Below are 106095 nucleotides of genomic sequence, written 5' to 3' on the forward strand. Positions count from 1 at the left end.
CTTTGACGAAGTTTTCTTTCTTTCGGAAGGACGGAGTCAAGCGGTTGCTAGACATGCTTCCGTCTTCATTGTCGTAGGTGAAAATGACTATTTGCGCAAAAGTACTGCTGCTAGGATTATAATATTCCGTACCGGCGCGATAATCAAGACACTGGATAAACAGAACAAAACAGCTGTATAAGGTACCAAAGCAATGTGTCAAAGATTGAACCAAATTGACTAAATATCCAACGAAAGTATATAACGAAATGTCACACAGCTGTAAATGTCAGATTAGAATAATCATTCAAGATAAATGCTAATGACAGTCGTCATACAAAAGATTATGATTTCTAAACAAGATGCTCCTTAGACCCTGATTGGCTCACCTGGTAAAAATATTAAATTTTGATATTTATTTTCATTTTTTTTTGCAATGGTTTTGTTTGTTACTTTGTAGATTCTATCTAGCTGATAATGTTGCTGTTTTCTCTTTGTCTATTATTGTTTTCAAGAAATATTCAAAAATCCATAAAATGTGTAAAAATTGTCATTTGAAGGTAATTACTTTACAAGGAGTAAATGAACGTTTTGATAATGATGATTTATTGTAGATCGTATCTTGCTGCTTATAATTTCTTTCTATGTATTATTCTTTTCAAGATAATTGCCAACAAGAGACTACCAACAGCCTGAATCGCTCACCTGGTAAAGGCATGCCATTTTGATATTTTAATTTTCACCTTTATTCCTTAAGGAGTTATCCTATGGTTTTTGGTCACATTGGCATATTTGTAGATCCTATATATTCGTGAGTGTTATTTATGCTTACAGTAAGGAGTTGGGGTTCATATATTCATAAATTACGGTTTTTGACGAATTTCCCTGTTTTTTGCCACTTATCTCAAGAACTATCAAATAAAGATAAAAACTGTAAACAGCAAAAATGACCAGCAATATACGATATACAAAAAATGCCAATAGGACCGAAATCATTGAATGAGTACTTTTAGGAATTGTTGCCCTTAAAACCATTTTTTGACTAATCTTTTTATTTGGGAAAACTAAATGAAAAGATAGAAACTGTAAACAGCAAAAATGATCAGGTATAGAAGTCCTACAAAAATGCCAATATGACCAACTCTTAAGTAGTGATTGGCAGTAAATGTAGATTTGTGACTAATTTTAGTGTCCTATCAATCTTCACTGGTTATACATGTCCTTTAGTCCAGTATTGAAATGTATGGTGTTAGGACTTCAGCCGTTCTTATTCAGGAATTTAAAGTCAAATGAAATGACTTACATTTATTTATAATGTTGATTAAGGTGGTACCTAACACTACAGGGAGATAACTCGGTAAAAATCAGCTAAACGTTTTAATCACGTTGTATTGTTAAGGAAATATTAAGCTTCTCAATGATCAAAATTAGTGTTTGTCAAACTGCTATATAACCAATGAAATTTTTCTGATAAAGTGGTTGGTTCCAGTTTTTGAAATTTTTATATTTTTGTCAAAGGGTCAAAGTAAACATTTTGTCAAAATTTTAAGAAAATTAAACTAGTCAAATTAATATTAGTCAAGGTGTTGGGTACCACCTTAATAAGGAAATATTGAGTCAATGTATGCATATGTACTAAAATAAGTCCTCTCTGCACATACTTTTACTTTTATTACAAATCAATAAAATGTAATCGACAAAAAATATTTCATTCAGTGATTGTTCATCGAAAACTTTAGCTGCTAATTAACTTTCGGGTTTTGTTGCCTAATTCAACCGATTGTGAACCTGGTAAACAATCAACACAGAATCATGGAGCACATGAAAAATAAGTGAGTTGATAGATCCATGTCAATTTTTGTTTATATTCATTTTGTATGTTTTTTTATTTGTTTATCAAACTTTGTTTAAACATTTAAATGTGTGGTGTATTTATTATTTTCTTTCAGAATCAATTAACACCATCTACCATCTCTTGTTTACCTTTTCTTTCATCATGTTTTTTTCCCCCTCTTACTTGCAATGTGCAGTTGCCAAAGTTCTAATTAGAGGTCTCATGTCTAAGGTTGCTGCATACAGAGAAAATCTCAGAGAATTAGAGTATGGAATGACAATAATTCAATAATAGTACATTTCTGAAGATTTTGATAAGATTAAGAATTTTCTGTTACAATAAATGTACCCGGTACACTTGTTGTATAGTCAAACTTAGCCATTCAAGTATATACATTTGGTAAAACATATTCACATTTTTTAATGTGAAAAAAAGTATTATATGACTTTTAAGTAATAATTTAAATTAATATCATTTTATTTTTTTCAATTTTTGTCAGGTTGAAAACAGGCTTATAGTATGGTGATGTCGGGTGGGCGGATAGGCAGGCAGGCAGGATGGAAAAAGTGGATACCTAAGTTGTGTAATCAACTCCACCTAAAATTAAAGACCCATATTTATGAAACTTCACAGGAAGATTGCATATATGTTAAAGTTATGCACCTGCTTTTATGGAATGGTTTCAGGAAATTTTCTCATTTCTCTAGACTTGGGAACTTAACTTTTTTCAAAAAAAAATATGAAAGAGGGTACAAGTTTTGTGTATTCAAACTTCCTACAGTTTCAACCGAGATCCATGAAACTTAACAGGAAGATTACACATATGTTGAAGTTGTTCACCTGATATTATGGAATTGTTTGAGGATTTTTTTCCCAATTTTAAAGATAATATTGCAACAAAGCCATTTGAGACTTTGGACTCATTTTTAGGTGATAATATTCGACAATACCACAAGCATAGCAAATGTGGAACCGTCATGAATATTTAAATCTATTTAAAATATTATTAAAATCAATGTAAGTGGATTTGATAAATTCTTGTAGTCTGTTTACTTGCTGAAACCAGTAGCAGATTCAAGAGAAACTGTTTTTATTTATACCTCCCATTTGATCAGAAAAATACCATTTTTTTTGCATAAAATCATCAAAAAAATTTCACCTTGCTAGCCTTAATGCTATTTTCAACATAACCGACAATTATATCCACTTTCCTCAAACCCGGGATCTGCCCCACAAACAGCATCAGTGACTATTAAATGTCATTGGCAAAATGGAGAAACAGTCAAAGTACTAGTTCATCAATTAGTGTTTGCTGGTTTATATAAATACCAAAACTCTGACCTTAAAATATTCACCTGAGAAAGGACAATAGTGACAGGGCTTATGAAAACAACACACCAACAAATATTATTTCTTCATTTCAATATAAAATATCACAATACACATTTCAATAAAAGTTTGTTCTGTTTTCTTCACAAATCATGCCATCATCCTTATTGAACCATCCACTCTTATGACCTCACCATTAAGATATGGGTTTTCTACGATTGTTTGCACCATGTGGGCATATTCATCTGGATCACCCAAACGTTTTGGAAAAGGAATTGTTGATGCTAAATAAGTCTGAACCTTTTCTGGTAAACTGGCAAGTAAAGGTGTGTTAAATAAACCTGAAAAAGAGAAATATCATTTGTTACTAATATTTCGCCACAATACAGCCTTTTTGTGCTGATGCAGTGTAAAGCAATCACAAATCAATCAATGTTACTATTCTTGACAATCACCAGTTGTTGATCACATCAATGATAAAGCTGACCCACTCTAACAATTTTCCTTTTCTTAGCTCTGAATTTTTTGGTGTTCATCCAATGCCTCATTTTACCGATTTCACGAAACACTGTGAATAATGAACCTTTTTCACGGCTGCACGTGAAATAAAAATGGCAAATCACGTTGCACGAAAATAACCCTTTACCACCCTCTTTGATTTCCAGCAAATGAAGACTGTGTAAAACATTTTGAGAATTGGTCAACTTGAAATAAAGTGCCAAAGAAGAATCAGTGTACATAACCTGACACAAGTACCATATCTATTCTGAAAGTGTTTGTTGTTATACAAATAAAAATATAATACTGATTTTGATGTCTTAGTGTCTATATGACTCATGTTATCTTAATCTGGTTCACTTGACACTTAAAGTATGAAATGCAAAGTATATAAAATGGTTGTGAGTATTAAAACAAGAAGGTTCTAACTCCCCAGGGCAAAGTGTTGACCTTAGAAGGATTTTACTGTTCTTTTTAAGTCCCTTTTTATCATATAGCTCCTCCTGTTTTCAAGTATTTATACGTCCTTCAAAGTTTTGGGTTTAAGCATTCCCGATGAAGGTAAATCAAGAAAAGGGCTCTCGACACACCAAATTTTTTATTTTAAAACCAAATTGGCCTTAAAAGTGAAATGAAAAATATCAAAGATCAATTAGCAGGCATTGAACTGATAAAAATACAGATTCTACTTAGGCTTTCTTATTCTTTTTGTACAGTCCAGTCACAATGGAAAAATAAAGCTATTGTGACTGTAACTTCTTACCGGGGGCTATGGTACAACATCTGATTCCTTGATTAGACAAATCTCTTGCTATAGGTAATGTCATGCCTACAATGGCTCCTTTACTGGCCGAGTAAGCAGCCTGACCCATCTGACCATCAAATGCAGCCACGCTTGAAGTGTTTATGACCACACCTCTTTGTCCATCTGCGTCAGGTTGATTCTCCCCTATCAGTCCAACTGCTAGTCTTATAACGTTGAAGCTGCCAATGGTATTGACCTAAAAAATAGACAGAGAACAAATGGATATTCAAAGAAATTATGCTGATAAAATAAGAAATTGTTGAATACTTTCCTGTACTAAATACATTGTATTTACTCTGTGGAATTTAATTTAACTTTTTAAATTTTGTAGATTCAAGCCAACATTATTTTCATTGATATCCAAATTCCTGCAGTGGGAGGAAAAACTTGCAGATTTTAAAGCTATATTCAAGGATTTTTTCATTACTAAAAAAATATGCAAGGAATGCTACATCACACTGATTTTTGAAAGGATGACTAACAAACACACCTCCAATAATAATTAAAAACCAATAGTTCAGAGAACAATTGAAGGTCTTTCCACTTCTTAAGATTTATTTTGATATGAAAATATCAAAATTCGGTTTAAAATGTCATTACCAGTGTCAAATGATAGCTTATTGTTTGCTGATTCCAAAAAAATATATGGTTTCTATACAATTTTGTTTGAAATAACGGAGGTAATTTAATACTTCCGGTCTGAAAAACGTCATTTCCTGTATTATTTGATAGTTTATTTGAAACTGCTTTCAAAAATATTTTGTTCTAAATACTTTTACATGAAATAAGTACAAAAAATAACCATTTCCAGTTTACACAAGGTCACTTATGTTTGCTTTTTCAAAGTCATATGGCTTGTAACCTAATGCACAAAGTCCTATGGCTTTGTGATGTATAAATATGAATTTAAAGCAAAGGTCAAAATCTAGAATGTCAAATTTACCTATGACCTTGACCTCAATTTCAAGGTCATAAACCAAGGACCTCAAATAAAAAAACACTAGGTCTTTATTATATATGGTTAATGAGTTATATCATCATACGCGTAATTTTAAATATAATAGGGTAGAAAACTCCCATGTAATGACACCAAAATGTATGTGTTACGACATGTCGCAACTAACAATTTAGTAAAAATATGTTGTCGATATCTTATATGGTTTTTGAAAAGAAGTGAAAATAAGCCAGATTCAAAATTTAGAATATGACCTTGACCTTTGACCTTGACCTAATTTTTTTTTTGGACCAAAGAACTCAAAATCAAAAGACCCTGGTCTCTATCACTTATGGTTTACCAGTTAGAAATGCATATCACTTATATCAAATGCATAAGGGGAAATAACTCTCATATGGAGTCTCCAGATAGCTTCGGTCCAAATGGTCATCCTAATCCTGAAGATGTAACGAGCAATTTGGTAAAATAAATTTGTCTCTTTCTTTTATGGTTACGGAGGAGATCTCGGAACAATGAAAAGTAAAAATTTAGATCATGACCTTGACCTCAAATTTTTTTTTATGAACCCAGGACCTCAAATACACGTACCTTAGGTCTGTATTACTTACCATTCATGTGATACATTGACATATCACTTATGTCAAATTCAAAAGAGGAAATAACTGTCATATAGAGTCTACGGATTGATTCGGTTAAATTTGACAAATCATCATTAGGATATAACGAGCAATTTAGTACAGAAAATTTGTCGCTTTCTTTTACAATTACAAAGGAGATATCGGAACAATGAAAAGTTAAAATTTAGAACATGACCTTGACCTTTGACCTTGACCTCAAATTTATTTTTATGAACCCAGGACCTAAAATACACGTACCTTAGGTCTGTATTACTTACCATTCATGTGATACATTGACATATCACTAATGTCAAATTCAAAAGGGGAAATAACTGTCATATGGAGTCTACGAATTGATTCGGATAAAATTTGACAAATCATCCTGAGGATATAACGAGCAATCTAGTAAAATAAATTTGTCACTTTCTTTTACGGCTAAGGAGGAGATCTCACCACAAAGAAAACAGTGTTTGGGGAGATAACTCTTACAATAAAAAGTTTTCGACTAAACAGGGTCAGTCTCAAAAGCACAATAACTGTTCGATATTATACGCAAAAAATCTAAGCGACATCTTGTGAAACCACAAAAAACAAGTTTTAAAATTTGGCGGAAGAAGAAAAAAAATAATCAGAACAAATACAATAGGTCTTTCCACAAAATAGTGGAAAGACCTAATTAATCTTATAAATTATTCCATTTTTACACTTGAGAGTAAATATATAATATTGACAAATATTTTTTTAAATTTAGATATTAACAGAAATAATGAACTTTAAATCTATGGTTATTTGACAGTTTTTTAATCTGCAATATTTAAAGATAATAAAAATCAAATTTAAGATCATCAATATTCCTAGAGATGGTAATTATCCAATTACTGTTAAGTCTCAGACCTCCCTCTGCCATGTAATTATGTGTGATATTTCCATGGGTCATTTAATGAAAATTGCACAATACAAAATATTGTGTTTCCATTTCCTGAGAATAATGGCAATCTAGTTATAAATTTATTGATACAATAATTCTGCATGTGGTCGAAAAAAGCATAAATAAATATCTTTATATAAAACCATAACCAGATGATTGATTTTATATCTATGTACTATTTAATGACCCTGAGAACAGCTGTTTTCCCAGTCAATTTAAATCTCATTAATGTCTTCATACCATGTAATTTTAAAATATTATTTATATTTTTATTTTGATATTTTTATTAAAGATATTTATATATGTGCATGTCATCTGGTTGTCAACCAGGAAATACAGTTAATGATTTCATTGTAAATTTGATGTATCTTTATAATATGTATCTCAATAAAGTTTTAGAACAGACCAACTTATCTTAAAAAGGATGTTTGAAATAAAAAAGTCTGATAGAGGTTAAGTCTTAAGAGAGTTCCTGTTTGAAATAAAAGGGTCTAACAGAGGACAAGTCTAAAGGGAATTCCTGTTTGAAATAAAAAGGTTTAATAAAGTTTAAGTCTTAAGGGAATTCCTGTTTAAAATAAAAGGGTCTAATGAAGTTTAAGTCTTAATGGAATTCCTGTTTGAAATAAAATGGTCTAAAAGAGGTTCCCTGGTTATTTCAAAATAACGAAATTCCAAAATAATTATAAGCATCAGAACATTGAGACAAAAACAGGAGTTTTCATATATTTTGTAAAGAGATATTTTTCCTCACCAGATTTTGTAGGGATGCAGTATAAAGTGAATTCAACGAATGTATAAAAAGATAAACTGGTGACACCGAGATACGACTTGCATAAAATTCAGAAAAAGATAATCTGATGGACAGCAACATTGCTTATTAATTCAAAGTCGCGGGACCATGATCTAGTGGACAGGGCCTTTAAATGGTTGACAAACTGTGATATAAAGACAGTAGTGTACCTTAATAGAAAATATCATTGTCTATTTTAAGTAGTTCCTATCAATCTAACTTAAGCAGAAAACTTATCATTGAAATTTGCCAATTAATTCAAAGTCTCTGCACCATATCCTAGGGGGCAGGGCCTCAAAATAGTCGTCAAACTGATATGTATTGATAGTAAACTAATGCAACTTTATATTAAATATCAATGATCTATCACAAGTGGTTCCTATCAAACTAACCTGAGCAGAAATCTTAACAATTGTTTACACTGTTGTTGTCATCGCCGGAAAAGCAATCCCTATGTCTCGCTTTCCACGACTTTCTTCGCAGGGGAGACAAAAACTGGGGGTTTCTTGGAATGATTTCTAATACTCTCACCTGCTCACATCTTAAAATCTCCAAGGGGGGTTTTAAGCAGGAGAGGACCTTATGCATCTCAGTCACATGTCATAAGTGTTTTTAATTTAGTATGCTGTGGTTTTAAATGAGTGAGTATACATATGAGCTTAAACTCAATTTCAAATCTTTTAAGTAACTGTTTTGTGGCATTCAGTCTACGAAGATGGAAGATTTAAAGATTCAGGTCAACTTCTCACCGTGCAATTCTCCATACATCAGGAAATTTGCAGCGCTGAATGCTTTTGAAAGTAATGGCCAGATAAGCACAAAAAATTGAAAACAAGATGACCAATATAACCAGTACCATCTATAAGGAAATGGATATCTAACAAATCTGTTGCTTGTCTTTTCGTAATTTTTTTGTTTTTTTGCCATGGCATTGTCAGTTTGTCTTTCAATTTATGAGTATCTTTTGCCTCCCTTTCCGGAATCCACAAAAATATAATTGTGTATACAATGATATTACTTACTGTTATAACCTCGGCAAAGTCATCCAGATTATGGGGTAGTTTTTTGTTGAAGTTATAGGTTTTAAAGGCGATTCCAATTCCTGCACAATTAACAGCAACGTCAAGTTTCCCAAATTTATCTTTAGCTATTTCTAAAGCCTTTTTCACATCAGCTTCTGATGTTACCTGAAAGAAAAATCAAATCTAGATTTGGATAAAACATTATACAAATTTTGGCAATAAATAATTAGTTACTTTTAAGGTCTCACAGAAGGAGGTTTAAAAACTTGTCTATTCACACAGGGGTCACCACACCAGGCGAAGTGAGCGACTATGTCGCCCTAGGATTCCTGACTTCACTCTAGAAAAGTTCCAGGGAGAAGTTTATGTCGCCCTCGATTTTCAGTAAAATTCCCCAATGTCGCCTCATGATTTTTGAAAAATTCTTGATCCAAACGCAAACACATGTTTAACAGAAAGTCATAGAAATCAAGACTTGAAGAATACATTTCTTTAATAAAAAGCTGAGAATTGAAAATCAATACCATACACGTATATATACAATATTTGTATATATGTTTAAAGCTTCATGTTACCTGTACACCTGTATTTGTATAGTAGAAAGGTTCAATGCTAGATAAATCCTTCATCAAGCTCCATAGGGTTGAAACAATATGCCAAGCTCACGGTAAGTTTCATTTTTTTTATACAAGTCAAGGGTATCTATATTTTTTTTAAAGCATACATCTTAAAAACACTTCTTATAAAATGTGTTTAAAATCTTGTTTCTAGTGCATATATTTTTCATTTTGACATTCCACTCCACGTACCATTTTTATCCCATATTTTTTCTTTTTTTTTTTTAAATCAAATGTCTGTACCTCAAAAACAAGTACACCAAGCCATCATTATTTTTTCCCTAACTTTGATATATCTTGCATTGTCTATTAAATCAACTTCATTTATGAAAATGTCTTAATACTAGCAGGATATATCCTAAAGTTGATTTTCTAGCAAACTATACCATCGTGTTCACTACTTACATTTGTTGGGGAGAATATACAGTTGTCACCTAAATTGTCAGCAACATCTTTACCAGGTGATTTCTCAAGATCACATAGAATAACTCTAGCACCTTGTCTTACAAATCTTTCTACCGTGGCTTTCCCAAGTCCTGATGCCCCACCAGTAACTAACCCCACAAGCCCCTGAAAATAAAAAAGAAATCAGTTTATAATGCTACTCAATTCAACGGTGCAATCATTTTGTGCAACTAAACAAATCTTTAGTGTTCACTTGGCTTTAAGCTCCAATTGTATTTAAAATGTTCATGGTTACCTAATTATTATCACAACATAAAATATAAATCTAAGCCCCTTCAGGTTTCTCAAGCAATTATATATTAGTTGGTTGACTGTCACAACACTCGCATTATTTGTCTTCTGACAACAGTCATACCATACTAAAGTATTTGTCTACAACAAGACAGTGTGAATGTCATGGGGGTTCTTAAATTCAATAACAAAGGGGGTAAATTGTATATCAAAGCCCTTGTTGGCATTTAATTTTGGCATGCCATTGTTACAAAGGAAACAAATAATCTTTTCTTATTGCTTTTAGTTCTCCATTGTTAACAAAAGTCAAACCTTTTCTAAGACATTCACTGACAAGGTTCCTGACTTACAATAGACAAGATGAACATGTGCCCAGGTTTAACTTGTCTTCAGGAAAGGAAACAAACTTTTGTATGACAACTTGTCAAAGGTAATAAATCTGTCTTATATTTTAAACCTCTTAGACACAGACTGAATGAAACCTTAACTTACAGTTGGTCAATATAATATATTTTTCATATGAATGAATTTTCACCATCCTGCACTTTGCCAAATATTGCAACAAGTTATCACTTTGAATTTGTTTTTCTAATCTTGTTTTCTTGTTTAATAATTTACTACTTAAGTATTATGTAAAAAAATCAAGCATATCATAATTTGATATAATAAAATTACCTTTCTTCTAGGTCTATGTTAGAGCAATGCATAAAAATTATGAGTGTTCATTAAAATAAATACCAGTTACTGGGTAGTTAAAGAAAGATAACTCTAAACAACAAAACATGACTATTTCAGATATTTTTACTACTATCAAATTGTCAATTCTAAGAACTTTAAACCAGTTATGACATGTATAATTCAGTTCTTCATTTAAAAAGACCTGTTGGAGTATCTGGTAATTAACAGGATGACAATGCAAGATTTATGACATTGAAGTAGTTATTCATGATTGAATGGAATTAGATTTACAACACTACACAAAATCCATAACTTGGCTTAATGTCTATATCTATTGAGACAAGGCAAGTTACACTTAACCTGATCAGGTACCCAACAAGGACCTCCTGGATTTGAGATGAATATGCTACCATTACATCATTGAAAGAGATTGGCAAATCAATACTTAAGAGGCTCTAGAGAGCCTGTGTCTCTCACCTGGATCTATGTGCATTTTCACCATTGAACATGTTGAAGAATAGAACATAATTCATGACTAAAATCTTTTTGTTTTGTAGATGATCTCGGGATTCTCCTTCTGATCATTTTTCCTGTTAACATTTTTCTTTAACTATCTACAGTCTTTCTATAATATGCAAACAAAGAGTAAAAATCAGCATTAGAAGGCAATAACTCCTATAAAGAGTCAACTGACAATTTCAGCCATGTTGATATAATTGCAGATCTTTTTTTATCTAACTGTTTACAGATTTTCTTCATCTTCTATAGATTTAGTCAAAAGTACAAAAAAAGGCAAAAATCTAAAACAAACAAAAATAGGTTCAAAATGTCATTTGAGGTAGAACAGGTTGACAATACATTTAATGCAAAGAATTCGAAATCCAAATCATTTTAGGTAACAATTTTTTTTCTTCAAAATTTGATTGAAAAATTCACATTTTGGCATTTGTTTGTTATATTTTGAAATGGCAGCAGTATTGAAAGTAAACAACGACACGACGGGCTATGTATTTATTTTAAGTTATTAATTTAAAAGTTATATTTAAAATAGTTTAATTGTGTCTTATTGCTTTTGAGAAATTACTTATTCCACATTCACCATGTTCACTTTGGTAAATTTATTAGAAAAACTCTCTCTCACACAAAATAAAGATTTTTATCACAGATCCTGCATTGTTTACACCATGTACACTTACATCGTAAATCAACTTGTGAAAAGATATTTTGTAATATTTTTACCATGGAAATCAAATAACTTATCTATAGATGCAAATGGTTTCAGCCATAATGTCTTACCTTGAAGCAGCATAGGATCAAACATTGTTTTCTTTTTGAGAGAATGGATAAATTTTGTTTGTTTTAGGGAGCTACCATTTGATTTTTATTGGGGGGGGGGGGGGGGGGGGGCTAGGATGAAATTTGAAAAAAAGGCAGGACAGGAGTTTTGAGTAAAAAAAAAAAGGCAGGATGAGCAACTTGGCTAAAAAAAATAGGCAGGACCGAATAGAGTGAAAAATAAAAAGGCAGGACAGACTGATTTCAACTAAAAAAATGCAGGAGAACATTTTTCATGTAGTTTAGTTTTATGCGATTCTTAATGAAAATATTTCATGATTTTATTTTAAATTAATAAAAGATAACCTAGAATGGATGTTAACTGAGGTCAAATGTATATAGTTTTCAATCTTCTAAATCCTTTGTCACAAGGGTAACCAGTAAATATACATAATCCTAATTAACAGATCATGATTAACCCAGTAACATGCAGAGTTACCGAACATAATTATAACTTGAATAGTTGCATATGGTTTAAAGAGTAGTGGTCATGTAGTTTCAGAGGAGAAGATTTTTGTAAAAGATTTAAACGGACCACCCATGGATGCCAAGGGACGAGAATAGCTCACTCGACTCTTTGGCACAGGTGAGCAATAAATGATATGCCAAGATTAAATTTTCTATGTTTTCTATTTGTAAGTATCTACATGTGCTTTTTTATAGAAAAAATCCAAACTGTCAATAAAATTCTTGACTATGTCACCATTCAGACTTTTGATCAATGACATGGGAATGTCAAGACTCAAGTTATAAGCGATTATGGTAAGCAAAAGTGTAAGAATTTGCACAGTGATAAATGTGCAACATGGGGAAAATGTTTTGAAGCCGTTCTTAGCAATAAGCATGTGTTGCCATTATTCTATTCACCTTTAAATTACCAATTGGCATATTTGAATTTTGCAAGTCCGAAGTTTACTAAACATGTGTTTACAGAACTTTTTTGTCCAATCAAGATACATTTTAAAATTTACTCCGTGTTTCTGTATGGAAGGATAAAATAAATACAACATTTCCGAGCTAGTAACCAATTTTAATAAGTATACGAAAAAAATGTTAATACATTTGCCTCGTTTATATTTGTGAAACTTAGATTTATTTATAACGTAAAAATTCTGTGATTTTAGGTATAGAAGGGGATGGAGTAGGGAAGTCTTCAATTTTGTATTCTTTAATTTGCCGGCCATTTTTCTTTATCCATGTGTTACCAAAAATCAATCTCATTTTAATAATATATTTTGCTTATATAAAGGAGTACATTCACAAAGATTAGCATATATTTTTTAGACACTTTAGAATAATAAACTATACAAACTAAATTAATTTCCATAATGAAATATCTAAATGTTGTGCTTTTTCATTTTTTTCGGGAAAAAAAAAGTAAAAGTTTTGAACAATTTATGACTTCTTTATCCCTGCTGTAAAAGGTTTAAATTACAATTACATCTGTAGCAACGAAAATTATATTACATTTATTGAAACCAAAAACCTCACTGCAAACACGCAAATATCAAACCAACTGAGAAATAAACACTCCATAAGAAGAAGCCAACGGAACATCACAATCAAGGAAAGGAAAATTTACTGCAGGAAAGGAAAAATCCTCTCCCTTCATCATTACTTTTGGTATAAACATTACAATGTAAAAGTATAATATGAAGGTCACAAACAGGACACCGGTCACTAAAAATGCTTTATGAAGAAAGAATCAGTTCGTGTGGATCAATTTCATTTGTATATTTAGAAAAATCCGATACGTTTTAACAGAAAATTTCATCTTAATATCTGCTTGCACTGTTAAAAATATTGAACAAGTGGTGCTTTGTAAGGTCTTTGTGGAGCAGCTATAAACGTATATTTCACCGACATACATTTAAACAACACACTTAAATTGGTCCAAAGATATGACCAGTGTATCTCGAAGAAAATAAACTTCAAATGCTCTAAAATGGCAAATATTGCTAAAAAATTGAATAAAGCAAACTGTAGGCAGATAAGATGTTTGGTTTATTCAAATTTGTATATTTTAGAATGCAATTTCAAATACATGCATTGCTTGTCTTGGAATTAATAATATATTTCGGAAAGGCTGTGCAAAATGAGTAACATAAAACAGAGTATAAAATTAGTTCAAGACAAACTGAAAATATTTTGAATTCTGTACTTTCGTTTTAAATAGATATTCAAATATTGTAAAAACAAATCCTTAAAGTACGAAAAATGAACAATCTACCCTTCCGTAGTGCTGCACCTAATCTTTTTAATGGGACATGTCCTTCATGCATATATGTATATATTTCAGTATAATAAAAAAAAACTATGTTTTGTCGGACAAACTTTCTCTCATAAACACGGGTCAGGACCAATTATAAAATTCACGATCCATTGAACTTACAAAAAGATGATACTAAGGGTGAAGTCAAAATTTTAAGTCGAAGTACGACGGACATCATGCACCATGCATGGCAAAATATAAAGAAAAAAATACCAACAGTCTCCAAAATACAACACTGAAAATTTAAGATTGAACAACATATAACCTTGCAAAACGTGGGGTAGGAGTTTCGGGAACACATACTAATTATGATATCGAAGAATATTTATACATATATAACTATTTTCTATTGTGAGATGTAATATTTTCTACAACTGTTCTAGATTAACGGAGAAATAAGTAAAAATGCACGTCAAAATGGCGAATTGAGTGAACCATGCCTCGAATTTGTTTAATTTCTCCTTAAATTGTTCACATGGTACGGAAAGAAAGATATTGACATGGAGATTGCAAAGCTAGTCACTTTGAGCACCTCAATACTTGTATGTCTGCGTATGGAACGAAAGAAATGGTTCATGTCAAAATGGAAGCACCCGGTTTTGTCCTAGATTTCACAAGGCAGAACTCGGTTTTGTCAAAGAAAAAAAAAAGGCATAATCACATAACATAATTGAACTTCAGCAATTAAAAGAAGTTTGGTGGCTGGTTGGAAAACGATTTCTTACAGAGGACAACTTATTATTTATTTGAATCTGTAAACACTATATTTTTGAATTATGTAAATTTTAGTGTTTAAACTTAAAATTAAAGTTTATGGTCTTAAAGATTGAAGAACGCACATTTGATATGTGATTTTCTTGCACAACAGGATGGTTATCTTTATAAGTAATCCAATCTACCTAGGGGTGTTATATTTCCTATGATCGTTTAAAATAAATCTTCTTAAGGCTAAATGTTCATTATATGACATGATAATCAGACAAATATATATATGCTTGCAGAATCGCCATAGAAAATGAATGTTTATGGTAAGAAAAGGATTACAATAATCATGCATTAAAAATCAAATCCATCTATCCCTAATTGTAACTATAATACTAAATATAAATTAGTATAATAGTCTCAGGCCATCGAGAAAATGCAATAATGATTATTAATAGTTGTATAAATAAACTGTTCTGTTCTCTCTCCATTGTGGTATGATTATCGTACATTGACGTTGGTCAATATATTATTGAAAATATATAGTGACGGATTCAGTTTTTTTCAAAGTGGGTGTAATTCAAACAGCTTACATACCACAGAGCGTAGCGAAGCGAACAATGTTTTGGACGAATTAAGCTAAAAAAAATCGTAAAAAAAATATTTAATATTTTTTGGGCCATCAAAGGTGGGGGTGTGGGGCGTGTGTGACCTATACGCCGCCTGGATTCGCCTGGATTCGCCACTGATGATATATAACTAAATCGTATACCAACTTAAAATTTTACAAGAAATAAGAAAGCAGGGACACCCGGAAAATGGATGTATGTGAGTAGGATTATCATGTTTATTCTAAAAATTCACATTGATATTTTGGAATTGTCGGAATGCGAGACCAAGGGATGCAAATTCGTGGCGACTTGAACTATTTGTATGAAGCTTCATATGTCAGAAGTTAGAAGGCCTGACTGCAATATGCCTCGCACACAGATCTTTTATGTAACGATGTTTCTATCTGTCATATGTCCATTACCCTTGACCTCATTTTCATGGTTCAGCGAATTCCTAACAAAATGAATAGCTGATAATGGTTGATATCTATGATCAAGGTTAACATTTCGTGTTGAAGTCCGTATCTCTAATACCATAAGTAATAGGTCATCTATATTTGCTCGTATGGCGCATATGACTATTTAAGTGACCTTGAACTTATTTTCTTGATTAATTGGTAAATGTTCACTTTTTTTTTGGTTGGTTTTAATGATTGTAATGTGTTCATGTCCGTCTGGCAGGTTTCATCAGACCTTGACTTTTTTTATGGTTCCATGAACAATGTTAATTTTATGAGATACTTTTATTAAATTATTTATCTTACAGACCTTCAAAATCAATTCGATAACGATCATTCCAGCAGTCGCGACATGTCAGTGCGTACAGTCACTCTTGTATAAATAATACGTAGTATTTATTTTTGTTAAAAAAATGCAATTGAAGTTGTTTTGCCATGTCTGATTAGTTTATCTCGTTCGTGTAAGCCTTAATTATGAATTGTTAGACTTTTTTAAATTCAAGAACGGTGCAATCTTGTTTGAAATTCTTGGTTGGTTTTAGCTCACCTGACCCCAAGGGAAAAGTGAGCTTTTTTCATCACTTGGACCCCGTCGTCCGTCGTCTTCCATTAATTTTTTACATAATCTTCTCCTCTGAAATTACTGGGCTACAATACATTTAACAAACCTTATCCACAATCTTATGTCGGGTTTACAGCTCTTCTATAAAAGCATGCAAAGCAAACCTTTGATCAACTTGCTTGCTATGTTTGCTTGGATGTTTGCAAACAATAGGTAGGCGGAGTTTCAGTCTGTTTTGTATATACTGGAATTTGATTAGACAATAAAAATTGACATGCAATGAAGTTTATGTTTATTGTCCAATCAAATTCCAGTATATAGTAAACAGACTGAAACAGACTACCTACCTTTTGTTTACAAACATCCAAACAAACATAGCAAGCAAGTTGATCAAAGGTTTGCTTTGCATGCTTTTATAGAAGAGCTGTAAAAGGTCTAACGAACTTATGTTTATCTGTTTTTCATCATCATTGGGGTACCCCGATTGTCAACAAAGATGGCCGACATGGCTTAAAATATACCATAGGGGGATGCAAGTTTTGTCTATTATTTGAAAACAGCTATAGATAGAGAAAACAGGGGCAGATATGTAATAGTTCACAAATTTCTCCTTTTTTCCATTTTTGTCTATTATTTTGAAATATATAAAAGTTATATAGCAAAAATGATCAGCAAGACAATATATACAAATAAGTCGACTTGGTCGATATCCTTGTAAGAATTATTGACCTTTAATTACGATTTTTACCATTTCTTTGCGTTTTTGCCAATTATCTTAAAAAAATCTTCTCCTCTTTAATAATTTAATCAAACTTGGCCACACGCTTTATTGAGGTATCTGGTTTGAAAACCCACATGATCAGCCATTTGTAAATTTAATTTTTGTTTCAGGGTACCAGTGTTAACGTTTCTTTTCATAAAATAAACAAAACCGGGTTCTATACAAAGACAAAACCGGGTCATTGTGTAGTAAACAACATTGACAAAACCGGGTGCTTCCATTTTGACATGACCCATTTCTTTCGTTCCATACGTAGAAAAACAAGGATTGAGGTGCTCAAAGTGATTAGTTTTGCAATCTCCATGTCAATATCTTTCTTTCCGTACCTTTCTTTCCGTACCATTTGAACAATTTAAGGAGAAAGTTAAAAAAATAGAGGCAAGGTTCACTCAATTCGTCATTTTGACGTGCATTTTTACTTATTTCTCCGTTAATCTAGAACGGTTGTAGAAAATATTACATCTCACAATAGAAAATAGTTATATATGTATAAATATTTTTCGATATCATAACAATAACAAATAAATAAACAGAAAACTACCCTTTCTCTGTCAATTGATGTTCCGTCACCGTGCCGGATATTAGATACCATCGAGTCCAAACATTTTTTGCCGGGGTAGTATAGGGAAAACGGTATTATTATATTTTCCCAGCATTAGTTTGGCCTTTTGTGTACCCAAGACAGGTGAAGGAAGTCAACTTAGGAGCGCTGTGATTGGATGTAAGGGTACAATATATTTTTCTATTTATCTATGAATAACTGCAGTGTGTATATTTACAATATAAATTTTGAAACCTATTGAAATATTTTCTAGAGAATTATTCGAAAAGACTTCCAATATTTCATAAATTTGGTGTAAAATGACGGTGGGCATGGATAACATAAACAAGCTCCGTGGGAAGTTGGTCATGATACTATTTGGCTTTAATTTTTAAAACAGAATAACAAAGTACTAACACCACACATAACTGTTTTATCCATGTTTTTATTATAAAAATTGGTAAATTTAGAAAATGTTAGTATTGTCGCCTATGGCAGAATAAATAGTACCGTTTTCCCTTTAGACACAGTGAAGTATGGTGATAACACACCGCAGTCGTTTCGATTTTGAAGAACCTTTGTCCGCCTTATAGTCACTTCCAATAGAAAGAGATATATATAAAAAAAAACTACAGAAGTTTAACTCTAGACATCACGAAGTAGTGGATTATTTTCAGGTGGGATGTCATGAAATATCGCCAAGACATGTGCTTTGAATGACATCCTTTTGTCAAATTTGACTTTGTGTGAGGTCTGATCACTGAACAATCCAACGGGTGTTGCTTGCGAACAAGGATTTCCTTACTTTTCGCAAAAGATGCGTTTTCAAATATTTTAACAAAATTTATTAGAAAAAAAAATCTGATTGGTTTGTTCCTTGCATTGCATACCATAGTTTCATCCTGTTCTATATTTATGAAGTTGGTGTATGAATTTTCTTTGAAGTTCAGCAAACGATATTAGAGTGTAGGATGTCATCATTTCTTATTATCAGGCTAAGTACTCGGTGAGAGCGCCCGATCATTCTTTAGTACGGAATTTTTTTTTTGTAATTTTATTATCTATTATACAGTTATTTAAGAATTGATGTGTACCATCGGAATTGATTTTTGTTGTATGTATATGTTTTTATGTACGCTCTCAGTCCACTTGCCGATATAAGCAGAAACTAGAATCGTTGAAATAAAAAAAGAATAGACCTAAACCCGCCAAAAACCCATATTCTGTCCAAATCCAGGAACCACGTTAGTGGTTGACTCGTGATATCATGTTATTTTTCCTTTTTGTTTTGTTATTTGGAAAATTTGGTGTTGATTGCTGAATTTCAATTGTATCACTGAAGATTATTATAGACCCGGGATATTTACAGCATGACATATCGAAGTATATTTATGCATATATATTGTTAATCTTATTAAGAAAAAAATTACACACCTGATTAAATGGGCATATAAAAAAGTCGGAATGCGAATATATATGTTCAAACTCTTTTAGGTCATTTTTTAGTAACAACAAACAAAAGAACTATGTCAATTGGACCTGCTTTGATACTATAACTGCCCTTGAAATTTTACTAGATAAAAATTTTGTTCGCTTTGGAGATTCCGTATATCTTCAGGTTATCGGAATTCCCATGGGGACTAACTGTGCACCACTTATTGCGGACCTGTTTCTGTATTGCTATGAGTTACAATTTATGACTAAAATCAGCAAAGACCCATCGAAACAACATCTGATTCAAAAATTTAATAACACTTTTAGATATTTAGATGATATATTGGCTCTCAATAATGACGACTTCAGTATGTACACTAAAGAGATTTATCCTGCCGAACTGACTTTAAATAAAGCTAATACTAACAATGAACACTGCCCTTTTCCTGGATCTTGATATCTATATCTTTAACGGGAAGCTTAATACCAAAGTTTATGATAAAAGAGATGATTTTTCATTTCCTATTGTTAATTATCCATTTTTAGATGGTGACGTTCCTTTGTCACTATCTTATGGCGTTTATATATCTTAACTTGTTCGATTTGCTCGTGTATGTAACAACGTATTTGATTTTAACGAAAGAAATCTCTGTATTACTGAAAAATTATTACACCAGGGTTTTCGATATCACAAACTAGTCAAAACACTTACTAAATTTTATCATCGATACAAGGACATCATTCGTAAATATAAAGCAACATGCAGACATCTTATACGTTCGGGTATTTCACATCCAATATTTTATGGTAATATTCTTTACAAAGCACAAAAATGTCGGCATTCACCTCAAAAGCTAACCAAACCTTTAAACAGACTTATTCGGAAAGGATATAGTTACGATACTGTTGTCAAGTCATTAAGGATTGCATATTTTGGTATTAATATTGATTCACTCATAGGGTCTTTGCATCGGAAATAAACACATTTATTCTAAAACCATTATTGGCATGATGCGGGTTATGTTCTTCTCATATATTTTATGATGGTATGATACAAAGCCCCTTACGGGAGGGATTGTACTTGATTTTCATATGATGAAGACATAATCTTTCAATCAGTTTAATTGAGGTCTGGGGCTGGCATGTCAGTAACTGCTATAGTAGTCCTTTGTTCATTTATGTATCATTGTCATTTTGCTTAGTTTCTTTTGTTACCTATTCTGACATCGGACTCGGACTTCTTTTGAACTGAGTTTTACTGTGCGTATTGCTATGTGTTTCTTTATTCTACATTGGCTAGAGGTATAGGGGGAGGGTTGAGATCTCACAAAACATGTTTAACCCCGCCGCATTTTTGCGCCTGTCCCAAGTCAGGAGCCTCTGGCCTTTGTTAGTCTTGTATGTTTTTTTAATTTTAGTTCATTTATATGTTTTGTAGTTTAGTGTGACGTCCATTTTTACTGAACTAGTACACAATTTTATTTATTGGCCATCTGAGGACCACCTCTGGGTGCGGGATTTTCTCGCTGCGTTGAAGACCCATTGGTGGCCTTCGGCTGTTGTCTACTCTTTGGTCGGGTTGTTGTCTGTTTGACATATTCCCCATTTCTATGCTCAATTTTATTGATAACTGTAAATTTGGTTAATGTTTGATTGACGTTAAGGTCACATATCCATCAAATCAAAATTGTAAGAATCTTACACAGTCTGCAGTAGAAAACAAATTCTGTGGCATTCTTTTATAAAAAAAAATTGCAATTTGCATATGGTTAACTATACATTTTTGTAAATGATAAAACTTCTTAATAGTTAAATATATACGCACTTCTTTAAGTTGTAACGAACGAAACCGTAAGAACAAAAGACTTGAATTTTGAGTAAGAATATTATATGTTAACATCGTCGTTATATTTTCAAGGATCCTTTTAGACCTGTCGACTTGAAAAGCTAGACATGTTTGGATATAAAGAAGTCAACATAGTATGATTATAAAGTTGCATAAAGAACATAGATGCAAACTTTTGATGAAATGTTTTGCCAGTGTAACTCCCTAGGCGTTGATAGGTATTATCACGTTATCCAATTTTCTAAAAAACTCAATAAGAACCCGAGAACCGATAGAAATTACTCTAACTTTCTACTATATATGGTATAATATAACTGCTTTTGTAGACAATAAAGACTATAATTTGGAGATATATGTAATTTTTACTCAATAAAATTCCAATTTAACTACAGGAATTCGATTAGTGTGTCTTGTTTTTGTCATTTTTTATTGACTTCCCCTTGATTGGTATTTTTTTTAACTTTTTTTGCATACAAGACACTCAATTCGAATCATCAGAAGTCCAATACTAGTAAGGGTCTAATGGTATTATTATCATTCAGCCGAATATGACTTATGATCACATGACTTAGTCTTCTATTTGTAGTACTGTATCACATGTTAACACTTACTTCTTCCTTGAGTGTTTATCTTATTTCGAACAAAAGTCAAACTTATTTGATAGCAATCATAAAAGCATATAATATTTATACAAATTGTAGCAATCATAAAAGCATATAATATTTATACAAATTGATTTTAAGGTACATACTCCTCCAAATATTTGTTACGAGATCGGGACCGCAGATAAGGTTATAGATCTGGTCTGGTTTGTTATTTAATTTCTAATAAAGATACCAGATCCTAAAAAAATTGAAAGGTTGTGCAATCCTAAACGTGTGTTTTCAGTTTATTGTTTACTGAATTAAAACAGTAAAACACAGCAAGGGAGAAGATTAAGAATATAACGTTCCAAGTCCGAATTTTTTTTCCGCTAACATAATGGAAAATACCTTTTCCGCAGTGAAATTAGCTTGTTCCAGTTCGCCAACAAGCTTATCAGAATGGCAACATCTAAATGAATTGTCAGTTCAACTAAAGAATTGTATGCTTGTGGAATCTGAAAGGTTTGAATATGTTAGATAGCTCAGTTCTCAGCCTTAAGACTTGGTGGCACAGCAAAAGGCACTTGGGGCCATGACCCCCCTACCCACCCTCTTTTTTCTATTACAGATAATATGAGGCAGGCATTACCTGTGAAAAGGGACGAAGTCTATATAATTTTTTTTTTTTTTAATTTCTCAAACATATTTTAAGTTCTAAATCTGTTAAAAAAGAAACAGAAATACCGTAACGTTTCCGATTTTGGTTCTGTTGTTAGGGATTTTAGTTGTGACGTTATTTTAGTGATGACGTCATATTCAATGTAAACAAAGAAACGCTATCATCAATTAACGTTTTTTCATATCAAAGAATAATTAGAAATGAAATTGTTATTGTGTTCCTTCCTATATTTTACTGGACTGATAAAAATATATTTCACTCAAAGTCTCATGACAAACGAGACCGGAAGAAGCCAGGAAGTAGATTTCTGAGCAAATGCGGGAATTAAAAAAAGTGACAAAAAAAAAGTTAACGATTTTGAGTTCATTAGTACAATGAAAATTTCAGGAAATTTTCCCGATTTTTTTTTTTTTTTTTTTTATTGATTTTTCTACTGTAATAGGGGACTTCGTCCCCTTATTATCAATAATTTCATCGGTAGGTCTTTTCACCACTGAACACCACCGAACACATAAAAATACCATCTAACACACCTAAATATATAGTTTACTTACCTTCTGAACGAGGATGAATATGTTTATACATGTAAATACCTAAATTAATAAGAAATGATAACAAGAGAACCAAAAAGAACAGTCTTGCAGGGCTGTTGTCAGAACAGTACACTTTCAAGTCTAAAATTTAAAAAAAAAAAATTATTGTGATGATTTCACATTAAATAAAATGTTTTAACTTATTTGAACAATTTATTTCTAATAATTGAAAAGTAAAGACCATAAGATAATAAACAATGAAATACAGACAGTGTAAATCTGGAAAAAATATTGCTGGAACCGATCCGGAAGCGTTTTATTTTAATTTTGATTCCCAACTTCAACATTGCACATAAAAATGTGAAAACATGAGAATAGGATTAAATTTTACGTAATTTAATCGATATTTTTGTTTAATTGTGTAACATTACTGTTTTTCTTAAGGGTTTGTGGTCTTTTTGGGTGTTCAGTGGTGTGCGGTGGTGTTTGGTGGTGAAAAGACCGACCCATAATTTCATAGCTTCCGTGATCTGTACATGTGTTATGATCTGTAAGTCAATGATTACAGGATGTAATGTATGATACCACTTTCCCATGTTACTAAACTTTGCCTATACAGCTTATTTTCGTCCTTAATCTGTTAGAGTTGGCAATACATGTAGTATACTGGTTCATATTAGAGTACATCCTTAATCTGTTAGAGTTGGCAATACATGTAGTATACTGGTTCATATTACAGTACATCCTTAATCTGTTAGAGTTGGTAATACATGTAGTATACTGGTTCATATTACAGTACATCCCTAATCTGTTAGAGTTGGTAATACATGTAGTATACTGGTTCATATTACAGTACATCCCTAATCTGTTAGAGTTGGTAATACATGTAGTATACTGGTTCATATTAGAGTACATCCTTAATCTGTTAGAGTTGGCAATACATGTAGTATAAAAATAAAATTGAGAATGGAAATGGGGAATGTGTCAAAGAGACAACAACCCGACCATAGAACAGACAACAGCAGAAGGTCACCAACAGGTCTTCAATGCAGCGAGAAATTCCCACACCCGGAGGCGTCCTTCAGCTGGCCCCTAAACAAATATATATACTAGTTCAGTGATAATGAACGCCATACTAAACTCCAAATTGTACACAAGAAACTAAAATTAAAAATAATACAAGACTGACAAAGGCTAGAGGCTCCTGACTTGGGACAGGCTCAAAAATGCGGCGGGGTTAAACATGTTTATGAGATCTCAACCCTCCCCCTATACCTCTAGCCAATGTAGAAAAGTAAACACAAAAGTATACTGGTTCATATTACAGTACATCCTTAATCTGTTAGAGTTGGTAATACATGTAGTATACTGGTTCATATTACAGTACATCCCTAATCTGTTAGAGTTGGTAATACATGTAGTATACTGGTTCATATTACAGTACATCCCTAATCTGTTAGAGTTGGTAATACATGTAGTATACTGGTTCATATTAGAGTACATCCCTAATCTGTTAGAGTTGGTAATACATGTAGTATACTGGTTCATATTAGAGTACATCCCTAATCTGTTAGAGTTGGTAATACATGTAGTATACTGGTTCATATTACAGTACATCCTTAATCTGTTAGAGTTGGTAATACATTTGTACATGTAGTATACTGGTTCATATTAGAGTACATCCCTAATCTGTTAGAGTTGGTAATACATGTAGTATACTGGTTCATATTACAGTACATCCTTAATCTGTTAGAGTTGGTAATACATGTAGTATACTGGTTCATATTACTGTACATCCTTAATCTGTTAGAGTTGGTAATACATGTAGTATACTGGTTCATATTATAGTAGGTCCTTAATCTGTTAGAGTTGGTAATACATGTAGTATACTGGTTCATATTACAGTACGTCCTTAATCTGTTAGAGTTGGCAATACATGTAGTATACTGGTTCATATTCAGAGTACAGATCACCAAATACATATGCAACAGATCTATGTAAGATTGTGTAAGTAATAAAAAAACGGAGGGATATGCAACCACAGAACAACCAAAATATACCACAGAACATCAAAAGTACGGTACAAAATGCAAAAATAAATACAGAATTATATTATTTCTATAAAAGGTTGGGGAAGATCCTCTTACATGGGTACTATCCACATTTATGTGTACATACACAAATGTATTGTACCCCAAAGCAGGTATCAATTTGCATTGTTAAAAATAAAAATTTTGGATTTCAAGATATTTGCTATCATGATGCAAACATTCAGGTAAATCACAACATTTTGCCCTAACACCATGACTGAAATATCATCTGGGTAAAAGTCATTAAAATATAGGCGAAGGATACCAAAGGGACATTCAAACTCATAAGTCGAAAATAAACTGAGAACACCATGGCTAAAAAAGAAAAAGTCAAACAGACAAACAACAGTACACAAAACATAACATAGTTATATTAGAAAACAAAAGACTCAGCAACACGAACCCCACCAAAAACTTGGGGTGTTCTCAGGTGCTTCGGAACGGTAAGGAGATCCTGCTCCACATATGGCACCCGCCGTGTTGCTCATGTTAGTACAAACCCTGTGATAAGTCTAATTCGGTATGTCATATTCGGGGGAAAAGGAGACAGGATTGTAGTTAAGACAATTGGAACATATCTGTTGTCATCTATAAAATGGATACTCCATAACGTTCAACCAACTCGGGATGGTGTCCGTCAACTTTACGAAGGGATGATTTCAACTTCACCACTTGAAACTCTTGGTTTAATAACTTCCATGTGAACAGCAACCCTCTATCAAGGAAATCATGATAGGAAATACAAGCCCTGGAATATTGTATGAACTGGGAGATATAAACTCCGTATGCAGGCACTGCTGGAATGTTGCTACATACATGTAGAAATGGAAAGTTCACAATTGTTAAGCTGAAATCATCTCTTTTGTCGTAAAGTTTTGATTTCAACCGACCCTCATTGTCAATTTCTAGATGAAAGTCAAGATATGAGGCAGACTTAACTGTATCTGTTGTATCCTTTATCTCAAGTTCGATGGGATTGATGCGTTCAACATAGTCACCAAATTCGAATTATTTAGTGAGAGAACATCATCTATATAGCAGAAAGTGAAGTTTAAGGATACTGCTAACTCCTTACTTTCTTCCTAAGAAGTACCTGTATGAAGTCAGCCTCATATGAATAAAGGAACAAGTCAACAAGAAGAGGAGCACAGTTGGTCCCCATGGGAATGCTGATTGTTTGTTGAAAAATACGTCCTCCAAACGTAACAAATATGTTGTCAATCAAGAAATCAAGCATCTTGATAATGTCAGCTTCAGAGAATTTTTATACTCCCGTTTACGGGGCGTATTGTGGTATACCGTTGTCCGTCTGTCCGTTTGTCCGTCCGTCCGTCCGTCCGTCCGTCCTCAACATGTCGGACGATAACTCAAAAACACTTTAACCAATTTGTATAAAACTTTGGTGAATTGTTTATATCTATTGACGTGAGCTCTCTTTCGTTTTTTTATAAATTTTAGATTTTACGTTTCCGAGTTATGGGGTTTTATTCATTAAAAAAAGGGGGATTTTCCAGTTTTCGGACAATAACTCAAGAATGCTTTCACCAACTTGCAAGAAATTGTGGTGAATGGTTTATATCTAATGACATGAGCTCCCTTTCGATTTTTATATATTTTAGATTTTGCGTTTCCGAGTTACAGGGTTTTATTCATAAAAAAAAGGTGATTTTCCAGTTTTCGGACAAAAAATCAAAAATGCTTTCAGCAGTTCTTATGAAACTTTGGTGAATTGTTTATATTTATTGATGTAAGCTCCGTTTGGAATTTTATAAATTTTACATTTTACATTTTTGAGTTATGGGGTTTTATTCATTAAAAAGGTGGGGATTTTCCAGTTTTTGGACAATAACTCAAAAATGCTGTCAGCAATTCTCATGAAACTTTGTTGAATTGTTTATATCTATTGATGTAAGCTCCCTTTAAATTTTCATAAATTTCTAATATGACATTGAGAATTGATTGAACTTTAATTGTTTATAGTCGGACAACAGCACAGTGTATTGCACAACAGCAAGAAATCTTTAATTGAATATAAATTCAATTCATATAACCAATTTCAAGTTCTTTGACTACATTTATTCAGAAACCTATAATATATCAAATATTTAATACAATCCAAATTCAGACCTGTATCAAGCTTGAATATTGTGTCGATTTTTGCCCCAACTGTTCAGGGTTGGACCTCTGTGGGCATATCCAGCTGTGCTCAGCTAAGCAGTTTATTTTGTTTGAATCAGAGTGAGTTTTTTACAAAGTATGATTTATCCCTCCCCAAGACAAGAAACTTGTACTTAAGTAGGGCATTCTATTTTATGAAACAAAGCAGGACCAACTCTTTCAATTTTTCTTTCGGTTTGAAATGGGGAATACTTGTGTAAAGTATAGAAAAGTCAAATGTTTTAATGCTAATGCAAGATGTTAAACAAGTTGGGATTTTTTTGGAGGCCATTTTCTTTGTATTCAGTTCTTATTTGAACTATAGTCTTAACAGGAAAAATGTTGCCATTTAGATGAATGTTTGCTTCATGAAGCTGTTATGATGAAATGCAAAATTAAATTTTTTGTCATTGTAGATTGATACCCGATTTTGGGTATACATGTAATCCCTATAAATGCCAACGGGATAGTAACCATTTATGAGGATCTTCCCCAACCTGTATAATATTCTATAAATGTAGAAATGCCTACCCTGGAATATTACACATGAAAATAGATATATGAAGTATAAAATTAAATTAAATCTTAAATATATTTCCTCAATCACCAGTATTGACAATGTAGAAAGGCTGCTGTTAAACAGATATTTTCAAATGAAAAATCATTTGTTTACTGTATAACTACATATAGATCATAAACTAATTTGTTTTAGAACTAAACTTACTGCTGAGAACCTCTCAACACTGGTGGATTTGATACATCTATGTAATCATGGTATAGAAAATCAAACAGAAGTCTATTCCACTAATAACTGTTTAACAGAAGTTTACAGGACACTAAGAAATATGTGTGTAGAGAGTGAACAGAACCAAGATTTACTTAGCGACCATGAACATTTACTTACAATTTCAAAAGATTCTATACAGGCCTTGGTAAATCAGATCAAATGCAGTAAGGATTCAGACATTTTTGTGACATTGAGATGCATTGTGCAATTTTTAGGGAACTGTAGTGTTGGACATAAAAAGAATCAATGTTTAATTTGGAAAATGTTTGTGGAAGAACTCAAGTAAGAATTACTATGGTATTTAAGTTATCAGCCAGAAAGGAATATTTAACATCAATTTCAAAATGTAATTTTTGTCAAATAGTGTTTTTTGGCTATCATAAACATCACCTTTTTTAAAAAAAAGGTATTGTAATTATTATTACCATTTAATGAATAATTTATGCCTACCGTATTAGTTATGAAGGGTTATTTAGCATTTGTAGCTACAGGGATCATCAAATCATCAGATATTAAAGCAGCATCACAATATCTTTTCACAAAAAGATTGATGCAAATCTCCAGAAAAGTTGTTCCCTAAGAGGGCAGTAAAATCTCCTACTCTTGAAAAAAATTAGTACAAAGAAATAACTACATTTTGTAAGTTGTTTATGATTAAAACCTGAATCCTTGATGCAATTAATTTCGAGGTCAGGTGTTTAACATGAAAGTCTCGTGATGAAACAAAAGAACAAGGGTTTATCCATACAACCAGCTTACATGTACAACAGACATGACAGATAGCAGATTAAGAGACAACAACAACTTTTCTTTTACTGACATACTAGTAGGTATATATCAGAGCATAAGCCACATATATTCTCCCAAAAGTATGATAATTTTTTTCAGTAAGCTGTTTGATTTATCAGACGAAAAGCTCAGCATATATACCTGCATGGTTGCACATACTTGTTTATCTGGTAACCTGGACAACCAAGATGTTTGGATTAGTCCAGATACAATACAGATGTTAACAAATGTGATCTGCTACACAACAGAGTGCGATTGTGAGTGGGGGTAGGTACTGTGCACTTACATTGTAAGGTGATTCAGTTACAAAATGTTTACATCACTCTGGCTGGTTTGGATTGAGTAAATCACTCTGACACAGGGTGTTTCCTGGTGATTAAAGGTTACAACACTGATTTACTACCTTGACGTTTGTCATTTACATGTAATACATACAAATCTAAACTCAGAGTAAATCACCCTGTGAAAAATCCCTAGCAGGGATTATGTTAAATAGAATTAATCACTTAGCATGCTTAGTGTGTACTGTAATATTTTTTTTCATGACCAGATACAGTTGAAATGATACAGAACTTCTAAACAATTTATTTTAAATATTCATATGGTTTGCACTGTTTGTAAATTTTTCTTATTCCATAAATGCTCTAAACTATTTTTTTTAATAAAGGTTTTAACAATTGTTAAAAAAGTCCTTTTGAAATTTTAAAGGCTTACAATCAGAATTGCTTAAAACTATTTCCAAAAAAATAATCAATACAAAATGTCATGATTTATAATTGTTAATTTTATGATCTTTTTATGTTCCAGGATATTTCTCATAGAGAGTATGTGCAAAGTTGACAGCAGTTTTTCCAAAGTATTTCCTTTATTAAAAGACACAGAAAAGTATGTAACTTTCTTTTTACCCATACATGAAAATATATACCTCTAGCAAGGTGCATAGTTGTGTCCCTTTACAGAAGAGACATCTTTGTATTGTGTTGCAACATCATGCAGTGACAAAAGTTTCCCTAAATATTCAGCATCAATAAATAAAAAAAAGGTACACGTTGCATAAACATTTGATTAATAGTATTTGTATACGTATACATAATAAAAGTTTTATTGTGAATTACAAATCTTTAATTTAGGACCAGCATCATGTGAGTTCAAGAACGTGTTAAAAATTGATATATATATATTCTTAAATATTCAAAGATATGGAAATTGTGTATTCCTGAATATGTACATCTTATGTTTTATCTACAATACCACTATCTTTTCATCTTTATGTATTTTCCTTGAAGAAGCATCTTTAGCATCAGCAATTACTCAAAACTGGCTTCATGTTACCCTGATGTTAGGGCTTGCCTGGCAATAATACAGTCACTGTATTTATTTTCATCACACTTTTCTCAGATACTATAGCTACTAAGAATGACTTCATATTTGGTCATGATCAGCAGCTTGATGAATATGTCAGATACCTAATTTCTGTTTGGAGATACTTTGAATTTTTCAATATATTGAATGAACTTAAAATTTTGTGTTATACTTTTCTGTGAAACTCTTGAACAGAATGACTTCATATTTGGTCAGCAGCTCAACAGTGATAAATTGTTATGTGTTTGCACTTTTCGAATCTGTCAGACACTTACTACCTGTTTTTGTTAACGATAATTTGAACTTTGAGTGTTTTTAAATGATTTAAAATAAAAAAAAAGATAATAGAAACTTAAGATTTGTTTTGATTGTTATATATAAGAATTTCTTTGAATTATTTATTGTTTATTGTTTGGAGTCGTCTTTCTTTATTCAGACAGTTTGAATAATATTTGGAACAACTGTTTTGGATTTCCAATCTAAATGTGAATACCACTACATATGGGATACACTAAAACATTCATTTAAAATAATTTCTTACTGATTATCACTATGGATGTCAATGAGGTCACTACAGTTGAATCTCTCTATTTATATTGAATAAATTGAATAAAATTTCAGGCTAAGAATGCTGAGTGTCAAAGTCATCTTTTACCACAAACTAAGTAGTAAATTCAAATTTTTGGTTTTGGAACGCTACTATTATATAAAGAGAAGGAGATGTGGTATGATTGAGAATTTCATTTAGACAATTATCCATCAAAAATGAAAGGACAAGCATGTTAACAAATTAAGATCACTGTACATCTTTCAGCAATGAACAAAACCCATACTGTATAGTAAGCTTTAACTAAACAATATATAATAAAACTTTTATGCCTTTAAAGGTTTCGAGAAACTACATTTATACAAAAATACATTATTGAGAATTAGACAACTGATCACTAAGTAGTCCAAATAATTATGACGTCTTGTAAGGCTATTATATTTTTTTTCTTTGACGCCTTACATCGACGTCATAACGCCGAACTCATATTTTCAGTTGGATTTTGAGAGGGAATTTACTGCTTTATTAAAACGTTTAGCTGATTTCTCCTTAAGATGCTTCATTTTAGGAGTATAAAATAAATTTTTGAACCAAACTCGGTAAAATTTGACGGACCTAAATTTCCGGATAATATAAAACTAAGGTTCCGGAAATTTGGGCCTGTCAAATTTTACCGAGTTTGGTGCAAAAATTTATTTTATACTCTCCTGAAAAGAAATCAGATAAACGTTTAAAAAAAAGCAGTAGACAATCGCCCGCTTCGAATGGAATTGTAACTTATTTTATTATTACAGTAGGGATTTATTGGAAATATTTTGCACAAACAAACACATAAAAGGTAAGAAATTTGATATATGCAAAAATGTTTAGCCTTCAATGGAAATTTTATGGCTAAATTGGGTCTCAAAGTTGAGAGCAAAATATGCTCTCAAAGTCCAACCGAAAATGGTGACTTCAGCATTATGACGTCGATGTAAGGCGTCAAAGAAAAAAAATATAATAGCCTTACAAGACGTCATAATTATTTGGACTAATCACTAAGTAGAACAGGCAACAATTTTTGCAAGTACAGGTAACTATATGGCCTTCAACAATGAACAAAAACCACACCATAATGGTGACCATATAGTAAGCTGAACATTAGTTAATAAACCACTGATGACATCGTAATATTTTTAGTAAAAGCATACTGAAAACAAATTTTGTGATAATTTTAGGTTTTTCTTTTAGAATTTTAAAACTTTTTATGCCTAATGTCCAATGCCAAAGTGTTACATGTATAATATAGTGGACCACTTTTTGATTATGTTTACTTGATTACTAGGTTGTTGGTGTATGAAGTTATGTTGGACCATCTAGATAAAAGTGAAAATGATCAACAGACCTCAAAAAGCAATCTACAGTATATTGCTGGAGATGTGAAATCTCAATCATATACAATCCTGTCTCTGTTAGAGAAACATCAAAATCAGGTATTAAAACAGTTCATTAAGGCTTCATGCATGCCAAAAGAATAAAAAAACATGTATCATATTTTGTAAATAGATGTTTTTGTGCAAGTTTATGGAGCATAATTATGCAAAAGTTTTCCAGACCTCCTATACCAGTGTGTATACAATCTGATTTCATCTCAATTTTTATACCGCAGCAAAATTTTTGCCGCCATATAACGGTGTGGCAATGTTGTCGTCTGAAGACTTTTGGTTTCCAGATAGTACCTTTAATATTAGTGTATGTATCTCTATGTAACTGTACCACAAGGTTCCATACCACAAAAGGAAGGTTGGGATTGATTTTGGGAGGTTATTGTCCTAACTGTTAAGAAATTAGGGGCCAAAAACAATTACTTGTGTATAGATGTATATATCTCTATGAAATTGTAACACAAAGTTCCATACCTCATAAGGAAGGTTGGGATTGATTATTGGGGTGATGGCCAAAACCGTTTAGAAATTAGGGGCCAAAAACAAGGGATTTTCTGGTTTCTGGACAATAACTTGAGTATAAGTCTATTTATCTCTTTGAAATTGTACCTCAAGGTTCCATACTATAAAAGGAAGGTTGGGATTGATTTTGAGGTTATGACCCTAACCGTTTAGGAGTGAGGGGCCAAAAAGGTGCCAAAAACAATACTTTTCAAATACTTTGTATAAATTGCTTATTTCTTTACCCATTTCAATGGTTTCACTGGTTCAAAGCCTTGAATTCTTAGGGTTCTTTGATATGTTGAATCTAACCGTGTATTTAAAATTGAAATTTTGGGCCCTGTTTTTAAATTGGTGCACTGTAACATGTTTAAGTTCCAAAGGGTCCAAAATTAAACTTTGTTTGATTTCATCAAAAAATGAATTATTGGGGTTCTTTGATATGCCTATTCTAACGAATGGTATGTATTTAGATTTTGAATTTTAGGCCCCGTTTTCAAATTGGGGCACATTAAGGTCCAAAGGGTCCAAAATTAAACTTTGTTTGATTAACAAAAATTGAATTCTTGGGGTTCTTTGATATGCTGAATTTAATAGTATATTTAGATTATTGATTTCAAATTAGTCTACATTATGGTCCGAAGGTTCAAAAATTAAACTTAGTTATATATCTACACAAAATTTATTCTTGGGGTTCTTTGATATGCTAAATCTAACCATGTATTAAGATTTTGGATATTGGACCATAATAGGTAAATTTCCAATTTCCAACTTTTTAGTTTCACATTCATTCTGTGTGAGAAACCTATGCTGTGTCAAATATTTAATCACAATCCAAACTCAGAGCTGTTTCAAGTGTGAATGTTGTGTCCATACTTGCCCCAACTGTTCAGGGTTCGACTTTTGCAGTCGTAACAAGCTGAGTCCTGAGGAGCATTTCATTTACCGTTATTAAATCCTCATGCAGTGATGAATAGCTTGAGTAAATAATTATATATCATTTTAGATTTAAGTTTAAGATGTATTTCATGAATGAAAAGAAAATAGAAGTAACTTTGCAAAATTTTCTTATTTTTTTAAATGGAAAAAGTAAGAGAAGCTTATTATAAGAAAACAAGATGGCAGACATGAACATACTAGAAAACTTATTTTAATCTGAAATTTTCATTTTGATCTGAACAGCTCTTAAAGGACTGAACAATGAATTATTAAGTAGTTTTCAGTCTTTCAGTCAATTTTCAGACTAATCCACTGCTGTAAAAATTGAATACTGTTCACACTTTTTGCTTGCAGTCAATCAGGATTTGTTCAGTCTATGTTCAGACTGTTCAGTAGTTAGTTATTAACCTGAACACATATTGGCCTTCGTGGACATATAAAGCTAGTTAATAATCAATCATCATAGGGGTAATCTAGAAAATGGTCATGCTTAATTAAAGGTATCTGTGATTTTCATAGTCCCTATTTTTTTTTCTCACACCCTTCTTGTTGGAGTTAAATTATGAAATTGATGTCAAGATTCACAACAGCAAAATCTTTTTGACAAGACTGAAAAATAGCATGGAACAGTTTCAAAATGGCAATGTCATGCCTATTGGAAATTTGATTGATATTGAAAAGTCATGTATATCAGTTGAGGACACTGACTATTCTGTAGTTATTTTGTTTCTTTCAAGTATGAACCCAAACTATTTAAATCTAATGACAACATTAAGCATACTAAAGTTATAAGCCTGTAATCCTTGATGACTTTTATACCCAACTCATTAGTCATGTGTAGAAAAAACTTGTGACTGGTATACTGAAACATGGTATAAATTCTAATGCCTTGTTACAGTCACTTGGTTGATACCACTGCTGGTGAACCATTTGTTCCTTAAGGTACCGCCAGTCTTTTAGTCAGTACTCCATACTGACATGAAATATCATTGATGTGGTCATTTTTTTTGTAAGTTTACTGTTCATAAAATATTATGATCCTAATCTTACCAGAAGGCAGAGGTTACCTCAGTCATACTTTCCAAAACGTTTTGGAAATTTTTGGTTTTTAATGCTCTCCTACTTTGTTTTAGACTTGGCCTTTAAACTGTCTTAATTTGAGTGTCACTAAGGAGTCTTTTGTAGACTAAATGCGTGCCTGGATTATTAAAATTAAAAACCTAGTCTCTGTGTTGACTTTTAAACTATTTTTAAAAATAAAATTTAACAACTAATGAGAGAGGGGAACATTTTGTTCAATCAGGCTGCAGTCTACTGACACAACTGAGCAGTTTCAGAACTATTCATCATGTTCCTCTTTTTGTGCAATAATAATGAAGAATTCATTGACATATATATTTTTACAGTATAGATAAGCAGGTGGACACAATCCATCAAAAATATCAAAACAATGTATTTTTTGAAAAGTAATTAAACATTCTCAAAATGGGATTGTAAAATTTTACATAATAAATTAAATACTATTAAAGTATGCATAAGTCAGTTTTATTAATGTCAAATATCTGTATGTGAGAACAGATGTATATGATATTTTATATCATTTTCAGGTGTAATGACATATCATATAGATTTATTAATTAAGAATTTCATTATTTTTTTACTTGATTTATGTGTATTGATTTAAATCAGTGACAAAAATAATTGTTAAGAATGTTATATTTATAACATGAAACATGCCATTGTGGGAAATGTTAAATCAGCATGTGAAATATGACATAGAGAAGTTTATTTGTAATTTTTATAGTTTATATGTTGAGAAAGGATGTTTTGCAGTTTTATAAGAAGTTAAAGTCAAACCCACACAGAAGTAGAAGTATGTTAGTAGACTAAAAAAAAAACCAGCATTTTTAGTTGATTTTATAATGAGTGATATAATAGCATATGGTTTTATAATTTTAAGGAGTACCACATAGCACCTGGCGATGCAGGAAGTTAGCTTATTTGTAGAGATATCATTTGAATGCACTTCTCATAAATGACAATGTATAAACTGTGCTCAGAATTAAAATGAACAAAAAGGATAATTAAAGAGTTCTTTTTTTTCATTCCTCTGTTGCTTACACTTGACAAATTTATTCATTGATGGCATTTAGACTAAATCGTGTTCCATGAACTATATCACTGTTTTTTTAAAGATTTGTTCAATCCAAATTTTTATACGACCGCAAAAAAATTTTTGTGGTCGTATATTGGTATGACGTTGGCGTCGTCGTCGTCGTCGTCGTCGTCGTCCGGCGTCGTCGTCGTCCGGCGTCGTCGTCCGAATACACATTAGTTTTCGCACTCTAACTTTAGTTTAAGTAAATGGATCTCAATGAAATTTTACCATAAGGTTCAATACCACAAAAGGAAGGTGGGGATTGATTTTGGGGGTTATGGTACTAACAGTTAAGGAATTAGGGGCCAAAAGGGGCCAAAAATAAGCATTTTTGTAACTTCCAGACATAACTTGTGTGTAAGTGTATGGATCTCTCTGACATTGTACCACAAGGTTCCATATCACAAAGGGAATGCTGGGATTGATTTTGGGGGTAATTGCCTCCAAATTTTAGGAATTGGGGGCCAAAAAGGGGCAAAAAACAAGCATTTTTATACGACCATGACAATATCTTGTTTGTAAGTGTATGGATCTTTATGAAATTGTACTACAAGGTTCCATATCACAAAAGGAATACTGGGATTGATTTTTGGGGTAATTTCCTCCAAATTTTAGGAATTAGGGGCCAAAAAGGGGCAAAAAACAAGCATTTTTCTAGTTTCATGACAATAACTTGTTTGTAAGTGTATGGATCTTTATGAAATTGTACTACAAGGTTTCATATCACAAAGGGAAGGCTGGGATTGATTTTGGGGGTTTTCCCTCAAAATTTTAGTAATTAGGGGCCATAAAATGGCAAAAAAAACATGCATTTTTCTAGTTTCAGGACAATAACTTGTGTGTAAGTGTATGGATCTTTATGAAATTGTACTGCAAGGTTCCATATCACAAAGGGAAAGCTGGAATTGAGTTTGGGGGTAATTGCCCTAAACGTTTAGGAATTTGGGGCCAAAAAGGGGCCAAAAAACAAGCATTTTTCTAGTTTCCAGACAATAACTTGTGTTCAAGTGTATGAATCTCTCTGAAATTGTACTGCAAGGTACCATACCACAAAGGGAAAGCTGGGATTGAGTTTGGGGGTGATGAATCATAAGGGGCTTCAAAAAATTGGGGGGGGATTTTTTTTTTCCTTTTTTTTCTTTAACATTTTTCATTTTAAATTGGTTATTTCTGATTTATATATAAAAGCAAATAATAATGATATGGTTTGAATAGGCATACATGTGAACCTCCCGACGGGAGTACAATAATCCCGTTTTCAGGGGTCTCCTCCCGACCTCCCGTTGAAGAGGAAAAAATCCCGTGTATGAAATTTTTCATGAATGAAAAATTTCTGCCCAACATATCATCTCAGGCATCTGGTGTAACTGACATTACCTGAAGTTATATTTTACCTGTAAATCAATTAACATGCATAATTATATGGCTTCACTTGTCAGCTTGGGTGTCAAACATACAGGTAATCAACGATTTTTACCTCAGGCTAACTGCCGTTGTGTAACAAAAACTGTGTATTTATTGGGTTACTTCCCTTGATTTATCCTGTTTTAAGTTACTTTCCTTTTAATAATGAAAATATTTAAAAGAATATAAATAAAATATAAATTGAACAAATAATCATAAAAGGATGGTTATTAAATGATTTTAAATGTCTTAGGACAAATAAAAAAATAATAATTTGAAAATTATTTGAGGATTCTAGACTTCCTTTCAAGGCTTAAATTGAAATTTATATAATAACTATGACCCTAACTTTACAGATAAAATGATTTTCTGAGTTTGCAAATAAAAACTATTTGCAAGAGAAAAAAAAAAAATAAAAACTATTTGCAGATAGCTAAACAAATGTTCTGGTTGCAATGATTGTTTTATAGAATATGAAGTAAAAAATTTAAAGAACATACTGGAAAAATACAATGTTAGATTGAACATGTAGAATATAAAGATGGAGAAACTTTATAAGTACAAGGGTACTATAAACATAATAAATTGGATGGAAAGTTGAAGAAAACACACTTTAAAAGACCATTTTTACAGCACACGGTTACATTTACAACAAAATTAATGTCGATTAAAAACCTCCTGATCTGAGTCCTAATCTCCTGACCAAAATTTCCCAATCTCCTGATCTGAGTTTCACAGTCCATCACATGTATGAATAGGTAAATTGAAAATTTTTAAGTTCTTAGACCACTTTCATTCTGTGTCAGAAACCTATGCTGTGTCAAATATTTAATTACAATCCAAATTCAGTGCTGTATCAAGCTTGAATGTTGTGTCCATACTTGCCCCAACTGTTCAGGGTTCGACCTCTGCGGTCGTATCAAGCTGCGCCCCAGCGGAGCATTTTATTCTAATATACAAATGAAATTTATCAACCTCAACTTGATCTCTCTACATTCAATTGTAAATGATCAATGTCCTTATTTAGACCTTGATATATTTATGGCTTCCATTCAGAATGATGTGTCAAGGGTAGAGTGACATGTCTTCCTATGGACTGTTACCTGATGATTTTTTTTTAGCATGTTAAAAATTTGACTATGCAGGTCTAACTTATAAAGAGCAAGAAATTTTCATTTTTCATTAAGATGTTCAAGTAGGATGTGATAATTGCCACTGGTAATTTAGTATTCATCAAACAATCAATTTATCCATCCCATGGTAATCATAAAGTTCCTCCTAAAATTTATGACAAACAGGACAATTCATTCTTTCCTATTGTTAATTATCCTGTCCTTGGTGTTTATTTTCTAATTCCTCTATACAGAGTGTGTATTTCATAGAAGGTCTGGTATTCATATGTTTGCTATGATGTTTCAGATTTCAAACAATGTAATATTTTCATTACTAAAATCAAGGATATAGATTATTTTTTACTAAATTTATCAGAACTACAGAGATTTATTATCGGTATATTTTTATATGACTGCCCAATTTTTGCGGCTGTATAATGGTACAGTGATGTAGTCGTCCTGGTAGTTGTCGATTTCTTAAGACATTTGGTTTCCTGATAATAACTTGAGTATAAGTGATTGGATCTCTATGAAGTTGTAACACAAGATTCCATGCCACAAAAGGAAGGTTGGGATTGATTTTTGGGTTATTTCCCAAACGGATTAAGAATTAGGGTCCAAAAAGCCAAAAAGAAGCAATATTCTTGTTTCAGGACAATAACTTTTGTAATAGTGTATGGATCGTTATGAAATTGTACCACAAGGTTCCATACTTTAAAAGTAAGGTTTGGATTGATATTTGGGGTTATGGCCCAAACCGTGTAGTAATTAGGGACCAAAAACAAGGATTTTCTGGTTTACAGACAATAACTTAAGTATAAGTCTATGGATCTCTATGAAATTGTACCACAAGGTCGATACCAAAAAGGAAGGTTGGGATTGATTTCGGGGGTTATGGCCCTAAATGTTTAGGAATTAAGGGCCAAACACAAAATACTTTTCTAATACTTTATGTAAATTACTTATTTCTTCACCAATTTCTATGGGTCAACACCAAAGACAACAGTGTTGTAAAGTGTTGTTGTCTTTCGTGTCAACATATTCTTATTTATTTTAAGACAACTCGTTTTTACCCTACCGTACAATCACCACCTCAGGTGTTGGTTCGCTTATAGAATTACAATTTCAATGGGGTTTAATTCAAAGTCTTGAATTCTTGAGGTTCTTCAATCTGCTGAATCTAACCGTGTACTTAGATTTTGGATTTTGGGCCCCATTTTTGAATTGGTCCACATTGAGGTCCAAAGGGTCCAAAATAAAACTTTGGTTGATTTCAACAAAATTTAAATCTTGGGGTTCTTTGATATGCTGAATCTTAATGTTTATTTAGATTTTGGATTTTGGGCCCAGGTTTCAAGTTGGTTCAAATCAGGGTACAAAATTTAGATCTGTTTAATTTCATCAAAAATTGCATATATGGGTTCTTTGATATGCTGAATCTAACCGTGTATTTAGATTTTAGATTTTGGCCCCATTCTTAAATTGGTCCACATTCAGGTCCAAAGGGTCCAAAATGAAACTTTGTTTGATTTCATCCAAAATAGAATTCTTGGGGTTCTTTTCATATGCTGAATCCGACCATGTATTTAGATTTTGGATATTGGATCATAATAGGCAAATGTCCATTATTAAAATTTTAAGTACATAGACCACATTCATTGTGTGTCAAATATTTAATCATAATCCAAATTCAGAGTTGTATCAAGCTTGAATGTTGTGTCCATACTTGCCCCAACTGTTCAGGGTTTTACCTCTGCGGTTGTATCAAGCTGGGACCTGCAGGTCATTTTATTCCTCTAGCAATTAAAAAAAAATCTGTTTGTGTATAATATTACTTGTAAAGCTTTCAAGTTGAAGAATTTTCTTAATGCTGTTACTAGATTTAAATGTCTAGCTAAACTTAAAAAAACCCTCCCATCTGAAATTGTCAGGCCAATTTGAAACAAATTAGTCAGAATTTTCATAGATATCTATGTTTTTAAGTGTTGGCAAAAAAAAAAGAAAAAAACATAAGGGTAAAATGCAAGTATTATTCTAACATCCTTCAAATTAATCAAATTGTAAAAAGTGGAGAAAATTTGACAGGTGTGAATGATTGAAAAGACATGATCTACCATCTGTACATTTCTATCAAAACTATCAGAAATATCCTATTTAGAGTTATTGCCTTTTAACTATAATTTTGTGTTTACCAACTTAAGGGCTTTTTATGCCCCCAGCATAGCCGAGGGGGCATTAAGTTTTAACCTTGTCCGTCTGTACTTCTGTCTGTCCGTCCGTCTGTCCGTCCATCCGTATGTCCAGAAATTGGTTTCCATTCTCTAACTTTAGTTTACCTCAACCAAATGTTATGAAACTTATACACAATGATTATTACAACAAAAAAGTTATGCCCCCTTTACAAATGGAAAAATTGCTGAATTTTTCGTTTGCGTTCTCTAACTTAAGTTTGCCTCAAATAAAAATGTTATGAATCTTCTACAAAATGCTTATTACCACAAAACACAGATAAAGTTTACAGTTCAGGTCTATCTATGATTACAGTTCAGGTGGCGAGAATTTTGGTGGCATCACTTTCACCATTCTAACTTTCTAGAATTATGCTCCCTTACAAATGGAAAAATTTCTGAATTTTTCATTTCCGCTCTGTAACTTAAGTTTGCCTCAATCAAATGAAACTTATACACAATGCTTATTTCCACAAACTCAGATCAAGTACGAATTTGAGTAGTGTCATTTTTACCCTTCTTGAGTTATGTCCCTTTATAACGTTATATGCAAGCGGGGGCATATCTGTGTCCCATGGACACAATCGCCATTTATTTCCTATTCTCTTGATAATCATAGATAGACCAGAACTGTAAACAGCAAAAATAAATAGCAATACAAGACCTACAACAAATGCCAACTTGACTGCAACCATCATGATTCCTTATAGGATTTTTTGCCCTTTTGGATTTTCAAATATTTTGACCTTGAGCATCACAGAAGAGACATTATTGTCGAAATACGCATCTGGAGCAGTTTATATTGGTACGGTAATGTTATTATTTGAACATTTTGAGTTTTTTTGCTTATAACATTAAATTTATTGTAGACAAATAATCTGTATTAAAACAGAGACACCTAATAATGATTAGCAAAACACGATTTACAAAAAAACATGAATAAGATGGGTTTTTTTTAAAACAAAATATTGATCCTGATTTTAATGTTGATAACAAATGTGTTGATCCTGCTACTAAAGAAAAAAAATAATTTATTGGTCTTGATTTCACTTGTATTTTTGAAAACCTGTAATTTAAAAATGAGTAATTTGTTGAGAATGAAAAAAATATTTTGATTGTGAAAAAGGAAAAAATTAAAACCAAATTGGCATATTTTTGCCAGATGAACTATTTGTGACTCAAAAGTTAAATGATGGCCCTGTTCCTTCAAAAAATTATTTTGAAAACCAGTTTTGCAATAGTTTGCAAAATGATCTTTGGAAAATTGAAAATGGAATAATATGAAAGTCAAGTGCACTTAAAATTCTACAGGTGTGAACACTTTTATTGGAACAATTATATATAAGTTATTGCAAAGTCCAGAAAAGCACTACAAACCCATGAGATTTATAAAGTGTTATTTTCATGTTCTCATAAAATTTGAAATTTCAGAATCCTGTTGTCATGGTGAAAGAAATAGAAATTCTTGGTATTGCAACATCATTTCACAATTTATATCCAGATATAAATACAGACAAAGACTTGCTTTCCTGTGTTATTTGTAAGCATCAGACATTAAGTAATATTCTATGAATTTGAATATGTTGCAACTTCATGATTTTATAGCTCTGTAGATCAAATGCATGTAGTTTACAATTGTACCAAGGATGTGAGATGTTGCAAATAGCAAACGACATTGTACACATTGCAATGATTAAAATTGTCACAGAGGGAAGAAAAATTTGGACATCTATTTGCATATAGTACCAATGCAAAGTATGAAATAGCTTAAGTTTTTTTAAGACACAGTACAGCTATATAATTTAATGTGTGCACACACACATATACACACTGATGTTCACACACATACACTGATGAGACAATTCTTTCAGAAATTACCAAATCATGATTATGAAATTGTGAACAAAAATGATGTGGTTCTACTCTTACATTTATAAGCTGCATATTGTCATACTGTTCAGATATCAGAATCTATTAATACAAAACCTTAAGTTTTTGAAGAATATAAAACAAGAATAGTGGGGCATCCTTACAGGTATTGTAACTTAGTGTTCCAGACATAATTTCAAGAGAAAACCTGTGCATGATAAGAATTATGTATGTCCAATTTTTTGTCAGAATTCCAACATAAGACATGGTGTTAATTACAACAGCTAGGCAACATTGGTAACTCAGAAACAGTCTAATTATTCACCTCATTTATTGCATATTGAGTATTTTTGTGACTTGACTTCCAACAGGAATTCAGTCAAATTGTAAACTTTGAAAACCCACCTCCAAAAAAGAGAATAAAGAGAATATTAAACATTAAAGACCTTAACATAGTAGCTTAAACAATAACAGAAAAAGTTAAAACATTGAGTTGTATGTATTTTAGATTTGCTTGAAGGTATCCATAAGATAGGGCTACAAGGAGATAATTTATTCACCAGAGTGGATAAAATAATTAAAATGGGTAATATTGATCAAGATCATGCAGGATACTGTTTAAAGAGAGATTTGGTCAAGCTGATAGGGAACATGGCTTACGAGTGTAAACCTAACCAAGATCTTGTAAGTATACATATGTAAAAAAAAAAAGATTTTTTCAGCCTTTCATTAGTGTGAATTACCCATGTGAATGATGCAAATTTAGTGGGAGATGTTTACCCTCCTTTTGGCCTTGATGCGATTCCCTCAGTTTTTGTTTTCTTACCTTGATTTGTATCTTTTCAATGCATTTATGAGTTTTTAACAACCTTAAACTATTGTTGCCTTTAATTTAGTGGTGTATTAATAGATTAACGAGTAAACTAAATAAGGCATATGTCTGACAAATGTTTTGAATAAATCATCAGAATAATGGTTATCACCTTTGAATTTAGATACCTTTATTTGTATTTTCCTTCGTTAGCATAGAAAATGATCTACTTTTAAATAAATTATATATCTTTGAAACATTTTGTTTTATTTATTTGTTATGTTTGGGTCCTCAATGCTCTTTCAACTTTATACTTGTTTAGCTTTCTAACGATTTTAATCTGAGCGTCACTGATGAGTCTTATGTAGACGAAACGCGCGTCTGGCGTATAAAATTATAAGCCTGGTACCTTTGATAACTATTAATATACAATGAACAAAAATGGTGAAGTAGAAAAACAATCCATTAATATTAATTTCTCCTAAATTAATGAATGTAATTTACTTAAAGTAATAATTATATAGAAATGAAGAGATGTTAGTCTTAACTTGGGCATAGTCTTTTGAATACAGATATGTTTAGAAACAGCGTTAGTCTTTTGGAAAAAACCTCAGTTCAAATGATATTTGAGAAAAGAAAGGCCTTTTCAGTTTCAAAAGAGCAAATTACAAATTACAGAGCTTCCATTTTCCCTCCCAATGTAGTTTATAAAACCTGCTAAATAACTCAAAAGTGAAAAAAGATTAATAGTTATACAATATTAATCCACAAGTTGAGACAAATACATTTAAATCTTGACTCTTCTTAACAGATTGAGTTCTTATAGTACAGCAACATAAAAACAATTGGTTGTGATCGGTATTCATAACTTTTAGAAAAAATAAGGGTATTTGCAAAATATATAATCCTTGCATAATTTCCCAGTAGGACAAGAATTCTTACAATTGTTCTACTGTTTGAAAGTTAATTGTGACAATTATTTAAAAATTTTGTAGTTAATAAATGAGATTTAGCTAAAGAGTGGCTGATTAGCTGTTATAAACGATGATCTAACAGTTTTCAAATGAATTGCATCAACTTTGGTGTGTTCCATGAAAATTGCTTAAAGACCAAACAGCCTATTGTTGATGCGCATCAACTAACGCAACTTGGTAGTGACATAAAAGCTCTATGACGTTGTTTCTAGCCATGAAAAAAACGTCTAATTATAACGTCCTATTTCGCGTTTTTCACGGATTCCAACATGGTGTACGCTTAAAATTACGTCTTCCAAGAAAAGTGGAATTAAGCGTCGCACTGATACCTAGTGGAAATTAAACACAAATGGACACAAAAGATACTACACTATCTGTAACCTCCGTTCTAATAAAAATAATAATAAAAATATAAATTTTGAACTCGGCTTTTTGCATTTGCGCCGATCTGCATTTCACTTTTTTTCTTTCACTTGCGCCGATTTTGTCTTTCATTTGCGCCAATTGTGTACAGGTAAATTTTAGGTGAAAGTTATTTTTTTTATTTATCATATAAACCTCTTCCGTTAACCAGTTTTACATATGTTATGAATTGTCAATTATAACATGTATATAACTGTTGTCCCCTGCTCACAAAGGGGAGGTGGGAGTAGAATTTCGAGCAGGATAAGTCAATTTAAAAGATATTTGTGCACTCTGTTTACATCCACTAAAATCACGGAGTAAAATTCTATTTACAGCATTTCAAAGCACCACAATAAAATCCACAAAAATGTAATACTAGTACAATGAATTACTAGTATTATCTTGCCGAGAATTTATATGCCACACATCTGATATATTCCTTTCTTGTCATTTTATCTTTTCTATACTTGTTGTACTTGCCAATAACGAAGTCCATCTTTTCTTTCTCGTGTCAAAAAGAAGTTCTCGAACAATATGACCAAATTTTATCTTAAACATAGGGGAACACTATTTATATCCATATATTACCATGCAATATACATTCTAGGTTTACTACATGTACATGTATTTACTTGTATAGCAAATAAAGTATCGGGGCTAGTAATAAAAAATAAATAAAATAGGCGCTAATGAAAGAATCAAATCGGCGCAAATTAATTAAAATATAAAAGATCGAATTTTTTTTTTAAATCGGCGCAAATCTCGTACGCCCGTGTAACTTTACACTGGTAAATTTATATGACTTACGCTTAGAATTTTAACTTCATATGTGATTTTCAAAACTGAGTTTTCAGAAGGTTAGGCCGATAAACAATACTTACAGAAGTTTCGATAAACTGGCAACGTATGCATGTTGAGATTAACTTATTTCTTTAAGATTCTCGTGAAATAATGGTGATCTTGCAATGAAGTTAAATTTTATCTATACTGCTTAATTGACAAAATCTTATAGTAAAAATAAAAATGATAAAGGTTCATTGTCTTTTGTCATTTGTTTCATTTCAAATTGTCTCAAGGAGAAATGATAAAGATTTCGCCTGATCTCACAGAAGCTTAAGGCAAAAAATATAAGAAATTAATATACTCAGTGAATGTGAATTAACTTGAAAATTTACGGTTTTTAAAACTAAACTTGTTGTAAATTTAACTTATGACAAAAACAATTGTTTCAAGAATAAGATCCATCATAAAATTTATCACTTTCAAAAAGCTACAATGACCGGAAAGATTGAAAACCAATTTCAATTTTCAATGCCGGAAATCTATACATACAACCTTGTCTTTGTTTTAATTTCCAAAATGAGCTATTTAGATTCATAATATTTCATCCTGTTTTGAGAAATACTTTAAAGTTTTCAACGGGAAATTATTTCTTAGATTTTAAATCAATTTTTGAATTAAAAACTTATTTGTATTTTATATTTACTGTCTCGTTTATTCAAAACACGTGAGGTAGTAATAACGGGGATCGTATTTTATGATAGGTTAAATGGATGTAAAACGTTTTAGAATCAAAAACTTTAATTCATATATTATACCTATAATTTTAATTTTCTTATATTTTAAATATTCAGAAATAATGAATCCACAAACTAGATTGAATAATTTGTATACGCTCGTCTTAGTCGGGACACATAATGGTATAAAGAAGTTCGTCCGTGCTAATGTCTGTCCGTCTGTCAACAGTAGCGAAAGAGTGCGCTAGGGCGAAGTTCTGAAATTGACGCGACAAAAAACCCACACATCTAGTCTAATATAGTCAAATAGTCTGTAAGTTAGCCATTGTCATCTTTCATTTCTCTTTTTATTTTCAATGATTTTGCTAATGAGAGGGAGAGGACTTTCATTTCTAAAGCGTCGTAAAAGGTTATTTCGAACAATTTTTCATTCCGACGGATGGTGTTTCTGAAGGTTAATTTTGTGCGGCAACAACATCATGAGATCTTATACTGATACATACACGTGATCTCTTGTATTACCGGATAATAAAGTAGGTGAATATAGTTGTTATTCTTGATTCTTGAAAATTTAAATGTGGGTTTCAAACGTCCAATTTGAAGTTTTTTTCAAACAGTGCGCCAGCAAGGAAAACTTGTACTATGACGTCAGATTCAATGTTCAGAAGAAAGACAACTCTTTTCTTCAAAACGAACGAGAAAAAAACCTGAAAATTAATCATAACTTTTTTGAAAGGTCGGTGACATATACATTTTTTTGCTTTATTTTGAAGAGTACAAATGGCACTTTCCTTCTTGAATTTTTTATGATAAAATCACTGGTAGATATTTTTTAATATATGAAACGTTTTTCATTCTTGCGTTTTATTTTTGGCGGGAATGAAATAAATCATATTTTTTAAGATCAAAACAATAAGAGTCTTAAACTCTTGAACCTGTATTTGATAGACACAAATCTTCTGTTTAACATGAAACAAACATTATGCTTGTAGGTTTGCTATAATGGAATTTTTTGAGAGTTTAAATAACAAGCAAATATCATGTTAATATTCGGGAAAACACGAAACTGAGGTTGCTATAGTGACAAAACTAAGTCGGTGACCCCCAATTTTTTTTATCATATTTTGTTCCTCAAATCATGAAATACCTTCACACAAAATTTTAAGGAAAAATCACTGGTAGAACTGAATAGGCTGTTTGGTCTTTAAGTAACCATCATAAGAAAAGATCAGAAATAAAACAGCCACATTTGTTTCACTTCATTATGTTCTTTAGAACCAAAAATGCTCAAAAAGTATTGCCTTAAGTTTTTTTTATAATAAAAAACTAAATTTTCAAAGGTTGTCGAAATATATGCTATCAATCATTGCATATTCCTTAAACATTGTATGGGCTGCTGGTACTCTTGTGGAATTGCAATTCATTAGCAATGTCATCAAGCAAGTGGTAGAAAGTTAAAGTTTAACACTTCAAATTTGCTGCAAAAAATACATTTTGTTAATTAACATTCACCAAGTATGTTTATATTATAAACAAAACAAAAAAAGCTTTGAACATTCATCACGTATGCTAAGATTAGAAATAAAAAAAACCTGACAAAATCTGTTTTTCACAATTTACCAAAATAGCCAAATGACTCATGACCATTTTCTGAACACAAATTAATGTGTATTTACAGATGATATAATACTGTGGTTGTAAATCAAGGTTAATGTATCTTATCTCCTGCGTTTAATATGTATTATGGATTTAAGTTTACAAGGAACTTTGAGAGACAAGACGTTTAAAGCTTGAAGATGTTTAGATGACTAATGTAGAAAGATAGACAACTGAACAGATGATAATTTTGGAAATTAGCATTTACCAGCAAGGGACATAATAAGATATTGTTAAATCTAGAAAAGAACCTCAGACCCAAGAAATTAATAAAGTGTTATTTTCATTTAATGCAAATCAAATAGAAAGTAAGCATATCAAATTTATACATTTGATTTGCATTTCTGAACTAACCTTGATGATGAATTTTAAGATGCAAATTTTGGAAAGCCAGAGTATCACCCTTTGTCTATTTCACCCTGCTCGGCTGCTCTGTTATTCTCACATCACAGCCTTATAAGGTTAAAGAAGAACTTTTTAAATAGGGAAGAACTTTGCAGGAACGTCACAATTTGAGAGCAGAATTTATCAGGTCTATTTTGGGTAGGGAGAACCAAGCTTATAAATGGCTTACATTTCAAAATAAGCACGATATACAGATTATCGGGTTTTGAATTTAAATATACTGTAAAATATCAAGAACTGCAACTCACGCTGATATTTAATGATATCAATGTGCAGAAGAGATAACGGTACATAAATGTCACATTGAAGGTCACTTACATTTTAATGACATCAGGCTTAATTGGTAACACTTTAGTTTGGTCATTATTAAGAAGGAATATACAATAGTACAAGTAGAAAAAAGGAATTCACTAGTAAATAAATTTTTATCTGAAACGGTAATTTTGATCTGAACAGCTCTTAAGATGAAGAACTGGATCTTCCATCGTTGTATTTGATACCTAAACTACATAAGTGTCCTTACAAACAACGGTATATTGCTGGGTCTTCCAAGTGCTCCACAAAACCTCTTTCTAAATTATTAGTCCCCTACCGACGAAGTCTAAGGGAACTTTAGGTTTGCACTCCGTCTGTCTGTCCCGCAAATCAGTTTTCCAGACTGTTTTTCTTCATGCTTGAAGACATTGATTTGATATTTGGTGTATTGTTTTAACATGACAGGTTACAGGTCAAGTTCAATTTTCACGAATTAAGCTTTTCTCCTTGTTCAGTTAAAGCCCTTTCCCCAGAATTAAATTTTTGACAAAATACTTATTACTTACTAGATTTCTGTTCAAAGTGAAATAACTCATTTTTTAAAAGATTTTTAAAAGATATTTTTATGAATGATAAATGACATTTTGGATTTGTTCCCTTTTCTTTGGTAAATTGTTTGAAGAACTAAGTGGTAGGTTTGTTTGTTATTGATTCTGTATAAACTAATTTTCTGAATGCTATATATATTAAAAAAAATTTTGGATGAAGTGAACTCTTTTATTTAGATAATAATCAATTTTTGATAAAGGATATATTTCATTTAAGAAATAATTCATGGAAGCCATAGATTTGTTGGAAATTTACGAATATCAACTCAGGCCATGTGTAAATTCACTAAAATAATCAGTATTCCACACATTTTTTTTGTCATTCATGAAGATATTGATTTGGTAATTAATATATAGTTTTATCATGACAAGTTACAGATCAATTTCGAATTTTGTTCCGGTCTGATGATTTTGTGCAGAGTTATGGTCTTTGGACATAAAAAAATCACTTAAATTATCAGTTTTCAACAGTTTTGTTCGTCATGATTGAAGATATTGACTTGATATTTTTAAATAGTTAAATACACCTGCATGACAAGTTATAGATCATTTCATTCCATTACAATGAATTTTTAACCAGTAGGGGACTATGTATTGCCATGCAATACTCTCAGAATGCTTGTTAACATCAATTTTATCAGCAATCAAAGCCGGGCTTCAAATTTATTGTGAAACTACCTATTCTAGAGGTGGTGTGAATCAGATGTGGATACTAAAATATTCCAAAGATCTTTTAGAGTACATACAATCTAAGACTCTTTCATCTTGCAATAGTATTAAAACATTTGACTTTGCTACACTTTACACAAGTATTCCCCGTTCGAAACTAAAAGACAAATTGAAAGAGTTGGTCCAGCTTTGTTTCATAAAAAAGAATGGCCAACGTAGATACAAGTATCTTGTCTTAGGGAGGGATAAATCCTACTTTGTAAAAAATCAGTCTGATTCTAACAAAAAATTCTCTGAAACTGACATTATCAAGATGGTTGTTTTCTTGATTGAGAACATATTTGTTACGATTGGAGGACGTGTTTTTCAACAAAAAATCGGTATTCCCATGGGAACCAACTGTGCCCCTCTTCTTGCCGACTTGTTCCTTTATTCATATGAGGCTGACTTCATACAGGAACTTCTTATGAAGAAAGAAAATAAGTTAGCAGTGTCCCTTTACTTAACTTTCCGCTACATAGATGATATTCTCTCACTAAATAATTCAAAATTTGATGACTATGTTGAACACATCTATCCCATTGAACTTGAGATAAAGGATGCAACAGATACAGTTAAGTCTGCTTCATATCTTGACTTACATCTAGAAATTGACAATGAGGGTCGGTTGAAAACAAAACTTTATGACAAAAGAGATGGTTTCAGCTTCCCGATTGTGAACTTTCCATTTTTATGTAGCATCATGATTTCCTTGATAGAGGGTTTCTGCTCACAAGGAAGCTATTAAACCAAGAGTTCCAAGTGGTGAAGTTGAAATCATCCTTTCGTAAATTTTACGGTCGCCATCATGAGATGGTTGACCGTTAAGTAATATTTGTTTCACAGATGATAGCAGATATGTTCCTAATGTCGTAACTACAATCCCGTCCCCTTTTCCCGAATCTGGCCTACCGAATTAGACTTATTACCGGATTTGTACTAACATGAGCAACACGACGGATGTGGAGCAGGATCTGCTTACCCTTCCAGTGCACCTAAGATGACCCCCAGTTTTTGGTGGGGTTCGTGTTGCTCAGTCTTTAGTTTTTATACGACCGCAAAAAAATTTTGTGGTCGTATATTGGTATGACGTTGGCGTCGTCGTCGTCGTCGTCGTCGTCGTCGTCCGGCGTCGTCGTCGTCGTCGTCGTCCGGCGTCGTCGTCCGAATACATATTGGTTTTCGCACTCTAACTTTAGTTTAAGTGAATGGATCTTTTTGAAATTTGACCATAAGGTTAAATACCACAAAAGGAAGGTTGGGATTGATTTTGGGGGTTATGGTACCAACAGTTAAGGAATTAGGGGCCAAAAAGGGGCCAAAAATGAGCATTTTCTAGTTTCCAGACAATAACTGTGGAACGGTGTATGGATCTCTCTGAAATTATACTACAAGTTTCCATACCACAAAGGGATGGTTAGGATTTGCTTTGGGGGGTTATGGCTCAAACCGTTTAGGAATTAGGGGCAAAAAAGGGGGAAAAACAAGGTTGTCCTGGTTAATGGACAAATACTTTAGTACAAAACATAATTTAAAGCAGTGTAAGGGAGATAAATCAAATACATCATTGAAATTATCTCCCTTACACTGCTTTTAAATTATGTATAAAGTAATGGTTAATGAACAATAAAGATGATCTAAAACAGCGTAAGGGAGGTAATCCAAATACAACGTTTTGGTTACTTCCCTTACACTGCTTTTAAATTATGTTTAAAGAAATGCATATTTATAAAGGAAGACCAGTAAAAATATCTGCAAATGTTTTCATCTTTTTTTTTTACAAAAAAATCCATATGAAAGATTTGACACTATATTTTTATTAATTCTATTATAAAATAGATTAAGTTAGCACTATGGTAAATTTAAATGGGTAATTATGGTTGCCAACTCCATTGGAAATTTGAATTGAGATTATGACCATATCTTGAGGGAAAGAATTTTTTGGGGGGGAAAAGGGGGGGGGGGGATAAAAAGAAATTGTGGGGGGCCAATTTTTTCTCATTTCAGATTTCAGAAATTAAAAAGAATTATTCTTCAAATATTATTTTTTTTTCAAATTTCAAATATTGAAAAATTTCAAGAAGTAATCTTTAATTGCACAGTATGGCGCATTAGATTTGTAAAATCTTTGATCACATTTATTTATTTGTTATGCCGAATCTAACAGTGTATTTAGATTTTTAATTTTGGGTCCAGTTTTCAAATTGGTCTACATTAATGTCCAAAGGGTCCAAAATTAAACTTTGTTTGATTTTAGCAAAAATTGAATATATGAGGTTCTTTGATATGCTGAATCTAAACATGTATTTAGATTTTTGATTTTTTGCCCAGTTTTCAAGTTGGTCCAAATTGGGGTCCAAAATTAAACTTTGTTTGATTTCAACAAAAATTGAATATATGGGGTTCTTTGATATGCTGAATCTAACCATGTATTTAGATTTTTTATTTGTGGACCCCGTTATCTAATTGGTTCATATTGAGGTCAAAAGGGTCCAAAATTAAACTTTGTTTGATTTCATCTAAAATTGAATTATTGGGGTTCTTTGATATTCCAAATCTAACCGTGTATTTAGATTTTTAATTTTGGGTCCCGTTTTTTAAATTGGTCTACATTGAGGTCCAAAGGGTCCAAAATTAAACTTAGTTTGATTTTGACAAAAATTGAATTCTTGGGGTTCTTTGATTTGCTGAATCTAAACATGTGTTTAGATTTTTGATTATGGGCCCAGTTTTCAAGTTGGTCCAAGATAGGGTCCAGTATTTAAATTTTGTTTGATTTCAATAAAAATTGAATATATTGGGTTCTTTGATATGCTGAATCTAAACATGTATTTAGATTTTTGATTATGGGCCCAGTTTTCAAGTTGGTCCAAATTGGGGTCCAAAATTAAACTTTGTTTGATTTCAACAAAATTTGAATATATGAGGTTCTTTGATATGCTGAATCTAACCATGTATTTAGATTTTTTATTTGTAGGCCCCGCTATCAAATTGGTTCATATTGAGGTCAAAAGGGTCCAAAATTAAACTTTGTTTGATTTCATCGAAAATTGAATTATTGGGGTTCTTTGATATGCCAAATCTAACCGTGTTTTTAGATTTTTAATTTGGGTCTCGTTTTTTAAATTGGTCTTCATTGAGGTCCAAAGGGTCCAAAATTAAACTTAGTTTGATTTTAACAAAAATTGAATTCTTGGGGTTCTTTGATATGCTTATTTATGGGCCCAGTTTTCAAGTTTGTCCAAGTTGGGGTCCAAAATTAAACTTTGTTTGATTTTAACAAAAATTGAATATATGGGGTTCTTTGATATGCTGAATCTAACCATGTATTTTGATTTTGGACATTGGACCAAAATAGGTAAATTAAAAAAATTCAAGTTCTTAGACCACATTCTTTCTGTGTCAGAAACCTATGCTGTGTCAAATATTTAATAACAATCCAAATTCAGAGCTGTATCAAGCTTGAATGTTGTGTCCATACTTGCCCAAACTATTCAGGGTTCGACCTCTGCGGTCGTATCAAGCTGCGCCCCAGCGAAGCATTTTATCTATGTTGTGTTTTGTGTACTTTTTGTTTGTCTGTTGGTCTTTTTTTTTTTTAGCCATGGTGTTGTCAGTTTATTTTCGACTCGAGTTTGAATGTCCCTTTGGTATCTTTCGCCTCTCTTTTAAGCGACTGAACAGTAAACTATTAAGTAATTTTCCACTTCATACTGTTCAGGCAATTCATTGCAGTCAATTATGATCTGTTCGGTCTATGTTCAGACTGTTCAGGAGTTGTAGTTTACCTGTACAATATAATGAACAGTACTGAATTGACTGCAAGCGAATTGTCTGAACAGTACTAAATTTACCACAGAGGACAAGTCTAGAAATTGACAAAAAGAATGATCAGAACATAATCAGATCAGACTTTTCAGATGTTAGAATAAAAATAACAATTTAAGACTAAAATTCATGTATACTAGTGATTTATGTGAGAGTGAACATGTAACAAATGTTGTTTGGAGCTACAAACTTATATCTAATTCAGGCATGTTGCCAATGCCAGACTATCTGAACATGGAACAATCAAAGCAACAACACCATACCTGACTCTACATGGGTCTATAGATTACTAATTTAAGCTTTAATTCTGAACCCTTGCAAGTACACCTTGTTTTTCAATAGCAATCAAATTGTTCGGTCTTTTTTCCTGTCATTGACTTTTTATTATGCTCCCTCTCCGATGGAGGGCAGTATTTAGTTTTACACCAGTCCATCCCGTGGACATGTCGTCTCATTTTTCAAACGAACTACAAATCAGAGCTCCCTTAAATTATGCTTCAGACTTTGCTTTTTTATATTCATTGCTCATTAACTTCCTGTTTATCGTTTATGAGCTTACACATAATGGCCATTTATGAAATCTTCGTTTCCATATCCAACTAAGAAAGACATCACGTGACAATCAGCCATATTTACTTATTGAGTCCCGTAGAGCTTGATTAGGCCTTTTAAAAAAAAAATTTCTTATAACTAATCGAAACCCGATTTCTATTTTTGCAAATCATTCGATTGTAAGTCCGTTTCTGAGATACTATAAGCAATAGATTAACTATATGTGATGCATGAGATGGCAAGTCTGTCTGGCAGGGTTCATTTGAACTTGACATAATTTACAATCTTATGTAATACTTGTAGAACCGTTTCTTTGAAACTTTCAACATAAATTCAATCTGTGATCTCAAATAGCTAGTTTACCACTGCAACATTCTGTACCATTTCTCAATCAGGAACCTTGTCGGTTGATATCAAATGTTATACCTAATTTTTATACGCCCGTTTACGGGACGTATTATGGTATACCGTTGACCGTCTGTCCGTCCGTCTGTCCGTCCGTCCGTCGTCAACATGTCGGACATTAACTCAAAAACGCTTTAACCAATATGCATGAAACTTTATTGAATTGTTTATATCTATTGACGTGAGCTCCCTTTCGTTTTTTTTTATAAATTTCAGATATACCATTTCCGAGTTTTGGGGTTTTATTCATTAAAAAAGGGTGGATTTTCCAGTTTTCCGACATTAACTCGCAAGAATGCTTTCACCAACTTGCAAGAAATTTTGTTGAATTGTTTATATATTTTGACATGAGCTCCCTTTCGATTTTTATGAATTTTAGATTTTACGTTTCCGAGTTAAAGGGTTTTATTCATAAAAATAGGGAGATTTTCCAGTTTTCGGACAATAACTAAAAATGCTTTCAGCAGTTTTCATGAAACTTTGGTGAATTGTTTATATCTGTTGATGTAAGCTCCCTTTAGAATTTTATAAATGTTAGATTTTACATTTCTGAGTTATGGGGTTTTATTCATTAAAAAAGGGGGGGGATTTTCCAGTTTTTGGACAATAACTCAAAAATGCTTTCAGCAGTTCTCATGAAACTTTGGTGAATTGTTTATCCCAAATTCACGTATTTAATTTTGATGTTATATTTGTTATTCTCGTCGGATTTTGTCAATGTCTTAAAGTCTTTTCTGTTATATTCGTGTGTTATGGTAAAGATAATTAATCACCCCTTCATTTATTAGATTTTAGTTTGGTTCAACGAAATTTATACGATATATTTGGTTTACAGTTTGATTCAGAAGAAACACCGACATAGCTAGATAATACAATTAATTATCTAATTACTACCACAATTTGATATTAATAAGTATTGTAATTTTCATTGTTATTAATAAATGTAATGTCAGTATTACAAATCTAATCTTGAATCAATCATAATCCTATCTTATTTTTGGGAAATATTTTTACAAATTCAAATAAGACGTCACTTTGTGTGTTTTTTTAGAATTTCAAATGTGACGTCACTTTGTGCGTTGAGGCTTTGGCTAACTCGGCTGTGTATTTTTATGTGTTGGATTAAGTTGTTTTATGTAATGTATCCGTTTTTATTCTGTAGTTAGTCCCAACTTCGGTTTTATCATATATATCTATTAAATAGTCATTTATGAAATTTACTGTTTGCAAAATTATAAATTATTCTAAATAATTAGGATGTTCTTGTCCTAGGCAGAAAACCCTGGCCGTGTTAGGCGCAACTTTTTGGAAGTTTTGGTCCTCTGTGCTCTTCAGCTTTGTACTTGTTTTGAGAAGAAATTGAACTTTATTTGTTTATTTACTTAGTATTGCGCAACAGCAAGAAATCTTTAATTGAATATAAATTCAATTCATATAACCAATTTCAAGTTCTTTGACTACATTTATTGAGAAACCTTTAATATGTCAAATATTTAATTACAATCCAAATTCAGACCTGTATCAAGCTTGAATATTGTGTCCATTTTTGCCCCAACTGTTCAGGGTTGGAACTCTGCGGGCGTATCCAGCTGCGCTTAGCGAAGCAGTTCATTTTTATATGGAGAAGTCGGTCTTAATTGCAGATCATTGATAGTGTCTGTTTGACTTATTTCATACTTTGTTTTATGTTTTAGACTCGGATCTTAACATACATGTATACCTCAAACTGTTGAAGTCAATGTACTAAACTCTAGATGTATTTGGTTGTTTCCGTAGTTCAGTTGCTGTATCAGTTACATATACTTCACTTCTATTAATATTGATACACAGGTTTCTCAAGAAAAATGAAAAAAATGATAGATGTATCCTTTCTTTTACATTCTGCTACATAGAGGATGTCCCCTCAATTTATAATTAAAAGTGAGTGATTGTTGATTGCAGAATACTCAAGAGGGACTGTTAATTGCATCGATGTATTTGAACTTAAAAAAGAATTCCACATTGACAGAAGGGTCTGTCGCAAATATTGACACACATAGACATTGACAATGAGGATTGGTTTACAACTAACATCTACTACAAAAAAGTCTTTTATCTTCCTTTACTTACTTCATTTTATTATATAACATTTTGTATATCTACATTCCAGGAGGACTGTTCATATGGAGTCTTTATCTTTCAGTTCATACCACATTCGATGGCTGGCGTTTTCATTCATTATTTTCATTTCAGTGTGTTTTTCCAATCAAAGAGGTTTGCACGCTTGATACATTTGTCAATCAATTATAAATTATATTGTAAATTTTAGATGCAAAATATCGTTGTCGTCTACTTTTGAAAAAGAACTGGAAACTTTCAAATGTTCCATGAGGGATATAATCCGAAAGTACCTGTCTTTTATTTAGAGTAGAGTGATTTGGAGGTTTTGTTTTACATTCACCACTGTGACTTTGAATTTTGTGTTGAAAAAATTGAATACTGAGGTGTTTCTCAAAGTTTGAATATTTAAAGAAAAATTTACATTACATGTTTTTGCACATACACACCATTAAACTGAAAAGATCTTCCAACAACTGTTATTAATTTAACATTTGCCAAAAAAAAAAGACTTAATGTTATATATATGTAAAGTTATATTAGCTAAATATAACCAGCACAATAGTCACAACTTTTGTGTTGACATAAAATATCATTTTACATTTATTGTTTATAAGATATTGAATTATTCGAAACACTAAGGTTTTTCTAACCCCAGGCATAGATTGCCTTAGCCCCATTTGGCACATTTTCTGGAATTTTTGATATTTATTGCTCTTCAATTTCGTATTTGATTTGGCATTCCAATTGGCATTTTTTCGAGCGCCACTAATGAAAGTTATGTAGGCGAAACAAGTTTACCAAGAGAAAATCGAACCTGCCCTGGACGTGAAGATGGCGATATTGGTGATGAATATCATTATCTCCTCAAATGTAAATTTTTTTACAACAGAAAGAAAAGAATACTTTGATAAAAAATTCACAAAAGATTGTAATATTCTTAAGTTCAGGGAACTGATGAATACATCTAAACAATCTAAGCCTAGAAATTAGTGTAAATAAACTCATAGATAGATACCAGGATTGAAAGTTTATTAGAGTTATAAACGATAAAGTGGATTCTCTCATTTAAGCTTCCCCTTCCTCCACTATATTTTAAGGGCTTCCATTTGATATACACTGCACATTTTTAACATGTAAACATATTTATGTATCTCTATTGTATTGATTGTTTATTTCCTCAACATATGTACCTTTGTATTATAGTATAGTGTCTATGTTCTTCTGTGTATCTCTGTATCTACAGCGGTTTATCAAAATAAAGTATATATATATCTTCGATGACTGTTTACAACCACTGGGTTGATGCAATTACTTCTGGACATTTTGTCTCCGAGGGTATCACCAGCCTAGTAATTAGCACTTTGTTTTGACATTAAATATCAATGATATGTTCATTTTTTAGTAAATTTACTAATAAATGGCGTACCAAATTTATGATGTGTTTTTACAGTACCTAGGACGCATTGATTATGTTACTCATTAATGTTAGGGCTGAATAACTACTGGACCTTATATTTTGAAATACTAGATAATGAAATTAACAAATTGGATATAAACTTTAATACATTTACCAAAATAAAAAATAAAATTAATGGAGGACACCCTTTTATTGAAAATGAAATAGTTGTTCATTTGTGAACTGTCGAGAAATTGTACACGTTTATTTTTGAAACGTATTTAAGTTTTGTGGCTCTCCTACCAATACGCTGAGGAATTGAGAATATGAATTGACGACTTTGCTATTCTTTTATTTAAGCTGCTAGTCTTATGGTTATGATATGTAAGCAATACTTGGCCTCCTTCATGTTTAAACGGGTTGTTAACAATTGAACGATTTACGACGGAGCTCCTTTTCTGAAAACAAGGAAATTCAACTATCATATTTAATATTTAAAGGTGCCATAATAATGATTTATATCGCTCTTATACTTGCATTATACATTAAAGAACGAAATAACAAAAAAACATTAAAGATAAATAAAAAACACAATAACCTTTTTCTGATAGCTCGTAGTTGTCACATTAATGGGGGCAGTGATTTCAAAATAAATTCAATATCTATTTGTTTATACGTGTCAGCATTGGAAGAAATATACCTGTTGCTGTAGATTGTTATTGTTTACTTATGTAAAGAATCAAAATGATATTTAGTTAAAAATACTTTGGTATTCCTGCATTTTGCCCGAATAAAATTAAACACGTCTTTTGGCATAAAAACTGGTGCTGATCATGAAATGACTTTGCAGATTTTTGTCGGAGTTAACCCTCTTCGGTCAGAAAGGTTACACCTGACATGGAAGTATTGATAAAACATTTTTGACACAATTCATTATGATTATTTTCAGACTAATGATTTATCAAAAGTGTTAAGTTTCTTTTGTGTACCTTACACCTTTACTGCATTAACTAATCATGTCAGTATATTATATAGAATGTAATATTGTAAATTAAATAAGAGCTAACAGTACAAGCAGGTATAAGTAATTAACATTAAAGAGGTATGATAGAAATATCCTATTTTATTCAATGTCAAAATCTGAAGTTTTAAGAAACCACGTGGAATTCGAAAAGTAGTTGTTTAAATAATAAACTCGCAACAATTTATATAATCACATACATTTACAATGTTATTAATTGCTTTACATCCCTGTACAAGCCAATTTTCATACAAATTTTATATTTTTTAAAATCTTGCATAGAAGAAAATGCAAACATAACCAAAAAATCATAAATGTGTATCTGTAAAACATTACATAGCTATACTTCTGATAGAAATTCAGTTTGAGGTAATGTCTTGCTTGATAATTAAAAAAAGATGAACACTAAAAAAAAATGACTGAAATCTCAGAATCTTTTTTTTCTTTTATGGAATATCTGTACCACAATTGACCAGAGCTGTTGCCACAGTTTCTGCTAGCTTTCCAATTTACTCACTTGATTTTTTGGCTCTCAATGCTCTTTAACTTCGTACTTTATTTGGCCTTTTCTCTTTTGTTGATTCGAGCGTCATTGGCGAGTCTTTTATAGACGAAACGCGCGTCTGGCGTACAAACTTATAAGCCTGGTATCTGAAGAGTTTTTTTTATACGACCGCAAGCGTCGTCGTCGTCGTCCGAAGACATTTGATTTACAGACAGTAACTTAAGTTTATGGATCTCTATGAAATTGTACCACAAGGTTCCATACCACAAAGGGAGGGTTGGTATTGATATTTGGGGTTATTGTCCTAACTGTTTAGGAAATAGGGGTCAAAAAGGGCCCCAAAACAAGCATTTTTCTTGTTTCATGACAATAACTGGTATATAAGTGTATGGATCTCTATGAAATTTTTCTACAAGGTTCCATACCCCATGGCCCAAACCGTTTAGGAATTAGGGGCTGAAAAGGGGCCAAAATAGTAGGATATTCTGGTTTCTGGCCAATAACTTGAGTATAAGTCTATGGATCGCTATGACATTGTACCACAAGGTTCCATATCTTAAAAGGATGGTTGGGATTTTTGTGGCGGTTATGACCCTAACGGTTTAGGAAAAAAGGGTCCAAGGGGTCCAAATTAAACTTAGTTTGATTTCATCAACAATTGAATTATTGGTGTTCTTTTATATGCCGAATGTATCCATGTATTTAGATTATTATTATTTCAGGCCTGTTTTCAAATAAGTCCACATTAAGGTCCAAAATGTCCAAAATTAAACTTAGTTTGAATTTAACAAAAATTCTGTTCAAGGCTTTTTTGATATGCTGAATCTAAAACTGTATTTAGATTTTTAATTTTGGGCCCAGTTTTTAAGTTGGTCCAAGTCGGGGTCCAAAATTTACCTTTGTTTGATTGCATCAAAAATTGTATTTATGGGGTTCTTTGATATGCTGAATCTAAACATGTATTTAGATTTTTAATTTTGGGCCCAGTTTTTAAGTTGGTCCAAGTCGGGGTCCAAAATTAACCTTTGTTTGATTGCATTAAAAATTATTTTCATGGGGTTCTTTGATATGCTGAAACTCTAACGGTGTATTTAGATTTTGGATATTGAACCATTATAGGTAAAAGTCAAATTTCAAATTTTTCAGTTCTTTGACCACATTCGTTCTGTGTCAGAAACCTATGATGTGCCAAATATTTAATCACAATCCAAATTCAAAGCTTGGATGTAGTGTCAATACTTGCCCCAACTGTTCAGGGTTCGACCTCTGCAGTCGTATCAAGCAGTGCCCCGCGGAGCATTTTATTTAAATTTTTACTGCTTATTATTGAATTAACCTTGCAACTGGTGTATTAAGTTATAAGCCTGGTACCTTTGGTGAGATTTTAGTTTTTTGTGTAGTTTTTTGTGGACTGATATTTTTGTATTCGTCGTTTTTATACGACCGCAAAAAAATTTTGAGGTCGTATATTGGTATGACGTTGGCGTCGTCGTCGTCGTCGTCGTCGTCGTCGTCGTCGTCGTCCGGCGTCGTCGTCCGAATACACAATGGTTTTCGCACTCTAACTTTAGTTTAAGTGAATGGATCTCTATGAAATTTTACCATAAGGTTCAATACCACAATAGGAAGGTGGGAATTGATTTTGGGGGTTATGGTACCAACAGTTAAGGAATTAGGGGCCAAAAAGGGGCCGAAAATAAGCATTTTTGTAACTTCCAGACATAACTTGTGTGTTAGCATATGGATCTCTTTGACATTGTACCACAAGATTCCATATCACAAAGGGTCAATGCTGGGATTGATTTTGGGGTTAATTGCCTCAAAATTTTAGGAATAAGGGGCCAAAAGGGGGCAAAAAACAAGCATTTTTCTAGTTTCATGACAATAACTTGTGTGTAAGTGTATGGATCTTTCTGAAATTTTACTACAAGGTTCCATTTCACAAAGGGAAAGCTGGAATTGAGTGTTGTGGTAATTGCCCAAAACGTTTAGTAATAAGGGGCCTAAAAAGGGGTTTAAAATAAGCATTTTTTAGTTTCTAGACAATAACTTGTGTTCAAGTGTATGGATCTCTCTAAAATTGTATTACAAGGTACCATACCACAAAGGCAAGGCTGTTATTGAGCTTGGTTTGGGGGGAAAGGGGGGTGGGGGTGATGAATCATAAGGGGGGCGGGGGTCAAAAAAGGGGTAATTTTTTGTTTGTTTAAAATTTACATTTTAAGTTAGTTATTGTTTCAGATTTATATATGAAAGAAAATAATAACGATACGGTTATATATCATGAGGAATTGAATTTAAAATTATGTATATTGGAAATTTAGGTTACATTGGAAAGTAATAATTGACTTTGGGGGGGGGGGGGGGGGGGTGGGGTGGGGTGGTTATTGCTCTAATGTTTAAGGAATAAGGGGAAAAAAGGTTAAAAAACAAGGGTTTCCATTTTAATAGACAAATAATTGAGTAAAGAACATTATTTAAAAGCAGTGTAAGGTTGGTAATTCAAACTCATTTAAATATCTCATCTACACTGCTTTTAAATTATGTAAATTGGAAATTTGCCAATAACTTTATTGTTAATAAATGCATTGGAAATTTGCCAACAATTTTAGTGTAATAAACTTCATTGGAAATTTGCCAATATAAAATTTTGCTGATGAAGGTTTTTTGTTTACCTTTAGCCTTGACTATGAAGTCATTTTCTATTTTTATAGCCTTATGATGTAGTTGAATTATTTAATACTTTTATGATGTGTTTAAATGGGGTTTTATCATGTTTATGGTTGCAAATTTATTGTTTTAGTATAATAAACTCCATTTAAAATTTGCCAATAAAAAAATTTTTGTTTATTTTTAGCTATGATTATGATGTCATTTTCTATTTTACTTTTATGGTTGCAAAGAAATTTTTATTTTTAGATATTACTGTTAAATGATGGTGATTAAGGTTTTTGCTATGTTTAGCCATGACTATGATGTCATTTTCTATTTTAATATCTGTTATGATGTATTAAAATGGGCTTTTATGGTTACAAAGGAATTTTATTTTTAGATATTACTATAAAATGTTGCTGATGCTGATTAAGGATTTTGTTTATTTTTAGCCATGACTATGATGTCATTTTCTATTTTAATACCTTTATGATGTAATTTCCATTTTTAGATATTACTGTTAAATGATGCTGATTAAGGGTTTTTTGCTATGTTTAGCCATGACTATGATGTCATTTTCTATTTTAATATCTTTATGATGTATTTAAATGGGCTTTTATGGTTACAAAGGAATTTTATTTTTAGATATTACTTTAAATGTTGCTGATTAAGGATTTTTGTTTATTTTTAGCCATGACTATGATGTCACTTTCTATTTTAATACCTTTATGATGTATTTAAATGGGCTCCCATGTATTTAGATTTTTGATTATTTATACATGTTACCAAATTGGTCCACATTGAACAAAAACGGTCCAAATTTCAACTTTATTACATTACATCAAACATTGAATTCTACATATTCTTTGATATATTGAAATTAACAAACAATTTAGTTTATGGATATTCCACCATAATAGGTAAATTAAATTTTTTCCAGTTCTTACACCACATTCATCCTGTGTCAGAAACCTATGCTGTGTCAAATATTTAATGACAATCCAAAGTCATAGCTGTATCAAGCTTGAATTTTGTGTCCATACTTGCCCCAACTGTTCAGGGTTCGACCTCTGCGGTCGTATCAAGCTGCGCCCCAGCGAAGCATTTTATTAACTATTGGTTATCTTGTTGTCTTTCTTTGACGTTTTGGTGTTTGATTGTCTATTGTAGCTACTAATTAAACGCTTGAAGTAGAAATGCAAAGAAAGTAGAATAACATTGAGAATAACATTTCTGCTAAAATAATTTCATTGTGAGCTTATCTTGTTCAGTCGTGTGCATTTCGGCATAGCCGAGTCAGTATGGTACAAAGAAGAGTTTTTGGAATGACGTTGAAAGATTACGTATTGGACATTGGAGATCTACATGTATCTATTTATTTATGAGGAGATTTTTGAAATTATTTTATGAAATAATGGGAAGCCAGCATATCTATTACATAATCAGTTTATATAAATCTTTTAATTTTGTACCATAGTTAGATCAATCACGGCATGACAAGTGAAATTGACAGATGACACCGTGTAAAGATATGCACAAAATAAGAAATTTATGACATATTTATGGGTAACAAATCATACATTGTAGTGGCAAGACAAGGTCATTATGCTTTGCCTTACGTTAACAAGTGTGTTTTATCATCTAACATTTATAGTCAATCCGTGATATGTGTTTTTTAGTCTAAGAGTTTATAACAAAAAGTGCGAAAAATAATAGAGTTACGTTTTGCTTTGTCATCAAAAGTATTCCTATCAATGGAAATCTATCATTTTATATTACCACAAGTATTTTTGGTGATGTGTTATAATGGTATGGATCTGTCACTATGATCTGTCATCGTCTGTTAACAATAAATGGTGATATTCCCTAATCTGTCTTCTAATTCACCGATTCTATAATATCTAATAATTAGCATGTTAAAAATGTTGAAGCTCCTGAAAAACTTTGACCGAATATTAGCAAATAATAATTTCTTTAGCTATTCCTACTTTGTAGAATCGAATATTCTGCTTGCTTGGAATATCATGTTTATTTTGTAGTCCACACGACAGCTTGACGAGTTAATATTGACAGCCACAACGTTATGTCATTGACTGTTTATGTTGTGGTTGTAACTCATCTAGGACAGGTTTTCAACGTCATGCAGACTATGAAAGTATGTTAACAAAATACATTGCTAGAATAAAGAGAGGCAACACATTATTTATGAAAAATGTTTATGATTTTAAGATGCACTGTTAAATGTTCATGCTTAGTTATATTTAAACTTTCAGTTATAGGTCAACTATTTGATATTTCTGATAAATATCGTTAACTGTAAACCACTTTTGATTAACGGTTTGGTTAAAGCTGACATGAAACTCTGCATGCTAGTATCCCGTTTGAGTTCTATAAATCTTTAAAAATAAATGATTAAAATCAGATTTTTATTAGAGGACCACTGACGAGTCTTATGTAGACGAAACGACCGTCTGGCTACCAAACTATAAGCCTGGTATCTTTGATGAGTGATAAGTAAGGGATAAATCATACTTTGTAAAAGCTACTATGACTGGATCAAAAAATAATCACTGAATCTGACATCATCAAAATGTAACATTGAAAACATTTGTTACGTTCGGAGGGCGTGTTTTTTTCAACAGACAATTGGCATTTCTATAGGGAACAACTGTGTTCCACTGTTAGCAGACTTGTTCCTTTATTCTACTGATGCTTACTAAAGAAATAAAAAGGAGATGGCATTAGTCTTTATTTTCACTTTCCGCTATTTCATGATTACGTCCTTTCACTTAATTATTCAAAGTATCGTGACTTTTTACTGCATCTACCCAATTGGCCAAATAAGGGATACCACAGATGTATTTAAATAGTTAAGTCTGCATAACAGCTTGACTTTTAGCTAGAAATTAACAATGAGGGTCGGTTGAGAACTAATCTTTACGACAAAAGAGATGACTTCAATTTTGACTTTGTGAACTTTCCATTTTTGTGTAGCAATATTCTAGCAGAGCTTGCGTTTCTCGTCGCAATTTCCTTGGTAGAGGGTAGATGATTACAAGGAAGCTATTGCATTAAGGGTCAAATGGTTGAAAATATCCCTTGATTTACGGATGCTATCATGATTTAGTTGTATATTATGGGACATTTGTGTCACAGATGACCACGGCATGTTCTCTATTCTCCGATTGTGACATTACCGAAGGCGACTTATTAGCGGAATTGTTTCTGAACTGCCTACACATGAGTTCAACCGTAGTTTTTCAAAGGGTTTCGTTTTGTTTTCAGTTTTTTTTGTGTATTTTGTGCTATTTTATTTTTCAATGTCTATGTTGTCTCTACCAGTAAATTATTCGTCCAGGAAAGCCTTGTAAGGGGAAGAAAAACTTACATTTAACGACGGTTTTTGTATTTGATGATTCTTACGGTTATAAACAAGAGATAACTATCAATCCTTTTATTGTAAGATGTATAAGCCAGGGATATGACTCATTAATTATTTTAATCAAGAATATCAGGACGTTTGCTTACCCTTTCGGAGCACATGAGTTCACCCCGTTATTAGGTGGGATCGTGTTGCTCAGTCTTTAGTTTTATGTGTACTGATTTGTTACTGTTGTTTGCCTTTCAACCTTTTACTCTGTGTCAATGGTGTTATCTGTTTTAATGGACGTATGATTTTTGTTGTTGTCCCTCTGGTTTATTCTATCTAGTTTTTGTTGTGCTAGATCAGTTAGAAGTGATTTCATATTGACTTCAGAGTGCAAATGTCAAGTTAGCCTTTCACAATTTAAAGGAATATGGGTTATTTCATTGCTTTTAAACATAAATGGAAAAACGTTACGCTAATGGTTGCATTTCAATTTTTTACGACGTTTTTGCCAATCATCACGTGTTGTGTGGTCTTTTGCAAATATAGGACTGTTAAAGAGGAATCGGTGTGTAAAGGAAAAAGAAATTTAGAGTTTTGACAACATTTTTTTTAGTAAAATATTTTATCAATTCTCAATTTTGTCAGTGAAATTTTAAGATTTTTCAAGGTGGTACGTTTTCTAACGGGTTAAAACAAATAGCCGCGTATGCATGATTGTTCCTGGCTTTCAATTGTTTATATGTGACCGTTCCTGAAGAAGTTAATCATGAAGGCGTTTCGGGCGCACGAAATTTATAAATTGTTAATTCCATTTTCAAAAGAACAAAATCAAGTATCCGAGAATTATAATGTTTCCCCCAATCAACGAAAACTGGTTACACACGAAATTAAAGAAATACATCTGTAGTCACTAATTTGGTGTGTCTTGTATTAAAATGCTCCTCTTCAATCCAATACCGTGTGAAGTTGCTCTGTACTCTTGAGAATAAATACAACTCCCATCAATACACGCCCATAAAAGCAGATTGGGCATATAATAAAACAACATTCATTTAATTATCAGTTCGAAGTCATCTCATTATAGAAAGGGGGAGAAATCTTTTACTTGCATGTCAGGGATAAATATTTCTTGATTGAATATTGCGATATGTTTTGGAACATTTCAACAACGAGTTCTTTTGTTATTTGAACAGATAACAAAGTTAAGTTTAAAATAATTAGTTTATGCGGCTCCTTCCGTGATTACATTTTTAGACAAAATACAAATATCACGGACTTATACCCTACTTTATAATTGTAATTTACAATAAGACCTGTCATTAAATTTAAGAATTGTCAAGTATCTTTTCTTGATATTTTAACAGTTGACTGTTAATAATTGTGTAAACAAAGTTTTGATGTAGGTCTGTATTCTCTAAGATAGATCAAAGACTTAGGGGCGGTATTTGTTCGATAAATTATTATATTGCATGTGCATACTTTTCGTTCCAGATTCGTGAAATGAATGGTATACCATTAGTTTTAGACCAAACAAGCATTGATGGGAGAAATCCATGTATCCTTTTAAACATTTATAGTTTCAAGACGTACATATTCAAGTACTTTAGATACAAATTGCTTCTTCAGACATATTATTATCAGCAATAACAACCTCAATGGCTACAAATTGTCTTTCCAAAAAGTGGTCATTATATTTCATAAAATTAAAACGATGACAAATTACGCATTCTTAGTATTTCAAACGACAAAAAACATGCTCAATGACAAATATTGCAAACTGATATATTTGTAAATTATAACCGGACTTTGAATAATCCATGTTAAATTTCATTGGAAAACATTTCGGCATACATATGGTATAATCTACACAGTTACAGTCAGCAGTGTGAACAAGACCACATTTACAATAAGGGTATAATATAACAAACTTGACTAAAAAATTTTCAAGACAAAGCTGTGAAATATGATTTTTTTGTCATCTTCTGTATAAAAAAAATAAGAAAGCAGATAAAGATTCCTTCTAATCACGCTAGTCATCGGCTTCAGTACATTAATGAACATTTTCTTGTGTAAATCAAGGCTTGTTATTCAGTCTTGGTCAGGAAGAGTAAATACTTAATACAATCCAGCACATCTTTTCACGAAATCTTATGAGAAAAAAATAATCGTAAGTCAACATTTCAGTATAACTTACGATCAATTTAACTCGTTAATATTTTTGGGTGAAAAGAACCCCTGGATGGTTTGTATAGTCGGAACAAAGAGGAGGTTAGTACATTTCAATACAATAAGTGCAAGAAGTTCAGATTTTCTGACCGTTTAAGTATATTACGTAGTATGGAGGCCCGTAGCCCGTAAAAAAAGCGGGACAACCAAGATCATAGTGCAATAAAAACAGAGTATCATGGCAACAACAAACAAAACGAAAAGTAAAACAAAAAAAATCAAAAAAACTTTTTAAACAGTAACAAAAAACAAAAACAAAAAACAACGAATCCGTCCGAAAACCCGTGATTTATCTCTTTTTAAGTAATTAATAACCCTTGTCAATATATATATTGAATCTCTTTCTCTTCGCTTGGGACTTAAATTATGTCAACCAACTTATATTTCCAGTGTGAAAGCTATTGTGTACTTTAGTTGAAGTTGGTCATACTTCGGACTGAAGTTTTTTTTTTGATTAAAATTATTAAAAGGCCTGTTTACACGAGAATGAAGTCTATAATTTGCAGTTGACTCTGCAAGTGAATCCTTAATGTGTTATTAAAGTCAGACGCGTTATTTTTGCATTAATGAAATCGCAACATTAGTGACTGAATGTCCACTTTTTATGGTGCTTCTTTTATGGTTTTTGTTTCGCCTTGACGGAGTCAAAAAGCGAGACATGGGTATGATGATTCCGGCGTCGGCGGCGTCAACAATGTATTAGTTTGTGATTAGGTCTAGTTCATGGTGAACCACTAGTGGTAGGTCAATGATATTTGGTATGCAGTTGTATTAGCATTGGCACATCTCATTACCATGGAGATTATTTGGCCCCGCCCCCTCAGTCAAGGTCTATTGACTGAAACTTTTCATAGTTTACATGTATTAGTTTGTGATTAGCTCAATTTATGGGGAACTACTAGTGGTAGGTCAATGATATTTGGTATGCAGTTGTATAAGCATTGGCATTTCCATGGAGATTATTTGGCTCCGCCCCCTTAGTCATGGTCTATAGACTTTGAAAATTTTGCTAAGTTAACATGTATTAGTTTGTGATTAGGTCAGTTCAAGGGGAACCATTAGTGGTAGGCCAATGTTAATTGGTGTTCAGTTGTATAAGCATTAGCACATCTCATTTCCATGGAGAATATTTGGTCCCGCCCCCTCAGTCATGGTCTATTGACTTTGAAACGTTTGCTTAGTTTACATGTATTAGTTTATGATTAGATCAGTTTAAGATGAACTGCTAATGTTAAGTCAATGATATTTGGTATGCAAATGTATTGGCATTTGCAAGTATCGTTTCCATGGAGATTATATAGCCCCACCCCTGATTATGGTTCATTGACTTTGAAACTTTTACATAGTTTACAAGTTAATGTTTGTGTTTAGGTTTGTTTAAAGGGAACGACTTATAATAAGTTAATGGTATTTGGTATGCAGTTGTATTAGCATTGGCACATCACATTCCATGGAGATCGTTTAGCCATGTACCTTCAGTCATGTTTCATTGACTTTGAATATTTGCATAACTTACATGTTAAAGTATTGCTATTTTAATTTCAACATTTGCATTATCAAAATTACAAAAAGGCGAGACATATCTCTGTGATAACAGTTTATTTTCTATTTTAGCTATGGCGTTGTCAGTTTATTTTCGACTTTTTGAGTTTGAATGTCACTTTGGTATCTTTCTCCTCTCTTTTATATAATCCTCTGCAATGTAATATACTAAAGTCCACTGTCCCCATTAATGTTTATATGTCTGCTCAAATCAACGGTTGTTTCTGTTGTATAATGTATATGTGTATAAGGAGTTTTGGCACATCATCTTGGTTGTCTACTTGGTTGATTAATAACTTGTCTAGTGTGTGACCGATTCAACGTTTGGTGCATGCTGTTGTTATCTGTCATCATTAAACTGTATGTTCTAGAAATATACTGATTGGTTGTGACGGTTTATATGGTTTTTCGATGGTTGGTTTTTATTTGACGTTCACCCCACAATGTGACATCTTTAATTCATACTTCTACTTTTTCCCATATCCGTTGTAATTGCCTTCACTATAATGAAAAGGTTCTCACACAATAAAAAGGATACAAAATCGTAATTTACATGTACATGTTAAATTTAATTTGCAGATATTATTGTGTTATCAATTGTGACTTTGGTAAACTATTATAGCCTACTGAATGAGACATTTAAATTATTCCATTTCGAATTACATTGAACCTTTTATTGAAAATGCTTCATATTCAAAACACTTTTATTAAAAATAATTGCCTTTCTTTATTATGAGCAAAATCAAATAGTATCAATGGTGTAATATATTTAAAAGGCGTTTTAGAATGTTTAAGAAAACGGAAAAGAAATATTGGACATTAGGTCGTGACCCTTTTCTCTGTTGTTTGTTACTTTTAGGCTATGTTGAATTATTTTCGTCATACTGAAATCAAAGGAAAATAACAAAATTAAACATGCTTATTACCACTTCATTTTAACTCGGGTAGATAGATGTCTCATCGGCAATCATACCACATCTCCTCATTTTTACATAGGATCACTTGGCCATTTTTGAAATTCGTTCACCAAGCATGTAGAATTAATATCTCGCTGTTTTTTGCCCCCGCTGTAGCTGAGGGGGCATTAAGTTTTACCCTTGTCCGTCTGTACGTTGGTCCGTCTGTACGTCTGTCCGTACGTTCCGAAATTGGTTTCCGGTCTCTAACTTTAGTTTGCCTCAACCAAACGTTATGAATCTTATACACAATGCTTATTACCACAAAACACAGATCAAGTTTGAATTTTGGTGGCGTCACTTTTACCGTTCTAGAGTTATGCCCCTTTACAAATGGAAAAGTTGCTGAATTTTTCGTTTCCGTTCTCTAAAAAGTTTGCCTCAACCAAATGTTATGAAACTTATACACAATGCTTATTACCACACAACTCAGATGAAATAGGAATGTGGGTAGGTCTTTTTTACCGTTCTTGAGTTATGTCCCTTTATAACGTTATATGCAAGCAGGGGCATCAGCTGTGTCCTATGGACACATTTCCAATTTATAAAATATCATGTACATATAAATTTTCTTGGTTAACTTTTTCCTTAATATTCAAAGATATCCAGCAGTGGTCAGTGCTAGCAATTCATAACATTTGCAAAGACAACAATGAAAATAAAGGAATTTTAGCTAGTCTAAAGTTTGAGGGTTTAGCAGAAGAAGCAGATATGTTAAAGAAATATGGAATAAAAGCGGAAGTGAAAGATAATAAGATAATTGTCAAACCACCACCTGAAAATGAGTAACGAAAGATGCAACTGCCACTGAAAAAAACTGCTTCTGCCAAAATGGGAAAATATAATATGATGTAAAATGTAATGTTGTTCTTGCACACTTATGATTTAATAGTTGTGTTTAAAGAAAAAAGTGGACAAACTTCATTTCTTTCAATAGCAAACAAATGATCAATCCAAAAGTGCACCTTCAGTCATTGTAAATTGCGCATTCCATTCATACTCTTGCATTACTCTAGGCTAAACCGTGACAAACCTTTTAAAAACGATGAACGTCTCACCTCTTTTCAATCTTTGTATGGTCCAGTCAAAGATGTCCAGAACTAAAGCATTCCCATATCGCAGCAACAATCACAAATCGTACCAATTGTTTACCATCTTTTCAAGTTTTTTTGAAATATGAACTCTATTTAGAGTATTCATATATGGTAGAGCATTTTCAACTAACCTGTGCATCATTCGAAAGAAAATTTTAAAAAATGCGGCTTTTTACGTCCACCATTCTGAAACTAAAAAAACTCATGAGGTTTGCCATTTATTTGTCGTGTTGCTCATGTGAAATAAAAATCTAGTGACTTTCGCATGCAATTATATTTGTTGACAAGGAAAGGAGTTTGGGATCGCAACTGCGACAAATGAAACATATACGTGAATTCTATGAAAGTTTTCATCATGAATTGCAAAAATAAAAGAAAAAGCCACAGTCATCAAAGCAATATTTACAAATATACAGATTGAGTAACACGAACCCATCCAAAAACTGGGGTTGAACTCAGGTACTCTGGTAGGGTAAGTAGTTTCTTCTAGCGGCATCCGGCGTAATTCTCGTAGCAAAGTATTCTGCATCCATAAGACATTCGAAAACGATTAGATGGGAACAAAACCCACGTTTTTGACAAATGACATTTGTTTAGAATGTTGATGTAACATTCCAAATCTTCACTGTTGAGTTAATTCATCAGTAACAGCATACCATCACGGAGATTGTTTATCTCTTTAAAGTAGTATCCTCTTTATTTATAAATGGGTAGAAGTATATTAATTGACATTTAGCCAATACTATTATACAGTTTAATTTGTTTTCCTGTATTATGTTCTGTATTTTGCCAATTATAAGTTTTTTTCAGAGACAAACATGTATCTACAGATGGCAAAATTATAATTATGAAATTGTAAGGGATTAGAAATGGGCATATATTAGCAAATAACAAATTTTTTTGGAAAAAGTTCTGAATAAAGAACCATATACCAATACATTGTATACATTAAAGTCTTCAAAAATTTTGGTAGCGTTCCAAAGCATTCCAGCACGCCTGCATATGTAGAGTATATATCTCACAAATTTGTAAGATATTCCAGGGCTTGAGTTTCCTAATGATTTCCTTGATAGAGGGTTATTTCTATTGCATGTTCCATTTCAATCTTTCACAATCGGTTAATATTTAGGGTTTGAGAAATTGCATTTCATATGGAATTATGAATTTGGTTATGTCTTGGAGTTAGATACGATTCATCAATCATTATACATTTTAACAGGAATATTATAAACACAAACAGGTGTCATAAATGAAGCAGGAACTGCTGACACTTTCATAGCACCTGAGTGAACCACGGTTTTTGATGGGATTGGTGGTGGTTAATTTTTGGTTTTCTGTGTAATACTTGTTATTGTTATTTTTCTTTTAGTCGTTATCCCCGCAGATAAATCACCGAATAACATCGAATTGCCTGATAACGGAATTAGGTATTTACAATTCACTAGAAAAACGCAACATATACACCCACGACACTAACATAAGAAAGTCCAGAACAATCATGTATTAGTCTGTTCTTTTTTCCTTTGGGATTCCAGCCAAAGATGAAGAGCATGATCATCCTTCTCTGTACTGGATAGCAAGTTACATGGGTATCCTTACAATCTACGTTATATTACTGGGCCTCTTTCGAAACTATTGAACATCTATTTTATCAGCAATCAAAGCTTGGTTTACGAGTAACTGTGAAACGACTTACTCTATGGATGGTGTGAATCATATATGGATACTGAAAAATTCGAAAGATCTGTTTAGGCCAAGTAAATTTAATTAGTAGATTTTCATCCAAATTTTTGAAAAAAATGGGGTGGGTAGGAGGATTTTATTTTTTATTTTTTATTAGATATGAAACGCTCTTGTGACGTGTTCTTCATATATGCAAGTGTAATAATAAGGTTCTATCATGTATATACATGTATAACGAATCAAACATACAAAGAAATGCAAAAACCAAAATTTGAAACAGGATGTTATTAATGAAACGAAATTATCGACAGTTACCGGTAACGAAAATGAACAAAATCCGGAAATCGTAAATTTTTCAAAATAAAAAAAATTGGGGCGGAACGATTTCAGAGGGGCGGGCGGGGATGAAAATCTATCAATTAATTTTAATTGGCCTTAAGTATATTCAACCTGTCTCTATCCTCTTACAATTGTATAAAACTTTTGACCCTTAAGACTAGTATACCGCATTCTAAACTTTAAGACAGATTGAAAGAACTCGTTCCACATTGTTTCAAGTTTCACCAAAAAAGAATGACCAACGTACAAACATATATCTTGTTTTAGGAAAGGATCAATCACACTCTTGATTCAGACAAAAAATTCTCTTGGACTGCCATCATTAAGATGCTTGAATTTTTTATTGATAACATATTTGTTACGTTTGGAAGCCGTGTTTTTCTTTTCAACAAACAATCTTCATTTCATGGGAACTAATTGTGTCCCTCTTCTTGCTGACTTTCGTATGAGACAGAACTCAGACAGGAGCTCCTTAGAAAGAATGAAAAGAAGCTAGCATTATCCATTAACTTCACGTTCCTCTATATAGATGATGTCCAATCGCCAAACAATCCAAAATTTGATGACTATGTTGAACGCATCTATCCCATCGAACTTGAAATAAAGGATAGCACAGATACAGTTAAGTCTGCCTCATATCTCGACTTGCATCTAGAAAGTGACAATGAGGGTCGGTTGAGAACAAATATTACGACAAAAGGGATAATTACAGCTTCCCAATTAGGAACTTTCCATTTCTGTGTAGCAACATTCCATCAACGCCTGTTGATACGGTATTCCAGAGCTTGCATTCACTATCAAGATTTCCTTTATAGAGTGTTTGTGCTTACAAGGAAGCTATTGAACAAAGAGTTCCAAGTGGTGAAGTTAAAATTCGTCCCTTCAAAAGTTTTACGAATACTATCAAATTGACTATTAATGAATATCTTTGTCACAAATGACCACGGATGTGTTCTATTTGGCATTACCACAATATCGCTCTCTTTTCCTCGATTGTACCATTATCGAATGAGACATCACCGGATACGTCTGCATGAGCAACACGACGGATGCCACATGTTCCGCAGGAATTGCTTACTGTTTCTGCACCTGAGTTCAGCCCCGTTTTGTGGTGGGCTCGTGTTGCTCAATCTTTATTTTCTATGTAGTGTTTTATGGATTTATTCGTCTTTCGTCGTTTTTCGTTTATTGCCATAGCGTTGTCAGTTTTTCTTCGACTCGTGCTTTTTGAGTGTCCTCAGGTATCCTCCGCATGTTTTTTTTTATGCCCACGCAGTAACGGAGGGGGCATTAAGTTTTACCCTTGTCCGTCCGTACGTCCCGAAATTGGTTTCCGTTCTCTTGACTTTTTTTAAGATTGAATTTGGGTGGCGACACTTTTACCTTTCTGGAGGTATGCCCCTTTACAAATGGAAAAATTGCTGAATATTTCGTTTCCGCTTATATGAACATCAAGATTGTTTTTAACATGTTTTATAGTCCATTTTTCTGTTTGACAGTCCGTATTTTCACATCCGTACCGCCCATAGGTCATGAAATTATTGTAGTGTTTTTCAACAAAGATTTGACCCTCGAATTTCAATTCAATTTTATGGAAAAATGAGCTAAAATGCATATGATTTTTTTTTTACCTCTTGATAGATAAATGTTTATGGTTTCAAGAAATGTATCACTCCAATGGATTGAAATTCTCCTTTGGAACAAATTTTGGGGACTTTTGTGACATTTTCAACCCCCCCCCCCCCCCCTTTTGCAATATTTTGTATCAAATAAATGCAGATTGTTGCCATGGTTACACCAAAAAGAGATTATATTTCACCATTATAACTATTGGAAATCAAATCTTTGGAAGATGCTGTTTCCACATGTATGCACATGCATAACACAAAAATAAAGCCTTATTTGTTAGAGAGCAAAGGAAAGTGGGTGGTTAAAGATTATGAGTGTCAATTTCAAGTTTTTTTCCTAACTGTGTATTGCTACATTACATACAATGCTTATTTCAACAACAAACAGATTAGGTTTGAATTTTGGTGGCGTCACTTTTACCGTTCTAGAGTTATGCCCCTTTGCAAATGGAAAAAATGCTGAATTTTTCGTTTCCGTTCTCTAACTTAAGTTTGCCTCAACCAAATGTTATGAAACTTATACACAATGCTAATTAAATCAAAACTCGGATCAGATACGAATTTGGGTAGCGTCACTTTTACTGTTCTTGAGATGTGTCCTTTTATAACGTTATATGCAAGCGAGAGCATCATCTGTGTCCCATGGACACATTCCTCATTTATTTTCTTTTTGAACATGGTGTTATCTTTTTTTGTCTCGCTTTGACGCATTCAAAGAGCGAGACATGGGTATGCTGTTTCCGGCGTCGTCAGCAATGTATTTGTTATTAGGTTAGTTTCTGGGGGATCACTAATTGTAGGTCAATGATATTTGGTATGCAGCTGTATTAGCAATGGCATATCTCATTTTCATGGAGATTATTTGGCCCCGCTCTCGCAGTCATGGTCTATTTACTTTGACACTTTTGTTTAGTTTAGTGATTAGGTCAGTTTATGGGGAACCTATAGTGGTAGGTCAATGATATATGGTATGCAGTTGTATAAGCATTGGCACATTTCATTTCCATGGAGTTTGTTAGGCCATGTAGCTTCACTCATGGTTCATTGACTGAATATTTTGCATAACTTGCATGTTAAAGTATTGCTGTTTTAATTTCAACATTTGCATTTTACTATTTCAAAATAATAAAAAGGCGAGACATATCTCTCTGTTAACAGTTTATTATTGGACTTATACTTATTTTTACTGCATCTCATTATGTTTGTCTTTTTACGCGACAATAACATCTTAATTTGAGTTTAATGATGTATTGATGTATTAATGATGTCATTCAATAAGACTTATTGTTGATTATCTCACACGGTCGTCAAACTTACTTACCATTGTCACTATACTTAAAAAATTTATACAAAAATCAGGTTTAGGATATTTTTTAAAATAAATATATTGATTAAAAGGATAGCACATTTAAAAAAAAATGTGTTTCATGACTCTAAAGCTGTTACCAAGTTGTTTACGCCGGAGATGGATCTAGAAAAAAAATAATTAACTTCAGAAAAAAACAAGTAAAGGTTCATGAGCTACTAACATTAAAAATATTCTTTTGATTCCCCAAGACAAATATTATTTAGTTGGTGACCACTACCGCCAATTTAAAAAAGGTAGTCAAAAGATATTATGAAAATAAAAAAAATGAACAAAATATACTCAATTAAGAAAGACATACGTGCAGGTTTCGAATAAATGATACCATGTTATCCACTCGAACGTTTATACTTGACGAATTCAATATCTACCATGAAACATCACTACAACTGTTTCTAGAAATAGGACATTTGACAAAAAGTGCAAAAATTATGTAAATGGTCAATAAGTTCAAATCCTGTGGTATAAACGAACTGATTTATGAACATTATAGCGAAATGTGGGTGACGTCCAATCATTACTGCCACGTAAAAAAAAATATAAAAAGAAACGAATATATATATAAAAAAAAGTGTACGGACAAATGGTTTCAAACTTTAGTGTAAATTATCTTCTTATGACCTCCTTTAAGAATCATGTTGTCATTAGTTTAAACCGTCATTTACCAAAAAGAGAGGCGGATGATACAAAAGGGATGGTCAAAGTCGTAAACGAACTGACAATGCCATGGCAAAAAAGCGAAAAACGACATAAAGACACACAACAGACAACAAAACACAACATAGAAAACTAAAGAACGAGCAACACGGACCCAATCATATCAGTTGCTTCTGAATGGTAATCATATCCTGATTCACACATCGCACTCGTCATGTTGCTCATGTAAGTACACATCCGGCGATAAATCTTATTATTCTCCAATTCGAGAAAAAGAGGACGGGATTGTGTTTACGACAATTGGAACATATCCGTTCGTCATCTGTGAAATAAATAATTCTTAACGGTCAACCAACTCGTGTTGGCGTACGTAAGATTTTCGAAGGTATGACTTCAATTTCACTACTTGGAACTCTTGGTTTATTAGCAGCCTTTTTAGGAGCCACCATCTATGAAGGAAATCATGATAGGAAATGCAAGCTCTGGAATAACGTCTCAACTGGGAGTTATATAATTCCATATGCAGGCGCTGAAATGTTGCTGCATAGAAATGGAAAGTTCACAATTTGGAAGCTGAAATCATGTTCACCCTCATTGTCAATTTCTAGATTTAGTCAAGATATGAGGCCGACTTAACTGCATCGGTTGTTTCCTTTATTTCAAGTTCGATGGGATAGATGCGTTCACCATGTATAGTCACCAAACTTTGAGATTATTCAGTGAAAGGACATCATTTATATAGCGGAACGGGAAGTTAAATGAAAATGCTAGCTTCTTTTCACATAGGCTGGAAAAGATATTATATTAAAAATAAATTACCAAAATCGTGGATAAAAACAAAAGTCTGGATATTCTGTAAAAGGTAAAATGCTTCTTAAGATTTAAGAAAAATACCTAATCTCATGGAAGAAATATAACAATATAAATATATTTATTTCACAATATTGTAAAGGGACAATTGTTACCATACATGGATGTGACGGTATACTCTTTTAGCTGAAGAAATGTGCAGCAAGTACTGCAATTTTTTTTTTATTCGATAATACTTATTCTTTGAATGATTTTCCGTAAATGAAATCGTCTCGAAATTCCAAGCTGAATTTGTCATCATCATGCAAATGTATCCATGATATTAACTATGATCTTCCACTCGGAATATTACATGACTCCAGGAGATAGTATATTATACACCAAATGACTGTCTCACCAGATATAACTGAGATATGTTGATCAAACGATAAAGCGAATGTGTCTTGTGTCTTAAAAAAAATAGACATAACAGCTGCAGAAAAAAGAAGAAAAGAAAGATAACTCTACTTGAAAAAAATGGAGTTGCCACATCAGTAGTTAGATTTTCGTCTTCTGGTGGCTCCGTTTGGCTATTACTAAAAAGCATTAGTCGAACAAAACAGATGTGCAGTTATATGATTATTATGGTTTAAATATCCCCTGCATGAAAATGCTATTTTCTCTAGTTTTTTTTTATCTTTTTCGAAACAATATTACATTTTTAAATGTTAAGAGGAACGTGCTGTTTTAACACATTTCTGATAAATTTAGTAGTTTTAAAAGTCGTCGTTTAGATACATTTAATAGTATATTTGATATTATATGATTAAATATATCAATTTTCATGGTAGGATATTTCCATCTATGTTTGATGATTTTGGCAAGTATAATTAGAACATGTGTGATATCCATTGACATTTATGTGACAAGGAAAAGACACCTCAATAAGTAACTAGAGACAGCTTTTACGGAGGTGTTGTACAGATAGTAACATGACCTTTATTTACAAAAAAACAAATACCACACACATTTCAAACGATACTGCAGTGATTTTACACCATTTAATAATAAACATAATTTATAAAAAATTGCTTTGTATGACCATAACGTCTTTATAGTTATAGGATTTAAGAATTATAACATTTGATTTATATTTGAAAGTTAAAGAGGCATGACTTGACGGAATAAAAACCAACAAAAGATGTACAAGTTGGATAATTATCTTTTAATCTGAGACGCTGTTTTTCTATTCTTTATCATATTTTAAGAATTTAATTCGCTGTCTCAGATAATTTTATTGTGCAAGCCCAAATACAGTGAAAATAGTTTAAAAGTACATTTTCGCATATTTAATTACGCATCTGAAGCTTATAAAAAATTGTGAGTATATGAATGTATTACTTTATAAAAAAAATACATGTTTAAACGGAAAGTTCAGATTGAAACCCAAATTTAACCCGTACCTTTAAGCCATGTAGAAAATAAGATGTGGTATGATTGCCAATGAGACAACTTTCCACCAGAGACCAACAGATAAAGATGTAAATAACTATAGAGCACTGTACGGCCTTCAACAATGAGCAAACCCCATATACAGTAGAGTAACTTACAAAAGGCCCCGGCATGCATAAATGTGAAACAATTCAAAAGAGGATTAGTGCTAAAAACAACAAACGAAAAACAAATAAGGCAGAAAGCAACCAACGACAACAGTTATAGGCTGTCGACTTGAGACAGGCACTTAAAGAATGAGTCGCGCGAAACCTTGTTTGAGACCGTTTAACCCTCACTCTTTAATCTGGAACAGTGGCGTAACAACATAACATAAAACCAATGTACAAAATATCAGTTCGAAAAGGTTTGGTTCATCAGATCTGCGCAAATCATACAATGATCCCGTAATAAATGACACACACAAAAAAATTAAAAAAAAAAAAAAAAACCCACAAGGTACTTATCTTAGTGAACTCGCAGTTACTGAAGGTTACAATAAACCATTAAGTATCATGGATGCAGCGTTTTGATGGTATTTCTTGGCATTCAGAATTAAGAATATGACTAATTCTAATTCGTCGTTGTGTGCAGCCAACATTTTTTTTTTATTAATATACACTTCGTGCACGCTGCATGATACCAAAGGCAACATAATATATTTTCCTTAGCCTTTTCTACGCTGTGACGAGACACGTATTTCTAAGTGCAGAATTGATAGGCAAGGGAGATAAGTACAAATAACGTCCAGAAAAGCCACGGGAACCTATATATTTTGGAGTAAAAATACTATTCTTTAAATTTTTCTTTAATTCTAGCAAGGTTTCGTTCTAAAAATCAACATTCTAAAGTCTATCTCGAAAAGATCTCTATTTTTGCGTATGGGGAAATTGATTGTCTTGTGTAATTCGAAAGCTACATGTAACAAAAAGCCGATTTCGACTAAAAGCTAAACCAAATATCAATCGGTAAATATGAAATTTTGCAATCTAATGGCATCTCAGTTTTGGCCTTGCTTTCTCATTAATGTTTCTTTTTTCATACAGAAAGGAAGAATCCAAATTTAAGTAAAAACGAATAAAATGACAATTTAATGAGTTATGTCTTTTTTCAAGGAGAAGCGGTCGTAATTAAATGTAAGATTAGTGAGTAAACATCGCATTATTTTGATCAATCTTTCAGCCATGGACAATCCGATCTCTTGAGAATTTCGAACTGAAGACTACTTAAATCAACTTTTCAATGTAACGACATAAAACATTTATGTACTAATATCTAATATACTAGCTATTTTGCATAAGACATCTAAATGTATAGCTGAATGTGTGAATTTAACCTTATGTTCTTTAAATTGTAATGTAAAAATAAACGTTTTTAAGATTTATACGTCTGCCAAATATTTTGTTCATGTTTCATGGTGAAGTAATGTGGCAAGAGTATTTTATCGTACAGATTTTGTCACTGTAGTGACAAACAGTTAGTGATGATCTTCAACCATTAAATCACAAAAAATGGTTAAGTTTCTTAAAGTTATATAAGTGCCACACACCTTGTACATAACAGGCAAAGAATGGGTATTATTGTTCTTGTAAGGCATGTTCACATTTTATGGCAGTTATCATTTAACCATAAAGTAGATTTATACCAAAATATTATATTTTTAATGTTGTAATTACATATTATATTATCCAATTTCTGTCTCTAGCAGCCTGGTTGTAATATACATTGCAGTATGTGTTAAGTCACTTGTAAGATATTGAGATCTGACATTTTTATACGACTTTTACGCTTATCCTTTCAAATTTTTTATACCCATATTAAGTTTCATATGTCCTACCTTATATTTATCCGAATCTGAGAAATAAATATCTATTTCTGTTGATTAGAAAAGGACGACATTTTGAAAGAAGAAAAAAAAGTTAGTTTGATTCATAAGTTTATGAATAAGGAGATATGGTATATGATTGCCAATGATACAAGCTATCCAACAAAGACCAAATGAGGAGGATGTAAACAAATATAGGGCTTTGTACGGCCTTCAACAATGAGTTTTGGTCCAAGTTAATTAAGCATTCAAATTTAAAAGAGAAACTTTCCAAATCAAAACACTACGCCCGTTTGATTCCAATAGTCCACTAATGACTAAATTCTGAAAACAACAAAGTCTTAAAATCATGTATGTCGTCAATTTCTTGTAACGGGTTTATTTTTTTTTACTTTTCTTCTGAAGCTGATGATCAAAATGTTCGTAATCTAAAGATAGGATGACAAAAAGACCTACCACAAAGATTCGTCATTTGTTGATGAATAGGAGAAACATGTCGGAGCTACTAGTGAAGATTGTGATTTCACAGTTTCAAATTTTCTTTAGTTATTTATCCGCTTTGCAGAAATAATCCTAAAGAAAGTTAATAGATACGATCAGAGTATGGTAGGTGAGCCAATATCTTTTATATTATTTCGATATCAAAACGATGAAATTCGTATAAAAAATTGCATTAATTATACAAAAGATTAAATAACATCATTTAACATGCATTCACAATTTTCAAATTCAATTGGAATTGATAAGACTGTAATAGAGATATTTCATTGAAGAAAATTAAATTGTACGTTAATACTATTGAAATGTCACTCGCATAACTCTCAAACACTTAGATTATAAAGAAATATTTCAAAAATGTATATGATACACTTGTTCAATGTTGTTGTCGATGGCATTGTCCCTGTACAACTGAGCGAGCTAATCTAAGACGTGATCCGCGTTCTAATATACTTCTAAAAACCATAAATGTCAAACTATTTAAAAGTGGCAACTACGATCTCTATACAAACTAGTTTTCATATTCACTAAAGCAAGAAAATTCGTTTTTAGTAATAGGCTTTAATAAACCGAAGTCGTAAAACGAAACAGAAGTCATCGAAAAAGAGAAAGAGAATTAGGCTAAATCTTGTTTAATGGAAAAATTGGATTACTTCTTGTGACAATCTCTACTCCGTGGTGGTTCTGGCTACCTTTACAAATAATAATTCAGTGTAGTTGTCACATTAAAACGAAATGGAATTAAATGTATCGATGACACTTTAAAGATAATTGCCGTTCATACTTAAGCTTTGTATACGTCAATTTTTCAATAGAATTATGAACTGTCTGAGAAAAGTTTATTCTTGCACTCCCACACCCTTGCATAATGTGTGACGATTTAAATTTAATGAGTCTTAATAACATGGAAGGTTTTCTGTTCTACACATGTCGGAGTATAAAAAGACTCTTTCAGTTAATTGTGAAGTTATTATCAAACCAACGTCTGCTGATTAGAAAATATAAAATCACATCCAATCAAAACAGAAAAGTAATTATAGATAACCTGAACATATATGAAATATTTGCAACTGGACGTCAAACAAACAACAATTAATTTTTATATCTAGCCTATGATTTCGCTTATAATCGGTTTTTTTTAAACGCAAAATTTTGATTTTGAATATTTTATTAGTTACATGTAATCTTTATATTCTATGTTAAGATAATTAAACATAGAATTTGTTTGATATTTCGGGGTAAAAGATGTGTTTAGCTCAAATGTACTTATCTTTGCACAGTTCCTTTGTACTTCCTTATTCCGTGCTACAATTTTCTTCCCTAAGTGTTCTAATACATCAGTCTCAGTTGATACAATAAAAGTACATGTTTTTATAAAATGATTTATTTGTATTAATAATATTTGTTATTGATGTATATCAGAGTCGGTGCATTTAGTTAATGGTGAGAGTATTATTTTAACATTTTCTGAAACAATAAGAATATAAATTGACAAAAGATTTCGACTATATTTAATGGAAAAGAAAGGATATGGTGATTGTTCTGTTGCTTCTAAAAATTAAAACAGCTCTTAATAACTTCCATTCGTCCTAGATTTATCTTCATCAGGAACGCTCAAAACCGAATATTTGAAAGCCAAGGGTGTATAAGAACCGAAACAGTTGAAGAAACATATGACCAAAAAGGACATAAAAATAAAAGCCAAAATTCTTCTAAGGTCAACTTTGCGTGAGAGAGTCGAATCCTTAGTTTCTAATAATTTCAAGATTTATAAAGGTTTGCTATAAATAATGTCAGTACAGAAGTACTGACTACTCAACAGATGATACCCTCGGGAACTGATAGTCCACCAGCAGCGGGACAGTGCTGTAAAAATTAAAACAACGCATTATAAATTTCATGCATAATATTTCTTTTCATGATTCGTTGTATTGTCATTTTGTTCCTCAACCTCATATTCACGGTTTTGTGTTTAACAACGATTTTTTTTATTGTTTTTTTTCCAGTTCAATAAAGAGTCTCTCAATAATTGTATGTTAAGGGAAAACATTCGCATGAAACGATTGGACTATTTTATTTTGGAAATGGGCTTTGATTAGTTAAAATTAAATAGAAAATTCATTTAAAGAAACCCTCCGTAATAGAAACATTTGCTCATAGTTTCATTTTGTTTCCTTTTTTACATTTTAAAACCGTTACCCAATTTTAATTCAATGAAAACATGCCACATTTCTGCGATCATTATTTAAGTAATAGGGGCTCTTTTCACAAAAAATCTTCCGACAAAAGTTGATCGTAAGTTTTACTGAAATGTTCATGACTTACGAGTATTTTTTTCTCGTAAGATTTTTGGTGAAATGAGTCGCGGAACCGTCAAATAAGGTTTGAAAATATTACCAAAGTATTGTTTTTCTTTTATCAATTTCTTAATAGATCAAACGCATATTTAAGATGCTTGAATTTGTTACTCTCTTAATACAGAGTAGCCGACAAACAGTTATAGTGTCAATTGTCTGCACAGGGAGCCCACCAAACAAAACAGTCCCTGTATCAATAACCAACACCAGGGGCCCACTTAAAGAAGACACTGTATGATATGTCTTAAGCAATTTGTCATCCGTCCCAAAAGGATTTCTACATTTTATTCAATTACTTTTGAAGACTTCAAACATGAATAACATTCACTTGTCACTATTCGTGTTAAAATTCAAACACTTTTTGACAAGAAAATTTAACAGACTCAACAGGAAGCCTGATCATAGACGCGCCATTTGCACCTCCCTCTAACGGCTGTAAATTTACACATTATACAAACATCCTTATTATAGAGTTTATCCTAGAGGCATGTCATCGAAACTTGAAATCTTTTGTGTATTGGTATTATATGGTGACGCAAATAACATAGGCTAAATTGTGGGGTAAACGTTGATAACTTGGGTGAGAACAAACAATTTAACTGATCCGACATCCTATTATCATCTGAACAACTGTCAGTATTTAAGATGCCAACACTAATTTATACATTTAGATTAATACGTATACAATCACTTTAAACTTTAATCTTTGGAAACAGGTATGTTTATTTTTTAATAAAAAAAGATATACAGAAAAAAAGTTGTATGTCTTAGCGAAAACTGATACTGGTTTAGAATCGAATTCTACACCGGTTGATGTTGAATCATTTCCGTAAATGAATGACATAACATTCAATAAAAGTTGTTGTATACGTTAATTTTTATGTTTACTTAAGTCCAATATTTTGCAATATTTCACCTATCCATGCAGAAAGAGCACATGTTATTATAAATACAAGTTTATTTAAGTTTTCCCTCCAGATTTAAAAATATAGGGAAATTGATAAAAGTTTTGTTCCCCTTATTTTTACATGTTAAACGAAAATGAAAGAGTATTCAGTTTCTTATTTTTAAATTAAAAAAAAAAAAAAAAAAAGAATTGTGCTTCCAATTTTCAATAAAAAAATTGGCGGAAAAAAGACTAACAATCAGAAGAAATACAGTAAGGTCTTTGCCTTTGGCAAAGGAAAGACCTTAAATAATTTGTTCTTGATTAACACGAGACCGTTTGTCTAGTACTGAGTAAGAATCAAATATTCTATTAAGGGCAGTAACCGATATATGACTTTAGGGCATCTTGATCTCTTATCAGCATTTTAAGTATGTTGAGCTTGCTTCAGTAATTTTGAGCATGCTTCAAAACGGCAACACGTTGATTGTTATTGCGTTATCTTTTTTTTTCATTAATTTAAAATTTGGTAAATTATCCTTTACTAAATTATATTGGATAGCCTTTTATGTACGTTTTTAGTCCACTATGAAAATGGAGCGGGATGATTTTTATATTCTCAAATAGTGAAACCCCGCCACATATAAATTTTGGATTTCCAACAAATAAAGCCTCTCTTTCTCACATCTTATAAATGCATCTAATCTCAATTCAGGCAGCTCGTCAGTATTCTCAATCAATCTATATATTAAAAAGGTTTTTATTATTTGGTGGAGAAATTGACAAACAGAGATTGTTTCTATTTAATAGATTCACAACTTTTACAGACTTACGACGATGCACAGCTTGAAATATCTTCAACAATGAGCAAAATCCATACCGCATAGCAAGCTATAAAAGCCCTCGACATGACAAAAGTAAAACAATTCAAGCTAGAAAATAACGGCTGGGTATATGTATAAAAAATAAACGCAGAAACAAATATGATAAACAGCAACAACGACAACCACTGAATTACAGACTCCTGACTTTGGACAGGCACATACATAATATGGCGGGGTAGACATTATTGCGGGCGGCCAAAAAATCTGTTTAAAAAAATTTGACTCATCAGATCGACACAAAAGATACAAAAAAAAAACTACTAAAAGAGTAAAGACACTGAGAGTACTCGCAGTCACTGAAAGCTTGTTCAAAGCCAATAACAACTAATAAAAAGTCATGTATCTTAGACTAAAATGTCAATCAGTACACATCCACTTGTTTTAGTGTAAGGATTTCATAGACAGTCAGAGAACAATATTTTGTGCAATGTCAAAGTAAAGGTATCAACAGAATGTAGGACCGTAAAAAATTCCACATGGTCGAGATCATGGATTAACTTTTTAAAGGAGTTGTAGCCTCTAAGTGACGATTTGTATTTTTTTTGCGTTTTGACTTATTATTGAAAATTATAACAGATAAAGAGAAACCTTAAATATAAAAAAAAAAAAATATCAGGACAAGGTTTACTTATATTTCAACATGGCCGAAATCATTGGTCAACTCCTTATAAGAGTTATTGGCACTAAATTACTGTTTAACCAATTTTTGCATTTTTTACCAAAAATATAGATAACAAAATGTAAACAGAAAATTGATAAATAGAACAAGATCTGTAAATTTGTCAAGATGGCAGAAACCGTCTGTTGGCTTTCTTGTATAGGAGTAATTACCGTTTAATGATGAATATCAACAAAACAAGATCAACTTCAAGAAGATATTAAAAAAAAAAAAGAAAAAAAAGAGATATGAATTATATTCCAGTTTTTAGCAGGTGAGCAACACAAAATGTAGAGCATATCCTGTCAGTCCTTCCTGTAGTATCTCGATCTTTGGCCTAACAAAAGGTACACAAAAGAACATACAATAAAAATCAATACAGCAACGTACATGTAAAAGAGATAACAAAATGTTCAGTAACACTAATAAACTATACCATATTTATAAATTGCTTGCTGTTGCTGAAAGCAAGTATGCCCTCTTTCAGATATATGTGTCCCCTTTAAAGTCAATACAAACTGACATATAAATAAGAAGATGTGGTATAAGTGCCAATGAGACAACTCTCCATTCAAGTCACAATGTATAAAAAGTTAACAATTAAAGGATCAAGTACGGCCTTCAACACAAAGCCTGGGCTCACACTGAACAGCAAGCTATATATAAAGGGCCCCAAAATGACTAGTGTAAAACAATTCAAACAGGAAAACCAACGGTCTAATCTAAATACAAACTGACATGTCTTTTTAATCACTTTTAAATCTAAATAACCGAGGAGGTCGCGTGCTCGCCTCGATTGCGGGAGGTCGTGGGTTCAAACTCCGGCAGGGTGAAACCAAAGACTTTAAAATTGACATTTGCTGCTTCTCCGCTAAGCACGCGGTATTAAGGAGTAAGAACAAATACTGGTTTGCTCGGAGTCAGAATAATGTGTCAAGGTAAGGTGACATGTCTTTCTGCGGACTGTTACCTTTTAAACTAGCTCGTTAAAAATCCGGCATAGCGTGTCGGGCAAGTACATATCAGAGTTCACATTCATATCGAATTAACATGTTCTCGTCCTGAAAATTCATTTAATTTGCCACTGGACGTTAAACAGCCATTAATCTATTTATCCATCTTTGTGAGAGAACTACATATTTAGACGGAGACAGACTTAAATGTTTTCCCCTTTTAATCTAAATGAAAGTCAATACAAACTGACATGTCTTGTTTTCAGAACTGACATCGATGTCTATCAATGCCCTGTTTTTTTGTACTGTAGAAAAAAATATTGACAGAAATTATGTTAAAAATAGATCTTGTTCATGTCGATTTTTTGTCAATCAATCATTTCAACAAGACGTCGTGTATTATGATAGGCAGGTGTAAGGCGGCCTACCAAATGTAATAGTATTGAAATAAATGTTTTGTCACTTAATTCATGTGAGAAAATAATTATAATCAATAAAGGCATGATCAATATTTCAAACATATTAATTAATAAATTCAAATTTTATGATTATTATTTCAAATTGGTATTAAAATGTGTCAGATATTTGATAATGAATGAATTAGAATAAACGGAGTGGGAGTTTATCACTAAAATATTTGAAAGGCTTTGCATATTTTCTGGGAAATTCTAAATATTGCATTTAAAATACCACGAAAATGCAAAGTAAGATATTATCTCACCTCAGGGAAATCACCCGATTTTTCATGCATTAAGTCTTCTTCAAATTTATATACAGTAATACGTGCAGTATTCCACATTACGGATCTCTCTGTAAGATTGTACGGTCCAATAGGCGTATTGTGAAAATATTGTCTCAACTTGAAATTAAAGAAAACTAAGTAGCTTTATCTAAAACAGGAGGAAGCACCTCATTGATAACGCCGCTATTTACTGTCGACCCGCCTAGCAGTTGGTCTCGTAGTAGCGTGCTCGCCTTGTTTGCAGGAGGTCGAGGCTTCAAACCTCGGCCGCGTCAAACCAATAAATAGAAAAGCAGAATTTGCTGTTTCTCCGATCCACTAAACACGCGACATTTAGTTGTAAGAGTACAGGCTAGTCGTCTCGAAATCAGAGTATTTTTTTATATAAAAATTACAATAAGTTCCATATTTTAGGGAATGGTAAACTGTAGTAATATTTTTTAGTGTTAAGAAAAGAAGTTGGTGTTGAAGGAAGATCAAGTATTATACATACATAGTAATATTGAAAAAGAATATGTGGTATGAACACTAATGAAACAACTATCTACCAGAGACCAAAATATGAGAATGTACATAACTATAGGACACTATTTGGCTTTCGACGATCAGCAAAACCTATAAAGTATAGTAAGCTATGAAAGGACCAGTCATGACAAAATGTGAAACGATTGAAGCGAGAAAACAAACGATTTATGTTAAGATAAGGACAGCAACCAACGACAACCTCTAAATTACAGGCTCCTAACTTGGGACACTCACATAAAGACTGGGATAGTGTTGAACATGTTTGTGAGCGCTCAACATCCCATAACTTAGCCGGGACAGTGGTGTAACAGCATAACATAAGATCAAACTGCAAAAATATAACAGTTTGAAAGGGCTTGAATAATCAGATCGACACACAGCACAAAAAAACAACTAACAAAAATTCAACATATGCATGTACCAATTGTGATGACCATTTCCTCTCTCGGAGTTTGTAATTATTACAGGTTCCCGGAGTGAGATGAGGTAGCAAACTGATTTTTATTACTGTCGCGTTCGCACATTTTACCTCCAATAACCTGCTGCATTGATTTGTATATTGTCAAGTGATTTTATCTTATGTGTTTATTATTTTCATTTCGTCTTTAATATGAGGAAATTATTTTCATTATTTATGCAAATCGGATACACATAAATAAATTTCATACTTTTGCCATGCTGCACATAAACAAATTTCAACCTGTTTCCATGGTAGTTCAATAACCGCAAAATTCATAACTTGAAGCAAGACATCTCATTTTGAGTTTCTTGATGACATTACAACATTTTTTAATTCCAACCACCTGAGAAACATCTGAAGGCTATAAAAGTAATTTTCTTTGTAGCTGATCGATATTGTTGATTACGCTCTGAATCGAATATTTTTTCATTCGCCTATTTTGAGTGGTGTTAATGTTTTCAGCACTCCATATAATAATTTTGATTGAAATGATTTTTTTAACGAAATGAACTCTCATAATGATTGTTCTGATTTTCCACTGAAATGTAGATTCATTCGCATGAAATAAAAATTTAAAATGTTTAGAATAAAAAAAACCCAACAAAACCATAACTTAAAAACCTACACCAAAACATTCAGAGATGAATATTTTTCAATGCTATTTAACTAGTAGCAATATCTTCTTGAATCTGATTTTAGAACATATTGAAATTTTCATATTTTCACAAAAATGTTTTTATGTCCTTGAAAAAGTGTAGTTAAGGTGAAACATTTCGTGTACTTATGTTACTCACACCTTCTTGCAGAATTAGTGGTAAAACCGAAAATAATATTAATCTTAAACATCTTGATAATATTTATTTTTGCTTTCACATTTCTTATTTCCGTAAATCTAATACTGTCTCATTTCTTAAATTTACTATAGATGCGTGTATTTTGTGCAACTCGGAGTTAACACGTATATATTTATCAAAGGGTAAATAGAATATGCAGGCGCTGCTGGATTGTTATACATAGAAATGGAAAGTTCACAATTGGAATGCTGAAATCCTCCCTTTTGTCGTAAAGTTTTGTTTTCAACCGACACTCATTGTCAATTTTTAGATGTAAGTAAAGATATCAGACAGATTTTAACTGTATCGGTAGTATGCCTTATTTCAGGTTCGATGGGTTAGATGCGTTCAACACAGTAACCAAATCTTGAATTATTTTGAGAGAACATAATGTATATAGCGGAACGTCTTAAATCAAACTTTCAAATTCTTATTATTACAACAAATATTTTATGAGGCTTAGCAATCGTGTCTGTGCACATAATTCATATGAAATTTAAAATATTTTTTATCATGGAATATATTTCAGATGTTAAATGTGGAGACTATTTTCCGCGAAAAAGTTTTCCAATATTGTTTTTTTCTTTTTCAAAAACAATCAAGCACACACAATACATATTTTTTTCTTTCATAATTTGATGCATTGTATTAAAAACGACTTAATAGAATTTTCATTATATCTTTTAAACATATCAATAAGTTTCTAAGCAGTTATACAATAAATTTAAATATGGCGTTTGACGAGTTTTATAAGGAGCATAATTATGAAAGAGAGAAAAAAATAATTTGCATTTGATTTTACATATTTTGAGGCATGTTATATTAAGTGTAGTATGTAAATGTTGGTGGCTAAATTGATATTTGATTGGTGAATACTATCCCACGTGACATCATATTCCCCTCTGAGTATCAGATATTGGATGAATAAATCTCCCTATGTAAAGGGAAACAAATGTATAATACACATGCACATGAAACTAAAATATCACTTTAGTAGTAAAACAAAGAATCAGTAGCTCTTATCACAAAAAGTTTTACGACTAAAATTAATTGTAAATAACCCGGAATGTTTATTACTTACGATTATTTTTTTACTGTAATTTTTTTTTTGTGAAATTGATTACAGTGCAAATGTGCTTGACAATTGGTAGACAATATCCAAGATGAAATAATAACCTCATACTTTATATTCCATTTGTGGTAGCCACAATCCAATTCTCATTTCCTTTTTAATGACCATCACTAAATCGGACTTTTAAGCTGATTTTACCTGATAACGATTGCATATGTTACTCATGAATTACAATATTTCCAAAACGACAGGGCGTTTCACTCATATTCTCCATCTTGCAGTTAATTGCTATTCTTAAAGGTGAACTAAATAGCAACCTAAATTTTGAAATGGTTGACTTTTTCGATCTTTGGTTTTCTGTGTTGTTTTCTGTGGACTGTTGTTTGTCTGTTCGTCATTTTTTCTTTCGATGAAGTTGTTGACGTCATACTTCGATTCATAGTTTTTGATTGTCACATTAATAAAACCTTAATGAATATTTCAATGAAAACAATGGTACATTGATCATTTTAAATCTTAATATGGAAGTTAAAAAAAAAAACTTGGAAGCGGATGTTCAAGGTCAAAACTGATTATAAATAGTACCGGTGGCAATCACTATGAATCCAATGTCAAACTGTCAGACAACGCCTGGCAAAACAGCATAATTAATATCCACAGTAACTCATCTTGAACATTTTGCCAATGTGACACAATTTTTATCGTATGCAAAACAATTAACCTGCGCATGTGAAACGATTGAATGAATCAGTACCAACGCGATATTCAATGTCTGTTTCCTTACCTAATAACATTTAGTGCACTATTATAAATTATATTGATCATCTGTTCTCCAGTGATTATGGATGATTAATGGCCAACGTTCAGTGGCAAATAGTACATGCATACTCCTAAATCCGATGTGCTAAGAAGAGAAGTAGCCGATACCAAACTTTAAGACTCTGGTTTGACCCGGCCATGTACCGAATCCTCGACTTAATTTGGGCAATTACACTTCCATGACACCACCAATGCGGTTGTATTTTCCAGTGAAACAGTTGGATTTATTTTGATATTACTCCAGTTTTACCCTATGGTTCTAGTGGTTGTTGTTTATTGCCGTCTGCCTTAATTTTGTTTTCGTATACTGGTATTAATCAAATCAATAAGTTTTCTTTTTTGAAATGTTTCAAATTTATAAATAAATATTAAAGACTTATTTTAAAATTGCTATTCGAATCATTGCATATTTTTGGACTTGATATTTCATCATTTCACAAGAGTTGCGAATAAAAGTTTGAACAAATTTATCGAAATAGAAAGATATGCAAAGGAAATAAAAAAAATCTATACAAAATTCAGTTTAAATAATTTTATTTTTATTTCCGTATAAGGCTTGCTGATTGTTAGCAAAACAATCATTTGATTTATTGAAGACTTAAAAAAGACAAAACGATAACTATTTTTTTAAGACAAACATTTGATATACTTTGGATGAGTCATTGTGAGTGCGACCGAAGTCTGCCTTATTTCTGTGTGAAAATAGAATGTGATGGGTTTTTGAAATCGAATTATTGGCAATGCTATAGGTTATCTACTATTTTGTACATTACATTATTCAAAATGAACGAATCAGGATTACATCATATCAAAAACATTGAAAAAGTAAAATTCATTTTAAGAACACTGGAGCTATGTTTCGAATCAATTTAAATCGTTTATAAAGCACAGATTGCCAGATGAATTCACCGAAATAAAAACACTCATCGAGGGGGAATATAATGGCATTTTAAAAACTGACTATTGTGGCTTAGAGACCAAGTAAGCTAGACTCTCGTTTACAGATCGTAAAAATATTGCTACATCTATACTCTGTTGCTGCATCCTTAAAGTTCTAATAAAAACGGGAAGGTGGTATAATATTCAGAGACGAAGGACAGTGTCAAATCTTATTGACATAAGTTGGAAACGAATTTCATTATTTATCTAAGTGTTCAAACGTGAGAGATAAGCATATTCCCGAATATTACTGTAGATATCCGAAGGTTGAATAAAATAAAAGAACTGTTCTAATTTGTTAATTTTAAAGTGATGAACGTTTTTAAAATGTTGTTAATTTACTTTCATATGATAATGCACGTAAACCACATGTACATAAGTGTAATCATCATTCGTATCCGGTTATACATTGTAACTGATTATGTATTTTGCCTCTTGTTACATATGTAAATGATTATGTATGGGTGTTTCTAACGGAAAAGATTATAGTATATTATGCAAAACATACGTTCTACATGTGTAAAGAGTACATTGTTTCATAGTCATAGTTCATCTGGTGAACACCTTCACCATTGGAGGAGTATATATATATATATATACATATATATATTTATGAAAAATTGTACTCTTTTCACATGTACAACATTTTCCATCCAATGGACACCTCGGCCAATGAACGAACTATAAATATAAAAAATGGTACTGTTTACCAATATACGATATAGGTATATATACATAACACAACAACAAAACACTGTTTTTTTAATACATTATATTTTTTGGTTGGCAAAACTTAGTTCTAATATTTAAGACTAATATTAAATAGTCCAAAACTGACCAAGTTTTAAATTTCAGAAATTGTGTACAATATCTTCTTTGGAAAGGAGAAGCACTTTAAGAAATTACAAGAACATATATGAGCTTATATTTTGATGACAACTACTAATGTCATGTAGAAATATTCATCAACGTTGTATGCGGCAATATTGTAAAATGTTAGTTAAATAAAAATCCGAAACAAGAAATCACCCATTGTTATTTTTCAGGCGTGGTCGTCTGCAACGGCGAAATGTTCTGTTTTCTAATCGGCAAATTTGGGATAATGATATTCATTAATATGGTTATGGGATGTTGTGAGGTGTAACCCAATGAAACAACAAACGATCGACACGTGCAAAATACTTACATAAACACATATACACTCATTTATGCTTATTTATAAGCAGCACTGACATCTGTGTATCTAGATTGTCATTTGTAGATAGGGTCACGCTTATATTGCCTTGCATGTATATCTTAATGCTGCACAATACCCCTGCATCTCGTCTACTATACCAGTATATAAGGTCACTCACACAAATATTCAAATGAATTCCGGACATATTGCCCAAAAGTTCAAGTTTACTTTTTTACTATTGCATTATGTTATGCTTATTCTCTAAACCAATTATCACAAGTCTAAAGTTCCTGATGGGAACTTATTTTGTCATTGCTATAATGTTAAATATAGCGAAGTATCACAAAAGGACAAGACTATTGAGACGTGATTTTGAAATATTTTACAACTCAAATATGTATTCGAATCCAGGGAAAATTTGATTTTATAAGGCTTTGCAATTTTTGTTATTAAAGTGTAAAAAATTTCAACAAGCTTTTATATCATGTTCCAGCTAATCTATTTTTGTTCCTTCAAAATGATTTTACTTCATTTGTAGTTTCTGAAATAATGGTTGGGTGGGGGTATAAAAATGATTTATTGCAAATTTTCTATTTTGCTGTCATAGATATAAATGTTTCATGTATGCTGACAAAAATAAATGGCTATCTATTCTCCTGACAAACACAAATAAATATATACTACAACCTTGCATTTGTAAGCTGTACAAAAATAAATCGTTTGCACTAGTAATATTGCATTCAAGTACTTTCAACAATTCAAAGATAAAAAAACTGCATGAAAAATTGTAATCTGTCATACGCTTAATCGGTTTTAGCCCTAAGTTGTTGTGTGGGCCACTTTCTGAATCGTGCCATTTCTATTTTAGATCATTCAATTTTCGAACTTTTTAAAGGACTATAAATTTAGTAGCAAAAGTCATGTATAGTATCTGTCTACGACTATTTAGTTGACCCAGTCAAGTATTATTAATTAAAATGAAACTGAATACACTGATGCATTCTGACCAAGAAAAGAATTATTTTTAACGCATTTATTATAAATTAATCTTTAGACTACATCATTGTTCAAACACAATACCCTGAAGTCTTTATGTATACCAAATTACACCCGTTATAAGATTGAACATTTCAAAGTGTTGAAATAATGCTGTTTATACCTCGATCGAATATCTCCCTAGAAGGCCCATAATCATCTTAACGCAAGTTGATACGGTTTTATTACTTTTAACACGCAATTCTTTAAAACTATTCTTTCTTTATGGAAAGACTAGGCAAACACTAACAAACATTGACAAACGTTTAAAAGTTATTCAAATGCAAACGAAATGTCCTTGATATCATTGAATTGGATTTTAAATTCTCCCTTAAGTTCTTTTTGTTTTCAAGTCAACAAAGTTTAAGAAATTTTGATTAACATATATTCAAGTAAGATAAAGTTAGAAAAGTGCTTTGGACGCATCCGGTTTATTAAGTGTTAATTTTCATAATTAATAGAACATCTAGCAACATATGAATCCACGGCAGAGATCAAATCGAAAAACTCTCTGACATTAAAGTATCTTGCACTACTACAAATGTAGCGATTATTACTAGTTCTTCATTTGTATCAACGACACCAATTTACCGTTTTAGAATTAAATGCATTATTGAAATCTTGTAAAAAAACCCAATGATATTTAATAACATAATTTATTTGTTTGAAACAATCATAATGGGGAAATAACCCCAACCAATCACGTAACGTCTTCTTTATTTTGGTTTATGAACAATGAAATTACCCAAATTCCTCCAATTTCTGAAATAACCAATTCTCACTAGTTACATGTTGTAGTTGGACATGCGTAGATTTTGTCTTAATTTTCCACAGGATGTGATGTGAAAATAATTTTAATGTATAATAAAAAATAAACATAGGGTATGAAAATGCAATCATTTGTTTATATTAGACATTTGTTTTAGATAATATTACATTGCTGTTTATATACTCCCATTTCTTTTTGCATACTTTTATTACCTCAAATCTCGTTATAATGTATATTAGTGAATGGAGAATATAATGACGCTGTTACCAAACTTTCAAAATCGCCTTTAATTCAAGATGCTTTATTAACCTCAAACACATGTGTGTACAAGAGGATCTTGTTAAAACATATTACATAGTAATGACGAAAAGAGAGAGATATATATTAAGCTCCAAGTTTTCCTCTGCTCCAATATCAGAATATAAAGATAATCGTCATATGTTATACTATTTTTTGTCTAGATAAGTGAATGGGAACTTCTTAGAAGTCTGTTGATAAAAGACAGTGTAATAGGGATACAAGTGAAGTTGTATACGCTTCATCTTTTTTCAACGATTTATGATTTTAACAAAGTATTATTGATGCCAATCATGTTCATTGCATTATAATTTAATTTTGGATGTAACGCGTCTTCTGATTGGCTGACGTTGTTTTGTTTATCAGCTCATAGACTTAATTTTGCCATGTGACCGTGACGTCATCAACGTTTTTTCATGGTTTACTCAGGTTTAAAATGGAATTTAGAATTAAATTATAAGAAATGACTGTAACATTTTTTCTGTCTATTCGAAATAACATAAAAAATGTGGTGCACACTTTAAAATAACCCGCTACGCGGATTATTCAGTGTGCACCACATTTTTTATGTTATTTCTTCATAGACAGAAAAAATATTACAGTCATTCCTTAATTAAACGACCGTCGAGTTTCGGTTGTTGGTCTGTTTTCCAACAAAATACATTTCAAGGAAGTTCTCTCATTTATACCTTCCCAGTTTGGTAGCAATTTCAATGATTTAAGAGACTTGCACTGTTTAGACAATGAATATCTTTTAAACGGTTTATCTCTTTCGGGCAAGTTTGTTCTCTAATATAGGCCTGCACCCAATTCGCTTTTCCCACTTAAACTCGATGATTTATTATTCATAATAACATTAACGGTACCAACTTTACTGCACCAAATGCGCATTTCGACAACTAATATCTCTTCAATGATGCTCGAGGCCAAAATATTTAAAAAGTCAAAACTTAATATACAAATGTTGAAGAGCTGATGAAACCAAAAAGGATCTGAAGAATAGTCAAATACGAACAAGGAGTCAAAGCTTTGCATGAGAGATAAATAGTCCTTAATTTGAAATGATTTTCAAAATTTTAAAACAGCAAATTGCAATACAACAATGGCCGCATTTTCATGTCAGTATTAGAGAAATGGCTATTGATATTTCTAAAGTATTCAAAGATTCTGCAGCTTTAAGTACATCCTTGGTGTACAGTTTTATATTGAACTCTTATTAGGGAGCTACCATTTGATTTTTATGGGGGACTAGGATGAAAAAATTTGTCCTGCATTTTTTTTAGTTGTAATCTCTGTCCTGCATTTTTATTTTTCACTCCATTCGGTGCTGCCTTTTTTCATTACTTTATCCTGACTTTTTTTAACATAAATTGTCATCCTGCCTTTTTTTTACTCAAAACTCCTGTCCTGTCTTTTTTTCAAATTTCATCCTAGCCCCCATAAAATCAAATGGTAGCTCCGTAATCTCTAAACTGTTTTCGTTTTACGTCAGAGTACGCTGTATTCAATATAATGACGTCACAAAGCCACGCCGTCTGAATTTTTGAAAGTTATCACTTTAAGTTTTAAAAGGTAAAATAATGAAAATACCGAACTCCAAGGAAAATTCAAAACGGAAAGTCCATTATCAAATGGCAAATTCAAAAACTCAAACAAATGAAACGAATTGAAAACAACTGTCATATTCCTGACTTGGTACAGGCATTTCCTTTAATGAAATCTTGCACTGATTTTGACTACGCCTGCTAAAAGAATTTTTATACCTACCTGACCGCATAATGACGTTAACTGTATCTTTAATCCACCCCTTACATCGAAGCTGAATCATCCAATTAACTTACAACTTCAAAAGATTCCAAAGTAAAGAGAAAAATCAATTATTGCTACAAATTTAATTGTCTTTTTGGTTAATACACATGTTACATCACTAACACAAAAGGGCGGTAGAATTAAGATATACGTGTCATCTGCCCTTTCGTCTGTTGACAAATATTTTGATTACCAGTTTGTTGTGCAATTTGCATGATAGAAGTTCTAATAATTCTTTCTTGATACCTTTGATGTCGGTTTAATTATGTGCCAACTTTGTAATTAGATGTAAAAAGATTTGTCAAAGAAATGACGATAAGATTTTTATTTCTTTTAATTTCTGACATTGTAATCCCAAAGATCTTAAACCATTTATATTTGGAGATTTTCAAATCAACAATTCGTATTATAATAAGATCTAAATCAGTCATCGACACAAAAATGTGTGAATTATGTAAACATGTTGTTAAAATAGAAAGTGAGATTTCAATAATTCTTAGGTAGGCATGCAGCAATTAAAACACAAGCTTTATACGTCACGATGCAAAAGGATTGTTGAATGCTTTACCTAGAAATGCAATTAATTTTTATTTGAATACAGAGATATATAAGATTGCATGTCCAATTTAAGCAAATAAAAAACGTAACGAACAAAGATAACAGATAAAAATACATTGAAGCCATGCATTTCTTTACTTTGTGAACTCTGATAGAGGTTTTAATTTGTTTTTCGTGTTTTCAATGTATGCTGCTTTCTCCGTTGTTTCTCATTTTGTTCTTTATCTTTTCATTTTTCAATATGGAATGCTTATACTACCCTTCGACCGTCCTGAACATGCATGGATTATTTTCCACTGGACGTTAAGCAAGCACCTATAAAGCCCAGTACTTTTGAAAATGTTAATAATTCAGTAAAAGAGAGGCGACCGATACCAATGATACATTCAAACTCATAAGTCGAAAATAAACTGACAATGTCATAGAAAATAAAAAAAAGAATTTGTCCATTGTACACGGATGCCCCACTCGCACTATCATATGCTATGTTCAGTGGACCGTGAAATTGGGGTCAAAACTCTAATTTGGCATTAAAATTAGAAAGATCATATCATAGGAAACATGTGTACTCAGTTTCAAGTTGATTGGACTTCAACTTCATCAAAAACTACCTTGACCAAAAACTTTAACCTGAAGCGGGACAGACGGACGAACGGACGCACAGACCGAAAAACATAATGCCCCTCTACTATCGTAGGTGGGGCAAAAAAAAAAAAGAAAAAGAAACGGACCAAAAGACAAACAACAGTATACAAAACATAACATAGAAAACTAAAGACGGAGCAACACGGACCCTAGTAACCTTACAAAAGTGTTAATGAGGGAATATAATGGTAAGAAGGTAAATGTTCGGAATGAAAATATGATAGATTAAATGAGAGTTGGGATATTTGACAATGATACAGCAACCCAAAGACATAAAGAAACAAAATACAACCAGACTTCAAAATATGGCTCTCAATAACAGACACGTGCTAAGCAACATGCTTTAGTTCTTTTAAATGTTTAGATACGATGTAAATAATTTAACAGAGACGTATGCTCTATGCATTTTTATGGCGAGGAACAAAATCACAAGAAATCAAATCGGTAAATTCTGGAGAGTTGATCGACCGGAAGATTTGGCTGTCACTCGAAAAAGAAGATATGGACAGAATAACTTTTTCTTCCACCAAATAACAGCGGGGGAGCATATTTTAATGTGCCGATAACGAGAAACCTCTTTACACGAGTCATCACATTTAACGTCCTAATATGGAGCGGGCATGACTGTATTTTTACATCTCACAAAGCTCAACGAATACCATTCATTAGCATGGCTAGATTATATATCGAATAGATATTAATGTTATAAATCCCAGTCAACCCTTGGGGTGAGACTTTCAAATATCTTCTGTCAATACCAAATTACCTAAATGAGAAAATATTAAGATATATCAAAAGACAATCATTGAAGAAGTTCTTGGTCGTGATGCAACATGATGTATGTAAACCTTCATTTCTTCTAAAGGTATTAATATTCCAATTTACAAGTATTCATTTGATATCGTTAACCTCTCACCAGCTTTCCATACATATGGTTCTGGGAGTTTTTATATAAATTTGACTTATATTTGTAGGTCCTTTTAGGTTGCAATTCTGTAAATATAGACAATGCAATTTCCCATAGGAACTCCCTTTGCGGCTGAACTGTGACACTTTTACTATGAAGTTTCGTGAAAAATAATATCCCAGAACGGAAAGTTTATATGCACTATTATTTTATTCAAAGGTCAAAATATAGGGCTGTGCGCCACATTTTCATCATTTATATGCCCTGAACTTCTAAGAGTTTAAACTTGTACTAAAATTCTATACTACCCTTACCTCCATATTTGGACCTCCTAAGAATTAAAATTTAGGCGCTACCATGTTTTTCTATACTGGTTACATTCCCAAGTGATGTCTCTATGAGATGAAACACAGAGATCATAAATGGGAACCAGTACGTTAACAAATTAACATATCTATGAATATTATATATCTCCCCAAAAGAGGCGTGGTTTAAGAAACAGCCGTATTTACAAAGTGCAACCTATAGTCATCTAGCTCCTAATGTCTGTACGTATTTATACATCCCTAGCTTTCAAATGTTTGGGTTTGAGCATATTTGATAAAGGGAAATTCAGGAATGCATTTCGGGCAAACGAAATTTGTTAAGTGTTATTTTGTTTCCAGATAAAAGCTAATTCAGAAATACTCTTTGGACAAGTTTGACTTTAATTCACCTATCACAACATTTAATTTTTTGGCTTTTTATGTTGATGCTCTCGAATGTTTAATCGGACATGGCCATGAAACGGAGATGGGGACATAGTTCCCGTTACAGTTTATGACACTAGTGTTTATTTGAAAAGTTTACACCAACAAATCTCTGTACTTAAGAGTTTAAAATAACCTGCACTATTTAAAAATATTCATTGGAGTAATGTGCCTTGGACATACCTTTTATACACTATACGAAAATAAATAGGTCACCATGAACCCGTAGTCATCTCTGATATAGATACTCAATAGCGGTCAGCTACAACACAATGGCGTCCTTAAATATCCTTCGAAGAGAACCAACTGTTAAATATCTTCCTTGTAAGCAGCCACCCTATATAAATATCATGACAGGAAACATCAGCCCTCGAATATCGTATCACCTTGGATATATCTACAATAGCTAGTCATATAGGTGTTGATAGAGTGTTGCAACTCAAGATGGAAAGCTCACAATTAAAAATTTGAAGTGTAAAGTTTATTGTCTATTTCTAGGCATGAATCAAGATATGCAGGTATAGCTCTTGAACATGGGATAAGTCCAGTCAAACTTCAATTTCTTAGAATTTTTTAGTACCAGGATATCGTCTATATATATAGGAAAACGTGAAGTTAAAAGGTAAATGCTAGCTTCATTTTCACTTTCTTGAAAAGTCCCCATATTAAATTTGACTTACACGAATAAAGGATGTGAAAAGATACTCAGTTGGTTCACAAAGGATGCGTCGTTACCGCTGCTGGTAGGCTGTTAGTCCCCGAGGGTATCACCAGCCTAGTAGCCAGTACTTCGTTACTGGCATGAAAATACGGATATTGTTTGATTAAAATTTGATGCTATAAATTTTTGAAATTGTTTTAAATTAAGGAATATATCTCCCTCATGCAAAGCTCTAATTCCTTCAAGGTCCGGACTTGACTTTACTTTAGGTCCTTTTTGGTTTGATCCGCTTCAATATTATTATTATTTTTTGGATATTTATATATTTTGGCCTCGAGCATCGCTGAAGAGACATTAATTGTCGAAATGCACATCTTGTTACCGTTTATGTTATTACTACCACTGGTCGATACCACTGCTGGTGGACTGTTAGTCCCCGAGGGTATCACCAGTCCAGTAGCCAGTACTGGTATGAACATACGGATATTGTTTGATTACATTTTGATGTTATAAATTTTATAAATTGTTTTAAATCAAGGAATATATCTCCTTCATGCAAATTAAAAAGCTATTATTCCTTGTCCGGACTTGGCTATCCTTTAGGTCCTTTTTGGTTTGATCCGCTCTTCAATATTTGTATTAGATTTTGGATATTCAAATATTTTGGCCTCGAGCATCACTGAAGAGACATTAGATGTTGAAATGCGGCGTATCTGGTGCATTAAAATAGGTAACTTTTATGTTATTATATCTGTTATATAACTCGTCAACCAAAGTAACAAATAAGTTGTCAATAAAAATAAAGCCACTTTAATATTGATGTCAGTTTTAAATTTTTGTCCTAATCTGGTTAATTTCAATGACAAATTTGTTTTGAAGCTAGTAATGAGTATCCAAATGCAACATCTTTGTAATCGTAGGGCTGATTGGAAACTTTTAAGAAAATTCATGGAAAAAAAATCAATTCTAAATCAATGCCATTGGTATATACTGCATGTGTTACGCGTCATTTCAAGAAATAGTTATTTGACGTTTATAGTAAAACATTTGAATAGAAATGCGAGGACAAAATTAATCTGATATGCTGGTCTATATAATAGCGAATTATACTTATTTAGGCACAAAATACCTGACTTGTGTTTCTTCGGACAGCGTTATCAGGTGAGCTGTAAATCAAAATTAATACTTCTAGTATTATATAGTATTACCTCCATGGTGACTAAAAGCAGATATGGTGTAAATACATGTAATACACAAAAATGGATAACAGAAATCGAAAAAAAACCCATCATACAAACAAAAATCCAGCACAGTACAACAGACCACTCAGCCATCATTCAACATCTGACTCCTTCGATAAAACAAACAACGAACAGCATACGGTTTTGATAGCCTGACTTGGTGTAGGCACAAAATATTAAACCAGTTGTACATGCAACCAAACCTACCCCTTTGCATACTGTAAATTCAGAAATTATTGCGTGCCTTTTATTATTGCGATTTTGGAAGAAATAACAAAAATGCGAGATTAATTATTGCGATTTCAAGAAAAGCTGAATACATTATATGTCTCAGATATCAGAATGCGAGTCCTTATTATTCCGATACTCGCCCAGTCGCATTATTCGCATTAATAAAAACCTCGCAATAATTTCTGAATTTACCGTATCTAGTAAAACTAAAAACAAACAATAAAATCATGCACAGGGCAGAAAAAAAAAAACAAGGAAATAAAAAACGGCTCTTAATTTCGAAAGCAGACTCAAAATGTGTTCGATTCTACAAGAGTCTAGTTGAGGTAGATACAGCTTTTGGTTTGATACTGCCGTTCAAGAAAACAAATCTAAACATTACTAACATGTTTCATTAATTCTCATCATAAACTTAAATTGAAATCCGCAGTTCTTGTAAAAGACCATTAGGCAATTATAATCGTCGGAGCATCAGAAGAAAGAACCCTCTTTACTTGATTAGTGAGAAAATCGTGCCTGTAGCCCTTCTTTTGCAAGATTTGACAAAATTCCCGAATTTAAATATATTCTGAAAAAGTAAGTTTTGCGTTATTGCAAGATTTCGTTCATTTTAGACATTTCCCGAGTATAATGAGGTGTCAATGAAACACACAGTTAATAAATAAAAAAAATAAATATACATCAAGGAAACAGTAGTATACCGGTGTTCAAAAGTCATAAATCGATTGAGAAGAGACAAAATCCGGGTTACAAACTAAAACCGAGGGAAACACATCAACTATAAGAGGAAAATAAAGGAACAACAAGAACACTGAAGTGCAACAAAAACAAACGCCTACATACATAGAAACGATATATTTGACAACAACTGCCATATTCCTGACTTGGTACAGGACATTTTAAGAAAAAATGGTGAGTTGAACCTGGTTTAATTGCTAACCAAACCTCCCGCTTTATGACAATTTTAAAAAATATCGCTAAAATGACAACACTACGTGACAGAAATATAGCACAAACACATAATATTAAAGTCGACACAACATGCAAACCGCAGAACAACAACGAACATATTCCATCAACGACAGACACTACAGGAAATCACAAACAGTGACGCGCTTACATAACTAACATGCAATCTCGAACTTTATACAGTTATTTTCACAATACTCGTCCAAACAGTTTTATAATTATTTGGACTACAAACGATAAGACATAACAGATTATCCAACCGAAACCATAACAGAAACATCAAAAATAAATACATGAATGTTGGATGTACAAAATACCGAGACACGTCGTATACCATAGTTTCTATAAGGCTAAAAAGCACCTACCAAATAACAAATGTCCGATAAATTGTCATTTTTCTTTATGATATTTCTTTAGACAGTTTTCTTCTCACTAGATTTTGTAGATTTTATATACACTGTTAATGAAAATTATCATTTATTAATTTCCTGCGTCCGTAGTACTTTTCTGGATTTATCTTCATTGGATAAGCTCAAAATCAGACAATTAATAGCCAAGGATGTACGTCAAATGTTTAATAATATAAATGTTTATGAAAAGTTGGAACTTCTATTATAAGGAAGTTCCAAATTAAACATCTGGCCAAGGTCTGCTTTTTGTCATTGACTTATTGATAGCTTTTTCTTGCATAACGTCAAGTGACAATTATTTCTAGCATTTCCAGCGATTGACACTAAATGCAAACGATAATTTCATTCAAATGGGGCGACCCAGTTGAAGGACGTGAAATTTGGACTGCCACTGAAAAAGTGGGCACGCTGGATAGGGAAGAAAGTTTACAGGCATTCTACGGACACCTAAAAGAATGCATTCTTATTACACTCAGTATAAGATTTATCGACCTGACGTGGCTGTGTATTTCTTCATCGAGCAATTTCAAATGGAATCCCTACTGTAGCGCGGGTTTCAATGTCTTAAAGGAGATGTCCCAGGGTCTATATTTATATATGTTACCAACTTTTTGGGATTTCTCATGTCATTGAGTTTTAAAGCAAAATTCCGACATTCCTTAATGCCACTTTCTCCCTTCCACGCAACGGCGAATTAGGGGATATATCAATAGGCTTTTTCGTCTATCTATATCATGAAGGAAGGATTTATAAACGTTTTTGAGTTCTCAATGGAAATAATCTGCTTAACGGGATAAAACTTTTTTCAATGAAAAAAGTAAATTTGAAGAATTAAACTTGTTTAATATGTTATTCGTCAAAGATACTTATAGTTTTTTCTTAATAAAACGAATGGATTTTGATAATGCAGTCTTTTAAATGTGACATGTAAACAGAATTGACCGGAAGACAATTAATTTTTGTAGAAATACATATTTTGTGTGATCGATTCGTGTAATGTTTTTTTGGGCGAAAAAACTTTGGAAAAGTGTTTATTTTGTAATTTGAGTACCAGCAGCACAATTATTCGCTTAAAATTACTTAATATCAATATCTTTATCTTTGAAGGACTGCAATTACGAAATCCTTAGATGAGTTCGTGGAAGAATTTTATCTAAAAAAGACATTTTTGAGATCCTTGTTTTATCGTCTCTACAACATATAAATTTCCCACTAAAAAGGAAAGCAACACTACCAGATGAAATTGTGTAAACTATTTTTTATTCATTAAGATATAGTACAATATAGAAACACAAATGATGGAACGCGCAGGTACACTGTATACACGTCCTAAAAGCCAAAGGTTACTACAGTCTAATAAACAACAACGAATGTTGAGCGGCCAACTCGCACACAATCTCCATCAACAATTTGCGAAGTAATTAAGTAGAGACAATCAAAGAACGCATACCAACTAGACAAAGAAAACTACACATCAAAATTAAAAAAAAGATTGAGCCTTTACGATAATGTTCTCCGCCACATTCTTTATCATGTGCATGTCTGCTCCAAAATCAGGAGATTGTGATTCAGCGATTGTCGTTGTTCGCTGTCTGCCTTATTTTGTTTTTCGTTTGTTGTTTTCAGCATTAATCGTTGGTTTTCTTTTTTGAATTGCATCATATTTTGTCATAACAGAAGCTTTTCTAGCTTTCATTACGTTAAAGTTTTGCTTATTGTTGAATGCCGCACAATTCTTTACAGTTGTTAACCCCTCGTCCTTTAATCCATCGAAGATAGGTGTCTCATGGC

The 106095-nt window shown here is 32.2% G+C and overlaps 2 protein-coding genes across 2 annotated transcripts; one reads left to right on the forward strand and one right to left on the reverse strand.

Moving 5' to 3' along the window:
- Positions 1–3214: 3214 nt before the first annotated feature.
- LOC127700854 (3-hydroxyacyl-CoA dehydrogenase type-2-like) lies at positions 3215–13070 on the reverse strand. Its single transcript, XM_052204550.1, has 5 exons — positions 12954–13070; positions 9783–9947; positions 8761–8925; positions 4404–4641; positions 3215–3483 (listed from the first exon to the last, which is right to left on the reverse strand). The coding sequence occupies exons 1-5, from the start codon at positions 12972–12974 to the stop codon at positions 3293–3295; spliced, it is 780 nt and encodes a 259-aa protein (XP_052060510.1). The 5' UTR covers positions 12975–13070; the 3' UTR covers positions 3215–3292.
- Positions 13071–22127: 9057 nt separating this feature from the next.
- LOC127700747 (ataxin-10-like) lies at positions 22128–72206 on the forward strand. The gene is made up of 9 exons (XM_052204398.1): positions 22128–22399; positions 28049–28405; positions 29012–29179; positions 29720–29797; positions 32146–32293; positions 42019–42127; positions 42965–43140; positions 67116–67179; positions 70950–72206. The coding sequence occupies exons 1-9, from the start codon at positions 22275–22277 to the stop codon at positions 71135–71137; spliced, it is 1413 nt and encodes a 470-aa protein (XP_052060358.1). The 5' UTR covers positions 22128–22274; the 3' UTR covers positions 71138–72206.
- The last annotated feature ends 33889 nt before the right edge of the window (positions 72207–106095 follow it).

Source organism: Mytilus californianus, unplaced genomic scaffold, assembly GCF_021869535.1.
Source record: "Mytilus californianus isolate M0D057914Y unplaced genomic scaffold, xbMytCali1.0.p SCAF_1, whole genome shotgun sequence".
Classification (NCBI taxonomy): Eukaryota; Metazoa; Mollusca; class Bivalvia; order Mytilida; family Mytilidae; genus Mytilus; species Mytilus californianus.

Bases quoted from the DNA above. Each gene is read 5' to 3' on its own strand.
- LOC127700854 (XM_052204550.1), bottom strand. From the start codon at position 12,974: ATGCCAATTGGTAATTTAAAG. The intron at 9,948-12,953 runs GTGAATAGAATA...TTTTATTTTCAG, and splicing joins TGCCAATTGGTAATTTAAAG to GGGCTTGTGGGGTTAGTTAC. The intron at 4,642-8,760 runs GTAAGTAATATC...TCTATTTTTTAG, and splicing joins ACTTTGCCGAGGTTATAACA to GTCAATACCATTGGCAGCTT.
- LOC127700747 (XM_052204398.1), top strand. From the start codon at position 22,275: ATGGAAAATACCTTTTCCGCAGTGAAATTAGCTTGTTCCAGTTCGCCA. The intron at 42,128-42,964 runs GTAAGCATCAGA...TATGTATTTTAG, and splicing joins CTTGCTTTCCTGTGTTATTT to ATTTGCTTGAAGGTATCCAT. The intron at 67,180-70,949 runs GTATCCTTTTAA...TAATATTCAAAG, and splicing joins CATTGATGGGAGAAATCCAT to ATATCCAGCAGTGGTCAGTG.